The sequence below is a fragment of the Dendrobates tinctorius genome, unplaced genomic scaffold, assembly GCF_039654945.1.
Source record: "Dendrobates tinctorius isolate UK_male_01 unplaced genomic scaffold, ASM3965494v1 ptg000029l, whole genome shotgun sequence".
Classification (NCBI taxonomy): domain Eukaryota; kingdom Metazoa; phylum Chordata; class Amphibia; order Anura; family Dendrobatidae; genus Dendrobates; species Dendrobates tinctorius.
The window spans coordinates 54,844,395-54,988,573 of NW_027361697.1; positions in this window are offsets into that span (position 1 = coordinate 54,844,395).

The following is a 144,179-nucleotide window of genomic DNA, read 5'->3' on the forward strand; positions in this document are numbered from 1 at the left end:
TAATATATATCCTTTGTTAGAGATGGTTAAAGTCAAATTTACGATCTCGAGTAAACTCCCGCTGTCCGTAGCCGGACGCATTAACTTAATTAAAATGATACTATTCCCTAAGATTAGCTATTTTCTCCAACATAGTGCTGTGGTGATGCCTAAGTCTTTCTTTACCAATTTGAATTCCCAGATTATGTCTTTTGTATGGGGGAAAACCAGGCCAAAACTCAAGCTATCCACCCTACAAAGGTCAAAGAAGGGGGGAGGGGCAGCACTACTGGATTTTTTTCTGTACTATCTAGCTGGACAGGCCAGAGCTATAAATAAATGGATGCCTGGTGGTCATCTTCCTAACTCTGAAAGCCATCTGCTTCATGCCGCACGTGCTGATTGCCCACTGGGATTTTTGGAGTTGGAGAGGGTAAATGTCCCACGTCTGTTGCCCATGCTTCGTCTGGCAAGATTAGTGTGGAGACAGATTAAGAGGGTGGTTGGATTTAGCGATATCTTAGCTAAGATTCCCTTATTGAATAATAGTTATTTTCCAACACTGCTTGTCCATCAGTCTGCTGAATTCTGGTCTCAATACAATGTTTCTACGATAGGAGATCTATGTGACCCAGGTACACTATTATCCTTTGAACAATTACAAGCTAAATGCGATGTCCCGAGGTCGCAATTCTTTTGATATCTGCACCTGAGATCGGCCTTTCAATCGCACATGAGATATATAGGTGTGAATAATGCTATCTCATCTCTACCCTTGATAGGCATTCTTAAGTCACAGGGTCCCCAGAGTCTCGTCTCCTCTCTGTACACATACATGGTGTTGGTAGGGGCGGGATCTGCCTTATGCTTGGTTAGGGGGAAATGGGAAAGGCTCATCCCTGATACACAGGGAGAGGAGTGGGAGGAAATCCTGGAGTCACCAACTAAGGTGTCTCCATCCATGAACAACAGGATGATAGAACTCTACATTATAAACCAATCATATTTGACTCCGGCTCGACTTTTTAAGATGGGCCTGTTCCAGTCTTCGGAATGTCTGAGATGCCATACATTGGATGCAGATTTTATCCACTTGATTGGCAGTGTCCAATTATAACACATTATTGTAAAGAAGTGACATCATTATTAACCTCCCTAGTACAAATTCCTGTTCCTCCTGAGCCATTGGTTTGTCTGTTTCGGTGTGTGGGATGATGAGACATGGGGACATTATACGGGGATTTTCCTGCGGGAGACGTTGTTCATGGCACGGAAGGTACTGGCACTCCGGTGGATGGGGGGATCGGATCCTTTCCCTTAGGGCCTGGATTGAATTGGTAAATTCGATTATACCATATGAACGTACGCTGTACCAAAACAGGGGAGCCTGGGTAAATTTGAGAAGATATGGGAGAGGTGGAATTCCTCTCATCTCACGTTGTAGGATGGAGATATCGCATGATAAAGAGTTAACTATGTGGACACAGGCTGCAAACAGTTGTTGTTTTGTAGTTATAGTAAAGGTTTAGAGGTTTTGACAGGCTTTACTGTTTGAATAATACCGTGCAGACTGATGTAGGGTAAACTGACATTATATGTTTTATTCTGTAAAGAACTGGTATATATACACTATTTGACATTAATGCTTTGTGAAACATATCTGCATTGTATGGTATTTGTCATCATCACCAGTTTGTATATTGTATATCCTGTCTGTGGTTTAATAAACAAATTTAAAAAAACAACTCTGCTAATGTCTACCTTGCCCCTCGCCAGGTAACCAACGTGAATCGCCTTGCTGACACCACACGTCAGACCCGAAGCAATATGACACCGGCTGGCGCCACCCTGAGGATACTAACAGGTATGAACGCACTTCACATCACTATCAGGGTGACCCATGACCAGTATACTCTGCTGACAACCGGTTCACAACAGAACTTGCTAAGATCTTCACACAACATGATCTAGTTACCAAGGGACTCATGAAATTCACTGACCATGCTGAAGGTTACAGAGCTTGAAAAGCTTCCTTCCAAAATGTCACTAGAGACTTGGGGCTACAACACAGGGAAGAGATAGACCTCTTAGTCAAATACCTGGGAGAAGAGTCAGTCAAACACGCAGTAAGGATCAGGAACATTAATATAAACCACCCTCAAATAGGCCTTAAAGAGATCTGGAAGAGGCTAGACGAGTGTTACAGCTCTGCAGAGGCAATAAAGAGAGCCTTGTTCACAAGAATCGATGACTTTCCTAAAATATCTAACAGAGGTCTCCCAAAACTTAGAGAGCTAGGTGACCTGCTACAAGAGGTCCTAGTTGCCAAATGTGAAGGTGACCTACAAGGACTTGCATACCTTGACACAGCCAAAGGTGTTAACCCTATAGTCCAAAAGTTGCCCTACAATCTACAGGAGAGGTTGCTCACACATGGTTCCATGTACAAATACAAACACAGTGTTTCATTCCCTCCTTTCTCTGTGTTTGTAGACTTTATACACGAACAAGCGACAATCAGATCCCAGCTTCGACTTTGCAATGTCATACGCCGCACCACCACCAGCTGAAAACCAACGCAGAACATCTGTGTCAGTGCACAAGGCTAATGTTTCTTCTCCAAGTTCCAATTACAGGTCTGCTGGCCGCTCTCAGAGACAAAGGTGCAAGAACCTGACAACCAGTGCCGGCTCCATCAGAAGCCTCATCCTCTCCTGAAATACAGACCCTCCAGAGGAAAATCTATGCCAGATCGCAGAAGCTTCCTGAAAGAGAACGGTATCTGCTACAAGTGCTGCTCATCCACCACTCATCTCGCCAAGGATTGTAAGGTCAGTGTAAAATGCACAGAATGTGGCACCACAGATCACAACACTGCCCTACACCCTGGCCCAGGTCCATGGAGAGCAAAAAACACGCCAGCTGACAGTGAGCATGGCGGGAAGGAGAAGAGAACTGATGCAGCTACGCCAGCGATCACTTCACAATGTACTGAAGCCTGCAAAGGGATAATAAACAGCAGGTCTTGTTCTAAAATATTCCTCGTCAGAGAGTACCCAAAAGGTCATAGAGACAAAGCTGTGAGACTGTATGCTTTCTTGGATGATCAAAGTAATCGATCCCTGGCTAGATCAACATTCTTTGACCTAATCAAGATTAAAGGACCAAGCACTCCTTATTCATTAAAGACATGTGCAGATACTGTGACAACAGCGGGCAGGAAAGCTACTGACTACCCAATTGAGTCCTTAGACTGACAATTCTGCCTACCACTACCTACAATCATTGAGTGTAATCAGATCCCAGACAACAGATCGGAAATCCCTACACCAGATGTGGCAATCGATCATGATCACTTAAAACGCATAGCACACCTTATACTGGAACTCGACCATGAGGCACAGATAATACTGCTGTTGGGAAGAGATATCCTACAGGTTCATAAAGTGAGAAGTCATATCAATGGACTCAACAATGCTCCCCATGCCCAAAAGCTAGACCTAGGATGGTTCGTAATAGGAAACCTATGCTTGGGACACATGCACGCCCCATCTTCTGTGACAAGTATGCTAACACATACATTGGAGAAAGGACGCCCATCTCTGTTTCAACCTTGCAACAACGAGTTCCATGTCAAGGAACTACCACACAGTACCCAACTACCCAATCATTTAATAGACTTTACTCATGACAGCAGTATGGTGTCAGGAAGCTACGAGGATCAGTTGAGGTGCACAGTCTTCCAGAGAACTAAGCAAGACAACCAAGTAGCAATGTCGGTAGAGGACAAGTTGTTCTTAGAGGTAATGGACATGGCACTCGTAAAAGATGAGACCAACAGCTGGGTCGCGCCTCTCCTCTTCAGAACCCACAGACCATGTCTACCAAACAACAGAGATCAGGCATTCAAACATTTCTCCTCTCTTAAACATAATCTGCAGGAGAAACCAGAGATGAAAGATCACTTTTTCTCCTTCATGTCAAAGATATTTGAGAACTGCCATGCAGAAGTAGCTCCCACTCTCAAAGACTCTGAAGAATGCTGGTTCCTACCCATGTTTGGAGTATACCACCCTAAAAAACTAGGCCATGTTAGAGTGGTGTTTGACTCCAGTGCTAAGTTTGATGATGTCTCCCTGAATGATGTTCTACTGACAGGGCCAGACCTCAATAACAAACTGCTGGGAGTACTTATGCGCTTCTGTAAGGATTCCATTGCTTTCATCGCTGACATCCAGCAAATGTCCCATTGTTTCCTTGTGAGAGAGAGACAGGAACTTCCTTAGATTCTTCTGGTACAGAGACAATGATCCTACTAAAGAAGTCACAGAGTACCACATGAGAGTGCACATCTTTGGCAATAGACCGTCTCCTGCAGATGCCATCTATGGACTAAAAAAGGTCAGCCCAAGAAGGAGAAACAGAATATGGATCAGATGTCAGACAATTCATAGAAAAAGACTTTAATGTTGATGACTGTCTGAAAGCCATGCCTTCGAATGAGACTGCGATCAGTCTTCTCAGGAGAGCCCAAGAGATGCTTGCTTGCTCTAATCTCAGGCTTCACAAAATAGCCTCAAACAGCCAAAAATTCATGAAAGCATTCCCTTCACAAGACTTGTGTAACGGTCTCAGAGACCTGGACCTGGGGTCAGACCCCACATCAATGAAACGCAGCCTCGGGCTTCTCTGGAATCTACAGTCAGACACTTTCACCTTTCAGATAAGCCAGGAAGAAAAGCCTTTCACACGCAGCGGTGTCCTGTCTACCATCAACAGCCTGTACGATCCCTTAGGTTTTGCAGCTCCTGTTACTATACAAGGCAAATCCATACTAAGAGACTTAACTAAGGAGACATCCGACTGGGATACACCTTTTCCACCTGATAAGAGAACCCAATGGGAAGCATGGAAGAACTCTTTAGCAGCCCTCTCCAACCTGAATGTGCCAAGGCCATACACCCCTGTGCAGTCTACAGAGATACAGAGCTAAAGACTGTATGTATTTGCAGATGCTTCTGTCAAAGCAATTGCTGCTGTTGCCTATCTCAAAACTGTGGACTCCAAATGTCAGAGCCACATTGGATTTGTTATGGGGAAGGCCAAACTTGCTCCACAACCAGACCACACCATAACAAGGTTAGAGCTTTGTACTGCAGTCTTAGCAATCGAGTTAGCAGAGTTCAGCGCATCCGAGATGGATATTGACCTGACACAAGCCAAGTTCTATTCAGACAGCAAAGTAGTCCTGGGATACATCCACAATGAAACCAGGCGATTCTACGTTTATGTCAACAACAGAGTGCTACGAATTAGGAGATCAGTTCATCCAAAACAGTGGCATTACATTCCCAGGAACAAAAACCCTGCAGGTCATGCAACTAGAGCAGTTGACGCAAGGTGACTAGAGAGCACAACACGGCTCTCAGGACCAAAACTATTGTACACTGAGGAACGTTGTCCAGACACCTTTGAACTGATAGGAGAGGACTCAGATGCTGAAATACGCCCTCAGGTGTCCACACTTCATACAATGACTTCTGCTATTCAGCTTGGATCCCACAGATTTGGCAGATTTTCAAGTTGGAAGTCACTTACTCGAGCCATTACCTGCCTGACTCATATAGCTCGCTCATTCAAGATCACCAGAGCTTGTCACACAGAAAAATGTAAAGGTTGGCATCTCTGCAAAAACACCTATGTTGCTTCCGACTTGGAATCTTCCAGAAACCACATCATCTCCACAGTTCAGAGAGAAACCTACTCTGTAGAAATCCAATGTCTCATTAACAAAGCTCCAATACCAGCGAGCAGGTCATTGAGAAAACTCAACCCATTCATCAACAACAACGGCCTGCTGAGAGTAGGAGGTTGGCTCAAAGAAGCTAAAATGGTATTTGAGAAGAAATTCCCTCTTATCATTCCTGGGAAATGTCATGTTGCTTACTTAATTGTACAACACTACCACAATCTGGTCAAACACCAAGGAAGACTATTCACAGAAGGAGCCATCTGAACTGCTGGCCTATGGATTGTCAGTGCAAAGAAACTCATCTGTAGTGTCATCTACAAATGTATTAACTGCCGTAAGCTTTGTGGTTCCGCTCAAGCCCAAAAGATGGCTGACCTACCTGCAAATAGACTCAGCCCAGACCCTCCTTTTACCAACATTGGTCTCGATGTGTTTGGACCTTGGTCAGTTGTTACTCGTCACACGAGAGGCGGACAAGCCAATAGCAAACGTTGGGCTGTCATGTTTACCTGTCTGTCAATCAGAGCCGTCCACATAGAGCTCATTGAGTCACTTGACACCTCAAGCTTCATCAATGCTTTGAGACGTTTCATTGCCATCCGTGGTCCTATCAAACATATACGTTCAGACAGAGGTACCAACTTCATTGGTGCAGCAAAGGAATTGGACATAACTTCAAATCTAGACCATAAAACTCTCGAGAGCTTCCTCAGTGACCAAAGTTGCACATGGTCATTCAACCCACCTCACTCCTCACACATGGGTGGATCTTGGGAATGAATGATTGGTCTAGTACAAAGAATTATTGACTCTACTCTTCTTCAGGAAGGAGCAGTGACACCCACAAAAGCCTAACCACCTTCATGGCTGAAGCCGCAGCTATAATCAGCGCACATCCCTTGGTTCCAGTTCCGAATGACCCTGAGGAGCCCTTGTTATTGACTCCAGCTACTCTCCTCACCCAGAAAACAGAACTTTCCAGTGCCTCTCCAGAAGGATTCGACACTAAGGACCTCTACAAGCGCCAATGGTGGCAGGTACAAAGTCTCGCCAATACATTCTGGGACAGGTGGCGCAAACAGTATTTGTCTACCCTGCAGTCACAGTCGAAGTGGCAATCTACCAGACCTAATCTGAGGATTAAACCTCGTCCTTGTGAAAGACTGTCAGGCTCTTCGAAACCAGTGGCCACTTGGTCTAGTGACTGCTACATTCCCGAGTAAAGATGGCAATGTCAGCAAAGTTGAACTCAGGATGGCCAAAGGAGATGGACCTAAGACATTCTCCAGGCCAGTGACTGAGCTGGTCCTATTGTTGTCTTCGGAGAACAAGAACAGTGACATCCGTTCGATGTCAGGCGGGGAGTGTTCTGTCTCTGACATAATTAATGACTCTTGACTATCTATTCTGATAATATATATGCAGTAATTTGCTCAGAATATCGATGATGCTCAGTTTGCTATAGATTTTATGTTTAGTGTTTTAGGCTCCATCTAGTGGTCAAAGTGATAACCGCAGTGTTTTTCTGATTTTCGTTTCGTTTTTGTTTCCCTCCAAATTCCTAATGTATCATGGGTAAGTTTGCAAGGGATTATGGTTAGCTCAGCCCATTTCCCTCCAGTCCACCATTTTCCTTCTGCTTGCATACTAGAAGCACCTCATCCCTCTTCTCCCCCTCGTCAGCATTGTCAGTAAGTAATCACACTCCCCACATCTAATCCCTGTCTTAGATCATCCTCCTTGGTTAGCTCTCCCCTGGTTAGCTATTAGCTCAGGTAATCTATGTAATGTATATTATGTATTCCTATGTACCCATACTGATTGTATTATATGTTTACTTGTACTTTCACCATGCCAATATACCATCATGTTCAATTTTGCACAGATTCAACCTACAGTCTTCTTATTGGACCCCCGGTATAGCAGTTTAACTGCCTGTATACGCTACATGAATCTCGGTTCATTAGTAAGGACAGAACATGTCCCTTCTCAAGAGTCTCCGTAATAAAATCTTTCATGGCTTGTGTCAGCACCGTACAGATTGTACAGTCTGGTCTTGGGTAGTTTAACTACAGGAGTAATGTTAACCCGACAGTCATATGCATAATTGGGGGGCAAATCCTGACATCTTGTCTCACAAAATAGGTCCTCAAAACCAGACAAAAATGCAGGAAAGGTCCCTGTAGATACTGCAGAAAAGGAAATGTTTAGGTAGCTCTCATGGCAGTAATCTCCCCATTCCACATTTTCTCTGAATTTCCAATCCACTATCGGATTATTTTTCACCAACCAGGGTAAACCCAGTACAATTGGAGCGGGGAGACCTTCCAGGACATAACAAGGAATTACCTCATAATGAAAAGACCCCACCCTCAGTCTTGTGCTATGGCCAATCTGTGTCAACGCTCTCTGTGCAAGTGGTGCGAGTCGATGGCGCAAATAAGTGTGGGCTTAGCTAAGGTAGAGCAAGCAAGCCCATGAGTTCTAGCAAACTCAACATCAACCATGCTGACTCAGCTCCACTGTCTACAAACAGAAATTCTCTCAGTCCTGCTCTCTAGCACCACCTCAGCTGTCAGGACAAACTGAGAATAACAGGTTGAAGACTAACATACCCCTTGATTATCAAACTACAGACTTCCAAGTATTAATCAAGTCTCTTTTTGTTTAGGAATCGAAGGACAGGCCACAATAAAATGTCCCTTCTTCCCACAAAAAAAACACACAACCTTTTCTTGCAATTGTTGGGGAAGACATATGACACAGAAGCACCTCCTAACTACATGGGTTCCTCTAACTCCACAAGTCTTAGTTCACCCCCGGACCGTTCTCCTGACACAGGGGCATTTTCCCAGAAAGAGAGCATAGGAGAAGGTGGTCTTACCCATCTATCCCGCAGGCATCTATCCACCCGTATAGCCAATGACATGGCAGCCTCCAATGACTCTGGGGTTTCACACAATACCAAAGCATCTTTTAACCTTTCAGTAAGAGCTTGACAAAATTGGCTTCTAAGAGCCGGGTCATTTCATTTGGTATCGGATGCCCACCTGCGCAATTCAGAACTATAATTCTCCACTGAATGATTCCCCTGTTGAAGGTGGCACAGCCTGGATTTAACCAAGGAAATTCGGTCAGGATCATTATAGATGAGGACTAAAGCTCTGAAAAACCCTTCTACAAACTGGAGACAAATAGATCCCTGTGGCAAAGAAAAATCCCAGGATTGAGGATCTCCTTGCAACAGTGAAATCACAATTCCCACTCGTCGCTCCTCATCTCCAGAGGAGTAAGGACGAAGTTTAAAATACAATTTAAATGCTTCTTTAAATACAAAAAAACTTTTCCTTACCTCCAGAAAACCTATCCAGGAGGGAAATTTTTGGTTCAAGCTGTACAGGCCTACCCGCAGAGTCCACTGCAGTAGGAGTCACAACCCCTTGAGAAAGCATCTACACAAAAAAAGCAAAACGTACATTGGGGTTTTCTGGGTCCTGTCCGGTGCTGTTAACCCTCCAACTTATATACTGGTAAGTGCTACTTATCTGCATTTATTCATATGATTTCTGGATTATTTTGCTATAAATACTCTGGATGTATGCGAATGTATGCAGATGCATCGTTTTGATGCGCCCGACGACCGAACTTGTTGCGTTCCCGTGCAGTTGGCGGGTGCATCAAAACGACGCATCCGCAAACATCTGCATGTCCTGCGTACCCAATGGTAAAGATAGTTACGCAGGACGCATGCGGAAGTAGGCGGACCTAAACGGAAGAAGTGCGGAAGTGGGCAGAGCTTCAGGTTGGACGTACGCAGCTGTCCGCAGAGCCCTGGTACGCAAGTGTGAACTTAGCCTTAGTTTAGAAAGAAGAAGCCTAGTAGGAGATCTCATTTACATGTATAAATATATGTGTGGTCACTGGTCAGTACAAGGGACTGGCACATGACTTATTCCTTTTAAAGACCATACTAAGGACCACGGAGCACTCAATAAGGGTGGAAAAAAGGCAATTCCGGCAGCTAAATAGGAAAAGGTTCTTTACAGTTAGAGCAGTCAGACTGTGAAATGCCTACCACAAGAGGGACTAATGGCAGACACGATAGCAGCCTTTAAAAAAGGGCTGGAAGATTTCATCAATACATAAAAAATTGTGGGCTATAGTTAATTTAGTGAAAAAATGTAAAATTGGTGGAGAAAGTTTTAACTTGATGGACGTATGTAAATAATGTACTGTTGTAAAAATGGATCCCAAAGAAAATTACTATACTACTGTTTTTTTTCCACAGGCACTTTGCCGTACTTGTTCTGATTTTTAGCATATAAAGAATTCTGTGTAAAAGCCATTTTTTACAAGAAAGTAACATTTGCACTGGAATGCAGGTTTAAGCCAATTTAATACTATAGTAGAGGTTTGCTATACTTGGAGGAGGTGACAGATTTTCTTTCGGCACATTTTATGGTGAAAATGTATAAAATAAAAATAAAATTCAATACCCCAATTTGTCAGTCATAAAAAAGCTCCCATATGGGTATGTTGACAGAATAAAAAAGTTATGACTCCAGAATAACAATGAGAAGAAAACAAAAGTGAAAAAATGACTGTATTTCTAAAGGATTATAGAATAAATATTAAAAATAAATGTTCCGCTAACATAGCCAAGAAGAATAAAGGAAGAACTCTCTCTGATAACTTGTCCTTCACAACATCTGAGCTCCTAATAACTTTGTGTATTTCTAGCTATCAACTCTAGACCATTCAATTTATGATAAGGTGAAACTAAAAATTTCTAATTTCATCTGCGCTTCACTCTCATAGTCACATAGTGATCTCCTTGTCTCTATCTGTTAACCTAGGGCTTCTCATTATAGTGTGAAAATTCAACTTTGTACATGCAGGGATTTTATAGAAAATCCTTAGCTAATGGGGTTCAGCAACCAGATTTAATGATGCATGATGTATCTCTGGTTCAAAAGACATCTTGATAACAGATGTGTGATCTCATTTTTCTAAAAGAATATCATAATCTTCAATGTACTGGATTGTCAAATGATTCAGATGTGTTGTACATATTAAATAATATTTTCTACTAAAAATAAAAAAACAATTTTATCCAATATGCCATTGTGTATGTACATATACATCTTTCTGAACAAGCAAAATGGGCATTGTTCATTATATATAGTCTTATTTTGGTAGCTTCATTGTTACGCCCACAGGGCGTGAAGGTGTATAGTGGACTCACTAGACAACTGATGGTGCAGTGGTAGCTGTATACCCGAGACAGGAGAATGAACTTCAAAAACCAAGGATGTTTATTAAATGAAGCAAACAAACGGAAAAGGTGCCTGAGGGAAGAATCCTCTGGACCATGACACAGAACCACGTAGTGAAGTACCGGGCAAGGTGTACCGCTATTCAGGGATTCCCCCATCGCAACACCAGGTGACCTTAATGCCGCGATACCCGAACCAAAGGGACGACCAGTACAGACCGTATAGAGGCGGTAGCGAGAATCCCGGAAGCTTTACGTATTCTCAGAAAGGCTGATCTAGCCGGCAGAGCTATCTGGGTGGTTCCAAGAGGAGAGCCTATGTCAGCCTGGGGTAGAAACCGGAGTGTCCAGAAGGATCCACGACAGGGAACTGCCAGCAGAGGAATCTGAGAAGACAGAGTTATTAGTATGAATACAACACTAGCCTTAGCATGCAGAGCTCAACAGAGTGTGGCCTGAGTGGGAGACAACAATCCCACAGAATAAGCAAGTTGCTCAGGCACCTCCCTCAAGGGGAGGATGCCTTTTATGCACAGAACATCATAGCACAGGCAGCCCTAATAGAGAACATGTGCCCTGCTGTTTTAAGTATGTGCAGGAAGCGGGGTGCGCCTCATAAGACCATTATCAGGAGACCTGCCAAGAGGATGCAGGTTCTTAGAGAAAGGAGCTGCTGATCGTCTGGAGCCACAAACAGGTTGAGTAGTATCAGTGGAGCTGCGAGATAGGCGCCGGTGTCCCTGCACAGCGGAGACTGGCCTGCGGCTGAAGGCATGATATTTCAAAAGTAATAGCTACAAGTTTTAAAGGTCAATATTCAACCAACGGAGAAAAGATTGAAAAAATGATGTAGGGCGGGGCCCCAATCAATTTAGAAACCAAATAGATACCTAAAATATAACCTTTAATGATTAAGTTAAAAACTCACAAAAAAAATCATATTAGAAGATGTGTATCCAAATATGCATTTAACTGTAGCGTGCTGTTGCAGTGCAGTACAGCGCAACCTCCATCGGGGGGTGCTGGTGAGGGTAGAGAGGTTGCACACACACACAGCGTAGCAACACAGAGCAACAGCACAGGTGTCACAGGTAACGAAAGAGTGGTCAGACTAGCCGAAGTCAGCAGCTGTCAGGAGCAGAAGTACCAAGGGAGACAGCAAGTGCGTAGTGTTGTGAGTTCATTTTCCCCTTCACCATTGAGGTCTGATGAACTCCCTCTTCTGGTGATGGAAGGTAGTGAGGCTGATTACAAAGCACCTGAGCAGAATGATGATGACTGGGTGACTGGAATTGCTGACTGGATATAAGGCAGCCGACGCCCTTCTGCCTTGCGGGTGATTTCTCTGAGGGATTCTAGGAGACCAGTCTGATTCCTGCTCCTCAAAAGCTAAGTTTTCTGCTCTGCTTTTTGCATTTGTGTTTTGGTTTTGTTTTGCCTTGTTTTTCTGGATTTCTGCCTTCCCCTGCTGGGTGAGCTGAATTCCTTTTTGCTCTGTCTTCAGAAAATACCTGAGTACTGATATAGTCTTTTTGAAGCCTAGCGTCTTCAGGGCTTTTTTCCCTATCAGTCTGTTGGCTCTTGTCTTGAGAGGGTTTTGGCGGATTGCAGACAGCAGCTTTTCTATCCTATGAAAAAAACTCCAAAGAAACATCCTTATTCCATTATTAGTAAAGTACATTAGTAGTGCCTCATTAAATCTATTAACATGGAGACGATTCTCAATTGGATGAGAGAAAGGAGAGCCTAGAATCCAAATCCATTTCAACCATATATTGTATTTATTAATCAAAAAAGACACACATTAGAGAAACAGGATAATAGAAGAGCCAATAAAATGGGTAATCACATGAGGCCCGATACTAAAAAGACAAACAGACAGCCTATGATGGGCATGTGTAGCCGAAAGACAAATACCACAGGTTTGCAATATAATCACAATAGTAATAGTAGAATGGCATAGAGAGTAATCACCGTACCAGCCAAAGAACAAAAAACAAAAAACATACAAGCTGACGCCTGCTACACACTGGGACATGATGGGTATGTTCAACCAGCTCATTTGAGTTTATTTTTGACTTTTTCCACAGGATCGTTTGCTATATGATTTATGACATGTTGATATGGCGCATGTTTGAGTTTCCCACACACCTAGTCTCAGGACACATTGGCTGACTCACACCCAGCTTACCAATAATTGGCACTGTCATTTCCCATTTGGGTACTATACAATACACAACATTGCCCTGGGGTTGCTTTTTGACAGCGACTCTTGTACAATAGATTAACCATTTGTTCTTTGGCTGGTACGGTGATTACTCTCTATGCCATTCTACTATTACTATTGTGATTATATTGCAAACCTGTGGTATTTGTCTTTCGGCTACACATGCCCATCATAGGCTGTCTGTTTGTCTTTTTAGTATCGGGCCTCATGTGATTACCCATTTTATTGGCTCTTCTATTATCCTGTTTCTCTAATGTGTGTCTGTTTTGATTAATAAATACAATATATGGTTGAAATGGATTTGGATTCTAGGCTCTCCTTTCTCTCAGCTTTTCTATCCTGTCCTATTTAGTTAGATTGGGCCCCATCATTTGCTCAGCCTATCTTTCTATCTGTGTGAGTGTTTTTTCATCTTGCTTCACTGTCATTATATGTTGGGGGCTGCCTATTGCTTTGGGGTCTGCTCTGGGGCAGTTTAGATATCCCTTTCTGTCTTTAGACTATGTAGTTCTCCGGCTGTGATCGAGGGGTCTAGGGCACCGTAGGAACCCCCCACGGCTACTGCTAGTTGTTGTTGTTAGGTTCAGAGGTCTGCAATCCAATAGCTGCCAACTCCTCTGGTTTTCTGAACTTAGCTAGTATTTCTGTTTTTGCCTCCTACGGTGACTCATTCATAACAGAATCACCCGCCATACTGCAGATCCTAGGGTACTCAATAGCAGGAAAGAATTGTAAAAAAAAAAGTGTGTATATTTTTTCCTCTATATCTCTGAGGCCATAGGGGGAATTTTTTTTTCTCTCAATGGAGATAAAGCAATTGTCTGATCATGTGGAGCAGCTCGCTGCGGAAGTGCGGGGAATTTAAGCCTACCTTGCTCATTCACATGCTGCTGAACCAAAGATCCCTACTCCTGATGTGTTTTTTGGGGATCGGTCTAAATTTTTGAATTTCAAAAATAATTGTAAATTATTTTTTGCCTTGAAGCCTAACTCGTCAGGGAGCTCCACGCAGCAGGTTAAAATTGTCATCTCTTTGCTGCGTGGCGATCCCCAGGATTGGGCATTTTCTTTGAAACCAGATGATCCTATTCTGACTAATGTGAACGCATTTTTTCAAGCCTTGGGGTTGTTGTATGACGAACCTAATGCTATTGATCAGGCTGAAAAGACCTTGTTGGCATTGAGCCAGGGTCGAGATTCTGCAGAACTGTACTGTCAAAAATTCCAAAAGTGGGCGGTCCTTACTACCTGGAATGATAATGCCTTGGCAGCTCTCTTTCGGAAGGGTTTGTCAGAAGCCGTAAAAGATACTATGGTGGGATTTCCTGTTCCCTCTGCTCTTGACGATTCTATGTCATTAGCCATTCAGGTTGATCGGCGTTTACGTGAACGCAGGACTGCACGAGAGGTGTTGCCACCTGTTGAACAAGTGTCTGAACCTATGCAATGTGATAGAGTTTTGTCCAGGGAGCAACATCAGGAGTTCAGAAGAGGTAATAAGCTGTTTTTTTTTTTTGTGGAGATGCCTCGCATATTATTTCTGTCTGTCCTAAACGAGAGAAACGTTTTGCGCACACGTTTTCTGTGGGTGGTGTTCAACCTAAGTTTCTTCTGGCAATTACTCTGATCTGCTCCCTGTCCACATTTTCCGGCAAGGCTTTTGTTGATTCGGGAGCAGCCCTGAACCTAATGGACTTGGATTTTGCTAAACGTTGTGGATTTCCGATGACACCTCTGCGGACGCCTATCCCTTTGAGGGGGATTGATGCTACTCCTTTGGCGAAAAATAAACCTCAGTTTTGGACCCAGGTGGTAATGCGGGTCACCCCAGACCATCAAGAAAATTGCAGATTTTGGGTGTTGCATAACTTGCATGATACCATTGTTCTGGGGTTTCCCTGGTTGCAAATTCATAATCCAGTTTTGGATTGGAAATCTGTGTCTGTGGTGAGTTGGGGTTGTCAGTGTGCCCTTAGTGAGGCTCCGGTTTTTTCCACCTCTCCTCAGTCGCATGATGTTCCTGACTGTTTGTCGGACTTTTATGATGTATTTAGTGAGAATGAGTCTGCGTCTTTGCCTCCTCATAGGAGTTATGACTGTGCAATTGAACTGAGCCCGGGGTGTAAATTTCCCAAGGGTCGGCTCTTCAATTTATCTGTACCCGAGCACGAGGCTATGTGATCCTATATTAAGGAGGCGTTGGAGAAGGGTCATATTAGACCATCCTCTTCACCCTTAGGTACCGGTTTTTTTTTCGTGGCCAAAAAGGATGGTTCATTAAGGCCTTGTATTGATTATCGTGCCCTCAACAAAATTACTATTAAATATCAGTATCCGTTACCCCTGATTTCGGATCTATTCTCCAGAGTTAAAGGTGCTTGCTGGTTTGCCAAGCTTGACCTCAGGGGGGCGTATAATCTTATCCGCATTAAGCATGGGGATGAATGGAAGACGGCGTTTAATACTCCGGAGGGACATTTTGAGTACCTGGTGATGCCTTTTGGGCTCACTAATGCCCCTTCTGTCTTCCAGTGCTTCATGAACGACATTTTCAGAGACTTTGTGGATAAATTTTTGATTATCTATCTGGATGATATTTTGATCTTCTCCAAGGATTGGGATTCTCATGTGGAACATGTTCGGACTGTGTTCCGGATCTTGAGGGAGAATTCCCTGTATGTCAAAGGATCGAAATGCCTTTTTGGGGTACAGAGGATTTCATTTTTGGGATTTATTTTGTCTCCGTCAACTATAGAAATGGACCCGGCCAAGGTACAGGCCATTTATGATTGGGTTCAGCCCACTTCTTGGAAGGCCCTCCAGAAGTTTTTGGGTTTTGCTAATTTTTATCGGAAATTTATAGCAACATTTTCTAGTATTGCCAAGCCATTGAATGATCTGACTAAGAAGGGTGCTGATGTGTTGAATTGGTCTCCGGAGGCTGTTTCTTCCTTTCAGGAGCTGAAGCGAAGATTCACTTCTGCCCCGGTTTTGCGGCAACCTGATGTCTCACTCCCGTTCCAGGTAGAGGTGGACGCTTCTGAGATTGGTGCAGGAGCTGTTTTGTCCCAAAAGGATGCTGTAACATCTAAAATGAATCCCTGTGCTTTCTTTTCCCAAAAGTTCTCTCCATCTGAATGTAACTATGATGTGGGGAACCGGGAATTGTTAGCCATGAAATGGGCATTTGAGGAGTGGAGACATTGGTTGGAGGGAGCTAAACATCAAGTCGTGGTCCTCACTGACCACAAGAATTTGATTTACCTTGAGTCGGCCAAACGCTTGAACCCTAGACAGGCTAGGTTGGCCTTGTTTTTTACACGTTTTGATTTTGTGGTCTCTTTTCTTCCTGGCACTAAGAATGTCAAGGCAGACGCCCTCTCTAGGAGCTTCTTTGCTGATTCTCCTGTGGTGACCAAGCCTGCTACCATCTTAGGCGAAGGGGTAGTTCTTTCTGCCATCTCGCCCGATTTGAGACGTGCTCTGGAAGAGTTCCAGGAGGACAAACCTGAGCGTTGTCCCAGTGGAAAGTTGTATGTTCCTGACCAGTGGAAGAAGAGAGTGATGTCTGAAGTTCATTGCTCTGCATTGGCTGGTCATCTAGGTATTTTTGGTACTAGAGATCTGGTGAGTCGGTCTTTTTGGTGGCCCGCCTTGTCTCGTGATGTCAGGAATTTTGTGCAGTCCTGTGGGACTTGCTCCCAGTCTAAACCTTGTTCTCGCTCTAGTGGGTTGTTGATGCCTTTGCCGGTCCCCAGGAGGCCATGGACCCATATTTCAATGGATATCATCTCTGATATGCCTGTCTCTCAGAGAATGACTGTTATTTGGGTGATTTGTGATAGGTTCTCTAAGATGGTTCATCTTGTACCACTCCCTAAGTTGCCATCTTCCTCTGAGTTGGTGCCCCTGTTTTTGCAACACGTGGTTCGCTTGCACGGGATTCCTGAGAACATTGTATCTGACAGAGGAGTTCAGTTTGTGTCTAGATTTTGGAGGACTTTCTGTTCCAAGCTGGGAATTCAGTTGTCCTTCTCCTCTGCTTTTCACCCTCAGACCAATGGGCAGACGGAGAGAACAAATCAGACCTTGGAGTCGTATTTGAGATGTTTTATTTCCGCTGATCAGGATGATTGGGTTTCATTTTTGCCCTTGGCCAAATTTGCTTTAAATAATAGAGCTAGTTCTGCCACTTTGATGTCACCTTTTTTTTGTAACTTTGGGTTTCATCCTCGATTTTCTTCAGGGCAGGTGGAGCCTTCTGCCTGCCCAGGTGTTGACACTGTGGTGGAGAGAATGCACCAGATCTGGGACCAAGTGGTGGATAAGTTATCTCTCTCCCAGGAAAAGGCCCAGCGGTTTTCCAACCGACATAGGACCATTGGTCCCCAGTTTAAGGTTGGTGATATGGTTTGGTTATCATCAAAAAATATTGCTATGAAGGTGGCTTCTCCTAAGTTTAAGCCTAGATTTATTTGACCTTTCAAGATTTTGGAGATTATTAATCCGGTCTCTTTTCGTTTGGCTCTTCCTGTCACATTTAAAATTCATAATGTGTTTCATAAGTCCTTGTTGAAGAGGTTTGTTGAACCAGTTGTTCCTGGGGTGGCACCTCCGGACCCTGTATTAGTTGAAGGTAACATGGAATATGAGGTAGAGAAGATACTAGATTCCCGTCTGGCTAGACGGAGACTCCAGTATTTGGTTAAGTGGAAGGGGTATGGTCAGGAGGATAATTACTGGGTCTCTGCCTCTGATATTCATGCCAAAAGATTGGTGCGTGCCTTTCATCTGGCTCACCCTGATCGCCCTGGTGGCGTGGATGAGGGTTCGGTGACCCCCTCCTCAACGGGGAGGTACTGTTGTGAGTTCATTTTCCCCTTCACCATTGAGGTCTGATGAACTCCCTCTTCTGGTGAAGGAAGGTAGTGAGGCTGATTACAAAGCACCTGAGCAGAATGATGATGACTTCGTGACTGGAATTGCTGACTGGATATATGGCAGCCGACGCCCTTCTGCCTTGCGGGTGATTTCTCTGAGGGATTCTAGGAGACCAGTCTGATTCCTGCTCCTCAAAAGCTAAGTTTTCTGCTCTGCTTCTTGCATTTGTGTTTTGGTTTTGTTTTGCCTCATTTTTCTGGATTTCTGCCTTCCCCTGCTGGGTGAGCTGAATTCCTTTTTGCTCTGTCTTCAGAAAATACCTGAGTACTGATATAGTCTTTTTGAAGCCTAGTGTCTTCAGGCTTTCCCTATCAGTCTGTTGGCTCTTGTTTTGAGAGGGTTTTGGCGGATTGCAGACAGCAGCTTTTCTATCCTGTCCTATTTAGTTAGCTTGGGCCCCATCATTTGCTCAGCCTATCTTTCTATCTATGTGAGTGTTTTTTCATCTTGCTTCACCGTCATTATATGTTGGGGGCTGCCTATTGCTTTGGGGTCTGCTCTGGGGCAGTTTAGATTTCCCTTTCTGTCATTAGGCTATGTAGTTCTCCGGCTGTGATCGAGGGGTCTAGGGCACCGTAGGAACCCCCCATGGCTACTGCTAGTTGTTGTTGTTAGGTTCAGAGGTCTGCAATCCGATAGCTCCCAACTCCTCTGGTTTTCTGGACTTAGCTAGTATTTCTGTTTTTGCCTCCTACGGTGACTCATTCATAACAGCGTAGTCAGGGACGAGCGAGAAGTCAGGACCTACCTATGTGGTATCAGAAACGCAAGACATAAGCTGTTGTCAGGGTACAAGCCAGAGGGTCAAAAGCCAGTCGGAAAGTGTGGTATCAGAAGCGGAAAAAAACAGAAGCAGAGTCCAGAGATCATGCCGAGTCATGCACAAGTCCAGGTAGTCAGGAGCAGAAGGAACAAACTCTGGACTGGATCATGACATTAACATCCAAGATATATTTAGGTCTGAAAAAAATGTGCTGACAGGATATCATATAAAGGGACTATCACACCCTAGAATTCTCTATGGAAGTCCCTACTTGTCCATGGAGGTTGGCACTCTGGATTGTACGATGTGGTGTCCCCACTCCTTCCCTTAGGATCTTATTACACCCCTAATCTAAAGTGCAGCACAGGTAGTGATAGATGCAAAATCATGGATGTGTGTCAATGTAATACATTTGTGCTCAAAAGTTTACATACCCCGTCAGAATTTTTGCTTTTTTGGCCTTTTTTCAGAGTATATGAATTATAACACCAAAACTTTTTCTCCACTCATGGTTAGTAGTTGGGTGAAGCCATTCATTGTCAAACTACTGTGATTTCTTCTTTAAATCATAATAACAACCTAAAACATTGAAATTACCCTTATCAAAAGTTCACATACTCTGGTGATTTTGGCCTGATAACATGCACATAAGATGACACAAATGGGGTGTAAATGACTACTAAATGAAACATCTTCACCTGTGAACTGTGACAAATGCTAGGAAAATTATTCGGGATGCAAAGAAAAACGCGCAAATACCATCAGCTGAAATACTGGACTCTCTGAAAACTAGCGGTGTAGCTGTTTCAAGATGCACAATAAGGAGGCACTTGAAGAAAAATGGGCTGCATGGTCGAGTCATCAGAAGAAAGTCATTACTGCACAAATGCCACAAAGTATCTCTCCTACAACATGCAAAATAGCACAGAGACAAGCCTCAAAACTTCTGGAACAAGGTAATTTAGAGTGATGAGACCAAAATGGAACTTTTTGGCCACAATCATAAATGTTACATTTGGAGAGAGGTAAACAGGGCCTATGATGAAAAGAACACCATTAATACTGTAAAGCACGGAGGTGGAGGATCGCTGATGTTTTGAGGATGTGTGAGCTACAAAGGCACAGGAAACTTGTTCAAAGTTGAAGGAAAAATGAATGCAGCACGTTATCAGCAAATACTGGAGACAAATTTGCAATCATCACCCTGGAAGCTGCACTTGGGACATACTTGGGTGTTCCAACATGACAACAATCCAAAACACAAGGTCAAGTTGACCTGTCATTGGCTACAGCAGAACAAAGTGAAGGTTCTGAAATGGCCATCTCAGTCTCCTGACCTCAATATCACTGAGCCACTCTGGGTTGATCTCAAGAATGCAGTTCTTGCTAGACAGCCCAGGAATTTACAGCAAGTGGAAGCTTTTTGCCAAGAAGAGTGGGCAGCTTTAAAATTGTGAAAAAATAAAGAACCTCATCCACAACTACCAAAAAATACTTCAGGCTGTCATTGTTGTTAGAGGGGGCAATACATGGTATTAAGAAATGGGGTATGTGAACTTCTGATTAGGGTAATTTGGCTTTCTTCTGGCAATTCAACCATGCAGCCCATTTTTCTTATAGTGCCTCCTTATTGTGCATATTGAAATAGCCACACCGCTAGTTTTCAGAGAGTCCAGTATTTCAGCTGATGCTAATTGTGCATTTTTCTTTGCATCCTGAACGATTTTCCTAGCATTTGTCACAGGTGAGGATGTTACTTTTGAAGCCATTCAAACCTATTTCTGTCAACTTTTGTACATGTTATCAGGCCAAAATCACAACGGTATGTAAACTTTTGATCAGGGTCATTTGGATGTTTTGGGTTGTCATTATGATTTAAAAAGAGAAAACACAGTAGTTTGACAATGAATGTGTAAGAAAATGTTCTTATCGGGAGAGTTGGAAGAGCCAGACAAAATTGCAGACAATCCTTCTCGAAGCTGAGGTTGAAGTTTATTCGGAGATACACGGCAAAACAGATACAGAATAACAGAGGAGTTGGAATATGCGGGCAAAAACAGGAATTCAGACGGGCAGAGATTTGCTAGGAGGTCTAGCGGTGATAAGGCTCTGTGCCCTGGCCATGGTGAGGCACAGTGGCATGATGGCGATGGAATGGCAACAAGCAACAGTAACAGGAGCTTCTTGTACATTATGAGAACAAAGAAAGCTGCATTTTGCCGCAGAGGGCGTTAACATTATAATTCTAAGGCGTTTTCATGGTAATCTACAGAAACGTGGTTTAGAACAGAGAATATAATGACATAATACGAAGATATTAATTAACATTTCTCCAAGCAACACTAAAACCCATAAGTCATTGGTATCTATGGCTACTGTCCTAAAATCTTATCATTGTCTCCAATCTATGTCCATAAATTCTTACATCCTGACATTCAAATTTCTTTACTTTTCGCTACCACACTATCACGTATAAGCATATTGACCATATATTTGGTGACCCTATTCCCCTATTGATCCAATCTTCCTCTATGCATATCTACTGAAGATGGTAAGATACATGATCTCATTTTCCATCCTCCATTTAGTACATTTTATTAGCTCTTTTGTAAAAGTTGAATCTTCTCTAACTTTCAACAAAATGGCTGCTAGAGACAACATGGCCGCTCAGTATATTATGGCTGACCATTCTCTTACAAGTCCCCCTCTTGTACTCTATCCAGAGTACAACATACAGTACTGTAATATTCATGTGTGAATTATTGAAAATAAGAATATGGAGGTAATTCAGCACATTATGCACGTGTGTGTAAGGCAAAAGTCCCTAAAAATAGCACAAACACATAATAAAAAAATAATTCAAATAGTCCCGAAAAAAATAAGTTGCACAATAGTCAAGTCTTTTGGTCTATTTCTTCTCATTCTTTGTCTTCTGGATTTTCCTGATCTTCTCCCCCTCTCACACTATCAGAGTCCCACTGTATAGTGTGAAGCATCTTCTCCTAATCATCCAATAGGTTCATGGTCCCAGGAGTCGAATATGAAAATCTTCAGCGGACCTGGAGAAAATAGAAAAAAAGAGTGGAGTATCAGTCCTTACCAGAAATCTCAGTAAAATAATTAAGAAGGCTACACTGATTGATATGAACCATTTTAATCACCTCTTTAGCTTGAAAATTTGAGCAAAGACTTAATCGTTGTTGGGATGTAAGGCACTAGCCCATCCCCTTCAATGGGCAGGGACTCAAGGGAATTGAACAGAGATGAGTCTCCATCCTTCTCCTGTGCTTTTACAAGGTTTTGAAGAGGAGAAAAGACAAGGGGGGGCTCTCGGGGTTTTGTAGTGACTTTAGCGATGACTTTTTGGGGATATTTTTCATCGCCCATAAGTGCAGCTTCCTTGGCTGCGTGGTCTACATATGCATTGCCAAGGATGTGGGGATCAGGAATTAGCCTCTGGTGCCCTTTAATTTTACAGAAGGACCATAATTTTGGAAATACTTTGCCCCGCTGCTCAATTTGTTTAAGAATTTCTGCAGCAGAGTTTTTAAAGTGACATGCGGGGTTTGTAAACTTAAAGGAGCAAATCCCACTATATGTCTCACTTGATTCATAGTCCAGTGCACGCCCAGTAGGTGCTTCATGCACTGAGTGAATCCTTTTTCCACGGGAGTAAGCAACCTAGAGTAATAACCTAAGGCATACAACTGACTAGATACCTCTGGGCTTTCTTTGGGCCATTTTTGTAGAAGCACAGAAGAAATAGAGATATCACCAGTGTGAGTCTGAATGTAAAAAGGCTGGGAAGGGTCAGGGTTAACCAATGCAGCAGCTGCCGTAAGGGCGCGCTTCAATCCCTCAAAAGCCTGTAAGCCTGCTCCTTCTACAGTTACAGGGGTAAAATCATCATCAGCATGTTTCAATAAATCATACAGTGGTTTAGCCAAATAAGCAAAATCTTCAATAAATTCTCTGGAAAAATTAATAAGACCCAAAAATTTTCTGAGCTCAGTAATGTTAGTTGGTATGGGGTCAGCCTGAATAGCTTTAACCCTGTCATGCATGGGTTTCTTTCCTTCTGCTGAGACAGACACACCCAGAAATTTAACCTCTGATTTCATCAATTGTACTTTGTCTAGACTCATTTTGAGTCCTGCATCTTGTAAAGCCTGACAAACATTTCCAAGGGTCTCTCTGTGTTCACATTCATCGACAGTTTGAATCAATAAATCATCCACATACTGTAAGACTTTGTCTCCGTAGCCATGGGGTTCTAACACCTGAGCCAATGCCTGATGGAAATACACAGGAGAACTGTGAAATCCCATGGGCAACCGCGTGAACAGGTATTGCACATTCTCAAAAGTGGATGCGAAGCGGAGGGCAGTGTCAGGTGTTAGGGGTACTGAGAAAAAGCCATTTGCAATGTCCAAACAAGAAAACACTTTACAATCACTCCTCAGCTGTGACATAACTTCAGGGACAGATACCACAAGGTGGGCTGCTGAAGGAGTGTACTTATTTACAAGTCTCAGGTCTACTACCATTCGAAAACTGCCATCTTCCTTTTTTACAGGTAGAATAGGACTGTTACATGGAGAATTACCTTTCACAACAACACCTTGCTTCTCCAATTCACTGACCGCAACCCTTCTATAAGGGATTGCGTCCTCAGTAATACAGTACTGACACTGGAAAGGTGGCAGTTTTTCACCATCAATTTTAACCTGAGTTTGCATTAACCCACAATCAGTTTTCTTTGAGATCCACAATTCAGGGAACTTTTGCTTCAATTCATTTTTCAAAGCATCATTGTCAGCATTTTCAACATTTTCATCAGTACCTAATCCGAAGCTAGCAATGGGTAATTTGTGACTTTCCTCCTCCTCCTCCACAGGGACAATTACAGAACAGATAGTGGCTTCTTTGTTACATAAATCAACAACAATTCCCATTGCTCCCAAAACATCAGTTCCCAAAATAGTGTGTCGTAACTGTGGGTTTACCCAAAAAGCGCAACGAAGACCCCTTTGCTTCGATCCCCCTGTGTCCTGAAATCTCAGGTTTACTGGATGACTTTTTACTGCCTCAAATCCTACCAACGTGGTAGTCTCAGGTAGTCCAGGGGGTGACTGCAATTTGTGTCTTGTTACTGTAACTGAGGCTCCTGTATCGATGAGGATGTCTTCCCAAGGCAGCCCTTCTATTCTCCCTCTGACATAAGGTCTACTGTCCCTGCCCAGGGAAAGGGGGGCAAAGAGGGTAAGGGGAACAGGGGGAGCACTCCATCAATCAGTGTTACCTGCCGTGGGAAGCCCGAAAAATCCATCATCCCCATCTGAACACGGCTTCCGTCCAACAGCTGTCACCTCCGCCCCAAAGAGATCCTTAGTCAGGGTCCGGTCCTCATGTTCCCGCAGCTCCTTAGTCAGCGGAGCATAGGGATGAGGAGGAGTGACCCCTCCCTGAATAGCATGAACCTCCGGGTGCGGATAAGTAAAAGCTATTGGGGAGGGAGCAGAAGCAGAAGGCTCCTGTGAGACTGGGTTAACCATTTGAAGACCGTTGTACTGCTGATACTGCCTAGGGTCACTCACTGCTGGATACGGAGGTCTAACTCCAAAAGGTGGTCTAGAGAACTCCCGGGTCTGTTGGGGGTTAAATGGTGCCCGGGGTTCTCGGGGTACAATCCCTGGCACAAGGTTGGGACAAAAACGTCTAACATGTCCTAGATGTCCACGAAAATAACACAAGGGGGGACCTCTCATGGTATCCCGTGGGGGCTCTGCCGAACGGGACCTGCCCATTCTCGGCAGCTGCGCATACCCCCCCGGAACTCCTGGCCTCCCTGAATCAGCAGATACACCCCAAGGTGAATGGTACGCAAAAACATTGGACTCATCACCCTTCACCTCGGACTGCATCGTCCTAACAAAACACTCTCTTACCTTCCTCCCAATTAGGCAAATTTTTAATAAATTTAAGATGGATCAGGAACATTTGGCCAGGGACTTTTTTCTCAGGGTTGAAGCAGCATCACACCTAACCTAGGATCTGCATGTGCTGGAGCTGTTGGGACAATATATCTTTCCTCAACTGTGTCTGCATAAGCTGGAGCGGTTGGGACACTATATCTTGTTATGTACTACTTCACCCATTCTCCTAACTCTTCTCCAGTCTACACCTGTATTTACATCAGCACTGTGTCTCGAAGCTGCAGTGTCCATCTGTGACATAACTGCTCTCAGCTGCTGCTGCTCGCACCCCTCCTCTCTGTGCTTCCATGCTAGCTCCAGCATCTCACTCAGCTTTTCTAATCTCTCCCTATATGCTGCCCCTCCCCGGGTGATCATGTTAACATATTGTTGTGTAAGCTGCCTATCAAGAGCCTGATCAAAGGTTATGACTGTCTTACACAAAGCCGCTACCCGGCTGTAACTTTTCCCTAGCGAACTCTTTCTATCTAGTTCCCTGTTCTCTGTGGTAAACCATCGCATACAATTTAGCCATGTGGTTTCCACATTAACCCCCTCCAGCTGGGGTGTGCCAGCATATTTCTCTGCCTGCTTCCGTAACCACTCCATATTTACAGTGGTCTACAAGGACGAGTTTTACTCTGTTCTAGTATCAACAAATGCAATTTAAGCAAAGTTAGATACTCACACCTCTCTCGAATGGCAGACCTCCTGCCAGCTGTTTGGGGTCGACCAGATATCAAAAGAGGTGCAGCCGTGATTCCAGCCTCACTCGTTAGCTTGCCAGGTATCTCCCCACACCCTTTTAAAGCTTCTTGCTACCGGGCACAAAAAAGTTCTCACGTCCTTGTAGATAGCTTCTTCTTAGTTACTCATCTTTTTATAGTCTTTTTCTTTGTCCGTGGTTTTCTTATAAAAAATCGGGCAGGCGGTCTCGGAGCGATCACGAGAGGTTCTCCTTCAGGCTGGCTTCCTTTGATCGGTTTCACGTGTGGCCACACGCGTTTTTTTTATTTTTTCTTCACTCTTCCAACCTCAAACTCTCATCTGCAACTTCTTCCACAAAGGTTCTTCTGGAGGCCGCTCTCCGGAGCCGCTCCTCCTGGCTGACTCGCCACTTGTAAGAAAATGTTCTTATCGGGAGAGTTGGAAGAGCCAGACAAAATTGCAGACAATCCTTCTCGAAGTTGAGGTTGAAGTTTATTCGGAGATACACGGCAAAACAGATACAGAATAACAGAGGAGTTGGAATATGCGGGCAAAAACAGGAATTCAGACGGGCAGAGATTTGCTAGGAGGTCTAGCGGTGATAAGGCTCTGTGCCCTGGCCATGGTGAGGCACAGTGTCATGATGGCGATGGAATGGCAACAAGCAACAGTAACAGGAGCTTCTTGTACATTATGAGAACAAAGAAAGCTGCATTTTGCCACAGAGGGCGTTAACATTATAATTCTAAGGCGTTTTCATGGTAATCTACAGAAACGTGGTTTAGAACAGAGAATATAATGACATAATACGAAGATATTAATTAACATTTCTCCAAGCAACACTAAAACCCATAAGTCATTGGTATCTATGGCTACTGTCCTAAAATCTTATCATTGTCTCCAATCTATGTCCATAAATTCTTACATCCTGACATTCAAATTTCTTTACTTTTCGCTACCACACTATCACGTATAAGCATATTGACCATATATTTGGTGACCCTATTCCCCTATTGATCCAATCTTCCTCTATGCACATCTACTGAAGATGGTAAGAGACATGATCTCATTTTCCATCCTCCATTTAGTACATTTTATTAGCTCTTTTGTAAAAGTTGAATCTTCTCTAACTTTCAACAAAATGGCTGCTAGAGACAACATGGCCGCTCAGTATATTATGGCTGACCATTCTCTTACAGAATGGCTTCACCCAACCACTATCCATGAGTGGAAAAAAAGTTTTTGTTTGGTGTTATCATTCATATGCTCTGAAAAAAGGCCAAGAAAGCAAAAAGTCTGCCGAGGTATGTAAACTTTTGAGCACAACTGTATATATAGCAATTCAATGTCCATTTTTGAAAAGACAACGATGATATCAATGTGCATCAATAATTAATTATTACTCAATTCATAACTCCTATAAATATATGTATTGGAGTAAGAATGAGCGATACTCAGTGATACTCACATATCACCCAAGTATCTGGGTGCTCGGATGTGCTCGGCACTCGAGGATCATTGGCTGGTGCTTGGATGTATTGCTCGAATCCCCTCCCTGCATGTTTGGAGCCTGTTGCACAGCCAATAAACATGCAGGGATTGCCTTCCAGTCACTGTAATGCCATAGCAAACTTGGTAGTGGCATTACTGTGATTGGATGGCTGCATTACCTCATCAGAGGTTACAAAAGGACTGGCGCCATTACACAGCTCTGTTCTGATTGCAGGGAGAGAGAAATTTTCCAGGCCTCTGTGCACAGTTTCAAGAATCAGAGTACTCTAGTGGTGATACTGTTGCTGAACTACCATACTAAAAGTCATTTAGCCTAGGGAGCAGGGAGACTGGCTGAATTCAGCCTCTAGGCAGGGTTTTGGACTTTGCAGTCCATTGCTAAATACACTGCTCAAACAAATAAAGGGAACACTTAAACAGCAGAATATAACTCCAAGTGAATCAAACTTCTGTGAAATCAAACTGTCCACTTAAGAAGCAACACTGATTGACAATCAATTTCACATGCTGTTGTGCAAATGGAATAGACAACAGATGGAAATTATTGGCAATTATCAAGACACACTCAATAAAGGAGTGGTTCTGCAGGTGAGGACTGTTGCACAGCTTCTGGATACCTACAGTTGCAGTAGAAACTTCACAGAGCAGATTACATGGGATAACAAGCTTTTACTTCTCAGAGCATGAGGTAAAGGAAAAAATGCATGCAGTCATTCAGTGTTGCACCAGGAAGAAGTAAACAAAACTGAAAGTACAAGCGAGACCTTTTCTTTTACAATACATTAAGCAAGGAAACTTTACACAACTATGCCATCATGCCATCATTTGTCAGATCAGCATAAAGTCCTCCTTCACATAAACAATGAAGTCCACAACTGTTGCATATACCAACACCCTTTCTCAACAGTAAGGACTTATTCAGTCAAACCGATTTTCTTCTTTAGGCTATGTGCACACGCTGCGGATTCTGCTGCGGATCCGCAGCGGTTTTGGTACTGCGGATCCGCTGCAGTTCCGCAGACAGTGTACATTGCTATGTAAGCCTATGGGTTTGCAAAGCCGCTGTACACACGCTGCGGAAAAAAACGTGCGGAAAAGCACCTTTTTTTCCGCAGCATGTCAATTATTTTAGCGGTTCTGCAGCGGTTTTGCACCCATTGACTTGCATTGAGTATAGGGAAGAAGACGTCGCCATGGAATACCGTCGCATGGACATTGATGTAGGGTGTCTGATAGATTTGGAATGTATGTTTGTGTGTGCATCTGTCTGTGTGTGTGTGTCTGTGCATCAGTCTGTGTGCGTCCTGAGTGTCCATGCGATGGTAGGCCCCCTATTGTGCTCAATCGCCGCATGGGACTGCTGCTCCCATCTGCCTATAGGATAGGAGAGTAGTCCCTGGGGCGACTGAGCACAATAAAGTGTGAAAACATGTAATAAAACACATACATGACATACAACATACAACACATGTATACATGACAGATATGACATGCAACATAGAATACATACTCACCACATACAGCACATCTTGTTCCCCGAAGCCCTCGATCACCTAGGGAAAAAATAAAATAAAAAAGCACCAAAATACTCCCTGTCTGCAGAAATCCAAAAAACGAGTGTCCCGCAGCGATCTAGTATTACGGTCAAATCATAGAATCATAGAATCGTAGAGTTGGAAGGGACCTCCTGGGCCATCTGGTCCAACCCCCTGCTCAAAGCAGGATTCGCTAAATCATCCCAGTCAGATGTCTGTCCAGCCTCTGTTTGAAGACTTCCATTGAAGGAGAACTCACCACTTCTCGTGGCAGCCTGTTCCACTCATTGATCACTCTAACTGTCAAAAAGTTTTTTCTAATATCTAATCTGTGTCTCCTCCCATTCAGTTTCATCCCATTGCTTCTAGTCTTTCCTTGTGCAAATGAGAATAAAGTTGATCCTTCTACAATGTGACAGCCCTTTAGATATTTGTAGACAGCTATTAAGTCTCCTCTCAGTCTTCTCTTTTGCAAACTAAACATTCCCAAATCCTGCAACCTTTCCTCATAAGACAGGGTTTGCAGACCGGTCACCATTCTGGTCGCTCTTTTCTGAACTTGCTCCAGTTTGTTGATGTCTTTTTTAAAATGTGGTGCCCAAAACTGGACACAATATTCCAGATGAGGTCTGACCAAAGAGGAGTAGAGGGAAATAATGACTTCATCTCTGCTGTACTCGGGCGATACACAAACAGGAGCGGTGCTCCTGCAGTGTATCGCCGAGTTTCCCGGAGTTCTGTCGCTCCGGGACCTCACTTTCCGGCTCTCAGCTGCGTGAGAAAATTCCCACGCAGCAATGCTGTAAAGCGAGAGTACCGGAGTCAATGAACTCCGGTAAACTCTTGCGCATGCGCAGTACACACTGCAGGAGCTTAGCTCCTGTCAGTCTGTTTCTGCAGCAATGGAGAATGGTCACATCTCCTGATGTGACTGTTCTTCATGGCAGATCGTCGTGGGACACTCGTTTTAATGGACTGCGATGGAACGGTAGGTATATGATGGGTTTGTTTTTTTTATTTTTCTTTAGGTGATCGAGGGCATCGAATCGGATTGAGCGCATAATAAAATATTTGTCAAAAACAATGTTTTTTATTTCATTAAAAAATTTTTTTTATTGAGTCTGTGTTTTTTTTTTACATTTTTTCTATGGGCTTAATAATGAATCGGCGTCTTATTGATGCTTCTCCATTATTAACCGGGGTTAATGTCACCTCTCAATCAAAGGTGGCATTAACCCCTTTAATACCCCACGTCCCGCCGCCGCGGAGCGGGAGTGAGAAGAGAGGGGCTAAGTGCCGGAATTGGCTGTGTGCTGATATTTGTAGCCGGGGGGGCAATATCCATGACCCCTTCCTAGGCTATGAATATTAGCACGCAGCTGTCTGCGTAGCCTTTCTGGCCCTAAAATATGGGGGACCCCGACGTCAATTTTTTTGGGGGGTCCCCCTTTTTTTTAGAGCCAGAAAGGCTACGCAGACAGCTGCGGGCTGATATTCATAGCCTGGGAAAGGGGACATGGATATTAACCCCTTCCCAGGTTGGAAATATCAGCTCACAGTTGTCTGCTTAGCCTTTCTGGCCCTAAAATATGGGGGACCCCGACGTCAATTTTTTTGGGGGGTCCCCCTTTTTTTTAGAGCCAGAAAGGCTACGCAGACAGCTGCGGGCTGATATTCATAGCCTGGGAAAGGGGACATGGATATTAACCCCTTCCCAGGTTGGAAATATCAGCTCACAGTTGTCTGCTTAGCCTTTCTGGCCCTAAAATATGGGGGACCACCACGTCATGTTTTTTTGGGGTCCCCCTTTTTTTTAGAGCCAGAAAGCCTACACAGACAGCTGCGGCCTGATATGTACAACCTGGGAAAGGGGTTAATATCCAGGTCCCCTTTCCCATGTGGTACATATCAAGCCGCAGCTCTATGCATAGGCTTTATGGCCCTAAAATATTGGGGGACCCCCATGTCATTATTTTGTTTTTTGAGGCCCTTTTATTAGAGCCAGATACGGTACGGGAAAGGGGACCTGGATATTAACCCCTTCTCAGGTTGTACATATCAGGCTGCAGCTGTCTGCGTAGCTTATCTGGCTCTAAAAACAATGGCCTCAAAAAACAAAATGACGCGGGGTTCCCCCCATATTTTAGGGCCAGAAAGCCTATGCAGACAGCTGCGGCCTGTTATGTACAACCTGGGAAGGGGTTAATATCCAGGTACCCTTTCCCTGGCTAGGGATATTAGGCCACAGCTTTCTGCATAGCCATTCTGGCCCTAAAATATGGTGGTAACCCACGTCAAAATAATTTTTTGGGGGGCTACACATTAACTTTATAAAGCTCAATGTGTGTGTATGTTTCTATGTATGTATGTGTGTATGTCCGGGATTGCCATGTGCAGTTTAGCACAGTCACACGTCTGGACCCCGAGAGCGTCATAGGCTATGTTGTGAGGCAAAATTTTAACCCCATGCGTTCCAATTCACCAAACAATTTTGCCCCCATCTACATAATGGGGAAAAAGTGTATGTATTGGCATCTGCACCGTCGTACCTACAGCCACACAATTTAGCACAGTCACACGTCTGGACCCTGAGAGCGTCATAGGCTATGCTATGAGCTCAAATTTAAGCCCCTCAAGTTCCAATTCACCAAACAATTTTGCCATTGATAATCAAACTGTGCTCTTTCCTTTCTGACCTCTGCATTTCTCACATAGAGTGGTTTACCCCACATATGAGGTATTTGTGTACTCCATGCAAACTACCCAAAAAATTGCTTGGCTAAATGGTCCCTTTTGTGTTTGTAATGTTTACAAAGATCAGGTTTGCACAAACGCAAACCTATTAACACCTGCATAACATTGCATTTTAAACTGTCACTACTTCCCTCCCGAACCATGATGTGTGGCCATTAGGGTTACTTTAGGGTTATAAATGGCTGTATGGTTTATGGCTGTATTATGAGTAGGGGTTTAACATAAGAAGATTTTGAAATAGGTTTATGAAATAAATTGCAGGTTTGGTATAGTATGTAATAACATAATTCTATACATTGTAGGTCCGTGAATATCCCACAATATGGGACTAGGCCGAGGACAGTTTTAAAGATTGATACTTTAAAGAAATCTGCTGGAACAAGATCTTTGTCAACCTGTACCCGGAATGGCATTCATTCCCAAGTTCCAAGCAGTTGCAAATCGGTAATTATAATGTTATTGTGCACATTTGATTCCATTTGTTAAGAAAGGGATAGTGAATTAATTTATGTTTTCTTTTTCGCTTTTTGCAGAGAAAGATTTGAAGCAGATGTGGCGGTCCATTAGGGATCGATTTCATAAATACATGGCAAACTTGCAGAAAAGTGGATCTTCACCACCTAGGAGGCACAATTTCCCTTTCTTTGAAGAGCTGCAGTTCCTTGTAACCAGCCGTACATTGCGGAGGTAACTATTTCTTTTTTTAGGCTTATAAACTGTTGGTCAAACACAGCGTTGAAACATTTTTTTTTTTCCAACAGTACTCACGGGAACATTTGTCCTGCAGAGGAAGAGTCCGAAGATGGGGAAGGTTCCTCTGGAGCTGTTGACAGATCTTCGCCATTGGTAGCAACCGCTTCTGCTGGGGCAACTTATTCATCTGCTGCTGGCCCATCTGAAGCTGCTCGCCCATCTGCAGCTGCTGGACCATATGCAGCTTCTGGAGCAGCTGACTCGGCAAAAGTGGTTGGTACCGAAAGAACTGCCTATCCGGTGAGAGCTGAGCCAAACAAGAAAAAACAAAAAAAACAAATTGAGGATAAAACGGTCAAAGCTGCAACAGCGACACTGGAGTTGCTCAAAAAAACAACTTCAGATGATGTCTTTGACTTTTTTGCCTTAACGATAGCTAATAAGGCTCGCTCACTGACGCCGGATAGGCAGTCTATTTTTATGAGCCTGGCACAGATGAGTCTGACAGCTTTGGAGGACCCTGCCCCAATCACACCATACAATAACATACTCCTGGGTTTTTTCAGACTCTTCCGGCCCACACAAGCACCCCAGCAGCCCTCAAACTTTGGACCAACCCAAAGGAATGGACCATCAACACCAGCCCCATTAAATTCAGAACCGTCATCATATGCGTACGGATACTGCCCAGAGTATCAGTACTTATAATCTTATGTTTTGTAGACACCCTGTTCGTTCTAGTGGCAGGAGTGCTGATAATGTTGAATGCTCCAATGAGAGAAAATACTTGGTGATTACAATGACAATGCTAAAGAGGTCTCCCAACTCTTAAATGCCCTTTATGTATCAAAATATAAATCTATCCTATGATTGTCCTCTACAAAGTTGTGATATTCAGTAATATCACATTTTTGTCACATAATTTATGTATCCATTTTGAATAAATGAGTATGCTAGTCATGCTTTATAGCTTGTTAAAAAATTTTTTTGATATGTTCTACCTTCTTGTCAGGGCTATATGAGTGCATGACTATATTATGTTGGATATGTTTGATTGCATATGTGCAAGTGACTATGTGATGGGGGATATGTGTCATGGCATTGACTTAGCTGTGTCCACCTGTTGTGCCTCAGCTGTGCTAGTCTAAAGTGTTTCCCTACTTTCGGAGCCTCAGCCTGACCATCTATGTGTGCCCCATCCATGCTCTGTGCTTCGTTGAACCCACACTGTCTCAGCACTGTGCATTGCGTGTCTTCTTGTTAGGCATAGGCCCTCGCCTGTACCCTGGCGTGCCGCCTAGCATACGCAGGCCCTTGCCCTAGCCAGAACACTGGCGTATCTCTTATCATGCTCCTTTACTTGGACCATGGTGTAACCCCTACCACACACCCTGCCTGGAAAATTGCCTTGCACCTTGGCGTGTACTGTAACACGCACCCTGTGTTGAAATATGTCGTGCCTCCTTGCCTCAACCCTGGATTGCCTTCCGGATGCCCGGAGCCTGCTGATCGCTGCCAGAGCTCTCGAACCAACCCAGTCAATTAAAAACGTAATACACCTGAAATTAGAATTTAAAAATTTTTATTACATCAAAAGACAAAGTGAGATTCAATTTTTAAACCATATTCAACAAAATGAAGGGTACTTCTTTGGTGTTGATCCATCTTTTTCCATCCTTCATTGCTGTTCAGGCCGCTCAACACCGGCACAGGAGTATTGCCAGTGCACGGCACCTTCAGGACTCATAAAATAGTCAGCAAAAGTTTCTCTCACACGCACACCCAAGTTGAATGGTCTTCCCGCATTGCGCACTGGACTAAATTGTGGCTGCTGGTACTCCACATCTACATCAGTACTGTACTCATGAGTGTAGTTGTGGAGTACACAGCAGGACTTAATCACAGTGTCAATGGTGTCAGGATCCAACTGGATGGCAGTGTGTAAGATTCTCCACTGACTAGTCATGATCCCGAAGGTGCATTCCACATATCTTCGTGCACGACTCAGCCGATAATTAAAAATCCTCCGCTGGGCATTCAGTCCCCTTCGTGGGTATGGGCGCAGCAGGGTTCTCATTAAGGGAAACGCCTCATCTGATACCATCACAAAGGGCACTGGATGTGTGGAACCCGGCAAAGGTCTTGGGGCTGGGAGCGTTCCGCCATCTCGAAGAATTTGCTGGCCAATCTGTGATGTTCGCAACACCTGAGAATCCCCAGTACTGTCATAGGCACCAACGTCAATGGCAACAAATTTGTAATGTACATCAGCCACCGCCATCAGGACCACCGAAAAATACTTCTTATAATTAAAGAAGCGTGATCCTGATCGTGGTGGCTTCTGCACTCTTACATGTTTACCATCAACTGCACCTATGCTGTTTGGGAAATTGGCCACAGACTGAAAGCCTGCTGCAACCTGCAGCCAAGTCTCCTCGGTTGGGGAAGGCATCACCATGGACTGCAATTTCTGATAGATGACGGCACATGTGCACCTCACAATTTGAGAGATGGTGGATTTATGAACTCTAAATTGGAGGTGTAGGGAAGTGTAGCTCTCTCCTGTGGCCAAAAATCTGCAAAGAAACAAAAAAAAAATTAGAAATGTCACACAAACATGTAATGGAACCTGGCATCATTTATGGGCGCTATAAGATGTGGCCAACACCTTGTGTTATCTTATAGCTGCCAAAAATGCAGACAGGTTATATTATTTTTCAAAAACACCAGGATATGTCCTGTACAGCAAAACACTGTACCAAAGATATCCCTGTCAGTGTGTCTGTGTGTGTACGGCACGTATGTGCCAGCCATGTGCTGCACCATTCACACACGAATGGCTTGCTGTGAAAAAGCGCTCAAGAAAGTGTAGTTCCACGGTAGCAGGTGGTGAAAACAAAGCCCATTCTTCCCTGATGGCGGTTAAATCCTGCAGACCAGGGGAGAATGAAGCCACCATCTTCAGCACCTGCCGCCAGGCAACAGTGCTTCCTGTAGTGCTTCTTCACTAGTGTCAGCAGTTCATGTGGAAACTGTCATGACACATACCAGACACACTGACGTGTGAAAGAGGCCGAATGAATGACATACAAAACAAAAAAAATTTACTTACCGCAAGGTGATGAGCAGCCTTTCTTCAGCAGTGATGGCCTTCCTCATAACCGTATGTGACAACGTAAGATGAGGTCCTAATATTTCCAGGAGTCGGTCAAATGCCGGGATGCTTAGTCTGCAGAAGGATATGAATTTGTCCGGAAATCTGGAAATTGTACAGGAAAAACATTAAAAAAAAAGGATTAGTGTTTGACATACACATTATAATGTGGATTATATATTTAGAAACTTGGCTACTTACCTCCTCAAACCATTGCAGAGCACATAAAAATGGCCCTTTTCTGTATGCTCCCCTACTATTGGGTGAACCCACATTTTTCGTGCTCGTATTCTTCTCTGCTGCTGCACCTAAAAAAAATATAGCGGTTTGTACACAACACAGTGATAAACCAAAGGCTGTGTTCACATTGCGTTAAAGGTGTGCATTTAACGCATCCATTACATAGCAGCATTACCGCTTTGTTACGGACGCGTATACGCAACAATATGCTGCCATAGACAAGCGTATTGCTAACGCATGACATAATTTGTCTAGGTTCATATTGCATTATGGCAGTCCTTTCCAAGCATGCGTTAAACTGACTGCGCTAATGCAACTTCTTTTATGATAGCATGATGCGATCGCGCTAGCAGTGACGGCCCATTGAACACTGCAGCCCACATCCAAGGATCCGTGACAGAATGACAGCACATCGCTAACACATGCCAATTATGACATGCGTTAGCAGTGCACTTGTCTACGGCAGTCTATGTGTGCGTTAACGTATATGTCGCAATGTAACTGATGCATTAAACACACGACACAATGTGAACCCAGCATTTGCAATGTTCTGTCATTCTCTGCCGAAACCCTCACACGCGGTCTGCAGCATCCGAGGGTCTGTCTGTCAGTGCTGTTGCAGATGCTGCATCTGCACTAGTGGAATCACATAACGCAATCAAAAATAATTTGCGTTAGCGCAGTCCATATGCATGGATTGATCAGGCTGCTGAAACGTAATGTGAACCTAGCCAAAGACATGTCAGTACTTTTTGACATCTACTTTTGCTTACTTGCTGTGTGTGGCGATTGAAGATATTCAGCAGGGACTCAAGAATCCAAATTCTATCAGGCCTGCGGAGCCATAGAAGGGCACTGTGCTCTAATGTGCGCTGGGCGCTCTGCTGTTCAGTGCGCTGGGCGCTCTGCTCATGATTTTCCCTTCCACTTGTGCTATTAATTCAAGATGGAGATTGGAAGAAGAAGGGGCTGGACAAGGAAGTGACATAATTTTTTTTTTCCAGTTTTGTTTGTAAAAACTTTATAGGTCTCCATTCCTTCAAAAACCGCAGAAAAAAACGCATTAAAAACCGCAGCAAAACCGCAGAAAGGAGAGACCGGCGGTTTCTGCCAAGAGTTGCGGTTTTTGGTCCGAAAAAATCCGCCGATAAATCTGTACTGTGTGCACATAGCCTAAGTCTCTGATGTTTTTCAGCATTTAATGGCTTTGTTAAAATGTCTGCTGTCATATCTTCAGTTGGACAATATTCTAATTTCAGAATTCCTTGTTCCTGATGATCCCTCAAGAAATGATACTTCACAAAATGTGCTTGGTTCTGGGGTTAGCTCTTTCCATCTGAGCAAGAACAAGACATCCTTGATTGTCCTCATTTATTTTTGTTTGTTCCAAGTGTGTTGGTCCTAGGTCTTTCAGCAATTGTCTTAACTATAGAACTTCTTGACTCGCATGTGCTACTGCAACATATTCTGCTCCTGTTGACGACAGCGTTACTATTTATTGCTTTTCACTAGTCCAACTAATTGGTCCACCTGAGAGAAAGAAAAGATAGCCACTGGTAGATTTTCTGTCAGTTGGATCTCCAGCCACATCTGCATCAACGTATCCAGTTAAAATGCATTTATCACTTGTAGGCAGTTTCAGTTTAACATGGCTAGTTCCTTTCAAATAACGTATTACTCTCTTCACGGCATTCCAATCTGCTTTATTTTGCTTAGACACTTTTCTACTCAAAATTCCTACTGCTGCTCCGATGTCTGGCCTTGTAACAGTCGCTAGATACAGTAATTTTCCTATTGCCATTCTGTACTCTTCATTATTTGGTAACACATTTTTCTCACTATTTACCTCTTTAAGATAATTAGTTTCTATTGGAGACTTTGCTGTTTTTGCATCTTTCAATCCAAATATTTTGGTTATGTCTTAAATCATGTGATTTTGATTAAGTAATAAACTTCCATCTTCTTCTCTTTCTATCTGTATTCCTAGGTACTGTTTCACATTTCCCAAGTCTTTGATCTCGAAATGTTGATTCAGGATTTTTAGTATGTCCTCTTTATCCCTTTCTTATTCAAAACAAACTAAAATGTCATCAACATATATGAGTACATAAATCCTTTCGTCCACTAGTCGTTTTGTGCACAGGCAAGGATCAGCTTTGCTTCTTTCCGTGATTTTATCATTCCACACTTTAGCAGCTTGTTTTAAACCATATATATTTTTCTGTAATTTGCAAACCATGATTGGGTTGCTTTCATCTTTGAATCCTGGAGGTTGTTCCATGTAAATATCTTCTGTTAAGCTTCTATTCAAAAATGCTGTCTTTACATCCAGATGTTTCAGTTCCATTTATTTCATTGCTGCAACTGCAAAGTTCTTATTGAAGTATGTTTGACAACTGGAGCAAATGTTTCATCATAGTCTTCTCCATATTTTAGAGAATAACCTTTAGCTATGAGTCTTGCTCGGTATCTTTCAGCTATGCCATCTGTTTGGTACTATACTTTAAAAACCCATTTACATCCTATAGCTTTTCTTCCTTCTGGTAATTTTGTTAGTGTCCATGTCTTTGAGTCATGCATGGATTTTATTTCCAATTTTGTTGCCTCTATCCATATATTAGCTTCTTCAGGAAGTCGAGATATGTCTTCCCAAGAGCTAGGTTCATAAATTTTACTTGTACTTGCCTTGTATGAGAGGCATATTGGTGGTTTTCCTTTGTTTTCTCTCATTGAATGTCTTGGTTCGTCCATGCCACATGTGAATACAATTCTTGTGATCATGTGTACACAACTTCTTCTGTTCCTTTAATGTGTCTAGATGATTTAATTGTTCATCTGCCTTGACATGGATTATTACCTTATTTCCTGCTAGGATTGTACATTTATCATCTTTGAATTTTACAGTAAGTCCTTTAGCTGTTAGATGTTTTACAGATAACAGTCCTCCTTTTAATCCTGGAACATATAACACATCCTGTACAAGTATTTTTGAATCATGCCCAAACTTGTTAGAACAGTTTAGCATTCCTTGTCCAACACCTTATGCACTTATTTTGCTTTCATGTGCAAGATAAATGACTTCCTTCTTATTTAAATTAAGTTCAGTAAATTCATTTTTATTACTTGTCATGTGAGTTGCTGCTCCTGAGTCAATAAACCAACCCAATGATGATTTCTTATCAGTTACTTTAAATGAGCCATTCCAATTATTTTCACATGAATCAGAAACTGTGTTTTTCACCGTCTGTGTATTCTCCTTATGGTGTAATTTCTGTTGTTCTGCTTTCTATATAGTACAGTCTTTCTTTAAATGTCCTTTTTTCTTATATATGAAACATTCTCTTGTCTCTTTATTATAGGGTCTTTTTGATTCTGTAGCTATAAGAGCATTTCCATTATCCTTTTCAGTAGAATAATCATTTGTTTGTTCTTTCCTTCTTTGATATTCATCTATGAGTCTGGTCTTCACAAGCTCTAATGTAATGCCTGTTTCAGGTCTTGTCTCTAGGGCATTTATTAAAGCAGTGTATGAATCTGGTAAACTGCCCAATAATATTGCTGCTACATGGCTTTCCTTAATATCTTCACCAAATGATCTCAGCTGTAATATCACTTCCATAATGGAGAATATATGCTTCTGCATGTCATTATCTGCACTTATTCTTATACTGTAAAGCTTTCTTAGCAGAAATAACTTGTGATTTAAGCTGGGTCTTTCATGTAGCTTTCTTAGTGCTTCCCACATTCCCTTTGCTGTATCCTCATTCCTTATGTGAATTAATAGAGCATCTTCCACTAATAGGCTGATAGTAGCTCTTTCTTGTCTATTTTTCTATCCCATGTCTGATTATCTTCATCAGGTCTATCTGTAGTGATTACTTCCTATAAATCATCTTTAGACAATAACATTTCTACTTTGAACTTCCATAACTGATAGTTCTCATTATTCAGCTTAGCTACTGTGAGTTTTAGCTCTGTGCTACTCGTCATCTTTAACTTGTCTTACTTGTTTGGAGAGAATTGTACTGAAGAATTCTTCTGCATTCGCCAGGGTCTTGCTGAGAGTTCTGGTGTCCTGGGTGTCTGGGGTCCTCGGTGCCTGTGCCTGGTATCCTCGGTGCCTGGGATCTTCAGTGCCTGGGATCTTCGGTGCCTGGGATCTTCAGTGCCTGGGCCCATAACCTGTTGCACAGCTTCTGGATACCCACAGTTGCAGTAGAAACTTCACAGAGCAGATTACATGGGAAAACAAGCTTTTACTTCTCAGAACATGAGGAAAAGGAAAAAATGCACAGTCATTCAGTGCTGCACCAGGAAGAAGTAAACAAAACTGAAAGTACAAGAGAGACCTTTTCTTTTACAATACATTAAGCATGGAAACTTTACACAACAATGCCATCTATTGTCAGATCAGCATAAAGTCCTCCTTCACATAAACAAAGAAGTCCTCAACTGTTGCATTTACCAACAGGGACCACAGACCACATCTCAGTACCAATGCTGTTTAGATTTGCACAAAACTTAGAGCAGCCACGGCTACAAGAAGATGATGGTTTGGGAATGGAAACCTTTGACTGAGGTAGACGATGATAAGACACAGTTGCCGAATCCGATAAGTCATGTTGTTGTTAAGTCACCAAGTCAGGAGGACCAGGGTGCGGTGGTGGAAGACGAGGTGGTGGATGACAAAGTTGATGACCAAATCTGGGAAGCTGGCATGCAGAACAAGAATAGCAGTACTGAGAGGGAGGGATTGGCAGCAAGAAGAGGCAATGGGGTGACCAGAGGGAGAAGGCAGGCGACTGTTCACAGAGCACTGATACTCGTGAATTTCTCCATCAAACAGTTAGGTGCTCCCCAGTCTAGGACTTTTTTAAAGAGACTACTGAGACATTTGCAACCTGTGCCAAAGATCAGCAGGGCCCGACTACTAAAAATCTAACCACCATTGGAAAAAACTGTGCTTTTCTTTCAAAAATAAGGAAATTTCTAAGTGACACTAAAGTTTTGAACGGTAGTGTAAATACTTTAACTGTTGATCTGCCTCCTGTCCATGGTGACATCCCGCGTTCTTGCAATATCTACAAGTATACACAGTAAATATTAAGAGGAATGTGCCACTTGATTCATCTCTATAAACCTCTGTCTGCTAGCTTCAGGGCTGATATGCAGCGCTTATAAAACCCTGGGCCTTATTTTCTAGTTATCTGTAGCTGTCAACCAGGAATTTTGTTAAGAAGCTCTTAGAGAGTTACTATCAAATCTTCAGCTTAGAGGGCCATGCGCTGTGAATGGTGCAATCAAAGCAGCATTTAACAGGTTAATAGCATAGCAGTGGGCAGAGCTCTGATCTACACTCTGCTGTTAGAAGCAGATAATGGCAATCATTTGCCGAGAATGATCTGGGCTCAGATCCTAAGCCTGCTGCATACACCTGCTCCCATTGAGCGTCGTACATGCACATCCTTAAGAGTTAAAGAGTCAGTCTGGTTACAAAGATGGATCATGCAAAACATATTTTTTAAATTAGAATTACTTTAAAAATGGTAACACATGCTTACTAACTCAATTGCAGTGCTGCAATATTCTTATACATAGGCCACACTATTCTACAAGTTATCTAACAGTGACGTAATGTGAAGTTCGTGGGCCCCAACATAAAACTTAGGGCCCCAAATATCATGGGTATATAATGGTATTGGTCTTCTAATATGAGCCAAACCAATCATTAAGGCCCAGATGCGATTGCAACACTTGCACCTATTACCATTAGGACACTGCTAACTAATAAGTATTAGTGCTCTCAGTTTTTTCTCACTAGCTGGATCCAATGGTCTGGCCCACTTCTGGGTATCGCTTGCTAGCTGTATAATAAGCAGCTTCAGCCGTATGCTCTTTGCCTAGGAGACAGGCCATTACAGAAGGAAAATTTGAAATAAAAAATTCTCATAAAATGAAAAATTCCTCTGTTCTTCAGAGGCCATTCTCAGGTGCTACAGTTTGGCAACAAATGGAGTGATTGTGATCTGCACTAGTACAAAACGTCCCCTATGCAATGAACAGAGCAAAGGCTTCATAAAATTACAAGCAGCACAAGGTTGCCATCCAAGTGTTGACTGTTATTCTGTTTTTTACTGTTTGATTGCTAGCAGAATCTTGACTTTTTTTGCATACAAGAAAAACTGATGACACAGTGATTGAAAAAAATGATACATGGATCATACACGGATGGAAAACCAGATCAAACAAATTGATGAAAATCAGTCAATTTTTACTTACATGCAAAAAAAACACATGAAAATTATTCTGCGTGATACTAGCAAGTGAACTGTTGTAGCGCTTGTATGTTACTGCTGCAATAACACAGTCTCTAAGGGTGTGTGCACACACTGCGGATTCTGCTGCAGAATTGTCAGCGCAGATTTGTCTAAATCCGCAGGTAAAACCGCAGGTCAAAAGACTTGCGGTTTATCTGCAGGTTTTCTGCAGTTTAGCCTGTGTGTCTCCCCTGTGGTTTGACACCTGCCATGGAGCAGGTGCCAAACCACAGCAGAATCCACACAAAGAATTGACATGCTGCGGATTTGAAACAGCAGCAAATCTGCACAGAAAATTCCGCACCATGTGCACTGTGGATTTCATTTTCCATTGATTACAATGGTACTGTACACCGCAGCAGAAACTGCTGCGGATCCGCAGGGCCAAATCCACTGTGGATCCGCAGCAGAATCCGCAACGTGTGCTCACACCCTTAGTCTATAATTTACTTTTTGTTATTTGGCATGCATTGGTCATTTCAATGTCTATGACAAGCATCAAGTAGTTTTCAATATACACTGAATGTGAAATAATTCTAGACCCCACTCTGTTACTATGAAGCTTGAATGTCAGTGTGTACTTGTAGCCAGGGTCATCTTAACACGTGGGCCCGATGGACACTTGCCCGGAGCATAGGAGCCCCTGCTAATCTGTGTATGTTAAAGCATAAGCTTTCAGTTTCAGACAACTTTACACTAAAAGAACGGTGCATTTAGCTGAGCATTTTTCATGCTGGTGACCTAGCGGTGCACTGCCTGCTTCTCCCTTTAAAGCAGCAAAATATGGCCTGAAAAAGAAGAGATTTTTATCTCAGATAACAGAGGTCAGATAAGATTCCAGCTTCAACCAGTCCTCCATCCCAAAAGCAAACTCTGAAATGGCTACTTATAATGCTGGGGAGTCGTGTGAGGGCAAAGAAAAGGGAGTAGGCTACTGAATGTGCTAGTGTAAGCAGGTTGCGGGATGCAGTAACAGATAGAAGGCAGAGCAAGGGTTAACCAAATGTAACAATTTAGTAGAACAGGGTATTCACTCCTTGCAGGGAGGTAAATGGTTAAAGAATGGATAATAAGAATAATGAAAGTAAAACAATAGCAGTCCAGTTAAGGAACTTATCTTGTCCTTTATGCTCCTCCTCAGCAGGTGGTCCCACAGGAGTTATAACACCGGCAGCATCCGGGGAGATGTCCTCAGATGGGGTCCTTTAAATCATGGTCCGTCTTCTGGCAGCAGTGGTCGATCTCGGTAGCTTCCGCTGAACCCCTAGTCCATAATCACATGCATCAGAAGCAAATAAGGCCGCAGCACTCCCAGTGTCAAACGGGAATGGGCGCGAAGCGACTGGCAGGGAAGGTCGCAAGATTCTGTCCGGTACTTGGCCTTCTCTCCTCTACTCCTGCTCAGTACTCTCAGTCATTGAGCACACGATACCTCGTTCCCAGCCAGGTTGAACTGCGGTGACCACGGTGAGATCCCCACTAGCACGGTGAGAAAAGCTCTCACGGGGCTAGCGGGGATGTCACTAAGGTCATCACAGTTCAGCCCGGCTGGGAACATAACCTCAGTGACCAGACGTAACCTCTATGATGTCACCCCCGGTCTCTGAGGCTGCACTCACAGCAGTTCAGTCACCAGTGGCTTTCAGCCTGGACGGACGCTTCTTGGCACCGTCCAGGGTGAAAACTGTTTATCCTCAGATATGGATTACGGCGTGGGACAGAATGACGGACAGGTTTGGTTTACTTTAATTACATGAGATTGAGGGCTTCGCTGGGATTAGGCGTTTAAATAAAAATGGAAAACTGTGTTTAGTCTTATTTGAAATAAAGGACTTTATTCTGGCTGTGTCTTTATTAACCATATTATAGGATTAGTAATGGATGGATGTCTTATAGATGCCTCTCCATTACTAAGCCGTGGGTTTGGTGTCACCTGAAAGGTGATACCAACCCCACAAATATTACCCCACTTGCCACCGCTACAGGGCAAGTGGGAAGAGCCAGGCAAAGCGCCAGAATTGACACATCTAATAGATATGCCTTTTCTGGAAAGTTGAGGACTGCTATTTTTAGGCTGGGGGGTCAATATCCATGTCCTCTTATCAGCCTAAGAATACCAGCCCCCAGCTGTCTGCTTTAGCAAGGTCGGTTGTCAAAAATCACGGGGACCCCATGACTTTAAGTTACTTATTTAAATAATTTAAAAAAAAGCGTGGGGACCCCTGTATTCTTCATAACTAGCCTTGCTGAAGCTGACAGCTGAGGGTTGCAGCCCCCAGCTGTGAGTTTTGTCTGGCTGGATAGCAAAAATACAGGGGAACCCACATTGTTGTTTCTTTAATTATTTGTTTACAGCGCAGGAGAAGCTAATGAAAACTCTCATCCGTCCCTCCTGCTCTCACTGTAATTAGCGGTAGCAGGTGTCAAATGATGGGAGCTGTAGTCCCATCAGCTGACACCAGTGACCGAAGGTAAAGTTTATACCTCCGATCACAGCTGATTGCTCCAGCTGTCTTTTGACAGAGTGGGAACCGTGGCACTCTGGCCCGCGGGGATGATTTTCCCTGCGGATCAGAAGTGGTGTTTGCAGCGCTGTCTTGTACATGACAGCGCCGCAAACACTGGATGTTTGGGACCCGCATTCAAGTGAATGGGGTCCGGGTTCGTGTCGTGGTACTGTTCTGGTACCCGAACCCAAACTTTTTGTAACTGTTGGGCCGAACCAGCCAGACACGAACATCCAGGTATCCACCCATCTCTACTCATGCTACACCCCCCTCACATGGTATGATGCTCTTTCAGTACATTCCCCTCACACATTGCCCTCACAGTGTCTTGGCTTGGTTAAAGACCCACAAGGTCGAAACGCGTAGCCTCTGTCTGCTATGGCACCTGTGGAGTGCGCTTAAGCTATTTGTGCATTTTAATACGTTTTTTCAATAAAGAAGAAAAGGATTTTATACACAGCTGGAACCAATTCTTCCTTTGCCTTGCTCACAGTGTCTACAATAATAGAGTATGATGTCCCCTTAGTTCACCCCATACAGTATGAAGCCCCGTTACACATCATCCATTCCCCATGGGCTGTTCATCACACACAAACATCCTGTTTACCTTGAAACCACCCCCACAGACTCCAACCTGAGCAGCTTTTTCTACTGAGTCACAAGATCAGAAGGTCCTTAAGCCTCTGCACAAACTCAATAGTGAAGCAGGAATTTGAAGGCTCTTTGCTCCAGTAAGTAAGCGATGTCCGGAGTAACTTGCAACTGATATTCAGAATGCACTTAGCCAGAGCCAGACATCTTTTACATGACTGACTCAAGTGATTATAAAAATATGAGAACTAAGTCACAAACTGCATTAGAAAATAGCTAATTTATACAAAACCGATTTCTTTTATTTTGCAGGAAACCAATGAATCTATTTACAATAAATGTTCTATGCCATTGATTTAAGGTATGCATAAAGCAGCGAGAGGGTTACATGATACACATAGTAACACTAGGGTGATATATAAATCTTCTGATAGGTACATAATTTTTACTTCAATAGAGCAAATTTTGGACTAACTTTCAATTCCAACAATTTCAGCAGACAAACGGTGTCAACAACAGGATTAGCAGTATAAAAATTCCATCTTTATGTGAACATTTGTCAAGCCAATAACTACCCAGGCACGATTTATACAGTAATACTGAAATTTATTATACAAAATATACATGTTTTAACAATGCAATTTTAACATATTGCTGAAGCTGCTTCAGGATTTTTATTCTGTAAAATAAAAGTTATTTGTTAACTTTTTTTCTAAAAAAAAAGCAGTTGAGTCACTCTGTTCTGTGCTTGAGTAGATAATTGTCCACTGTAAATTCTCTGAAAAAACTTGAAATGGTCACTGTTCTTTCAACATGAAGCAACAGTACAAGTGAACATCATATACTTTATAATATATCTTTTTAGAGAAATATAATTCTCCATCCATCTGAGTAATTTCATCCCTCACTTCTGATCTTTGATCTTACTTATTAAAGGGAACCTGTCATGCTATTAAAGCTGCCCAAACCACAGGCACCATGAATCAGTGCCTGGATACACAACTGCATCCAAGTGTTCATTTCTGAAACTCTCCAGTGTTGCAGAGAAAATATAGTTAGAAGACCTTTCCAGAATCGAGCTACCCCGGCCGGCTCCTGCCAGCACCACTATGCAAGAGCCTTGTAAACCAACTGGAGTAGCACTAGGAGAAGCCAAATGGTGACCAGAGCAGAGATGAGAAAAGTCTGACGATGCCCCTCAGCTAGCTTCTCCCAACACTGAACCAGGTGATTGACAGGTTTCTTACATAGCGGTGCTGGAAGAAGACAGTGGGGAGCAGAATTGGACTAGTCTTTTCTCTGGCTATGGTAGCCAGCCAGATTTTCTAACTATATTTTCCCTGAAACGCTGAAGAGTTTCAGAGATTGACATACCTGGATGCAGTTCATGCTGCCTGTGGTTTGGGCAGCATGAATGGCATGAGAGGTTCTCTTTAAGAATAACTGTTAAAGTCTGTCTTGGTCAATATAAGATCTAATACCAGCTCACTGCTTGTAGAAGGCTATGGTGAGGTAAAGAGGGAGATACCAAGAAAGAAGAACAGTGAGACAGAGAAGCACAGACATAAGCAGATCTATGCTGCTGCTTTCTAGTAAGTGTTTTTACTGTCCTAGAGTTAGGGTATTTTTCCACGTTAAGGATTTGGTCAGGATTTGCTGTGGATTGGATGCTGCGTGCAGTCGCAGCATCCAATCTGCAGCGTCCTGATGTCACTGTTCTATAGGAGAGATCGTCGTGGGACACTCGTTATTAATTGGACTGCGTCAGACAGGGAGTATACGATTGGTTTATTATTTTACATTTTTTGCATCAAATCAAGGGAATGGTATGGATTTTAGGTGTGCAATAAAGATTGAAAACTGTGTTGTGTTTTATTTCATTAAAATACTTTATTCTTATGTGTGAGTGATTTATTAACCCTTTCATATTATAAGATTAATAATGGATAGGCATCTTATTGACGCCTCTCCATTATTAACCGGGCTTAATGTCACCATACAATACAAAGGTGACATTAACCTCTTATTACCCCATATGCCACCACTACACGGCAGTGGGATGAGTGAGGCTAAGTACCAGAATTGGCGCATCTATACGATGCGCCATTTCTGGGGTGACTGTGGGCTGTTATTTGTAGCCGGGGGGCCAATATCTATGGCCCCTTCCTAGGCTATGAATATAAGCCTGCAGCTGTCTGCATAGCCTTTCTGGCTATAAAATATAGGTGGACCCCACGTCATTTTTTTGGGGGGATCCCCCTATTTTAGTAGCCAGTAAAGACTATGCAGACAGCTGCGGGCTGATATTCATAGCCCGGGAATGGGCCATGGGTATTACCCCCTTCCCAGGCTACAAATATTGGCCTCCGGCCGTCGGCTTTCCCTCTCTGATGCAGAAAATTGCGCGGGAGCCAACGCCATTTTTTTTCCATTTTTTTTTTCAAAATTAAACATATTGTTCATTAATAAACATCTGCCTAGCTATTATTTATCTATCTATCTATATCTATCCATAGATATATCAAAAGATAGACATATCTATGGATGTATCTGTGGATATATCTACAGATATATCTATGGATAGATATGGATATATCTATAGATAGATATAGATATATCTATAGATAGATATAGATATACCATATATACTAGTGTATAAGCTGAGATTTTCAGCACTTTTTTGGTGCTGAAAACGCCCCCTCGGCTTATACACGAGTCATTGTGCAGAAACCAGCTGGGGAGGGGGAGCGGCGGTAGGAGTCGGTGGCTGGGACATCATACTCAACCTGCTGTGCCATCGCTGAACGTTCCCTGCATCCTCCGTTATCCCAGGGCTGGCAGCTTCTTCCTGCATTGAGCGGTCACATGGTACCGCTCATTAAGGTCATGAATATGGACACAGCTCCACTCCCATAGGAGTGGCATCCATATTCATGACCTTAATGAGTGGTATCACGTGACCGCTCACTGCAGGAAGAAGCTGTCAGCCCTGGGACAATGGAGGATGCAAGGGACATTCAGCGATGGCACAGCAGGGTGAGTATGATGGGGGGAGCACAGAGCAGGATGGGGGAAGCACGGAGGAGGACTGGGGGAGCACGGAGCAGGGCGGGGGAAGCATGGGGGAGGATGAGGGAGCATGGAGCAGGATGGGGGAAGCACAGGGGAGGAAGGGGGAGCACAGAGCAGGATGGGGGAAGCACGGGGGAGGATGGGGGAAGCATGGTGGAAGATGGGGAGCATGGAACAGGCTGGGGGAGAATGGAGGAGCACAGAGGAGGACGAGGGGAACACTGAGGAGAATGGAGGATGACGGGGGCACACAGAGGAGGACAGAGAAGGCACTGAGGAGGACAGAGTGCACTGAGGAGCATGGAGGAGGACAGGGAAGAACTGAGGAGGACTGAGGAGGACAGGGAGCTGAGTCATACATAGAAGGATGGGATGGGGGAGCCGAGTCATGCATACTGGGAGGGAGGAGAGCCACACAGAGCAAGACAGGGATGAGGGGACAATGTACACCCGACTTATACTTGAGTCAATAAGCTTACCCAGTTTTCCGTGGCAAAATTAGGGGCCTTGGCTTATAATCGGGTCGGCTTATACTGAAGTATATACGGTATCTATATATCTATAGATATATCTATCGATATATCTATCTATCTATAAATATATCTATCTATATATCCCATATCTATCTCATATCTGTCTAACTATCTAGAGATAGATATGGGATAGATAGATAGATAGATAGATCTATAGATAGATAGATCTATCTATACATAGATCAATAGATATTATCTATCTATCTATTTATCTATCTATATCTATCCCATATCTATCTATCTCTATCTATTTATCTATGGATCTGTCTACCTGTCTGTCTATCTGTGTGTTAAATTGAGTGTGGGTTGGACAAATGTAAAAGAGGAGTTTGGACCAGAAATTACATCACAAATCTTTTTTTTTTTCGTTAAATAGCATATCTTTATTTAGCTTACAAAAACGTATCCAATCCGCATCAAAAACGCATGACAAACGTGCGGATTTTTACCTGCGTTTTCTGCCAAGAGGTGCAGATTCTGTGCAGAAAATTATGCAGGCAAATCTGCAATGTGTGCACATACCCTTAGGGTATGTTTCCACGGTCAGGATTGGGTTAGTATTTGCTCAGGATTTAACGCATGTGAAATCTGCATCTGAACCTTTTTCAAGGTTCGCCACTTGAACTGAAACGTCACACTTATGGGCTAAATAAACAGCTCTCATTTAACCCTGAAAAACCAGTGTGCTGTTCCTGCTTTTTGGATTTTTTGCATCATGAAGGTTTGGTACATGCCTTTGGGAGCTTTGCACCTGGACTCTCTTTTTTATTTTTGTGCTGCTCTATTTCTTGCCTTCAATAGATAGATCTATAGATAGATAGATAGATCTATAGATATATCTATCTATCTATCTATCTATTTATAGTTATGAAAATCCATATACAGAACAAACTGCACATAAAAGAACCAAAGTATATTAAAAAGTATACTTTATTAAATAGAGACAGTTAAAAAACCATAGGTATCTCAATACAAATTAGAATGGATGATAGGTTAGTGAATACTACAAATGGTGGAACCACAGGTCAGAGGCAATCAAAAAACACAGTAGTATACACTCACTGGCCACTTTATTAGGTACACCATGCTAGTAAGGGGTTGGACCCCCTTTTGCCTTCAGAACTGCCTCAATTCTTCGTGGCAGAGATTCAACAAGGTGCTGGAAGCATTCCTCAGAGATTTTGGACCATATTGACATGATGGCATCACACAGTTGGCGCAGATTTGTCGGCTGCACATCCCTGATGCGAATCTCCCGTTCCACCACATCCCAAAGATGCTCTATTGGATTGAGATCTGGTGACTGAGGAGGCCATTTGAGTACAGTAAACTCATTGTCATGTTCAAGAAACCAATCTGAGATGATTCGAGCTTTATGACATGGCGCATTATCCTGCTGAAAGTAGCCATCAGATGTTGGGTACATTGTGGTCATAAAGGGATGGACATGGTCAGCAACAATACTCAGGTAGGCTGTGGCGTTGCAACGATGCTCAATTGGTACCAAGGGGCCCAAAGAGTGCCCAGAAAAAATTCCCCACACCATGACACCACCACCACCAGCCTGAACCGTTGATACAAGGCAGGATGGATCCATGCTTTCATGTTGTTTACGCCAAATTCTGACCCTACCATCCGAATGTCGCAGCAGAAATCGAGACTCATCAGACCAGGCAACGTTTTTCCAATCTTCTACTGTCCAATTTCGATGAGCTTGTGCAAATTTTAGCCTCAGTTTCCTGTTCTTAGCTGAGAGGAGTGGTACCCAGTGTGGTCTTCTGCTGCTGTAGCCCATCTGCCTCAAAGTTCGACGCACTGTGCGTTCAGAGATGCTCTTCTGCCTACCTTGGTTGTAACGGGTGGCAATTTGAGTCACTGTTGCCTTTCTATCAGCTCGAACCAGTCTGCCCATTCTCCTCTGACCTCTGGCATCAACATGGCATTTCCGGCCACAGAACTGCCGCTCACTGGATTTTTTTTCTTTTTCGGACCATTCTCTGTAAACCCTAGAGATGGTTGTGCGTGAAAATCCCAGTAGATCAGCAGTTTCTGAAATTCTCAGACCAGCCCTTCTGGCACCAACAATCATGCCACGTTCAAAGGCACTCAAATCACCTTTCTTCCCCATACTGATGCTCGGTTTGAACTGCAGGAGATTGTCTTGACCATGTCTACATGCCTAAATGCACTGAGTTGCCGCCATGTGATTGGCTGATTAGAAATTAAGTCTTAACACACAGTTGGACAGGTGTACCTAATAAAGTGGCCAGTGAGTGTATATATATATACTGTATATTAACCCCAAACAGCAGTGTCATGTATATTATTCAAGACACACTATATGTCACCTTGGAGCTTGCAAAAGACGCTATTCAGATATCACCAAAGAGTGTGAGAAAGATGAAGGAGTAGTGGAAGAAAACATAAAAACACTAGGTAATTACCTCAGACCTGCGGTGCCATGACCCCTACGCGTGTTTCTGCAAGTGTGCCTTCTTTTAGAGGAAAATATCGATATATTTATCTATCTATTTCTTGCAAGTGTGATCCCAGCCTTAAATGCAATATTTGTTTAATTTTGAAAAAAAATGGTGTGGGCTCCTGCACAATTTGCTGCACCAGACAGGGAAAGCCAGCGACTGGGGGCCGAAGTTTATAGCCTGGGAAGTGAGTAAAACCCATGGACCTTCCCATGCTATTCATAGCCTAGGAAGGGTCCATGGATATTTGCCGCCCCCTTTGCTATGAACACCTGTTCACAGCCGCCCCAGAAATGGCACATGTCTAAGATGCACAAATCCCAGTTCTTAGCCTCTCTCTTCCCACTGCCGTGTAGCAGTGGCATATGGGGTAATAGTTGTGGGGTTGATGTCACCTTTGTATTGTAAGTTGGCATCAAGCCCGGCTTAGTAATGGAGAGGCATCAATAAGATACCTATTCATTACTAATCCTATAGTTATTAAAGGGTTTTAAAAAAGACATAGCCAGAATAAAGTTTTTTAATGAAATAAAACACAAAACAGTTTCCCATCTTTATTGTTCTGCTCATCCATGTGAAGCCCTCAATCACCTGTAAATAAAAATAAAATAATAAACAAACACAAATACTTCCTGTTCCAACGTAGTCCTAATAATGAGTGTCCCACGACGAGTTCAGCTCTTCCACATCTGAATGCCTGACATCCAGAAATAGCAGAACTTGTAGATCACCTGCACTGTAGCTCTCGCGGTCGGCTGACCATGAGAACTAGCCTAATGTGACCAGAGATAACCCCAGCGGTCACGTGCATGGCAGTTCTCGCGATCAGCTCCGTCATCTCGAGAACTGCAGTGGATGCGAACTTCCAGGGGTGACAAGGTAGGACCTTATGTAAATTACTAAGCTGCGTTTAAGCAGTTATTACTCATGTGACTAATCATTAGATGAGGTTTTACCACATCTAATGATAGACTATGGGAAATTTATGCTGCGGAGACTGAGCGTCTCCGCATCGTAAATAGACATGCTGCAGTCTATAAAGACGCTACGCATGTCCATTTATGCAGGTCTACCGCCTGTGTATTTGAATGCATAGTGGAGATGGGATTTCATGAAATCCCCTCCATTATGCTGTAACATCTAGACGCTGCGGCTTTGATGCTGCAGATGTACGCAGCGTCAAACCCACAGCGTTTACAGACCATGGAAACATACCCTTAGACTCACAGCTAAATGGCTCAGTATTGCTGTGTAATGTCCTTCATATTGCTACATAATGTCCTCTGTGCTGCTCCTTTAACCCCTTACCTACAATTGACGTAATATTCCGTCCATGTGACCATGGACCTAATTACCATGGACGGAATATTACATCATCGCGATCAGCGGCGCCCACGTGGTGAGCGCCGCTGATCGCGGCCGAGTGTCAGCTAATTATTATAGCTGACACCCGGCACAATGTGTCAGGGGCGGTCACGGACCGCCCCCGACACGTTAACCCCTTGCACACCGCGATCAAACGCGATCGCGGTGTACCGGGGGTTAAAGGGAAGCATCGGCAGGGAGGGGGCTCCCTCCGTGCTTCCCTGAGCCCGCCACGGCAGCGCAATGTGCAGCGCTGCTGCGGGGGGCTCCTTTCCTCCAGGCCCCCGAATCCAAGATGGCGACGGGGGCCTTCGGGGGCCTGAGGAAGCTGGCTTCCTTAGTGCCTGCAAAGCGCAGGCATGAGGAAGTCTGCAGCAGTGCCTGTGACAGATCGCTGATCTGTCACAGTGATCTGTGATGTGACAGATCAGCGATCTGTCACAGGACAGTGATGTCCCACCTGGGACAAGGTAATAAAGTAAAAAAAAAAAAAAAAAGTGTTAAAAATAATTTTTAAAAAATCGCTAAATAAATTAGTAAAAAAAAAAAAAATATTCCCCAATAAATCCATTTTTTCAAAATAAAAAAAAATAAAAGTACACATATTTGGTATCGCCGAGTCCGTAATGACCTGCCCTATAAAACTGTCCCATTAGTTAACCCCTTTAGCGAACCCCTTAAAAAATAAAAATAAAAAACAAAGCAAAAAATAATGATTTATTATCATACCACCGAACAAAAAGTGCAATAACGCGCGATCAAAAAGACGCATATAAATATCCATGGTACCGCTGAAAATGTCATCTTGTCCCGCAAAAAACGAGCTGCCATACAGCATCATCCGCAAAAAAATAAAAAAGTTATAGCTCGCAGAATAAAGCGAAGCAAAAATAATTATTTTTTATATAAAATTATTTTCATTGCAAAAAACCGACAAAACATAAAAAAAGACCTAAATGAGGTATCGCTGTAACCGTACTGACCCGAAGAATAAAACCGCTTTATCAATTTTACCGCACGCGGAACTGTGTAAACGCACCCCCCCAAAAGAAATTCATGAAACGCTGGTTTTTGTTCATTCTGCGTCCCAAAAATCGAAATAAAAAGCGATCAAAAAATGTCACGTGCCCGAAAATGGTACCAATAAAAACGTCAACTCATCCCGCAAAAAATAAGACCTCACATAACTCGGTGGGTCAAAATACGGAAAAATTATAGCTCTCAATATGTGGTGATGCAAAAACTATTTTTACAATAAAAAGCGTCTTTTAGCGTGTGACAGCTGCCAAATATAAAAACCGCCATAAATAGTAAATCAAACCCCCCGATATCACCCCCTTAGTTAGGGAAAAATAATAAAACTAAAAGAAAATGTATTTATTTCCATTTTCCTGCTAGGGTTAGGGTTAGGGTAGGGTTAGGGTTAGGGCTAGGGTTCGGGTTAGGGCTAGGGTTAGGGCTAGGGTTAGGGTTAGGGCTCAGATTAGGGTTAGGGGTGTGTTGAGGTTAGGGTTGGAGTTATAATTGGGGGATTTCCACTGTTTGGGCACATCAGGTGCTCTCCAAAGGCAACATGGCGTCTGATCTCAATTCCAGCCAATTCTGCGTTGAAAAAGTCAAATGGTGCTCCTTCCCTTCCAAGCTCTGCCATGCGCCCAAACAGTGTTTTACCCCCACATTTAGGGTATCAGCCTACTCAGGACAAATTACAAAACAACTTTTGGGGTCCAATTTCTCCTGTTACCCTTAGGAAAATAAAAAATTGGGGGCAAAAATATAATTTTGCGGAAAAAAATGTTTTTTTTATTTTCACGCCCAGGCGTTATAAACTTCTGTGAAGCACTTGGGGGTTCAAAGTGCTCTCCACACATCTAGATAAGCTCCGTGGGGGGTCTAGTTTCCAAAATGGGGTCACTTGTGGGGAGTTTCAATAGTTTAGGTACATCAGGGGCTCTCCAAATGCACACGACACCCGCAGACCAATCCATCAAAGTCTGCATTCCAAAACGTCACTACTTCCCTTCCGAGCCCCGACGTGTGCCCATACAGTAGTTTTCTCCCACATATGAGGTATCAGCGTACTCAGGACAAATTGGACAACAACTTTTGGGGTCCAATTTCTCCTGTTACCCTTGGGAAAATAAAAAAAATTGGGGACTAATTGATCATGTTTGTGGAAAAAATACGATTTTTTTATTTTCATGCCTGGGCATTATAAACTTCTGTGAAGCCCTTGGGGGTTCAAAGTGCTCACCACACATCTAGATAAGTTCCTCAGGGGGTCTAGTTTCTAAAATGGGATCATTTGTGGGGGGTTTCCACTGTTTAGGTACATTAGGGACTCTCCAAAGGCAACATGACACCCACAGACCATTCCATCAAAGTCTGCATTCCAAAACATCACTACTTCCCTTCCGAGCCCCGACGTGTCCTCATACAGTAGTTTTCTCCCACATATGGGGTGTCAGCGTACTCAGGACAAATTGGACAACAACTTTTGGGGTCCAATTTCTCCTGTTACCCTTGGGAAAATAAAAAAATGGGGACTAAAAGATGATGTTTGTGGAAAAAATACGATTTTTTTATTTTCACGCCCGGACGTTATAAACTTCAGTGAAGCACTGGGGGGTTCAAAGTGCTCACCACACATCTAGATAAGTTCCTTGGGGGGTCTAGTTTCTGAAATGGTGTCATTTGTGGGGGGTTTCTACTGTTTTGGTACATCAGGGGCTTTCCTAACACGACATGGTGTCCGATCTCAATTCCAGCCAAAAACGTCAAATGGCGCTGCTTCCCTTCCGAGCTCTGCCATGTGCCCAAATAGTGGTTTACCCCCACATGTGGGGTATCAGCGTACTCAGGATAAATTGCACAATATCTTTTAGGGTCCTGTTACTTTTGCAAAAATAAGAATTGAGGGTGAAAAGATCATTTTTGTGGAAAAAATATGATTTTTTAATTGTACTGCTGTACGTTATAAACTTCTGTGAAGCCCTTGGGGGTTCAAAGTTCTCACCACACATCTAGATAAGTTCCTTGGGGGGTCTAGATTCCAAAATGGTGTCATTTGTGGGGGGTTTCCACTGTTTTGGTACATCAGGGGTTTTCCAATCGTGACATGGTGTCCGATCTCAAATCTAGCCAAAAACGTCAAATGGCGCTGCTTCCCTTCCGAGCTCTGCTATGCGCCCAAATAGTCATTTACACCCACATATGGGGTATCAGCGTACTCAGGACAAATTGCACAATAACTTTTAGGGTCCTGTTACCCTTGGAAAAATAAAAATTGGGGGTGAAAAGATCATTTTTGTGGAAAAAATATGATTTTTTAATTGTACCGCTGTACGTTATAAACTTCTGTGAAGCCCTTGTGGGTTCAAAGTTCTCACCACATATCTAGATAAGTTCCTTGGGGGGTCTAGTTTCCAAAATGGGGTCACTTGGGGGGTTTCCACTGTTTAGGTACATCAGGGGCTCTCCAAACGCGACATGGCGTCCGATCTGAATTCCAGCCAATTTTGCATTGAAAAAGTCATACGGCGCTCCTTCCCTACTGAGGTCTGCCATGCGCCGAAACAGTGGTTCCCCCCCACACATCAGGTATCAGTGTACTCAGGACAAATTGCACAATAACTTTTGCAGTCCAATTTCTCCTGTTACCCTTGGTAAAATAAAGAAAATTGAACCTGAAGTATTTTTTTTGTGAAAAAAAGTTAAATGTTCATTTTTTTTTAATATTCAAAAAATTCCTGTGACGCACCTAAAGGGTTAATAAACTTCTTGAATGTGGTTTTAAGCATCTTAAGGGGTGCAGTTTTTAGAATGGTGTCACTTTTGGGTATTTTCTATCATATAGACCCCTCAAAATGGCTTCAAATGTGAAGTGGTCCCTAAAAATAAAATGGTGTTGCAAAAATGAGAAATCGCTGGTCAATTTTTAACCCTTATAACTTCCTAACAAAAAAAAATTTTGGTTCCAAAATTGTGCTGATGTAAAGTAAGCATGTGGGAAATGTTATGTATTAACTTTTTTGTGTGCCATATCGCTGTGATTTAAGGGCATAAAAATTCAAAGTTGGAAAATTGCGAAATTTTCAAAATTTTCGCCAAATTTCCGTTTTTTTCACAAATAAACGCAAGTTATTTGAATGCAATTTTACCACTAACATGAAGTACAATATGTCACGAGAAAACAATGTCAGAATCACCGGGATCCATGTAAGCATTCCAGAGTTATGACCTCATAAAGGTACAGTGGTCAGAATTGTAAAAATTGGCCCGGTAGTTAACGTGCAAACCACCCTTGGTAGTGAAGGGGTTAATATTTCATACGTAGAGACAGGAGTGCAGAAATGCCTAATTTCTCAATGTGCAGTGTTCGAGAGACACTATAGCCAATGCAGATTAGTATCACTGAATGGTGGTTGCATAGTTACATATAGTTACATAGTTGCATATGTTGACAAAGACTTAGGTCCATGAAGTTCAACCTTTCTCCACCAATTATTTAACACACAAAATATCATATTGTAAATCCCCAGCAGTAAATCACAGATCCGACTCAGATTTTTCCCTCAGATTCCAGATTTTTCCTCATTAGTTAAACATGCCCTAATATTATGTTTTCCCACAAGCAGATAGTGATATCACCTGGCACCAAGTATAATAAGAACTGGACTCCAGGCAACAGCTGATATTGAAACAACAAAAATAATCAAAAAGTAATCCAATTTTTGTAAGTTCTCATTATGACGGAAAAAAAGTGTCCCTGTGAGGGAGCCCCAGAGCCATAGTCATGATCGAGGCTAGCTGTGTAGTCGTGCCCTGGTCTCCCATCACATAAAAACAGTACTCATTGCTCTGCATACTTGTGGCCTCCTCTATGTGGCTGGAGGCTTCCACTGCCCGGTTTCACAAAAATTGAGACACAGTCCATTTCAACTTGTAAACGTATAACTTTACTGGTCTTCTTGCACAGCACATCCATATTCGTTACAGCATTGACAACAGACTCCACACTGCACTTTTCTTCCTCTTTCCCTGTACTCCCCTCCTTGTCATACAGCACATGCCTGGGTCGGACATTATCATACGGTTCTTCAGTGACCTCCATTTCCAGACTCACTGCGCTTGGGGTTTCCCTCAGCCATTTTGCCCCGAATCTGAGGGCACCAACCCATGCGATGATCTGCCATATGGTGAGCGACCTACCCGTCTATACTGCTGTGACTCCTGCTACTCCGGTTTCCACTACTGTTGTCTCTGCTGCCTCTGCTGTTGTACTGACTCACTGACCCTTGGATGGCTGGGCAGCTTCTTCATAAACTTTAGGGGGTCACAGTGGTACCCCTGCTAGAGAGCCCACCCAAGCTTCCTGGGTGCCCTGGCCCCAACTAATCAAGAAGTCCTCCTGTCTTATCCACAGTGACCTCTCCTATAGATAACTATCCTAAACTCCTAGCTTATATTATGCACCCAATAGTGACCCCATCTAGTGGCCATAAATGGGCAATACGCTTTCCCTATGACAAACACATGACAGGACATAACATTGAATATACACATAATATGTACAGTATCAAAAAATAGTACATTAAGTACATAATTCAACATACGGAGTCGAGTGCAGGGGGTGGAAATGGTACCGCCTTTGCATCCCCTTACATCCCTATAGTGCAAGATATTGGAAGCAGCTACACTTCAAATCGATCTTCCAAATTTAAATGGCCCTTCAACCTGATAAATAAAGATTAAATTACAAAGCTTAAGAAGTTAACAGCAATTTATATGTGGAAAATTTAAAGTACATATTGCACAAAGCAAAATCCTACTTTTACTTTCAACTCTTCAAATGATATTAGCCAAACTGGATTCTCCTCCAAGTCTAAGAGTGGCACACGCAAGAAGAAAAAAGTCCCCACTGAAAGCAAACTTTCAAGAAGAATTCCCCGCATGATAAATTTCTTCATTTTTTATGATAATTCATATTCATAGAAATCTTTATCAGTAACTGAAGCATGCTCCTTTCAAATGTTCGAATATCAATATTGCACTTATAGCGATTATACATTTATAAGGATAGATCTATGGCACAATCTGAGCACTTATTAATAGGGTGGTAATTAGTAGTACATAGGTAGGAAAAGTTTTGGTACCGTACAATATAATCAGAAGTGGCAATCCTAACTCACTGTTAAGCAGGTAGTTCCCCTTTCCTTACCTGCAAGCTTAGTACTTGTGAAGGGCAAGAACACAAACCAGCTGTCTACAGATGGAAGACTACTTCCTTTTAGAGTCGTCCATGGCACTGTCAGAAAATTCGTGGTCGAATCTGCTTTTTCCTACACCACTTTTTTTATCCCATATATTGATGCCATCTCTGATAATTATTACCAGGTAAGATCCTATTTTTTTGCTATCTTTTCTCCTCAGTTGCTTATATTGCCAGCCATGAGAGACTGAGATGGTAACAACAGTTTAAAATGCCCTGGCAGTGGGAGAGTTACATGGGTTTTGCCAAGGGTCCCGAGGGAATTATGTCACACATCATAAAAGATTAGTTAGGTGAGGGGCCTTGGTCCTGACGCTGGTGTCCAAAGGCGTTCGGTTTACCCCTGAGACTCTGAGAAGAATAAAGGTATTTTGGGCAAATATGTTGATGATTCAAATACCTTGGGAACAGCTGTCTGTCGCCTCCTACACATTTATACAGAGTATTAAAATATGAATGTTATTTCCATCAGTAAGTTTTTCTGCTCGCTTTTTTTCCTCTAATAACAAGGATACTATTCACTCCCTTGAGATTTATAAGCTAATTACAAAATATATCCTCTCACAACAAGTCTATTTAATAATTCCTGTGCAAATCAAATTAATTCTTTTAACTAGTGATCCAGGCAGTAAGGAATGGATTATTTAAAAGATGTTGCTTAGCTTAAAAAATCCATTTTCATATAAATGAATTAATAGAGGAGGTGTCCTTAGTTAGGATAATCTCTTGGCCACCGTGGACAAAGTGGAGGCACATAACCTCACAGGAGTACCTGTCCTATAATATTTTAACCCCTTTGTGACATGCGCCATACTAGTATGGCACATGTTGCATCTCTCCCTTTGAAGTGGGCTCCGGAGGTGAGCCCACCTCAAAGCTGGGACATACAGCTGTTTTAATGTCAGCTGACATGTGCCCGCAATAGCCGCAGGTAGAATTGTGATCCGCTCACGGCTATTAACTTGTTAAATGCCGCTGTCAAACTCTGACAGCGGCATTTAACAAGCACCTCTGTCCATCGTGCAGGAGATACGCGCATGGCTGACACCCGTCACGTGATTGGGGGTCATCAGTGCATTGGCATAACAGCCAGAGGTCTCCTTGAGACCTCTATAGTTGTTGATGGCAGATTGCTAGGAGCGCCACCCTGTGATCGGCGCTCATAGCAATGCAGTAATTCAGCTACATAGAGGCGATCTGAGCATCGCCTCTATGTAGCAGAGCCAACCAGGCTATGGCAGCTTCTAGTCTGACATGGAGGCTATTGAAGCATTCCAAAAGTAAAAATAAATATGTCTAAAAATATCAAAAAATAAAAAAAATAAAATCTCAAATCACCCCCTTATCGCCCCAATCAAAATAAAACAAAAAAAAATCAAACCTACACCTATTTGGTATCGTCGCATTCAGAATCGCCCAATCTATCAATAAAAAAAAGGATTAACCCAATCGCTAAACGGCGTAGCGAGAAAAAAAAACAAAATGCCAGAATTACGGTTTTTTTGGTCGCCACGACAAAAATTGCATTAAAATGCAATAACGGGTAGAGTTGAGCGACTTTTGGTTTTTTAGGGTCGCGTTTCGTTTCGTGAAACCCGACTTTTCTAAAAGTCGGGTCGAGCAAGATCGTCCGATTATAGGGAAAAGTCGGGGTCGTCCCGAAACACGAAACCCAATGTAAGTCAATGGGGAATAAAAGTCGGCAGTGAGAGGAGGACAGGAAACACACCTACAGTGCCCATTTGAATGCCAAAAGCATCAATTCTTCTTACTTAAGCTTGTCAACCTTAATTAACTTCATAATACAAGTTACGCACTGAAAAATGGGGGTTATTTGGCTAAAGTTGTGGGGGGGGAGGGCTGGCTGCAGGTTTTCATGTGCCCTGGGCGAAAGAGCGCCCCTTTAACACATACCACAACTCATCATGCTCCGATACGGCAGAGAAATAGCGGTATAGTACAATGAAAAATACTTCACTTTTTACATCTCATGACGAGGCCCATCTATTTCTCCATACAGAATCATTGGTCCCATATAATGTTTGAAACAGTATATGATGAGCTCCACATAATGCTACAGTATATGTTGGTCCCCATGGATGAAGCTCCACTGTCTTATGGGCCCAAATAATGCTCCAAACATAATGGGCCCCATTTCTAATGCTCTAGTGTATAATGGACCCTGTAAATGCTGCTCCAGTGTCTGATGTCCACCTTTGGAATGTTCCAGTGTATGGTGGGCCCCATCTATCATTCTCCAGAGTATAGTGCTCCCCAAAAATTGCTGTCCCAACATTGAAAACAATCAAATAAGTCTCCTCGCTAGGGAATCCCTGTACTTCTCTGGATTCCTCGTCGTCCCCATCTTCCATCTCACTGCACAGTATTTCAACTTTGCAAGTGCTGTGATCCTGGGCAAGCAGGGGGGGCCCACTCGTTGGCGACGGCACTGGCACAGGGCCCATGATAGTACGGTGGTGTGTCTGATGGCGGGTGGGCCGAACCTGCACTTTCATCTGCAGCTTCCTCTTTGTCACCGTGTAAGATGGAACTGTATATGGGAAGGGTAACCTGAGTTTCATCATGGTCAGATTCAGGTCGTGTAGCGTGCGAGGGGAATGTAGTGGTCTGGGTCAATGTACCAGCAGATTCATCAAGCAGTGGCTGGGCATCAGTGCACTTGTGTCGCCCCCAGGAGTACGGTCGCCACAGTGGCATTACCTTCTTCCTAGGGAGTGTGATGTCATGCTTGGGATTGAGCAACGAAGGATCTCTCTAGCAGGTTAACTGATTGGGCGGCGTTATTCCCACGAGTCATGACCCTCCAAACAGCGTTCATGAAGGCAAAGTGTTTGTTTTACGTGGGCAGTATGGTTGCAAAGCTGAACCTTAAAGGAATGTCCAGAAGGGCACCACCAGGAGTGGAGCCTACGGTTAAATTCGACTCCACCTGGGAAACCTCAACCATGCCAGCTACAGAACAGATGCACACATTGCAAGCTTAATTCCGTTAACGAACGAGACTCCGTCATGCCCCGCGGTCCGAGTCCGGCTTACTAGAGGGATACGTGAGGCTCTGGCACATGAGATTGGCCTATAACTGGTGTGTCATGCCCTTACATGTCCGTGGCTGCATGTGCGCTACACTGAAAAGGCCAGCGTTTGTCGCTTACGGGTGCAGATAACCCGCTGAACAACGTTAGTGATGGGGATCACTGATTACAATTATTACCCGCGAACGATGATTTCCCAGTAAGTGCAGGTCAACCGCAGTTCAGGAATTAGGCCTAACCGTCATTCCTGAAAAAATTAAAAACTTACGTGTGCAAACCACAGGTGCTGTAGCTTGCTTAACAGCTCGCCAGCCGTTCTCACGCCCAGTATGGATTACACGTGATTGCACAAAGGTGAGAAAGGGTACCGTATCCCCAGATAACATGTATGGATAGCGTACACATTCAAAATATATGTCTATACATCAGGAGGCAGGCTCAGACGGTGTTAGGCCCACTATGGATTGCACGTGATTGCACAAAGGTTAGAAAGGGTACCGTATCCCCGGATAACATGTATGGATAGCGTACACATTCAAAATATATGTCTCAGGAGGCAAGCTCAGACGGTGTTAGGCCCAGTATGGATTGCACGTGATTGCACAAAGGTTAGAAAGGGTACCGTATCCCCGGATAACATGTATGGATAGCGTACACATTCAAAATATATGTCTCAGGAGGCAGGCTCAGACGGTGTTAGGCCCAGTATGGATTGCACGTGATTGCACCAAGGTTAGAAAGGGTACCGTTTCCCCGGATAACATGTATGGATAGCGTACACATTCAAAATATATGTCTCAGGAGGCAGGCTCAGACGGTGTTAGGCCCAGTATGGATTGCACGTGATTTCACAAAGGTTAGAAAGGGTACCATATCCCCAGATAACATGTATGGATAGCGTACACATTCAAAATATATGTCTCAGGAGGCAGGCTCAGACGGTGTCAGGCCCAGTATGGATTGCACGTGATTGCACAAAAGTTAGAAAGGGTACCGTATCCCCGGATAACATGTATGGATAGCGTACACATTCAAAATATATGTCTCAGGAGGCAGGCTCAGATGGTGTTAGGCCCAGTATGGATTGCACGTGATTGCACAAAGGTTAGAAAGGGTACCGTTTCCCCGGATAACATGTATGGATAGCGTACACATTCAAAATATATGTCTCAGGAGGCAGGCTCAGACGGTGTTAGGCTCAGTATGGATTGCACGTGATTGCACAAAGGTTAGAACGGGTACCGTATCCCCAGATAACATGTATGGATAGCGTACACATTCAAAATATATGTCTCAGGAGGCAGGCTCAGACGGTGTTAGGCCCAGTATGGATTGCACGTGATTGCACAAAGGTTAGAAAGGGTACCGTATCCCCAGATAACATGTATGGATAGCGTACACATTCAAAATATATGTCTCAGGAGGCAGGCTCAGACGGTGTCAGGCACAGTATGGATTTGACGGCCCAGATTATACAGCAGAGGAGCAGGGAGAGGTAAAGATTGCAAATGCTGGGGCCCTGCCCAAGCAAGGGGGGCTCACTCGTGGGCGTCGGTACTGGCACTGGGCCCCTCATAGTACAGCGGTGTGTCTGACGGCGGGTGTGCACCACCACCGTCAGAGACACTTGATTGCACTATGAGTGACCCTGTGCCAGTGCCCGCGCCCAAGAGTCAGCCTACCCACCTGTCCAGGGCAACGGCACTCGCACGGTGTCGTGCGCTAGGTGGTGACCCCGGCCATGGGGGGGAGGCAGCACAGTTAGGGAGTTTTAGAAAGTGGCATATGTTGATGTTGGACATTCAGCTGATGCAAAAGGCGAAATAGGTGAAGTCCTAGGAAGAGGTGGACCAAAGCAAGCCATTTTTCTGTCACCCTATGTGTCATCAGGGGAAGGTGGGACAAAATCCTTGGAAACCCATGCATGGTTCATTTTAATGAAGGTTAGATCATCCACATTTTGGGTTGACAGACGGGTCCTTTTTTCTGTCAGGATTGATCCAGCTGCACTGAAGACTCTTTCCGATAGCACACTTGCAGCTGGGCAAGCGAGCTCCTGTAAGGCATATTGGGCCAATTCAGGCCAGGTGTCCAGTTTAGCGGCCCAATAGTCAAAGGGGAATGACCTGTGTGGGAGAACATCGATATGGGAGGAAAAGTAGTTTGTAACCATAGTTGACAACTGCTGTCTCCTGTCACTTTCCATCGATGCAGTATTACCAGTTATGTGAGCGGTATTTGAAAAATCAGTCCACAACATTGTCATGAAACCCCTGTCTCCAACGCCACTTCTGCTGTATGCACCACGAACACCTCTGCCAAGCTGCCCCGGCCCGTATGGCTCGTGTGAGAACCATCACCGCTGCTGTGTGCTGGGAATGCCTCAAGCAACCGATTTACCAGAGTTGCTTGTTTATTAGCCAATATTAGGTCAAGGTTCTCCTGTGGCATGATGTTTTGTAATTTGCCTTTATAGCGTGGATCCAGGATGCTGGCCAACCAGTAGTCGTCATCGTTCATCATTTTGGCAATGTGGGGGTCCCTTTTTAGGATCTGCAAGGCATAATCTGACATGTGGGCCAATGTTCCCGGTGTCAATGATGCACTGCGAGTGCTGGGTGGAGGAGCACTTTCTGGCAAATCCACATCCCTCCAGTCATGCACAAACCCTGTACCAGACCTTGCCACGCCAACATTTTCACTTGCCCCACGAGATGCATCCTCCTCCCCTAAGTAATCATCCCCATCATCATCCTCCTCCTCCTCTTCTTCCTCCACCTCGTCCAGGAGAGGTCCCTGAGCAGACAATGGCTGAATGTCATCAAGGATTCCCTCCTCCTCTTCCTCCTCATCAACATTGGCTGCAGACGCCTGCTCCTTAAGGTGCGTCAAAGTTTGCATGAGCAGACGCATAAGTGGGATGCTCATGCTTAGGATGGCGTCGTCTGCGCTTACCAGCCGTGTGCATTCCTCAAAACACTGAAGGACTTTACAGAGGTCTTTCAGCTTCGACCACTGCACACCTGTCAACTCCATGTCTGCTCTCAAAGTGCCTGGCCGTGTATCCTCCCACAAATGCATTATGGCCTGCCTCTGCTCGCACAGCCGCTCCACCATGTGCAGGGTGGAGTTCCACCTTGTTGCAATGTCGATAATGAGGCGGTGGTTGGGAAGGTGGAGCAATCGCTGCAGCTTCTGCATACGAACGGAGTGTACAGGCGACCGGCGGATGTGCGCGCACAGTCTTCGCACCTTCTGGAGCAGGGCTGTTAACTCCGGATAATTTTTCAGGAAGCACTGCACCACCAGGTTCAAGGTGTGAGCCAAGCAAGGTATGTGGCTGAGTTTTGAAAGGGCTATGGCTGCCACAAAATTACGGCCGTTATCACTAACTACCTTGCCTGCCTCAAGATGTACACTGCCCAGCCATGACTCAGTTTGTCGCTTCAAGTACTCGGCCAGCACCTCGGCGGTGTGTCTGTCGCCCAAACCCATCATCTGCAACACAGCCTGCTGACGCTTTCCACTAGCTGCTCGATAGGGGGACTCATCGTGTGCAACAGTGGCAGCTGCAGATGGAGTGCTCGTACGACTGCGCTCTGTGGACGAGCTTTCGCTTCTGGAGGAGGAGGAGGAGGGTCGAACGCCTACAGCCAACTGTTTCCTATACCGTGGGCTAGGCAGCACTGTCCCACCACCGCTGTCCCCTGTCGACCCTGCATCCACCACATTAACCCAGTGCGCAGTGATGGACACGTAACGGCCCTGGCCATGCCGACTGGACCATGCATCAGTTGTGAGGTGCACCTTTCCGCTCACTGACTGCTTGAGTGCATGGACAATGCGGTCTTTCACATGATGGTGGAGGGCTGGGATGGCTTTGCGAGAGAAGAAGTGGCGACTGGGTAGGTCATAGCGTGGTACTGCATAGGCCATGAGTTCGCGGAAAGCTGTGCTTTCCACCAACCGAAAGGGCATCATCTCAAACGAGATTAGTTTGGCAATGTGGGCGTTCAAACCCAGTGTACGCGGATGAGAGACTGAGTACTTTCTTGACCTACTCATAGTGTCTGGGAGGGTGAGCTGGACTTGAGAGCTGCATATGGTGGAAGTAGCGGTGGACAGGGCGGACTGAGAGAGGGTTGATGATGGTGATGGAATTGGTGTTCTTTCTGATGGCCTAGAATCAGTCTTTCGTTGATATAACAGTGGGATTCCCTGACTGCTGTGGCCTTGCAACGACACCTCAACATTTGCTGCTGTGCTAACCGGTGGGCTTACAGTGGGGGAAACAATGTAGCGTTGCTGACTACCTTCGTTGTGATCAGTTGCACATGTGGCACTTGAGGTTTGGTGTTGTGTCCACGCTTGCAAGTGCATGCTGGTTAAATGTGTAAGCATGCAACTGGTATTCAAATTTTTCAGATTTTTCCCTCGGCTAAAGGTCTTTGCGCACTTCTTACAGATAACCTTGGCCTGATCATGAGGATTTTGTTCAAAAAAGTGCCACACTGCACTCTTCCTACTTTGGCAGACATTTTGCGGCCTAGCACGCTGTGATCTTTTGACCCTCTGGACAAGCTGTCCAGCAACTCTTTTGATGTTTGGAACCTGTCTTTGGAGTGCTACGGGCCTGCCAGATAACAGCTGTTGCGATGTCGATGTCTGCTGTGGATGCTCCTCATCTGAGCTATTGGAAGCAGCACCCTCTTCCCCCAATGGATGCCAATCTGGGTCAACAACTGGGTCATCCATCACCTCCTCTTCTATGTCATGTGCATCTTCCTCTGTGTCACCGTGTATGGTGGTATAGTGTGCGGGAAGGGGCACCTGAGTCTCATCAGGGTCAGAATCTGGCTCTGTACACTGCGAGGACAATGTAGTGCTCTGAGTGAATGTACCAGCAGAATCATCCATCAGCGGCTGTGCATCAGTGCACTCCATGTCAGATTCATCTTGGCCTGGGTAATTCACCATTTGACTTGATAATCCAGGCATGGTATGTGAAAACAGCTCCATGGAGTAATCAGTAGTATGGCCTGCGTCATCCTTCAATCTTGGTTGGGGTGAAGGACACAAGGAAAGGTGTGGTTCATGAACATGAGCCTCCAATGACGACTCAGTGCTTTTACTTTTTACAACTGAAGAAGAGGAGGCGATAGAGCTGGAGGCTGAGTCAGCAATGTAAGACAAAACTTTTTCCTGATGCTCTGGCTTTAAAAGCGGTTTGCCAACTCCTAGAAAACTAAGCGTTCGAGGCCTTATGTAGCCAGACGATGACGCAGGCTCACCACCTCCTGCATTCGGTCCTATTTTGCTCTTGCCACTACCATCAGATCCACCACCAACACCATCATTACCAGCTGCCAACCCCCGCCCAATTCCACGGCCTCTTCCACCAGCCTTCCTCATTTTTGGTAGAAATGTAGACAAAATCCAACAAACTATATAGTAATGTAAAACAAGGTACAAGGTGTCTATAGGACAGGGGAGATTTTGAATTTCTGCAGACACTTGTGGACACTGGACACTTTTGGATTGTGTGAGGCCCAATGAATATCTGAGCGCTATGTGACAGGCTCGATGGCACAGCTGTGACCAAAGTGACGAGAGGATAAGGGAGATTTTGAATCTCTGCACACACTTTTGGACACTGGACACTTTTGGATTGTGTGAGGCCCAATGAATATCCGAGCGCTATGTGACAGGCTCGATGGCACAGCTGTGACCAAAGTGACGAGAGGATAAGGGAGATTTTGAATCTCTGCACACACTTTTGGACACTGGACACTTGTGGATTGTGTGAGGCCCAATGAATATCTGAGCGCTATGTGACAGGCTCGATGGCACAGCTGTGACCAAAGTGACGAGAGGATAAGGGAGAATTTGAATCTCTGGGCACACTTTTGGACACTGGACACTTGTGGATTGTGTGAGGCCCAATGAATATCTGAGCGCTATGTGACAGGCTCGATGGCACAGCTGTGACCAAAGTGACGAGAGGATAAGGGAGATTTTGAATCTCTGCACACACTTTTGGACACTGGACACTTGTGGATTGTGTGAGGCCCAATGAATATCTGAGTGCTATGTGACAGGCTCGATGGCACAGCTGTGACCAAAGTGACGAGAGGATAAGGGAGATTTTGAATCTCTGCACACACTTTTGGACACTGGACACTTGTGGATTGTGTGAGGCCCAATGAATATCTGAGTGCTATGTGACAGGCTCGATGGCACAGCTGTGACCAAAGTGACGAGAGGATAAGGGAGATTTTGAATCTCTGCACACACTTTTGGACACTGGACACTTTTGGATTGTGTGAGGCCCAATGAATATCTGAGCGCTATGTGACAGGCTTGATGGCACAGCTGTGACCAAAGTGACGAGAGGATAAGGGAGATTTTGAATCTCTGCACACACTTTTGGACACTGGACACTTTTGGATTGTGTGAGGCCCAATGAATATCTGAGCGCTATGTGACAGGCTCGATGGCACAGCTGTGACCAAAGTGACGAGAGGATAAGGGAGATTTTGAATCTCTGCACACACTTTTGGACACTGGACACTTGTGGATTGTGTGAGGCCCAATGAATATCTGAGCGCTATGTGACAGGCTCGATGGCACAGCTGTGACCAAAGTGACGAGAGGATAAGGGAGATTTTGAATCTCTGCACACACTTTTGGACACTGGACACTTGTGGATTGTGTGAGGCCCAATGAATATCTGAGCGCTATGTGACAGGCTCGATGGCACAGCTGTGACCAAAGTGACTACAGGATAAGGGAGATTGGATTGCTTTTAAAAAAGCAGTTTGCGGAGCAGTGGGTAAACAGCAATGCCAGCCTGTCAGGAAGCCTTAAAAGGCAGCCCAACAACCAACACCACTGATACACCACAATATAGCCTCCCCTTGCACTGCACACACAGTGACTTGTGTGTTGTGCAGGCCAAATCGCTAGCAGCAGAAGCAGTTTTTTTGTCTTCTTCCCTGCCTAACGCTCTCCCTACAGAATCAGCAGCAACCTCTCCCTATACTGAGATCGGCAGAAGTAAGATGGCGGTCGGCGTGCACGCCCTTTTATACCCCCTGTGACGCCCACCAAAGCAAGCCAATCACTTGCATGCCCTTCTGAAAGATGGTGGTGACCCCTGCCTATGTCATCACGTTGCCCACAGTGTCCGTGGATCCTGATTGGCTGTAAAAGAGCGCAAAACAAACTTTTGAAACGCGACTTTGGCGCGTAAGTCGCCGACCTCGTGGCCGACCTCATCCTAGGGTCGGGTTTCGTTTCATGAAACCCGACTTTGACAAAAGTCGGTGACTTTTGAAATTTTTCGACCTGTTTCGCTCAACTCTAATAACGGGCAATCAAAGGAACGTATCTGCACAAATGTGGATCACACCACTTTGGCTGCCCGACTGCTTCCCATAGGACGGGGTGACTCTGCCTTTATCATGATTGACTGACTGGGGGTGATGTATTTGTCCACCTTATTATATCCAGGCCAGAGATGTCCTCCTACAAAAGTTGTTTTCTTTCCTACATGAAGGATAGAGGAGTCTGGGATCCATTATAATCAACTCTTTTGTAGGTTATAAATACTTAATGTTTCTATTTTTTCTTATTATGGTGTATCAAGTATGTAATGTCCTGTGAGGCTATATCAGCAGTATGTTTATAGGTTATATGGCTTTAACAATTCACTTATATTTGCGGCCAGTGGTTGTTTAATGTCTTTGTATTGACTGGATTATGTTTGTCCTGATTCAATGCATTTTTTAAGTGCTTTTAATTGTGTGTTGTTCTTCTGGTTTGTACACAATAAAATTTGTAAATTCTCGTGATATTTGGTGTGGTGATCCTAGTTATATGCATGCTCTTCTTTTCTTATTGTTAAAGTGAGTCACTACCTGGCGCTGCTGAATAGCAGTCACTTTACTGCTATTCACATTCACAGGACACATCGAGGAACGTGGATTACTTCGGACCTGCATGTCGACATTTTTTGTAATAAACTAATAAACCCAGGAGAGTGTGGGGGAGTGTTTTTTCAAACAAAGTATTTTTTCTGAGTGTGTTTTTTTGTTTACTGGGTTAGTAATAGGGGTGTCTGATAGACACATCTCCATTACTATCCCCTGGGCTTGATGCAGCTAACAAAACACAGCTGACAACTCCGCAAAAATGCACAATGACAATTGGAAAGAGCCTGGAAAAGCACTAAAATTGGCGCATCTAATGGTTGTGCCAATTCTGGGGAGGCTGCGGACTCATATTTTTAGGCTGGGAAGGCTCCAATAACCATGGACCTTCACAGACAGATAATATAAGCCCACATCTGTCTGCTTTACCTTGTCTGGTTATTAAAAGTAGGTGGGACCCCACATCATTTTCATTTTTTTGTTAGGTTAATCCATGTGCAGTAAACTATACATGAACAGTGCTAATTATATATACTGCTCAAAAAAATAAAGGGAACCCTGGACACTTACTGAGCAGACACATGGATGTTAGTGACCTTCCTATCATTTCTAACTGTTGTTTATTCCATTTGCACAACAGCAGGAGAAATTGAATCACTATCAGTGTTGATTTCACATAAGTTTGACTGACTTGGAGTTACATTTTGTTTTTAAGTGTTCCCTTTATTTTTTTGAGCAGTATAATTTACAGATATCTACCTATCTAGTCCATATCTATTTATCTATGTATCTAGAAGAAAAAGGAGGCAGCACTCCAATAAATGATGACAAAAAGTGGACTTTATTAGCCCTTATGGCGTGGCAACATTTCAGCTGTGACCAGCCTTTCTAAAGCTATCTATTTATCTATCGGTGCATCTCACAAAATTAGAATATCATCAAAAAGTTAATTTATTTCAGTTCTTCAATACAAAAAGTGAAATTCATATATTAGATACAGCCATTACAAACCAGAGTGATGTGTTTCAAGTGTTTATTTCTTTTAATGTTGATGATTATGGTTTACAGCCAATGAAACCCAAAAGTCATTATCTCAGTAAATTATGATACTTTATACCACAGCTTGAAAAACTATTTTAAAATCCAAAATGTTGGCCTACTGAAATGTATTTTCAATAAATGCACTCAATACTTGGTCAGGCCTCATTTTGCATCAATTACTGCATCAATACAGCATGGCATGGCGGCATGGCGGCAGTGCTCTAAAATTTCCTGGTAGACAGGTGGGCTGACTTTGGTCTTGATAAAACACCGTGGACCTAAACCAGCAGATGACATGGCTCCCCAATCCATCACTGATTGTGGAAACTTCACACTAGACCTCAAGCAGCTTGGATTGTGGCCTCTCCACTCTTCCTCCAGACTCTGGGACCTTGATTTGCAAATGAAATGCAAAATTTACTTTCATCTGACAACAACACCTTGGACCACAGAGTAACAGTCCAGTTCTTTTTCTCCTCGGTCCAGGTAAAAGACGCTTCTGGCGTTGTCTATTAGTGATGAGTGGCTTGACACAAGGAATGGGACACTTGTAGGCCATGTCCTGGACACGTCTGTGTGTGGTGGCTCTTGAAACAATGACTCCAGCAGCAGTCCACTCCTTGTGAATCTCCCCCAAATTTTTGGATGGCCTCTTCTTAACAATCCTTTCAAGGCTGCAGTTATCCCAGTTGCTTGTGCACCTTTTTCTACCATACTTTTTCCTTCCACTCAACTTTTCCATTAATGTGCTTGGATACAGCATTCTGTGAACAGCCAGCTTTTTTTGCAATGATCTTTTGTGGCTCACCCTCCTTGTGGAGTGTGTCAACGACTGCCTTCTGGACCTCTTTCAAGTCAGCAATCTTCCCCAGTCTTATTCTAATTTACTGAGATAATAACTTTTAGGTTTCATTGGCTGTAAGCCATAATCATCAGCATTAACAGAAATAAACACTTGAAATAGATCACTCTGTTTGCAATGACTCTATCTAATATATGAGTTTCACTTTTTGTATTGAAGTACTGAAATAAATTAACTTTTTGATCATATTTTAATTTTGTGAGAAGCACCTGTATGCCTTTGTGTGGCACCCCACAAATTCTGGCTAGCAGGTGGGGTTAGTGAGTCAGTAAGAAGACAGCTGATGGAGCAAACAAGAGAGTTGTCATGGAAACAAGAACAGTTGGAGCTCATGACAAAACAGTTGGAGTTGGTCTGTGGAGAGGGAAGGGACAGGAGCAGAGACTAGGGGCTCTGTGGAACTAAAATTGCATATAGCTGACCCCAGAGTGAAGCGCTGATAAAAGGGATGCCAGAGTCCTTGGCTAGGCAGGAGCTTACGCCCTGACAGCCGAATCTGGAGTGCAGGGGAATGCAAGTTCCTTGGCCACACTGAACACCTGAAGGCACGGCAGCAGACCAAGAGCCCGGGGCTGACAGTGAACAAGACAGTGCCCGTGATATAGGCTCACGCTATCAGCCATACAGGCTAGAAATCATTACGCAGGAGAGGGCCGCAGCTTAGCTACAAGCAGCAGGGACCCGAAAACAGAGCGCAGAAGGAAGGTCCACAACCCCACCTGGCAAGGTGGATCCCCTGAATGCCTCCAGGCGAGCCAGACTCAATCCATCTATAATAATAAATGCCCTAAGCAGCTTCTGGTTGTAACAACTTCCGTCCAGTTGTAACCGGTGACGTCACCGCACACCTCTTTCCATGTTAACCCTCAACACACACACTCCTCTCACCTTTCACCATCTCCACTCACGTCCACTCACTCTTTCACTCCACATACGACCCTCTCTCTCACTCCGTCTCTCATACTCACGCCGTCATCGCCGCTGATCCACGATCCCCGCCATCCTGGATCCAGACGTCCTCCACGCCGGCGACATGTTCTTGCGGCGATGCCATTTTGGATCGGCAAAATCCCGCGATAGTCAAGATGGCGTCGCCGCAAGAACATGTCGCCGGCGTGGATGCGGTCGGGATCCAAAATGGCGTCGGCGAAATCTCGCGAGATTTCGCCGACGCCATTTTGGATCCCGACCGCATCCACGCCGGCGACATGTTCCTGCAGCGACGCTATTTTGGATCGGCGAAATCCCGCGATACTCAAAATGGCGTCGCCGCAAGAACATGTCGCCGGCGAGGACGACGTCGGGATCCAAAATGGCGTCGGCGAAAACTCGCGAGATTTCGCCGACGCCATTTTGGATCCCGACGTCGTCCACGCCGGCGACATGTTCTTCCGGCGACGCCATCTTGAATATCGCGGGATTTCACGATACTCAAGATGGCGTCGCCGCAAGAACATGTCGCCGGCGTGGACAACGTCTGGATCCAGGATGGCGCCGGCGGAACAAGATGTTGGGGATCGTGGAGCAGCGGCGATGATGGCGTGAGTATGAGAGAAGGAGTGAGAGAAGGGGTCGTATGTGGAGTGAAAGAGTGAGTGGAGATGGTGAAAGGTGAGAGGAGTGTGTGTGTTGAGGGTTAACATGGCAAGAGGTGTGATGCTATGGCATCCTCCCGATGCGATAGCATCGGGCCATAATCTAGTTATCTATAAAAAGAGAGAAGAGCCAGCACTGCCAGTGGTCAGAACGCATAACATGAGGTGCATATGCACATATCTTACTGCATTCAAAATGAGACATTTAGCAAAATATTGATCAATATATTGAGCCACCCCGCCACGCCAAGGCAATCTCATATGGGGGTCCTACTCTACATTTTTATTTATTCACTGTGCCATTGCAGCCTCCTAAATGTTTTAAAAGCAAGACCATACCAAATGCAATCCATACCTGAAGCATATCTGCATCACTCCCGTGCAGCCAGATGGAGCAGGTGCAGATGAAGGCCAACCAGGTCTGAACACAGACATCTCAGGTTTGACCTCCACACACTGCCTGACCAGCAAACACAGATGAAGGGCAATGCAGGCTCAGACATGGATGCAAAAATAAATAAAGCCTGGGGCAGGGCGGGGCTGCCGTGAGTGTGCACAGCAGCCTAGATCAATCACAATAAACACATGTTCGCCATCTTTTCTGTGTTTATTGTGATTGATCTAGGCTGCTGTGCACACTCACGGCAGCCCCGCCCTGCCCCAGGCTTTATTTATTTTTGCATCCATGTCTGAGCCTGCATTGCCCTTCACCTGTGTTTGCTGGTCAGGCAGTGTGTGGAGGTCAAACCTGAGATGTCTGTGTTCAGACCTGGTTGGCCTTCATCTGCACCTGCTCCATCTGGCTGCACGGGAGTGATGCAGATATGCTTCAGGTATGGATTGCATTTGATATGGTCTTGCTTTTAAAATATTTAGGAGGCCGCAATGGCACAGTGAATAAATAAAAATGTAGAGTAGGACCGCCCATATGAGATTGCCTTGGCGTGGCGGGGCGGCTCAATATATTGATCAATATTTTGCTAAATGTCTCATTTTGAATGCAGTAAGATATGTGCATATGCACCTCATGTTATGCGTTCTGACCACTGGCAGTGCTGGCTCTTCTCTCTTTTCAATCCATTATCTGTATGTGGTACCCCAGATTGCATTTACGTTCAAGTGAAAGATAAAGAAAACTGCACCTCTCTGTGTCCTTCACTTTTCCTCTGCACCCCAACATTCACCATCATTTCAACAATAAAATATATTTTCCCTGGGGCCCCTCTCTACCAGTGGGGAGCTGAACCATCTTTGCTGCGTCACCATTAGCCCCATTGAATCAAAACCACAGCGTCGGCCGCCCATTGCCAAACACCACGTGTGGCGTCACAACCAAACATCACATAATTATCCTCTATTTTTACTGGATGCCAAGAGCCACGGACCGGTTCACTGCCACCGTGACATCCCCTTTAAAGAACCTGACCGGCCCGGTACCGAGTAACCTAAGGCCCTGCAGGGCACTCCATTTGCACATCTATTAACATACCAAAGAGAGACCAAAAAACATGCCTCAAAAACGCAGTAAAAAGTCATGATGCCTACGTCCAGGATTCATGTGGATATGCAGCTGTGTGAAAACCTGAACAAACACTTATCATGGAAATATACCTTTATTTCCATAAAAAAGCAGCAAAAACTGAAAGTCTGAACATAGCCTTAAAGCTAGTTAAAAAAAAAAGCTTATATAAAGAGATAGATGATGAGATAAATAGATGAAAAAAAATAAGTGCGTCCTGTTGTGATTGGGTCACCGAGGAGAAGAGCAGGTCCCGGCTAAGCCACAGAAAACCAGAGAGGTTGGTAACTAAGCGGATTGCAGACCCCTGATCCTATCCACACAACTAGCAGTAGCCATGGAGCGTACCTACGATGATCCTAGATGCCTCGGCACAGCCGGAGAGCTAACTAAGCCTAAAGCAAGAAAGGGGAAATCTAAACTGCCCCAGAGCAGACCACAAAGGAATAGATGGCCCCCAAACATATATTGTCGGTGAGACAAGATGAAAACACAAACGCAGGCAGGAAAATAGACTGAGCAAATGATGGGGCCCACACTGACTAGACAGGACAGGAAAGGAAAGACACTGTCTGCAATCACGCAAAAAATCCTGCAAAAAGTCCAACACGTCTGATGCACAAAAACACTGAGGTCGGACGACTTCGCCCCACTATATCAGCACTCTGGTATATTCTGAAAGCAGAGCAAAAAGAGGCCAATCTAATAGTGGACAAAACAAACTGGCACAAGCAGAAACATATGGGCAGTGATTCAGCACAGCCCCAGCCGGAGCTGGCTGACCTGCAAAAAACAGAGATAGACAAAACCAGATCCAATGCAAACAGAATAGCAAATGAACCACTTAGCTGAACATGCAGGGACAGAGCTGGAGACATCAGAACTCAGGAGGCACAGGAAGAAAATCACCAGCAGGGATAGAGGGAGTCGGCTGTCTTAAATCCCAATCTGAAACCCCAGATCTCCAATCGTCATTTTCATTATCAGGTGGCAAGCCTCTGTCAATCAGATCAGCTCCATTACCTCCAGTAACCACCAGAGGGAGCCCAGAAAGAGAACTTGCAACCCCTCTGTCAATCTGACCAGCTGTACTACCTTCAGTAATAACCAGAGGGAGGCCAGAAAGCGAATTCACAACAGCATCCCCCATTTTTCATAACCAGCCAATGTAAAGCATACAGCTACAGGCTTATAATATCAGGCTGGGAAGGTCAATGGTTATTTGGCCCTTCCCAATCTAAGAATACCAGCCAGCAGCAGCCCCAGAATTGGTGCATCACATTAGATACGTCAATCTGGGACTTCGCCTCAGCTTTTCCCGATTGCCCCGGTGCTTTGACAATCAGGGAAATGGGTTTTGGGTGTTGATGTCAGCAGCTGGCTGACATAAAAAAAGCAGTGTGAGAGCCAGATGCTTTGATGAGTGGTATGGTTACCACAGTTAATAGCTGCATAGAGGGCAGTGAGAGAGCTGGAATGATTAGCTTTGATGTAAGCTTGTGGCTGTGAACTGCAGTAATCTTACTGACATCACCACTCATCACAGCTGACGGGTCTCATTGAGTGCAGGGTGAGACCTGGCATTGACTGCTGTGATAGTCAGGGATCATTATGGGACCTCCATGTGGACCACGGTGTACCGGCGGGTTTTTTTTATTTTAATAAATTGGTAAAAAAGGGAAATTGTCCAAGAGTGATTTTTTTCAAATAAAGATTTTTTTGTGTGAGTGTTTATTTCTTTTACTGCTGGGTTAGTAATGGGGGTGTCTGACAGACACTTCTCCATTACTAAGAACAGGACTTTATGTCAGCCAGCTGCTGACATCAACCCCAAAAATTACCTTGATTGCACCAGGGCAATCAGGAAGAGCCAGGTATCCAATAAGATGCACCTTTTCTGGAGCGGCTGCAGGCTTGTATTTTTAGGCAAGGAAGGGGCCAATATCCATGGACCTTCCCAGCCTGATAGTGAAAGCCAGCAGCTTTACCTTAGTTAGTTATTAAAAATGGGGGGGACCCATGTCAATTTTTTTATTTATTTACTTCATGCGTTAAAGGGAATCTGTCAGGTGATTTTTTTTGTACTAAACTAATGGTATCCTGAAATAGGGCTTGGGCAGCCCTTTCAGAATATGTAGCATTTATTGCTCTCACTTCTATGGTTTTTTTGCTATCAGCACTGGAGAAGTGAAAGCTGCTTTCTAGCTAGTTAAGCAGATGTAAATTCCAAATGAAAATTCACTGCTTCCCACGCCCATCTCTCGGCATCAGGTCAATGATAGTAAAAACCTTCAAAAGAGCCGGGAGATGGGCGGGATTATCCTCTCCTTCCAGAGGAGAGTGTGCCAAACATCGCATCACCGTGTCTTCTTTAAACCCCATGACACAATGCGGCAGGCCAATCACAATAGAACCAGTAGCCAACATGGTACGGAATTACTGGGTATGTCAGTTAATTCCCGCATGTCTATGAGCTGTCTGACATCCGCAAAATATGCGGAACGGACGGGGACTGGAGCATGGCACTTGAGCACTCGCAATACTCAATTGAGTTATGAGTGTGCCGGAGCACCCCGATGCTTAATTGTGTATCAAGCAGTGGTGAGCATACTCGCAAATCACAAGTACAAATCAGTCACAGTTGGACGCAGTACCTTCAAATGGTTAACCCCAACATCTATGTCAAGAACACAGTGTAATAAAAGAAAGCAGCAATCCAATGGATTATCAGTGGAAAAGTGGTTTATTCACCCATACTGTATGTTAAATACAAATATATGTATTTATCACCCTGTAATTTGCTGAAATATAAATGTGATTCTGAGTATAGATAATAGCTGGTTGGTGAATATAGCTCATTAAAATTTCTAACTGATACACGATCCTTGACATCTCCTAGGATGTGTAAAAAGGAATTTATACAAAGCTTGAAAGAACTTTAGTGTAAAAAAAATGGGAAAAAGATGAATCAACAGCAAGAGCAAATCGAAGAGTTTGCACTCTTGTTTCTTTTGGGGTTATTTAGTTGTTTTTTTCTTGATTTTTAATCATTATCAATGGAAAATATATTTTAGATTTTTTTCCCGCTACACAGAAAAACCGTAGGCCATTAAGCTTTATCCTGAACACAACATATGGAGACAGACAAAGTGGTATTGTACCTACTTCTGCAAATTTGGAAATGATTGTTTTGGTCATGTGTGTGTTTGTTCCTGCTCCTTGTCATGTGATTGATGTACAGCAGGGGTGGGGAACCTTATTTCTGCAAAACGGCCATTTAGAAATTTATAGCATCCATCATGGGCCACATAAATCGAGCAATAACTCTGCCTTCAAAGTACTTTCTGATGCTGGCACTGGTGTCAGGAAGTAATCTTTCTTTGAACATTCCTCAGCATTCAGTAATGAACACTACAGTATGTGTGCATGCTCACAGAGCAAGAAGAAATTAAAGGGCGGTTCCCTATTGCACCCTTGATCTAGTGGGTGAGAGACACCTTGAGCTAGTCTAATTTGTGATACAGCTGTGTGAGACTTCTGACTACACCTTGAGCTAGTCTAGTGGTTGAGAGAGCTGTGTGAGGCTTCTGACTACACCTTGAGCTGGCTTAGTGAACTAGAAAACTGTAATATGCAAATTGCCTCTTCATTAAAAAAGAGGACTTGAACTCTATAGCACCACCAATTTGCATATTAAATTTCCCAGAGGAGCATTGCACGGCGAATAAGCCTCTTTACCTTGAAAAGCCAGAGCTGGTATGTCACTCTCCACAAGGAGGAACCTTACCCCTTAGACCACAGTTCAGAGCCTCTCACCTAGCCAAATCAGTTCTCATACTTTGCAATGATGAGGGCCAATAGCCCGAAACACTGTGTCTGCAAATTGAGGTACTAATTTGGCTTTTATCCTAAGTCATATTGCAAGACTCGTTAAAGGGTTGATTGTGACTTGTAGGATCGCTACTTCCAACTGGTGGCGCGATAGAGTTCAAGTCCTCTTTTTCACTGAAGACGTAATTTTCATATTAAATTTCCCAGAGGAGCATTGCACAGTGAATAAGCCTCTTTACCTTGATAAGCCAGAGGTAATAGGTCCCTCTCCACAAGGAGAAACCTTAGGCCTTAGAAAACTGTGTGAGCTTTCCCACTACACGTTGAGTGGATCTAGCAGGTGAGAGAGCTGTGTGAGCATTTCCACTAAATGTGAGAACTTATTTTGACAGGCTGTAGGAGTATGACCTGTTGACAACGTTTCAAGCACACCAAGAGGGCTTTTGCAAAAGTTGAAATGTTGGAGGAACAAGTTGAATCCTTGGGTAACTTATTCCTTGTGTAGCCCTGACCCTAAATGGAATCCAAAACAGCTAAGCGTGTAGTAAAAGAAAGGGAAGGAAACAAAATAGTAAAGAATGTGGGACCAATGCTGAAGAATGCAAATATGCCTTCCTCCCAACCCCATAGGAAGTTGGCAATCCAGTAACAAATGTGCACCGTGTTTTTGTCCCCTCTAAACCTGTTCCACCATTGACCATTGCAATGCCTTTGGAGGAGTCAAAATTTTTGATTGACACTGGTGCCAGGGGTGGACATATAGTCTGTGCAGCCAAGAATCTGAGGTGGATGGGGCCCTTGCAAGGCAGTTAATAATGAAAGAAATCTGGCCAATCACTAGGAGCTCCAGAGGGCCCATGGCCAGATTGCCCTCATCAAAGGCAGCATGCTGGGCAGGTAACAATCCTGTAGCTCTGCTGCCTACAGTAGAAAATGGCATCTGAGCCTAAGGAACCCATCCTCAGCTTTCCTCACCCAGGTCATACTAACAGCTATGCATGTTTTTATGCTTAATGTCCTATTGAAGATGCTGCATCATACCAGCCTCCAAGATGATGCAACCCCTCTGACGGTTTGTCATCAGAGCCCTTTGATCTCAACCAAGAAGCTATTGATTCCTTTCATTCTCTCAAATTGCTCATTGTGTTAGGCATTCCAAACTATGAGCAGCCATTTTCCTTGTTCTACACAGAACAAGCAAGTCATGCTACTGAAGTCCTGACTCAACAAGATGGTGATAAACACAGACCAATAGCTTACTACTCAGCCTAATCAGATCCAGTTATCAAGGGGTTTCCCAGATGTATCTGTGCTATATCGGCTGCTGCAATACTTTTAGGTAAATCATGTGAGATTACGTTGAACTTTACCTTTGACAATGTACTCCTCACATGACTTACAAACATAATCACACTGCTTCTGCTAAAACATCTGCCTATAGCAAGGCAAGCCAGACTTGAATGCACACTTCTGACACCAGTTTCAAAAGATGTATGGGTATCAATCCAGCCACGAGAAAATGGGGAATTAATGACAGTGTTAGCAAGCAAGAAGGAGTATTTTGACATAATACATGAACATGACTGCATAGAACTAATCAGTCAGGAGACTAGGTTTTTCATATGGTCAAAATAAACCTGTTTCTAATCCATATTTTCCAGAAACCATCTGGATGGATGATCTACAGTGGATATGTGGTGCTATCCTCACATGAGGCAATCCAAGCTAAACTAGTTCTCATGTAGGAGTGGAAGGCACTCACTGAAGCATGTGGTCTAGCAAAAAGTAAAAAGGACAATCTTTACACAGACTTTCTATATGCATTTGAGATCACACATGAGTAGTACGTGTGCCGACTGGGGGTGCTCCCTTTCGGCTGCGAGACAGACTGACAACAGACGTAGAAACACATTCAATCAGGTCCAACTTTATTGGGTGTCCTCTTGACATCCATAGCAAACACGACAGCTTCTGCACATTGGCCCAGGTACCTATCACCTCCTCCAGCTCCTGTTGGTGATGACCTTACGGGTTCTTTCACCATGGCTGCCATTAGACCCACGGCCACAGCGCTTCCCCTGGCCGAGTCCACCCGCTGCGACACTTACTGCCCCTTCAGTGTCCAGCCGTCCCGTACCCCAGGCGTCCTTTAGTCAGCAGCTGTCCTGTCAGGGCCACCCCCCTCTCCGAGTATCTCTCCTCTGTCTTTCCTGAGTTCTTCCTCCCTCCATCATCTCCTGAGCTCTTCTCTCTTCTGTCTCCTCCTGGGTGTCTGCCCTGCCCCTGGAACTCTCTTTCCTTTTATCTCCTTACTCTGGAAATCCGCTTCTTAGTTCCATAACTCTGCCCACCATGACTCTGCATATCCTAGCTTTAGCTGCTGTTAGGTTCCTTTACTCACTATCCTTTGTCTCCATCTAGTGGCCAAAACCCGGTACTACACCATCTTTTACTAATTCCAGCTGTTTCCTTAGACAAGTATACGAATTCTCATCAAACAGTGTACAAACATATTTTACATGTTCCCTCTTCATCAGACAGGTCCATATGTCAGTTCACCCTCCTACACATGGTTATGTCAGCTGGTAAGCCTTTTAAACATGCAAAACTGGTAAAACAATTAATGGAGGCATTGTTGCTACCAGTCCAAAGATGCAAGGATTACATTTAAGGTAAGGACTGAGACAATAAATGTACCGTATACTACCCCATACTTCTTTCATAATGAGGTCGCCAATAGGCAGCATAGGTCCCCAATAGGCAGGTATATGTCCCCAATAGGCAGCATAGGTCCCCAATAGGCAGGTAAATGTCCCCAATAGGCAGCATAGGATCTCAGTAGGCAGTATAGGTCCCCAATAGGCAGGTAAATGTCCCCAATAGGCAGATAAATGTCCCCAATAGGCAGGTAAATGTCCCCAATAGGCAGGTATAGGTCCCCAATAGGCAGCATAAGTCCCCAATAGGCGAGTAAATGTCCCTAATAGGCAGCATAGGTCCCCAATAGGCATGATAGACCGGACACGGCATTTAAAAAAAAAATACCAGTACTCACCTATGGCCCCTGCTGCTCTGAGGAGGTGCCCGCTCGACTCCGTCTTCTTCTGGCACAGGCGGCCTGATGTCATTAAGCCGCACAGGCGGCATGATGACAATCACGTCATCTGTGCCTCATACGGAGGTCCGCAAGTCTTTCGGAGTGGCAGCGTATTGCCTTTCCTCACCGCCTCGTCGCTCCTCCCATGATTACAGAGCCTGCCGGTATTGAACTGTAGTGAAGTTCAATATTGGCCGGGCCCAGGAGCCTAGGGGCTGGATAAATGTCCTCGGAGGGCCGCATGTGGCCGTGGGACATAGTTTGAGGACCCCTTCTGTAGGGTCTTTCCAGACCCCATAGCATAATAAAAGTAAAATGTAAAAAGTAAATAAAAAATACTTATACTCACCTCACCTTTTACCCCTTCATGACATTTGATGTACTATACCATCCCTATGCCCTGGGCCTTAATGCCCATGGACTGTATAGTGCGTCATGTGCGATCAGCCGCGTTAACGGGGGGAGCGCAGCTGATCGCGGCCGGGTGTCTGCTGGTTCTCACAGCTGACACCCAGCACTAAATGCCAGGAGCAGTCACAGACCACTCCTGGCACTTTAACCCCCGGAACACTGTGATCAAACATGATCGCAGCGTTCCGGGAGCAGGCAGAGGGGCTGTGAACTCTGACAGCCCCTCTGTCTTTGGATCGGAAACCGCGCGTCATGACGTGGGGTCCCGATCGCTGCCATGGAGACTGACATCCGGGTCTCTAGAGCTGAGAGACTTCCTGTCATGCGCATTGCATGTCAGGACGTCTCTCAAGTTTGTGTTATAGAAGCTGCAGCGCTGACAGTTTCTATAGCATGCAGATGTGCATACTATAGAAGCGAACAGCCTGCACAGAATGAGTGTCCCATAGTGGAACACAATGTAAAAGTAAGAATTAAATAAAAAATAATAATAATTGTAAAAATATTTTTAAAAATAATAATAAAATATCAATATTTATTCCATCAATAAAATATTTCAATAAAAAAATCTAAACAAATAAAGTACACATTTAGTATCGCCGCGTCCGTAACGACCCGCCCTAAAAACCTGTCCCACTAGTTAACCCCTTTAGTGAACACCATTTAAAAAAAAGACAAAAAACCAATGCTTTATCATCACACCGCCAAAAAAAAAGTGGAATAACACGTGATTAAAAAGACGGATATAAATAAACGTGGTACCACTGAAAACGTCATCTTGTCCCACAAAAAACAAGCTGTCATATAGCTCCATCACCGGAAAAATAAAAAGTTACAGCTCTTAGAGTAAAGGTATGCAAAAAATTTTTTTTATATAAAATAGTTTTTATTGCATAAAAGCTCCAAAACATTGTGGTGTGCCTCTTGGTCAAGTGGTTAATGGAAGGTATGTGTCACAGGGATGACAGCTCCCTGTGATGTAGCCCGCAGTGTTTTCTTAAGTGTACGTAAATTTTTAAGTAGTTCTTGTTCACATTTGGGTCCAGGCTATGGGTAGCTTTGAGTGTTGGGAGGGTCTGGCTACCCATGTGCCTCACTCCGTGGTGAGGGGGTTCACTGTACCCCATCCGTTTTGTCAGAAGATATGTGTGTGGTTGTGAATCTGCAGGACCTGTGATGACGTCATGAACATGTGACTAGCCATGTGGTAGGTAACTGGGAGTGGTTACAGGCTATCTAAGGAATGTGTGTTGCACATGTGTGAGAGTGTGCTAGGAGTCGGTCAGTGTGGACAGAGCTCCCATGTTCCAGGCTCGGACTTCGCATAACACCAAAAGAGAAAACAAGGAAGGAGCAAAAAGATCCAAAAAATTCAAAATTTATTTCAATACATTAAAAAACACATCATAGCAGCACTATGTAATACATAACTGAGATACAGAGCACATATAGGGAGGTAAATACCTCACCTGAATAATCAAAAGAACATAGTTGTGAATAAGATGAATTGTACAGGGTCACAACAGCCAGGTCATAAACAGCAGTGACTCACACAACATAAGTACTCACTGTGCACCATATGAAAGGGGATAAATACCCCATATAAAATGAATAAATAGGTATTAAAGTGCAAGCACAGAGAGAATCACCATAAATATAAGCTGCAGTGGCTCACACCACATAAGTACTCACTGTGCACCATATGAAAGGGGTTAAATACCTCATATAATATGAATAAATAGGTATTAAAGTGCAAGCACAGAGAGAGTCACCATAAATATACCATAGATATACCTGCCATGCTGCCGACTGGTAGTGTGGACCCGTGACGCACCCCGACGCGCATTTCACCGCCTCTGCAGTTTCATCAGGAGGTATGTAAGCGTTGTATCTGACCCCTTAAATAGCCCCCGCATGTGTCTCTGATCACCTGCAGCATCACCGCCATGTTGTGACGTGGTGAGGAAGGTGGCGCTCAAGGCACGCGTCACAGAGTCACATGATCCGGTCACATGACCGGGCATGTAACCAAGCAATGCGACGCCCGCTAGAACACCGGCTGCCCCACCGCAGCACAGGGCATGCGCGGTGTGCGCTCAAGCCTGCGGTCCCAGAGTATGTCACAGTTCAACCTAAAATAGGTAACATTACAAACACTAACTAGAACTGTCCCTCATAGATATCTTTCTATTGCTATTGTCAGTGAGGAATTTAACAACAGGGCACATGATATTATAGATATATACTAGCTGAAGAGCACGGCGCTGCCCGGGTATAGTAACTAACTGTGGTTAGTTATAGCAAATAATAATTATCCTCCATCCCATAGTCCCGTGCCCATATACCCATCATACATATCCACAATCCCATAGGCCCGTGCCCATATACCCATCATACATATCCTCCATCCCATAGTCGAGTGCCCATATACCCATCACACATCCTCCATCCCATAGTCCCATGCCCATATACCCATCACACATCCTCCATCCCATAGTCCCATACCCATATACCCATCATACATATTCGCCATCCCACAGTTGAGTGCCCATATACCCATCACACATCCTTCATCTCATAGTCCCATGCCCATATACCCATCATACATATCCTCCATCCCATAGTCCCGTGCCCATATACCCATCATACATATCGGCCATCCCATAGTCCGGTGCCCATATACCCGTCATACATATCCTCCATCCCATAGTCCAGTGCCTATATACCCATCACACATCCTCCATCCCATAGTCAACCATTATGACATCATAATGAGTGGCGGGGCTTGCAACCTATGATGACATCAGCGTCGCCATGGCAACCATTATGACATCATAATGAGGGGCGGGGCTTGATGCACACACACTTTTCCCCATTATGTAGATAGGGTCAAAATTGTTTGGTGAATTGGAGCACGCGGGTTAAAATTTCACCTCACAACATAGCCTAGGACGCTCTCGGGGTCCAGACGTGTGACTGTGCCAAATTTTGTGGCTGTAGCTGCGACGGTGCGGATGCCAATCCCGGACATACACACATACATACATACATACACACACTTGAGCTTTATATATTAGATATACTCACTGCCCTATCTTGAATAATACTTGCACAATGCATTGATCAAGAAATCTATAAGGGACAATTGCCTAAATACATTAAATAGATAAATCATCCTAAATATATAAATAATTTAACTCAGAAGTGGAAAATATACACATAGAAGAAATATATCATAAATATGTGCAAATATAACAGTAAATCAATGCATACTAAAAACATCAATGAGAATAATATGTTATATCATACATGTACCATCATGCTATATAGTGCACATAATGCGCAGCACCCATAGTATATCAGATCTCCCATATACAAGGAGTACATAACATAAAGCCCTCTCTAAAAAGCCATAGAGGGTCATTATTAACATTCATATTATAATCATTTTTATAACATTGGTACATAGATTACAAATAATCATATATTTTCCAATAGTAGTATGCAGCAAAATTCTTCCGTGTCAAATATTCAGAAGGATAGCCGGTATATCCATTCGGACGTCGCATAGCCTGGGGAAGCCGTGCCGGCGATTCTGAGCCAAAAGGAGCGGACGGTTTTGAAAACTGTGTGATACTGACCGAGGTCAGAAAGAACTGTGTACAGGATACCTCTGCGGTAAGAGGGATCCGAGAACCTGCGTGGCCAACAGGTAACAGTCTTGAAAACCATGTGATACTGACCGGGGTCAGAAAGAGACTGTGTGTGAACTAACATTTATCAGATGCCTCAGAGGATAAGAGGAACCCGAGAACCTGTGTGGCGATCCAACAGGTAACGGTCTTGACAACCATGTGTTACACTGACCGGGGTCAGTGAGAAGTATTGTTCAGGAAAAGACTGTACTTTGTTCCATGTTTACGGATACCTCTGAGGCCAAGAGGGAACCGGGAACCTGTGTGGCCAACACCAGCAGGTAACGGACAGGTGTCCGTGTTATTCTGACCAGGGTCAGTGAGAGACTGTATCTGTATTCACGTGGTGGCAAAGCTGAATGTCTAATAGACAGTGAAATGGCTGCTGGAACTGTCTTAGTAATAAACTGAATGGCTTCATTTTAACCCTGAGCGTGCCAGTGTTTACCTCAAAGACCTGCAAAGTGAGTAGGTGGAACGCTACAATTGGTGGAGAATGCGGGCAGCGGTCCAAGGAGCAAGTGTGCAGGTGTTTTGCTGTGGATCGGTGAGTCCATGAATTTTTTTTTCTCAAGTCAGCTTGCGTGGCTCAGTGGAGCTGCGAAGGTGACAAGCGGCTGGCTGTAACTCGGTTGGGTTACGAAGTTTGCTGTGGATTGGCGGGTCCACGAAGACAGCGCAGTGAAAGCATGCATGGACTTGTGGCAGCAGGAGCTGCAGTTTCAAGTTTCAGCAAGAGTTTCTGCAGCAGCGGGAGCTGCAGTGACGTCAGCAGCTGCTTGTTATCAGCAGCCGGAGGTTCCGGTGATTTGTGGCTACAGCAGGAGCTGTGGCACTGCCAGCAGGAGCTGGTGTGGTGTCGTAAGAGGTTATCAGAGCATTCAACGTCTTAAAGGGCCAGTACAAGCCCGATAGACAGAAACTGTACTGTGTGAACTCTGGCCTAAGAAGGTCTGTAGAGGGGACATGGGGAAATCCCGAAAGGGGGTGGTGACCCAAAAGGGGTTGGTGGCCCAAAAGGGGGTGGAGTCCCAGAGGGAGGCGGAGTCCCAAAAGGGGATAGTGGCACAAAAGGGGGTGTAGTCCCAAAAGGGGGCTGTATCCCAAAAGGGAGTAGTTGCCCAAAAAGGGGTTTAGTCCCAGGGAATGGTGCTTACCCAAATGGGCGGAGCATCCTGACATAAAAGGGGTGGTGCCGACGAACTGTTGCCAGTGGCAAATGTACTATATGTGTCCAGTCTGCCTTGTGAACTATCCACCCGGCACGATGCTACAGGCGTGTGCCCTACAGATAAATAATGAAGGTGTGGTTGGTCTGGTCAACTCTGGGAGCCTGGTGACTCTAGTGAGGGTTGCACCTGAGGGATTTGAAATACCCGGTAGAAAGGTCAGGGTTACCTGCAACCACGGGGGCACTAAGGATTGTCCAGTGGCCAGGGTAATCTTTGAGACTGGCTGGGACATTGCAGGACAGGAAGTCGCTATAGTCCCGTATTTGTCTTTTCCAGTGGTTATAGGCAGGGACTCTAAACTGTTCTCTGACTTGTGGGAGAGGCGAGTACCTCTACAGCAGGAGCATGGAGGCCTCTCTACTGTTAGGGTGGCATGCATTGAGACAGTGACACCTCCTAAAGTGGATGGGTCAGATATAGGAGTGACCAGAAGAAAGGGCGAGTCTGACCAACTCGGGGACTTAGCAGAGGGGTCCGACACCGTTAGAAGTGGGGCTGCTGGTTCCAGGATGACCGATCGAGTGGTGGTGACTCCCACTCAGACGGTGATGCAAGAGGAACGGGTGCATCTGCACAACTTACGGACCTGATGTCTCTAGACATGTACCACTGAATGACTGATAGTGATGTGGTAGATAAGACGTCTGGAGCGGACACCCAGTTAGAGGGTAACTGGGGGGTTCACTCTACTGTGGGGTGTGACTGAGACTCCAGGGGTGACTGTGACTCTAAGATAGAAAGGGAGTACAGTAAGGAAGGTACAAAGAGTTGTGAGGTACCTGAGGGTGACCGGGCAGAGCCTCAAGAAAGGTTGGAAGAGTCTGAATTCTTGGCAGTCAAGGCCTGGCCTGGATAGAAGGAAATGCAGGCATTCCAAGTCTTCGCTAAAGAGTTGTCTCGAGAGAAGCACAAGGTGTCAGATTAATAGGCCATAGTAAAGATAAGGACAGAGCTTGTAAAACAAGAAACGGTCCTGAGACAGGCGGCTGAGCACAGAGTGGATGAGCTGGAGAAAGAAGTCTCTGAGCTAAGAAGTCACCTGCTAATGTGTCAAACCGAGAACAAGGCCATATTGGGAGATATGGAAGTGCTCCAGGAACCATTAGGAGGACTAATGCAAGAGAAGAAGTTGGAGGTTGCAGAATTACAGCGGCAGTGCCAGAGTGATAATGAGGTGGAGCTGCAAATGCCCATCTTGGAAAGGGGTCTTGAAGAATGTGAAACTGAGGAAGAGTTTGCGCTGAGGGGGGAACAAGAAAATCAACCAGTCGTGGCAGATGTCTTGATGGAAAGATCCATGGCAAACTAGGAGCCATCTGTCCATGAAGAGAATGAGACCTCGCTCTTCAAGTGTGTGATAGAGGTACATGAAGACCTAAGAGAAGTGTGTGCCAGGGAGTCTATGCATGATATTTCAAGAAGGCTGTGGGGGCGTGTAAGGTGTATTAGACCCCGGAAGATAGACAGTGGTACTGTCCACATCTAGTGTCACAGCAAAAAGAGTAGCTGTCCTGAGTGACCAGCACTGGAGATGTGTGCGGACATAGTGGTTGATCCAGTTGGAGAATGAAGATGCTGCTAAGTGGCTGGAGCATGTGAGGAAAGCTCGGAGGATTCTGGAAGATGTAATACACATACCTATTACTATGGTGAGGAAAGTCATTGGAAAAAATGGTCGAGCCATGCAAGAGATGGTGAATAAGTCTGGAGCGGTGAAGCTAAGTATTCCAGGTGAACATGAAGATCAGATACCCAGGGAAAGGGGAATGGTACCATTCTTCATTTTAGGTATGGTGGAGAGTCTTGGAAATGTAAGGACTTTGCTTGAGTATTGTATGGCATATCTAAAGGAGATGGAACAGTTGAGGCTGGAAAGGTGACACCTTACGTGACTGCTAGCCCAAATCGGTGAAAGAAGATGGCGACAGCTTCCAACCCGAGATATTGAGAAACGAGAGACTTCTATAGAGACTGGCAGTACCCTGTCTGAAGCAAAGCGGGGTAGAGATAGTGACTCCACTGTTAACTCAGAGCTGAGCAGCAAAGACAGGAGACCGGTAGAGGATGTGGTAACAGAAGATCAGTCTCACATCAGCCAGTAGGACTGACTGGACATGGGGCTCATGACCGCAACAACCGTGGGAGGTGACCATGGAGAGAAAGGTCACGTGAAGAGACACTTTTGGGAAGTGTGGTGACTAAAAAAGGTCTGGTGACACAGACAGAAAGTGACTCAAGTGCTGAAGTCTGAAGCCGACATACTGACCGCTGGGGGCGGGGGAAGCCTAACAATGGGGTGATGTTGAATGATGCCCAAAACTGACTGAGACGGTTCTCTCGACAGATGTGGTTAGGTAACGTGCGTGACCTGTTTCGAGGTTCATCTGTTCATTCACCTTTTGTGTCCGAGGATCTCCCTCTTCTGGTGAAGGAAGGTAGTGAGGCTCATTTGGATGAAAGAAACCAAGCACCTGATCAGGTGGACTGTGACTGGGTAACGGGAACTTCAGACTGGATATAAGGCAGCCGACGCCCTTCTGAGTGGCTGGTGATTTCTCTGCTGGATTCTTGGAGACCAGTCTGATTCCTGCTTCCTAAAGATAAGTTTTTGCTCTGCTATTGAACTTATTAGTTTTGGTTTTGTTTTCCTTATTTTCTGAGTTCAGCCATCCCCGGCTGGGGGTGTGCTGGATTCTTTTTCCTTGATCAGTGTTCACTTTTGCTCTGCTTTCAGAATATTCTGAGTGCTGATATAGGGTTTGAAGTCTAGTGACTTCAGGGTCCTTTTTGCTTATCAGTTGTGTTGGTAATATTTTTAGCAGGGGTTTTCTCGGATTGCAGACAGCAGCTTTTCTGTCCTGTCCTTTTTAGTTAGCTTGGGCCCCATCGTTTGCTCAACCTATCTTTCTATCTGTGTTAGTGTTTTCATCTTGCTTCACCGTCATTATATGTTGGGGGCTGCCTATTGCTTTGGGGTCTGCTCTGGGGCAGTCAGTTTTTCCCTTTTCTCTCTTTAGGCTTATGTAGATCTCTGGCTGTGACGAGGTGTCTAGGATCACCGTAGGATCACTCCACGGCTACTGCTAGTTGTGTGATAGGATTAGGGGTCTGCAATCCGCTAGTTTCCAACCTCTCTGATTTTCTGGGCTGAGCTTGTGTTTTGTTTTTTCCTCCTCGGTGACTCAATCATAACAGAATCACCAGCCATACCGCAGATTCTAGGGTACTCAAAAGCAGGAAGGAATTGTTAAGGGGAAAAAAAAAAAGTGTCAGAATTTTTTTTTTTTGTGTGTATATTTTTTCCTCTTTTTCTCTGAGGCTGTAGGAGGAATATTTTTTCTGATGGAGTTTAAGCAATTGTCTGATCGTGTGGAGCAACTTGCTGCTGAAGTGCGAGGAATTTCCACCTATCTTGCTCATTCACACGCTGCTGAACCAAAAATCCCCACTCCTGATGTTTTTTGGGCATCGGTCTAAATTTTTGAATTTTAAGAATAATTGTAAATTATTTCTTGCCTTGAAGCCTAACTCATCGGGGAACTCTGCGCAGCAGGTTAAAATTATCGTCTCCTTGCTGCGCGGCGATCCCCAGGATTGGGCGTTTTCTTTAGTACCAGATGATCCTATTCTAACAAATGTGGATGCATTTTTTCAGGCCTTGGGGTTGTTGTATGATGAACCTAATGTGATTGATCAAGCTGAAAAGACCCTGTTGGCATTGAGCCAGGGTCAAGATTCTGCAGAACTGTACTGTCAAAAATTCCGAAAGTGGGCGGTCCTCACCACTTGGAATGATGGTGCCTTGGCAGCTCTCTTTCGGAAGGGTTTGTCAGAAACCGTAAAAGATACTATGGTGGGATTTCCTGTTCCCTCTGGTCTTGACGATTCTACGTCATTAGCCATTCAGGTTGATCGGCGTTTACGTGAACGTAAAATTACACGGGAAATGCTGCCACCTGTTGAACAAATGTCTGAACCTATGCAATATGATAGAGTTTTGTCTAGGGCGCAACGTCAGGAGTTTAGAAGACGTAATAAGCTGTGTTTTTTCTGTGGAGATGCCTCTCATATTATTTCTGTCTGCCCTAAACGAGAGAAACGTTTTGCACACACATTTGCTGTAGGTGGTGTACAACCTAAGTTTCTTCTGGCAATTACTCTGATCTGCTCCCTGTCTACATTTTCCGCTAAAGCCTTTGTGGACTCAGGAGCGGCCTTGAACCTATTGGATTTGGATTTTGCTAAATGTTGTGGTTTCCCTATGACAACCCTGCGGACGCCTATTCCTTTGAGGGGTATTGATGCTACTCCGTTGGCGAAGAATAAACCTCAGTTTTGGACCCAGGTGGTAATGCGGGTCGCCCCAGACCATCAAGAAAATTGCTGATTTTTGGTGTTGCATAATTTGCATGATACCATCGTTCTGGGGTTCCCCTGGTTGCAAATCCATAATCCAGTTTTGGATTGGAAATCTGTGTCTGTGGTGAGTTGGGGTTGTCGGTGTGCTCTTAGTGACACTCCTGTTTTCTCCACCTCTCCCCAGTCGCATGAGGTTCCTGACTATTTGCTGATTTTTATGATGTGTTTAGTGAGAGTAAGTCTGCGTCTTTGCCTCCTCATAGGAGTTATGACTGTGCAATTGAGCTGAGTCCGGGGTGTAAATTTCCCAAGGGTCGACATTTTAATTTATCTGTACCCGAACATGAGGCTATGCGTTCTTATATTAAGGAGTCGTTGAAGAAGGGTCATATTAGACCATCCTCTTCACCCTTGGGTGCTGGGTTTTTTTTTGTGGCCAGGAAGGATGGTTCATTAAGGCCCTGTATTGACTATCGCTCCCTTAACAAAATTACTGTTAAATATCAGTATCCGTTACCCCTGATTTCTGACCTATTTTCTAGAGTTGAAGGTGCTTGCTGGTTTACCAAGCTTGACCTCAGGGGGGCGTATAATCTTATTCGCATTAAGCATGGGGATGAATGGAAGACAGCGCTTAATACTCCGGATGGACATTTTGAGTACCTGGTGATGCCTTTTGGGCTCACTAACGCCCCTTCTGTCTTCCAGTGCTTTATGAATGATATTTTCCGGGACTTTGTGGATAAGTTTCTGATCATCTATTTGGATGATATTTTGATCTTTTCCAGGGATTGGGACTCTCATGTGGAACATGTTCGGACTGTGTTCCGGATTTTGAGGGAAAACTCCCTGTATGTTAAGGGATCGAAATGTCTTTTTGGGGTACAGAGAATTTCATTTTTGGGATTTATTTTGTCTCCGTCAACTATTGAAATGGACCCGGCCAAGGTACAGGCCATTTATGATTGGGTTCAGCCCACTTCTTTGAAGGCTCTCCAGAAGTTTTTGGGGTTTGCTAATTTTTATCGTAAGTTTATAGACAATTTTTCTGTTATTGCCAAACCATTGACTGATTTGACTAAGAAGGGCGCTGATTTGCTGAATTGGTCTCCAGAGGCTGTTTCTTCTTTTCAGGAGCTGAAGTGGAGGTTCACTTCTTCTCCGGTTTTGCGACAACCCGATGTCTCACTTCCATTTCAGGTGGAGGTGGATGCTTCAGAGACTGGTGCAAGAGCTGTTTTGTCCCAAAAGGATCCTGTAACATCTAAAATGAACCCCTGTGCCTTCTTTTCCTGAAAGTTCTCTCCTTCGGAACGCAACTAACATCAAGTTGTGGTCCTCACTGACCACAAGAATTTGATCTACCTTGAGTCGGCTAAACGCTTGAATCCGAGACAGGCCTGGTGGGCCTTGTTTTTCACACGTTTTGATTTTGTGGTCTCCTTTCTTCCAGGCACTAAGAACAATAAGGCTGATGCCCTCTCTAGGAGTTTCTTTGCTGATTCTCCTATTGTGACCAAGCCTGCTACCATCTTAGGTGAGAGGGTGGTTCTTTCTGCCATCTCGCCCGATTTGAGACGTGCTCTGGAGAAGTTTCAGGAGGATAAGCCTGAGCGTTGTCCCAGTGGTATGTTGTATGTTCCTGACCAGTGGAGGAGGAAAGTAATGTCTGAGGTTCATTGCTCCGCGTTGGCTGGTCATCCAAGTATTTTTGATACTAGAGATTTGGTGAGTCGGTCTTTTTGGTGGCCTGCCTTGTCTCGTGATGTCAGAAATTTTGTGCAGTCCTGTGGGACTTGCTCCCGATCTAAGCCTTGTTCTCGTTCTAGTGGGTTGTTGATGCCCTTGCTGGTGCCCAGGAGGCCATGGACCCATATTTCAATGGATTTTATTTCTGATCTGCCTGTCTCTCAGAGGATGACTGTTATCTGGGTGATTTGTGATAGATTCTCTAAGATGGTCCATCTTGTACCACTCCCTAAGTTGCCATCTTCCTCAGAGTTGGTGCCCTTGTTTTTGCAACAGGTGGTTCGCTTGCACGGGATTCCTGAGAACATTGTATCTGACAGAGGAGTTCAGTTTGTCTCTAGATTCTGGAGGACCTTTTGTTCCAAGTTGGGAATCCAGTTGTCCTTCTCCTCTGCATTTCACCCTCAGACCAATGGGCAGACGGAGAGAACAAACCAGACTTTGGAGGCTTATTTGAGATGTTTTATATCTGCTGATCAGGATGATTGGGTCTCATTTTTACCCTTAACTGAATTTGCTTTAAATAATAGAGCTAGTTCTGCCACTTTGATGTCACCCTTTTTCTGTAACTTTGGGTTTCATCCTCGATTTTCTTCAGGGCAGGTGGAGTCTTCTGCCTGTCCAGGGGTTGACACTGTGGTGGAAAGAATGCAGCAGATTTGGGACGAAGTGGTGGATAAGTTGTCTCTTTCCCAGGAAAAGGCCCAGCGGTTTTCTAACCGGCATAGGACCATTGGTCCCCGGTTTAAGGTGGGTGATATGGTCTGGTTGTCATCAAAGAATATCTCTATGAAAGTGGCTTCTCCAAAGTGTAAACCTAGATTTATTGGACCTTACAAGATTTTGGAGATTATTTATCCGGTCTCTTTTCGGTTGGCTCTTCCTGTCACATTTAAGATTCATAATGTGTTTCATAAGTCCTTGTTGAAGAGGTTTGTTGAACGAGTGGTTCCTATGGTGGCACCTCCTGACCCTGTGTTGGTTTAAGGTAACATGGAATATGAGGTAGAGAATATACTGGATTCCCGTCTGGCTAGACGGAGACTGCAGTGTTTGGTTAAGTGGAAGGGTTATGGCCAGGAGGATAATTCCTGGGTCTCTGCCTCTGATATTCATGCCGAAAGATTGGTGCGTGCTTTTCATCGGGCTCATCCTGATCGGCCTGGTGGCTTGGATGAGGGTTCGGTGACCCCTCCTCAAGGGGGAGGTACTGTTGTGAGCTCATCTGTTCAATCACCTTTTGTGTCCGAGGATCTCCCTCTTCTGGTGAAGGAAGGTAGTGAGGCTCATTTGGATGAAAGAAACCAAACACCTGATCAGGTGGACTGTGACTGGGTAACGGGAACTTCAGACTGGATATAAGGCAGCCGACGCCCTTCTGAGTGGCTGGTGATTTCTCTGCTGGATTCTTGGAGACCAGTCTGATTCCTGCTTCCCAAAGATAAGTTTTTGCTCTGCTATTGAACTTATTAGTTTTGGTTTTGTTTTCCTTGTTTTCTGAGTTCAGCTATCCCGGCTGGGGGTGTGCTGGATTCTTTTTCCTTGATCAGTGTTCTCTTTTGCTCTGCTTTCAGAATATTCTGAGTGCTGATATAGGGTTTGAAGTCTAGTGACTTCAGAGTCCTTTTTGCTTATCAGTTGTGTTGGTAATATTTTTAGCAGGGGTTTTCTCGGATTGCAGACAGCAGATTTTCTGTCCTGTCCTTTTTAGTTAGCTTGGGCCCCATCGTTTGCTCAACCTATCTTTCTATCTGTGTTAGTGTTTTCATCTTGCTTCACCTTCATTATATGTTGGGGGCTGCCTATTGCTTTGGGGTCTGCTCTGGGGCAGTCAGTTTTTCCCTTTTTTCTCTTTAGGCTTATGTAGATCTCCGGCTGTGACGAGGTGTCTAGGATCACCGTAGGAACACTCCACGGCTACTGCTAGTTGTGTGGTAGGATTAGGGGTCTGCAATCCGCTAGTTTCCAACCTCTCTGATTTTCTGGGCTGAGCTTGTGTTTTGTTTTTTCCTCCTCGGTGACTCAATCATAACACCGGAGTGTTTTCTTAAGTGTATGTAAATTTTTAAGTAGTTGTTCACATTTGGGTCCGGGCTATGGGTAGCTTTGAGAGTTGGGAGGGTCTGGCTACCCATATGCCTCACTCCGTGGTGAGGGGGTTCACTGTACCCTGTTTTGACTGAAGATATGTGTGTGGTTGTGAATCTGCAGGACCAGTGATGACGTCATGAACATGTGACTAGCCATGTGGTAGGTAACTGAGAGTGGTTGCAGGCTATCTAAGGAAGGTGTGTTGCACATGTGTGAGAGTATGCTAGGAGTCTGTCAGTGTGGACAGAGCTCCCATGTTTCAGGCTTGGACGTCGCATAGCCTAGGGAAGCCAAGCCGGCAACCGAGCCAAAAGGAGTGGACGGTCTTGAAAACCGTGTGATACTGTGGTAAGAGGGATCTGAGAACCTGCGTGGCCAACAGGTAACCGTCTTGAAAACCGTGTAATACTGACTGGGGTCAAAAAGACACTGTGTGTGAACTGACATTTATCGGATGCCTCTGAGGATAAGAGGAATCCGAGAACCTGTGTGGCGATCCAACAGGTAACGGTCTTGACAATCGTGTGTTATACTGACCGGGGTCAGTGAGAAGTATTGTTCTGGAAAAGACTGTACTTTGTTCCATGTTTACGGATATCTCTGAGGACAAGAGGGATCCAGGAACCTGTGTGGCCGACACCAGCAGGTAATGGACAGGTGTCCGTGACATACTAACCAGGGTCAGTGAGAGACTGTATCTGTATTCACGTTGTAAAGCTGAATGTTTAATACAGTGAAATGGCTGCTGGAACTGTCTTAGTAATAAACTGAATGGCTTCATTTTAACCCTGAGCGTGACAGTGTTTACCTCAAAGACCTGCGAAGTGAGTAATCCCCGTCCACTTACATAGTTGAACGTTACAATATAGAAAAGCATAGAAATTAGGTATAGCTGTCATCGTACTGACCCGAAGAATAAAACTGCTTTAAAAATTTTACCATACGCGGGACGGTATAAACGCCCCCCAAAAGAAATTCATAAATTGCTGGTTTTTGTTCATTCTACCTCCCAAAAATTGGAATAAAAAGCGATCAAGAAATGTCATGTACCCGAAAATGGTACCAATAAAAACATCAGCTCGTCCCATGAAAAACAAGACCTCACATGACTCTGTGGACCAAAATATGGAAAAATTAGCTCTCAAAATGTGGTGATGCAAAAAAATTTTTTGCAACAAAAAGCATCTTTTAGTGTGTGACAGCTGCCAAACATAAAAACCCACTATGAAAACCCACTATAAATAGTAAATCATACCCCCCTTTATCAATCACTTAGTTAGGGAAAAATTTCAAAATAAAAAAAGTATTTATTTCCATTTTCCCTTTAGGGTTAGAGCTACAGTTAGAGTTAGGGTTATGGTTAGGACTAGGGTTAGAGTTGGGGCTAAGGCTAGTATTATGGTTACGGTTAGAATTAGGGTTCGGGTTGGGACTAGTGTTAGGGTTGGGATTAGGGTTAGTGGTGTGTTAGGGTTAGGTTTGTAGTTAGGGTTATGGTTAGGGTTGGGAATAGGGTTGGAGTTAGAATTGGGTGCTTTTCACTGTTTAGGCACATCAGGGGCTCTCCAAACGTGAGATGGCGTCCGATCTCAATTCTAGCCAATTTTGCATTGAAAAGTCAAACAGCACTCCTTCCCTTCCAAGCTTTGCCATGCACCCAAACAGTGGTTTACCCCCACATATAGGGTACCAACGTACTTAGGACAAATTGTACAACAACTTTTGTGGTCCAATTTCTCCTGTTACCCTTGGGAAAATAAAAAATTGGGGGCGAAAAGATCATTTTTGTGAAAAAATGTTTTTTTTTATTTTTACGGCTCTACATTATAAACTTCTGTGAAGTACTTGGGGGTTCAAAGTGCTCACCACACATCTAGATAAGTTCCTTAGGGGGTCTACTTTCCAAAATGGTGTCACTTGTGGGGGGTTTCAACTTTTAGGCATATTAGGGGCTCTCCAAACATGACATGGTGTCCGATCTCAATTACAGACAATTTTGCATTGAAAAGTCAAATGGCGCTCCCTCCCTTCCGAGCTCTGCCATGCACCCAAATAGTGGTTTACCTGCATATATGGGGTATCAGTGTACTCAGGATAATTTGTGCAACAACTATTGTGGTCCAATTTCTCCTGTCTCCCTTCAAATTGGATCTGAAGTAAATTTTTTGTGAAAAAAGTTAAATGTTCATTTTTTTAAACATTCCAAAAATTCCTGTGAAACACCTGAAGGGTTAATAAACTTCTTGAATGTGATTTTGAGCACCTTGAGGGGTGCAGTTTTTAGAATGCTGTCACTTTTGGGTGTTTTATATCATATAGACCCCTCAAAGTGACTTCAAATGTGATGTGGTCCCTAAAAAAATGTTTTTTTTGTAAAAATGAAAAATCGCTGGTCAACTTTATCCCTTATAACTTCCTAACAAAATTTTTGCCAAATTTCAATTTTTTCACAAATATATCCAAGTCATATCAAAGAAATTTTTCCACTATCATGATGTACAATATGTCACAATAAAATAATGTCAGAATCACCAGGATCTATGGAAGCGTTCCAGAGTTATTACCTTATAAAGGAACAGTGGTCAGAATTGTAAAATTGGCCTGGTCATTAGCATGCAAACCACCCTTTGGTGTAAAGGGGTTAAGCATTATAAAGCACCATGGCCCCTCCGCTTACGTAACCTATGAGCAACACCGCCTTGGAAAAGTCCATTAGCACTAAATAAAAAGGCCCATTTCTCTGGAACTATATTTGCGTATTGTCCATTTACCCCCCCGCTCCTGACAAAACACATTTTTTTTTTTTATTCATGTGGTTTAAAAATATATGAATTCTTTTTACATTTAGATATTCAAGTACATTTAAAAATGTGTTTCTCATTCTGTAACAACTAATTTTATATATCAGGCTTATTTTACAAGGCTGGGCTAGTGACAGCAATTTAGATTGCTAACGGCAGGTTTTTTTTAAAATTTTTTACCTGTTATTTTTAAGTAATTTTCTTTTATTTTACACATTTTGGTTCCCTTGAGGTTGTAGGAAGATTGACCGGGCTAGGGCAGCTTCTTGCGTGCCCAGGCTGGAACTGTCCGGGCTGTCACCAGTGTTGCCGGGGAAGGGTTTCCTGTAGGACTTTTTGACCTTTGCACCTGACTATAGGGGGCAGGGTGGATATAAAAGGAGCAGAGCACATGAAAACGGGGCTTCTGGCGGGAAGACAGTACAAGCTGAAGGAGAAGGTTGACTCAGTCTCCGCTGCTTCTGACCAACCAGCGGGCTTACTCTGCAGCCTGTCTGCCCCTGCGTGCACTACTTGTGCACTTCGCCGTCTCCGGAACTCAAGTGCCCTGACTGGTCAGCACCCCTGACGACTACTGATGTGCCGTACCATGCCGACCAAACAGTGCACGCCTGTTCATGTGGTCCTGCTATGGCCTCCACCCCGGGAATTTGTTTCACACTCGCTGAGCCAACTCCTATCCGTCACATAACACCGTGTTCCAGTACTAAGGGATTACATCGGGACGAGCCAGGCCATGCTCTTCCGGTACAGAGACAGTGCCTTAACTTCATCCTGGATTGCTTTAGAGACATTTCGCTTCGCTATCGTGGGATCTTTCAACCTCGTCTGCCTGGAAGCTATAGACTGATAAGTTGAATCGTTTCATGCTGTTTGCTGTTAACATTGTTTTATCCACGGCTCCCCTTCCTGCATTCATACTGTATCACTTCTGCAAACTCCCTGCGTGGAGTATTGACTGTACACTACTTTGCTTAAAGTGCCCGTTAACTCTTGGTCTGCCTCCTGCTGAAATTTTTTTTCCATTGTATTTCCCCTGTAACTGGGGCATGAGACCCAGTAATGAAAAATCCAGACTCTGGGCTGTACAGCAGATCTGTCTGTGTCTCCTATGACCTGGCAGTTCCTGTTATCGCTCTAAACATATCAATCACAGCAATGGAGAAGGAACAGACAATAAATAAACTGTCTGTGCCTTCTATATGGGAACTCTGGCTGCCTCTTACAACCAGATCTTCGCTTCTAGGTAGTGACATTTTAGAACATCACTGCAGAGTAGGAGTTGGACTGTCTGGTCGAACAAGCTGTATGGTCTTTTCAGAAGCAGTTAAGAAAATATCTGATCTGATTCTTGCATTCACTCACAGCACGCTGAGAATTTTTCCTCAGTCCAATTTGAGCTGATGAAAAATCTGCAGATGATTGCTGACTCTTTTACTAACATTGGTCAGAATGCAATACGATGCTTTATTGCATTGCACTCATCCGATTTATACACTTGTGTGAGCGAGCCATCACATGTACAAACACAACACCACTTCTACTCATGTCTGCAGAACTAATGCAACATCACATTTACCTTTCTCTTCAAGTAACAACAAAGATCCCTAGAACTGCCAATTGTCTGCTGCTTGATTGAGAATATTAATGGGAAACACATTCATCTCGGTGCATAGCGTTTTGTGCCAGGACACAGAACCCAATATCCACTTTTTATTTGTGAATTGCTAACAGTTCTCCCTTGATACACAAACGTGGAAAAAGGCATTAATGTAATAGAGTAAACATGACCTTTAAATAGTCATTAAGGGTAATACAATGACACGGTCTGCTTTAATGCATTGCAAGCATTTCAGTAAATGCACTCCACTGATTTCGGACTAGGTTGTCCAAGTTTGCGCTACGACGCTGCCTAACAGAGTGCAGAATATGATGTGTTTGTAATATATAATTCTTTAAAATGCAAACTACTACTAGGGGCCAACCCATTCCACTTTCTATGTACTAACATGTAATAAGATAATACATAAAGGCTTGTTTTTTGCAGGATGATGTGATTTGTAATTACACCATTTACTACATCATTAAGGTACTGAAAGAAAAAAAAACAGAAACAAAAATTTTAATTGAAGTGAAATGGTGAAAAAAAAAAAACTATTCCGTTTTTTATTTTGTTCTTGTTTTGTCTTCATTACGATCTATGTACATTTAAAATGACCTGGCAACACAATTATTCCAGTTAGTACAATTGTGACAATACCAAACTTGGACATTTTTTCATTATTTTATTGACTTGAAAAGGTTTGAAATTTGTAAAAAAAAATTATAGCTTGTATTGCATTTTTCTGATACCCATAACTTTTATTTTTCCTTCAATGCAGTTGTATGAGGGCTTCATTTTTGCTTGTCAAGTTGCAGTTATCAATAGCACCATTTCGAGATGTTTCAATTATTTTTTTCCTTACAGAGTTTATATATATAGGATGAAGAATTATTTTAAAAGATCAGGCTTTTATGGACACAGCAATACCAAATATACTGTACTTTTTATTTTACATTGAAAAAAGGGAGTTATTAAAATTATTTGTCAGTGCAAAGCCAGAGCTGGTATGTCACTCTTCACAAGGAGAAACCTTACTCCTTAGACCCCAGTCCAGAGCCTTCCACCTAGGCAAATCAGTTCTCATACTTTGCATTGACGAGGGCCAATAGCCCCAAACACCGTATCTGTAATTTGAGATTCTGATTGGGCTTTAATCCTAAGTAATATTGCAAGACTCGTTAAAGGGTCAATTGTGACTTGTAGGATTGCTACTTCCAACAGGTGGCGCTATAGAGTTCAAGTCCTCTTTCTCTCTGAAGAGGCTATTTGCATATACTCTTACTGTTTAAAACTGCTTTTTACATGGTAATTAGTAACCACATGGAACCTGAACCTGTGTGATTTCTAATATTACAGCATGCAGTGAAAAACATGGTCCCCTATGAAGCTCGGCTCCTGGCTGGGCTACACAGATGGACCAACATGGTGATGGAGGAAACATTCAGTCTACTCTTTCCTAGTATGGCAACACATCAGCATTATTCAATCATATAGCCAGGGAAAGTGGGGGGTGATTAGTGCCATAACAGACAATCAATCATGATTTCAATGCCACCAATAGAGATTGACAATGACATTTACATAGTAAACAGCATTGAGTTAGATACTTCCAATTGTTACTGCTTCATCATCTGCCCTGTGAGGAGTAGACTCAGCTCTTAAGCCTGATCCATATACCCACACCCTCTCCATGACCTAATAGTAAGCAATTGTGTGGAAAGTGATTAATATCTTACTCGTTATTAATATGCATACTGAGTTACAGAGATGTAGAATAGGTATGTCCAATTTCAGACTGCCAATCCCATTGTTTCCTCAAGATATATGAAAAAATCACAAAATATCCATTTTTTACCATGATAGTTTGTTACAGTGTATCAGTGCAGATAAAATATTTCACTCATGAGTTTAGATTATTCAAGGCTCTATTCTCATTTTTTAATACAAACCTTATCATTGTTGTGGATCGGTCAACCAACATATACGATCATGTTAATGGAGTCCATCGAGATTCTGTCGAGATTTCAACATTTTATTAATGTGATATGTCAAAAAGTTCCTCTTCTCCCAATTAATCTAAAATTAATGTTAATGCTTACTTTGGAAAACGCATGTGAAGTGTGGAGTGCAGGGGAATGCAAGTTCCTTTGCCATACTGAACACCTGAAGGCACGGCAGCAGACCAAGAGCCCGGGGCTGACAGTGAACAAGACAGTACCCGTGATATAGGCTCACGCTATCAGCCATACAGGCTAGAAATCATTACGCAGGAGAGGGCCGCAGCTTAGCTACAAGCAGCAGGGACCCGAAAACAGAGAGCAGAAGGAAGGTCCACAACCCCACCTGGCAAGGTGGATCCCCTGAATGCCTCCCGGCGAGCCAGACTCAATCCATCTATAATAATAAATGCCCTAAGCAGCTTCCGGTTGTAACAACTTCCGTCCAGTTGTAACCGGTGACGTCACCGCACACCTCTTTCCATGTTAACCCTCAACACACACACTCCTCTCACCTTTCACCATCTCCACTCACGTCCACTCACTCTTTCACGCCACATACGACCCTTTCTCTCACTCCATCTCTCATACTCACGCCGTCATCGCCGCTGATCCACGATCCCCGCCATCCTGGATCCAGACGTCCTCCACGCCGGCGACATGTTCTTGCAGCGACGCCATTTTGGATCGGCAAAATCCCGCGATAGTCAAGATGGCGTCGCCGCAAGAACATGTCGCCGGCGTGGAGGACGTCGGGATCCAAAATGGCGTCGGCGAAATCTCGCGAGATTTCGCCGATGCCATTTTGGATCCCGACCGCATCCACGCCGGCGACATGTTCCTGCGGCGACGCTATTTTGGATCGGCGAAATCCCGCGATACTCAAAATGGCGTCGCCGCAAGAACATGTCGCCGGCGAGGACGACGTCGGGATCCAAAATGGCGTCGGCGAAAACTCGCGAGATTTCGCCGACGCCATTTTGGATCCCGACGTCGTCCACGCCGGCGACATGTTCTTCCGGCGACGCCATCTTGAATATCGCGGGATTTCACAATACTCAAGATGGCGTCGCCGCAAGAACATGTCGCCGGCGTGGACAACGTCTGGATCCAGGATGGCGCCGGCGGAACAAGATGTCGGGGATCGTGGAGCAGCGGCAATGACGGCGTGAGTATGAGAGAAGGAGTGAGAGAAGGGGTCGTATGTGGAGTGAAAGAGTGAGTGGAGATGGTGAAAGGTGAGAGGAGTGTGTGTGTTGAGGGTTAACATGGCAAGAGGTGTGATGCTATGGCATCCTCCCGATGCGATAGCATCGGGCCATAATCTAGTTATCTATAAAAAGAGAGAAGAGCCAGCACTGCCAGTGGTCAGAACGCATAACATGAGGTGCATATGCACATATCTTACTGCATTCAAAATGAGACATTTAGCAAAATATTGATCAATATATTGAGCCACCCCGCCATGCCAAGGCAATCTCATATGGGGGGTCCTACTCTACATTTTTATTTATTCACTGTGCCATTGCAGCCTCCTAAATGTTTTAAAAGCAAGACCATATCAAATGCAATCCATACCTGAAGCATATCTGCATCACTCCGGTGCAGCCAGATGGAGCAGGTGCAGATGAAGGCCAACCAGGTCTGAACACAGACATCTCTGGTTTGACCTCCACACACTGCCTGACCAGCAAACACAGATGAAGGGCAATGCAGGCTCAGACATGGATGCAAAAATAAATAAAGCCTGGGGCAGGGCGGGGCTGCCGTGAGTGTGCACAGCAGCCTAGATCAATCACAATAAACACATGTTCGCCATCTTTTCTGTGTTTATTGTGATTGAACACAGAAATAGGGCTTGGGCAGCCCTTTCAGAATATGTAGCATTTATTGCTCTCACTTCTATGGTTTTCTTGCTATCAGCACCGGAGAAGTGAAAGCTGCTTTCTAGCTAGTTAAGCAGATGTAAATTCCAAATGAAAATTCACTGCTTCCCACGCCCATCTCTCGGCATCAGGTCAATGATAGTAAAAACCTTCAAAAGAGCCGGGAGATGGGCGGGATTATCCTCTCCTTCCAGAGGAGAGTTGTCATGTCGGACGCTGTTCACACCACAGCGTCCGGCAGGCAGAGGTAGTTCCACCTCCAGCCACTATAGCCTCAGTGGCGCCGGCTTGATCTTCAGGCTCTCGGGGGTTAATCCTGCTGGAGACCAGGTTGGAAGGTTAGTCACGCCCACGGTCTTTAAATAGTCATACTGGCATATGGGCGTCGCCGATTATAGCTTGTGTTTTCATACCAAGTGGTTCCGGTCTGGAGTGGAGGTGTTGCAGAGAGAGAGCTTCGTATCTGGTGTCGTATGATCCGTCGTTATCCTTTCTCCTTCCCATATTTGTGTTTAGTTGTGCCCTGTTCACATTACTGTATATTCCTGTGTGTGTGCGGCGCAGTGCAGTTTAAGTTCTCCCTGTCTGTCTTATTTGTGTGGGAGCTTTGGTGGTGTGTCTCCTCACTGGGTGGAGGGTGGAGGGTTAAGTGCAGGGCTGAGCAGGAGATAAGGAAAGGGTGGAGGCTCAGGCATTTGCACCTTCAGCAAAATCCCTGGGTTGAGGGTCAGACAGGGTTTACCCTAGTGAAAGGGACACCACAGGGGCCCCGGGTATTTCTGCCTTAGTTGTCCTAAGCCCCGCGTGACATTATAATCGGCCCACATTTTTTCAGGAGTCCATGGATCCCATGGATTCCATAACCCGCCAGTTGGCGGCGCTGTCCTTACAGGTCTCCGAGTTGAAAGGGGCAGTTCAGCAGCAGGGCCTGGTAGTAGCAGAGGTGCAGGTGTGGTTGAAGTAGATGAGTCCCCTGAACCTATGCAGATTGCTGGCGTGGCACAGGTTCAGCCTCGCGCTCCGGGATTCCGGAAGCCCGGAGCATGTTTCTACTGTGGTAAAAGAGGTCATTATGTTAACGTTTGCCCGGTACTACCTAAGAGGGTCACATCGGCGGAAAACTGTTAAGCTCAGAGGGTATGGAGGAGACCCAACTGAGCGTATGCATATCCTCCATGATGGTATCTCAATGTATGCTCCCTGCCAAGGTTATTATCGCCGGCAGAGAGCTACCTATATCAGTGTTTGTGGATAGCGGTTCCGCTACCAATCTCATAGATGAGGAGTTTGCACACACCGCCGGGTTTAAGATCGAAAAACTTCCTCACCCCATACAGGTGGTGACCATTAATGCTGTTCCCCTCCCTCAAGGGGAGATTACTGAGTTTGTGGCAGAGGTAAAACTCCACATTGGGGTCCTACATTCTGAGTCGGTTACATGTAGGGTCCTCCGTAATCTCCCAGCTCAAATGGTCCTGGGTTTTCCATGGCTGTCCAGGCACAACCCGGTAATTGATTGGAAAACTCAGGACATAGTGCAATGGAGTGGTTTCTGCCAAGACAATTGCTTGGCCACATGTGTGTCCGCCTTGACGCCCAGCCTGCCGGAGTCTTTGCAGGATTTCGCGGATGTTTTCTCTGAGAAGGGTTGCTCAGAACTGCCTCCACATAGAGCCTATGACTGTGCGATTAGGTTAAAACCCGGGGCCAAATTACCTAAGGCCAGGATGTTTAATATTTCTGGTCCTGAGAGGCAAGCTCTGAAAGACTACATCGCGGAGAGTCTGAGCAAAGGACACATCCGGCCTTCGTCCTCGCCTGTAGCCGCGAGGTTTTTCTTCATTAAGAAGAAAGATGGGGGGTTACGCCCGTGTCTGGATTTCCGAGAGTTAAACCAGATTACTATCCGTGATCCCTACCCAATGCCGTTGATCCCGGATTTGTTCAACCAGGTAGCGGGGGCGAAATGGTTTTCCAAGCTGGACCTCAGGGGGGCGTATAACCTCATAAGGGTCCGTCAGGGGGATGAGTGGAAGACGGCGTTTAACACTCCTGAGGGTCATTTTGAGAGTCTGGTTATGCCGTTTGGGTTGACCACCGCGCCTGCCGTTTTCCAACATTTTATTAATGATGTATTTGCTCATGTCCTGGGGAGATTTGTGATTGTATACCTGGATGATATCCTCATTTATTCTAGCGATCGGGACACTCATTTGGAGCATGTTAGGCAGGTGTTACAGTTGCTCCGGGAGAACCAGCTCTATGCTAAGCTGGAAAAATGTTTATTTTTTGTCCAGGAGTTGCCCTTTTTGGGATATATTGTGTCCGCAGCCGGTTTTAAAATGGACACCGCTAAGGTGCAAGCGGTGCTGCAATGGGAGAGGCCGGAGAGTCTGAAAGCACTCCAGCGGTTCCTTGGGTTTGCGAATTATTATAGGAAATTTATAAAACACTTTTCGACTGTCGCCAAATCGCTCACGGACATGACAAAAAAGGGTGCCGATCTGGCGAACTGGCCTGAGGTGGCTATACGTGCATTTGAGCGTCTGAAGAATAGTTTTGCTTCAGCCCCCATTCTGGTGCAACCAGACGTGTCTAAACCTTTTGTGGTAGAGGTTGATGCGTCGGAGGTGGGAGTGGGGGCAGTACTGTCTCAAGGCTCGTCATTGAGCGAGATGCATCCATGCGCCTACTTCTCCAAGAAGCTGTCGCCGGCCGAACGGAATTATGATATCGGCAACAGGGAGTTGTTGGCCATCAAACTGGCTTTTGAGGAATGGCGACACTTCTTGGAGGGGGCGGCTCACCAGGTCACAGTTATCACCGACCATAAGAATCTGCTCTATCTGGAGTCGGCCAAGCGTCTGTCTCCTAGGCAGGCTCGCTGGGCATTGTTTTTTACTCGTTTCAATTTTCTTGTGACGTACCGTCCCGGGGCTAAAAACACCAAGGCGGATGCTTTGTCTAGGTGTTTTCCGGGGGGAGAACCTCGGGAAGAGCCGGTACCCATCCTCCAGAAAGGGGTAGTGGTCTCGGCTCTCACGACGGAGGTAGAGGCGGAGATTGCCGAGGCCCAAGAGGAGGTACCACCAGGACTTCCCGCCAACAAATCATTTGTACCCCTGCATCTTCGGCTTAAGGTGTTGAAGGAACACCACGATTCGGTACTGGCTGGTCATCCAGGGGTGAAGGGCACCTTAGAGCTGGTATCGCGTCGTTTCTGGTGGCCCAAAATCCGGCAGGACGTGGTCTCGTACGTGGCAGCTTGCATCACGTGCGCTAGGGCTAAGTCACCCCGAACCCGTCCTGCTGGCACGCTACAGCCTCTGGGGGTACCCAATAGGCCATGGACAGAAATCTCCATGGATTTTATCACTGACTTGCCAGCCTCGGCAGGGAACACGGTCATCCTGGTGGTGGTTGACCGTTTTTCAAAGATGGCGCATTTTGTGGCGTTGTCTTCTTTGCCCAATGCTAAGACGTTGGCTCAGGTATTTGTGAAGGAGGTGGTCAGACTCCACGGAGTACCATCTGACATAGTATCTGATAGGGGTACGCAATTTGTGGCGAGGTTTTGGAAAGCTTTTTGCTCAAGGTTGGGGATCAAGTTGTCACATTCATCGGCGTTTCATCCACAGTCTAATGGACAAACTGAGCGCATGAACCAAAATCTAGAACAGTATTTACGATGTTTTGTGTCTGACAACCAGGAGGAGTGGTCTACTTTCCTTCCTCTGGCCGAATTCGCGTTAAATAATCACCGCCAAGAGTCATCAGGAGAGTCTCCATTCTTTTGTGTGTACGGTCAACATCCTCAGTTTTGTACCTTACGTCAGGGTGACTCCGGGGGTGTCCCGGAGGAGGATCAGCTAGGAGCCCAATTGTCATCAGTCTGGAGGCGGGTGAAACAGCGTTTGTTGAGCATGAGTGCCAGGTACAAACGGGTGGCTGACAGTAGACGCGTGCCAGGTCCGGACCTGTGTGTGGGTGAATGGGTGTGGTTAGCTACGAAGAACATAAAACTCAAAATTCCATCTTTAAAACTGGGTCCAAGGTTTATTGGGCCTTTTAGGATTTCTGCCATCATTAACCCAGTGGCTTATCGGTTGGAACTTCCTGCGGTGTACAAAATACATAACGTTTTTCACAGGGCTTTATTGAAAAAGGTGGTAGGCTTGGTGGACACGACGCCGATGCCACCTCCAGTCATGGTGGATGGCGATTTAGAGTTCGAGGTCGCCAAGGTAGTGGACTCTCGAGTAGTACGCCGTACTCTTCAGTATTTGGTGCACTGGCGGGGGTATGGTCCGGAGGAGAGGTCTTGGGTTCCAGCCTCAGACATACATGCGGATCGGCTGGTCAGTTCTTTTCACCGTCGTCATCCGGACAAGCCGGGTCCTATGAGTCTTGAGGGCCCTGGGGTCCCTCATAGAAGACGGGGTACTGTCATGTCGGACGCTGTTCACACCACAGCGTCCGGCAGGCAGAGGTAGTTCCACCTCCAGCCACTATAGCCTCAGTGGCGCCGGCTTGATCTTCAGGCTCTCGGGGGTTAATCCTGCTGGAGACCAGGTTGGAAGGTTAGTCACGCCCACGGTCTTTAAATAGTCATACTGGCATATGGGCGTCGCCGATTATAGCTTGTGTTTTCATACCAAGTGGTTCCGGTCTGGAGTGGAGGTGTTGCAGAGAGAGAGATTCGTATATGGTGTCGTATGATCCGTCGTTATCCTTTCTCCTTCCCATATTTGTGTTTAGTTGTGCCCTGTTCACATTACTGTATATTCCTGTGTGTGTGCGGCGCAGTGCAGTTTAAGTTCTCCCTGTCTGTCTTATTTGTGTGGGAGCTTTGGTGGTGTGTCTCCTCACTGGGTGGAGGGTGGAGGGTTAAGTGCAGGGCTGAGCAGGAGATAAGGAAAGGGTGGAGGCTCAGGCATTTGCACCTTCAGCAAAAACCCTGGGTTGAGGGTCAGACAGGGTTTCCCCTAGTGAAAGGGACACCACAGGGGCCCCGGGTATTTCTGCCTTAGTTGTCCTAAGCCCCGCGTGACAAGAGTGTGCCAAACATCGCATCACCGTGTCTTCTTTAAACCCCATGACACAATGCGGCAGGCCAATCACAATAGAACCAGTAGCCAACATGGTACGGAATTACTGGGTATGTCAGTTAATTCCCGCATGTCTGTGAGCTGTCTGACAGCCGCAAAATATGCGGAACGGACGGGGACTGGAGCATGGCACTTGAGCACTCGCAATACTCAATTGAGTTATGAGTGTGCCGGAGCACCCCGATGCTTAATTGTGTATCAAGCAGTGGTGAGCATACTCGCAAATCACAAGTACAAATCAGTCACAGTTGGATGCAGTACCTTCAAATGGTTAACCCCAACATCTATGTCAAGAACACAGTGTAATAAAAGAAAGCAGCAATCCAATGGATTATCAGTGGAAAAGTGGTTTATTCACCCATACTGTATGTTAAATACAAATATATGTATTTATCACCCTGTAATTTGCTGAAATATAAATGTGATTCTGAGTATAGATAATAGCTGGTTGGTGAATATAGCTCATTAAAATTTCCAACTGATACACGATCCTTGACATCTCCTAGGATGTGTAAAAAGGAATTTATACAAAGCTTGAATATCCACCCTCCAAAATCTTGAAACTCAATTAATTGCCTTGGCTCTTAACTTAATATCTTCTGTCATTTGTAATACATTTATCCTTGTAGATAATGTACTTTACAAAAAAGTTGCAACTGCTTAAAATAGCCCATTACCACAGAACACATGGCTAATAGACGGACTCCAAGTTGTTATGCCATATATCAAAATTTGTTAGTAAAAAAATTGTGGAAATGTCACTTTTGCATTCCAGACTTTTCAATGTATTTGACTCAAAGAACTTTAGTGTAAAAAAAAATGGGAAAAAGATGAATCAACAGCAAGAGCAAATCGAAGAGTTTGCACTCTTGTTTCTTTTGGGGTTATTTAGTTGTTTTTTGCTTGATTTTTAGTCATTATCAATGGAAAATATATTTTAGATTTTTTTCCCGCTACACAGAAAAATCGTAGGCCATAAAGCTTTATCCTGAACACAACATATATCAACATATGGAGACAGACAAAGTGGTATTGTACCTACTTCTGCAAATTTGGAAATGATTGTTTAGGTCATGTGTCTGTTTGTTCCTGCTCCTTGTTGTGTGATTGATGTACAGCAGGGGTGGGGAACCTTATTTCTGCAAAACGGCCATTTAGAAATTTATAGCATCCATCATGGGCCACATAAATCGAGCAATAACTCTGCCTTCAAAGTACTTTCTGATGCTGGCACTGGTGTCAGGAAGTAATCTTTCTTTGAACATTCCTCAGCATTCAGTAATGAACACTATGTGTGCATGCTCACAGAGCAAGAAGAAATTAAAGGGCGGTTCCCTATTGCACCCTTGATCTAGTGGGTGTGAGACACCTTGAGCTAGTCTAATTTGTGATACAGCTGTGTGAGACTTCTGACTACACCTTGAGCTAGTCTAGTGGTTGAAAGAGCTGTGTGAGGCTTCTGACTACACCTTGAGCTGGCTTAGTGAACTAGAAAACTGTAATATACAAATTGCCTCTTCATTAAAAAGGAGGACTTGAACTCTATAGCACCACCAATTTGCATATTAAATTTCCCAGAGGAGCATTGCACGGCGAATAAGCCTCTTTACCTTGAAATGCCAGAGCTGGTATGTCACTCTCCACAAGGAGGAACCTTACCCCTTAGACCTCAGTTCAGAGCCTCTCACCTAGCCAAATCAGTTCTCATACTTTGCACTGATGAGGGCCAATAGCCCGAAACACTGTGTCTGCAAATTGAGATACTGATTTGGCTTTTATCCTAAGTCATATTGCAAGACTTGTTAAAGGGTTGATTGTGACTTGTAGGATCGCTACTTCCAACTGGTGGCGCTATAGAGTTCAAGTCCTCTTTTTCACTGAAGAGGTAATTTGCATATTAAATTTCCCAGAGGAGCATTGCACAGTGAATAAGCCTCTTTACCTTGACAAACCAGAGCTAATGGGTCACTCTCCACAAGGAGAAACCTTAGGCCTTAGAAAACTGTGTGAGCTTTCCCACTACACGTTGAGTGGATCTAGCAGGTTAGAGAGCTGTGTGAGCATTTCCACTAAATGTGAGAACTTACTGTATTTTGACAGGCTGTAGGAGTATGACCTGTTGACAACGTTTCAGGCACACCAAGAGGGCTTTTGCAAAAGTTGAAATGTTGGAGGAACAAGTTGAATCCGTGGGTAACTTATTCCTTGTGCAGCCCTGACCCTAAATGGAATCCAAAACAGCTAAGCGTGTAGTAAAAGAAAGGGAAGGAAACAAAATAGTAAAGAATGTGGGACCAATGCTGAAGAATGCAAATATGCCTTCCTCCCAACCCCATAGGAAGTTGGCAATCCAGTAACAAATGTGCACCGTGTTTTTGTCCCCTCTAAACCTGTTCCACCATTGACCATTGCAATGCCTTTGGAGGAGACAAAATTTTTGATTGACACTGGTGCCAGGGGTGGACATATAGTCTGTGTAGCCAAGATTCGGAGGTGGATGGGGCCCTTGCAAGGCAGTTAATAATGAGAGAAATCAGGCCAATCACTAGGAGCTCCAGAGGGCCCATGGCCAGATTGCCCTCATCAAAGACAGCATGCTGGGCAGGTAACGATCCTGTAGCTCCGCTGCCTACAGTAGAAAATGGCATCTGAGGCTAAGGAACCGATCCTCAGCTTTCCTCACCCAGGTCATACTAACAGCTATGCATGTTTTTATGCTTAATGTCCTATTGAAGATGCTGCATCATACCAGCCTCCAAGATGATGCAACCCCTCTGACGGTTTGTCATCAGAGCCCTTTGATCTCAACCAAGAAGCTACAGGAAAGATGTATATCTTTGTACCGTGTTAGCCAGTAGATAGAAAAATATTCAGAATTGAGAGTCCTCAGTGGCTGATACCTTTTCATGGCTAACTGAAAAGATGGTAACACATTGCAAGCTTTCGAGACTACTCAGGTCTCTTCATCAGACATAGACTAATACAAAATCTGAAGAGTCACATATTTATGCACAATACAGCACAGAAAAAATGCAATAGATGAGACAAGTGACGTGAAGCAGAATTATGATTCTGGGAGAGGGAGAAACATAAATATTGGACCAGTTCATAGATAAGGAGTCCGGATGTTTTATTGTCCTCTGATTGGGGTCTCCTAATGTGTTGTGATGCCCCCACAAGGTCTTCGGAGCAAATTCCGATGTAAAAAGACATAAATCCATGTGACACATTCATTCCAGCATTGAGAGTGTCAAAGGTCGTCATAAATTTATACTCACAGGACTCTTCTCTCTCTCTGAGATGTGAAGTTACCTTTCAATACCAGTAATTTCATATCCCTGGTGCTGTGATGGTATTGTACATCGCACCACAGGATACATTAAACACAGAAAAGAAAAGCGATCAAAAAAGGTCCAAAGAACTAGATAATTCAAAAGATAAAACATTGAAACTTTATTGAAATATGACCAAGGTACAGGGAAAGTGAAAACAAGTCAAACATGACCATGGTAGCACAAGGGCGACAAAGTGGGGCATACAAGGGTTTCTGGACAGTGTATGGGAAAGCAAATTGCTTAGGCATTGTTATGTTGGCAACATTAAAAATATAGCACCCATCCCCAGAATACACATTTTATAAATACCACCCAACAGGATATATTAATATAACAACACTAAGTCAGGATATACACATCTTTACCTGTTGGAATGGGAGATGAAAGTCCACCCAGGTATGACCCCCCCCAACGCACGTTTCGGCAACTGGCCTTTCTCAAGGGGTGATGGGAAATGAGGGAAGTGAGGGATATTTAAAATAGAGTCCACCAATAGGGTGATAAGTCACACACATGTGAGAAATCAGGCCGATCATATGGTTAATAGGAATCACTCACAGGGGTGGCGCTTGTAACCATGGTTGCATCACACAAACCACATAGCTCCATATGACAACAACCCATGTAGCGATATTCAGCAGGAAGAGGGCAGACAAATACTACATCCAATGTATAATTATAAGAACCATCACTATCCCATATAGGGTATCACAAAGGATCTCTAATGTATGAACATAGAAGAGCTGCACCCCGTCCTATGTTGATGACAACAGCGGGCACACTAATAATGGGCGGTAGTAGTGTCAGGACGGCCACTCCCCCTACTGGGTCACATGAGAAAGCACGTCCTATCATAACGACGCGGTCACGGAAGAGACCACGTCATAAGCTCCTCCCCTTAAGGACTCAGAGGTGGCGACACGTCCAACCTTAATGACGCATTCCGTCACCTTGGCAACCCTGGCGGCGGACTACGTCAGCATCGCCCAATCATGGCCATGTCGCCAACTCCTCCCCCCTATGAGTCATATGTGACGCGGCGTCCAACCATAATGACGCGCTCCGTCGCCCTGGCAACCCTGACGGCGGCCAGCGTCGGCATCGTCTGGTCATGACGCCGCAATGGTTGGTCACATGACCCGATGCCGAAAGCCGACCGACATGTGGGAGACAGTGGCGCGTGCGCGTACGGCGGGATCGCCTAACACATATCGAAAAAAGCATGTTGATGCAAAGCATAATCACATCAAGTGTTAATACTATAACTACAGGAGGAAAAGGAGTCAAAGGCAAGTATAATAATAACAACTAGATAGCATAACATTAGTTACTAGTGCCTGGAGCAAATGCGGTTAATGGATCATACATACAACCATATGAAGATTTAGTATAAACATATAGCGCTAATAGGGCATATACAGACAGGGGAAGAAAGACATAGCATGGATATATTATAATAGCATCTTATAATAACATAGATGGAACATCAATAGAAGTACACCAAAGATCATGAATAGACGATGTACGTTGCCACGAAGATACCCATAGCATTCCTCATCTGAAAGGCTCGATATGCCCAAAAGTATCCAAGTATGAAAGGGCCAAAAGGATTTCCAAAGATTGAAACACAAACGTGTAAAATTGGAGAACTCTAAAAATAAAAACATACAAAATTAGAAACTAAAAATAAAACATAAAAACATAGGTCCAAGGCCACAACACGGCCATGTAAGCAGATGGAAGCCGTTTAGAGGAATGGAGCAAAACTGATTGCCTCATTTAGTCCCTTCGGATGAACCGTATCCAATAACCAAATCCAGCGTGTCTCACACTGAAGGAGTCGCTGGGTTAGATTACCGCCACGAACTCCTGGATTGATAGCATCTATGCCGCGAACGCGGAGCAACGATGCATCACAATCATGTTTAAATTTAAAGTGACGCGGTAAAGTCCTAAGTGTGGCCGGATCATCATGACCGACTGCCGCCAGGACGTCCGATTATTTCTGGTTCTGGTAACTACCTGGAAAGAGTCAATCGTTGGATTGACTCTAAGCTACAACCCCTTGTGGAGAGCCTGCCCTCCTTTTTATTGGACACGGGTGAGTTTTTAAAGAGAATTGATGGGCTTCACATCGGCATCGGTACTATGCTGGTGACGGGGGATGTAGAATCCTTATACACCAGTATTCGGCATAAAGATGGACTCTCAGCTACAAAATATTTTCTTAATATGTCCAACTTACCTCTTGAGATTGTTTCCTTGGTTCTGGAATTGCTTGAGTTTTCCCTAACACATAATTTTTTTACCTTCATGGGGTCCTTCTACCTGCAGCTCCAGGGGACAGCGATGGGGGCATCGTTTGCACCATCGTACGCCAACCTGTTCCTGGGGCTGTGGGAGAGGGACCTCCCCCTGTCTGACCAGTATCAGTCGATGGACCGCATCCCCCTTTGGGTGCGGTACATCGACGATATTTTTCTGGTCTGGCAGGGAAATGAGGTACAATTATCCAACTTTATGGAGGGGATAAACTCAAATGACAGAAACATTCATTTAACATATCAGTATGACATGACCAAGGTAAGCTTTCTCGATGTCAATGTGTGGAGAGATAATGATAATATACTCCAGACTAGCATATTTAGGAAGGAAACTTCTTCCAATATGCTTCTTCATGCCTCCTCAGCTCACCCCAAATCACTGATAAATTCGATTCCAATTGGACAGTTCCTGCGTTTACGCAGGATCTGTTCCAGTGATAAAGATTTTGAATCCCAAGCCCAGGATCTTTCGGATAGGTTCTTGGAGAGGGGTTATAGCAGGCGAGCAATTAAGAGAGCTTACAATCGTGCTAGATGGTCTACGCGCCAATCCCTGCTATACAAGCAGAGAGATAATAGATCTTGTAATAAAATTCGCTTTATCACCAATTATCACGCTCAATTTTCTAAAATGAGAAGTTGTTTACAAAGGGCTTGGCCCATCCTTCAAACGGACCCCATTTTGAACCAGTTAATTCCCCACAAACCTAGTATTACTATCCGGCGTTCTATGAATCTTAAAGATTATTTGGTTCGTAGCCATTACCAGTCCGAACCCAAACATACTTTCTTGAACGTGAGACGTCCTGGGTGTGGCTGTGCTCCCTGTGGCCGATGTGTCGCCTGCCCCAATATTGATCAGACGGACGCGTTCTTCAATTCATCAAGGAATAGGACATTCACTATTCGGCATCGTATATCGTGTACTACCCGGTATGTCATTTACTTTGCATTATGTCCTTGTAACTTGATTTATGTAGGCATGACTACTCGGCCATTGAAGATTCGAGTCCGCGAGCATGTATTGGGGATACAGGCGGCAGTCGGTCATGATGATCCGGCCACACTTAGGACTTTACCGCGTCACTTTAAATTTAAACATGATTGTGATGCATCGTTGCTCCGCGTTCGCGGCATAGATGCTATCAATCCAGGAGTTCGTGGCGGTAATCTAACCCAGCGACTCCTTCAGTGTGAGACAAGCTGGATTTGGTTATTGGATACGGTTCATCCGAAGGGACTAAATGAGGCAATCAGTTTTGCTCCATTCCTCTAAACGGCTTCCATCTGCTTACATGGCCGTGTTGTGGCCTTGGACCTATGTTTTTATGTTTTATTTTTAGTTTCTAATTTTGTATGTTTTTATTTTTAGAGTTCTCCAATTTTACACGTTTGTGTTTCAATCTTTGGAAATCCTTTTGGCCCTTTCATACTTGGATACTTTTGGGCATATCGAGCCTTTCAGATGAGGAATGCTATGGGTATCTTCGTGGCAACGTACATCGTCTATTCATGATCTTTGGTGTACTTCTATTGATGTTCCATCTATGTTATTATAAGATGCTATTATAATATATCCATGCTATGTCTTTCTTCCCCTGTCTGTATATGCCCTATTAGCGCTATATGTTTATACTAAATCTTCATATGGTTGTATGTATGATCCATTAACCGCATTTGCTCCAGGCACTAGTAACTAATGTTATGCTATCTAGTTGTTATTATTATACTTGCCTTTGACTCCTTTTCCTCCTGTAGTTATAGTATTAACACTTGATGTGATTATGCTTTGCATCAACATGCTTTTTTCGATATGTGTTAGGCGATCCCGCCGTACGCGCACGCGCCACTGTCTCCCACATGTCGGTCGGCTTTCGGCATCGGGTCATGTGACCAACCATTGCGGCGTCATGACCAGACGATGCCGACGCTGGCCGCCGTCAGGGTTGCCAGGGCGACGGAGCGCGTCATTATGGTTGGACGCCGCGTCACATATGACTCATAGGGGGGAGGAGTTGGCGACATGGCCATGATTGGGCAATGCTGACGTAGTCCGCCGCCAGGGTTGCCAAGGTGACGGAATGCGTCATTAAGGTTGGACGTGTCGCCACCTCTGAGTCTTTAAGGGGAGGAGCTTATGACGTGGTCTCTTCCGTGACCGCGTCGTTATGATAGGACGTGCTTTCTCATGTGACCCAGTAGGGGGAGTGGCCGTCCTGACACTACTACCGCCCATTATTAGTGTGCCCGCTGTTGTCATCAACATAGGACGGGGTGCAGCTCTTCTATGTTCATACATTAGAGATCCTTTGTGATACCCTATATGGGATAGTGATGGTTCTTATAATTATACATTGGATGTAGTATTTGTCTGCCCTCTTCCTGCTGAATATCGCTACATGGGTTGTTGTCATATGGAGCTATGTGGTTTGTGTGATGCAACCATGGTTACAAGCGCCACCCCTGTGAGTGATTCCTATTAACCATATGATCGGCCTGATTTCTCACATGTGTGTGACTTATCACCCTATTGGTGGACTCTATTTTAAATATCCCTCACTTCCCTCATTTCCCATCACCCCTTGAGAAAGGCCAGTTGCCGAAACGTGCGTTGGGGGGGGTCATACCTGGGTGGACTTTCATCTCCCATTCCAACAGGTAAAGATGTGTATATCCTGACTTAGTGTTGTTATATTAATATATCCTGTTGGGTGGTATTTATAAAATGTGTATTCTGGGGATGGGTGCTATATTTTTAATGTTGCCAACATAACAATGCCTAAGCAATTTGCTTTCCCATACACTGTCCAGAAACCCTTGTATGCCCCACTTTGTCGCCCTTGTGCTACCATGGTCATGTTTGACTTGTTTTCACTTTCCCTGTACCTTGGTCATATTTCAATAAAGTTTCAATGTTTTATCTTTTGAATTATCTAGTTCTTTGGACCTTTTTTGATCGCTTTTCTTTTCTGTGTTTATTGTCATATTTTTGCGATTGTCCACATGTTTCCTAAACCCGTTACTCCATTATATACATTAATGTTTATGGGTTGCTTATCCTTAATGTGGTTATGTTCTAATATTTCTGTGTTATGCACAGGTTTTTTTGTTTTTTCGGATATGGATTTCCGGGCTAAAGACAAGGCCTGGCTTGGACAAATTGACCAGATATTCGGATCCAGTGGGATCGAGTCACAGCTGTCTGAGGATCAATCACTTGATAGTCAAGCCCTCGAGATTGAAAAGCTGCTATTAAAACGCACCAAAATATGGTGGAATAGGGCTTTTTTGGAGAAATATGTTTCCTCTAATATGATCCCGAGGGGTCTTCGGGTTAGGGTCACACCTTCTTTTCCAATTGAGGACGATGACTTCATCAAACGTTGGGAGGAAGCTTGTGGTACCTGCTCGTTAATTTTTATGAAGTTGCTAATTGAGCGTAATTCTAAGATCATTGTAGACCTTGATAAAACAATAGATGATATTGAACGAAATTTTAAGGCAGTATGTGCATCTGAGAAGATTGCTGCTTTTGAATCTAGAATTGAGAAGAATTTGGACTTATGTGTTAAAAAAATCAATGAAACTCAGGCCTCAAAATTCCAACGTGATATTAAAGACTTTGCAAATAAGGGTGTCTATTATTGGAGGAAACCTAACAGCAAAGCTCCAGGCCTACGTGGAGTCTCTTCAGTGGGTTCTCTATCCTCTATGAGTGACTCTTCAGAGTGGTCTACATCCTCTATAACAACACGGTCTGGTTCAAGGCCAAAGAGAGTGAGAGATGTCAATTTCCATCCCTATAAGCGGATGCAATTCAAGTCTCCTGAACGCAAGAAAAGTAATAAGGTAATTAATCTTAGTTCTCACGTTCTGACCGACTCTGACTTGTCACTATTGAGTAGAGGACTCACCTTTTCTCCCAAATCTCATTTCAACACCTTTGTGGCCATAAAGGATCTACATCTATTTGCTAGATCCCTGATTTTTAAAAAACATTTCTTTGACCCTGATTTGCAAAGTCTTTTTCCCACAGAAACGGAACAACTAGCCTTACAAGACCTTGAGGATCTTTCCACCGAACACGAATTTGGCGAAGGAGGTAAGATTCCTCAATCTCTTAAAATCAAGTCCAAAAAATTCCCTCCTCTTACATCCTGTTCAGCTGTCGATCTTTTTGTCCAGGTAGTTACTAGAGACTTTATGAATATCCCAAGAGGAATTGGTAGAGACAATCTTAGTCGCGATGAACGCAGTAGATTGGACGTCCTGAGGGGGCTTCCAGATGTTGTGTTAAAACCAGCTGACAAAGGGGGAAATGTGGTTATCTGGCCCAAACTCCTCTATGAGAAGGAGGCCCTTCGACAACTAAACAATAACATCTGTTATAAACGCCTAACGTTTAACCCTCTTCTGTCATTTGTAACTCAACTAAATAAAATCCTTGATTCAGCTGTCTCTAATGGGGTTATCACTAAGGAATTGGCTGGCTCCCTCAAGGTACAGGAACCAACCATTGCAACATTCTACCTGTTGCCCAAGGTACACAAGAGTCTGGAGGCCCCACCAGGACGTCCGATTATTTCTGGTTCTGGTAACTACCTGGAAAGAGTCAATCGTTGGATTGACTCTAAGCTACAACCCCTTGTGGAGAGCCTGCCCTCCTTTTTATTGGACACGGGTGAGTTTTTAAAGAGAATTGATGGGCTTCACATCGGCATCGGTACTATGCTGGTGACGGGGGATGTAGAATCCTTATACACCAGTATTCGGCATAAAGATGGACTCTCAGCTACAAAATATTTTCTTAATATGTCCAACTTACCTCTTGAGATTGTTTCCTTGGTTCTGGAATTGCTTGAGTTTTCCCTAACACATAATTTTTTTACCTTCATGGGGTCCTTCTACCTGCAGCTCCAGGGGACAGCGATGGGGGCATCGTTTGCACCATCGTACGCCAACCTGTTCCTGGGGCTGTGGGAGAGGGACCTCCCCCTGTCTGACCAGTATCAGTCGATGGACCGCATCCCCCTTTGGGTGCGGTACATCGACGATATTTTTCTGGTCTGGCAGGGAAATGAGGTACAATTATCCAACTTTATGGAGGGGATAAACTCAAATGACAGAAACATTCATTTAACATATCAGTATGACATGACCAAGGTAAGCTTTCTCGATGTCAATGTGTGGAGAGATAATGATAATATACTCCAGACTAGCATATTTAGGAAGGAAACTTCTTCCAATATGCTTCTTCATGCCTCCTCAGCTCACCCCAAATCACTGATAAATTCGATTCCAATTGGACAGTTCCTGCGTTTACGCAGGATCTGTTCCAGTGATAAAGATTTTGAATCCCAAGCCCAGGATCTTTCGGATAGGTTCTTGGAGAGGGGTTATAGCAGGCGAGCAATTAAGAGAGCTTACAATCGTGCTAGATGGTCTACGCGCCAATCCCTGCTATACAAGCAGAGAGATAATAGATCTTGTAATAAAATTCGCTTTATCACCAATTATCACGCTCAATTTTCTAAAATGAGAAGTTGTTTACAAAGGGCTTGGCCCATCCTTCAAACGGACCCCATTTTGAACCAGTTAATTCCCCACAAACCTAGTATTACTATCCGGCGTTCTATGAATCTTAAAGATTATTTGGTTCGTAGCCATTACCAGTCCGAACCCAAACATACTTTCTTGAACGTGAGACGTCCTGGGTGTGGCTGTGCTCCCTGTGGCCGATGTGTCGCCTGCCCCAATATTGATCAGACGGACGCGTTCTTCAATTCATCAAGGAATAGGACATTCACTATTCGGCATCGTATATCGTGTACTACCCGGTATGTCATTTACTTTGCATTATGTCCTTGTAACTTGATTTATGTAGGCATGACTACTCGGCCATTGAAGATTCGAGTCCGCGAGCATGTATTGGGGATACAGGCGGCAGTCGGTCATGATGATCCGGCCACACTTAGGACTTTACCGCGTCACTTTAAATTTAAACATGATTGTGATGCATCGTTGCTCCGCGTTCGCGGCATAGATGCTATCAATCCAGGAGTTCGTGGCGGTAATCTAACCCAGCGACTCCTTCAGTGTGAGACACGCTGGATTTGGTTATTGGATACGGTTCATCCGAAGGGACTAAATGAGGCAATCAGTTTTGCTCCATTCCTCTAAACGGCTTCCATCTGCTTACATGGCCGTGTTGTGGCCTTGGACCTATGTTTTTATGTTTTATTTTTAGTTTCTAATTTTGTATGTTTTTATTTTTAGAGTTCTCCAATTTTACACGTTTGTGTTTCAATCTTTGGAAATCCTTTTGGCCCTTTCATACTTGGATACTTTTGGGCATATCGAGCCTTTCAGATGAGGAATGCTATGGGTATCTTCGTGGCAACGTACATCGTCTATTCATGATCTTTGGTGTACTTCTATTGATGTTCCATCTATGTTATTATAAGATGCTATTATAATATATCCATGCTATGTCTTTCTTCCCCTGTCTGTATATGCCCTATTAGCGCTATATGTTTATACTAAATCTTCATATGGTTGTATGTATGATCCATTAACCGCATTTGCTCCAGGCACTAGTAACTAATGTTATGCTATCTAGTTGTTATTATTATACTTGCCTTTGACTCCTTTTCCTCCTGTAGTTATAGTATTAACACTTGATGTGATTATGCTTTGCATCAACATGCTTTTTTCGATATGTGTTAGGCGATCCCGCCGTACGCGCACGCGCCACTGTCTCCCACATGTCGGTCGGCTTTCGGCATCGGGTCAAGTGACCAACCATTGCGGCGTCATGACCAGACGATGCCGACGCTGGCCGCCGTCAGGGTTGCCAGGGCGACGGAGCGCGTCATTATGGTTGGACGCCGCGTCACATATGACTCATAGGGGGGAGGAGTTGGCGACATGGCCATGATTGGGCGATGCTGACGTAGTCCGCCGCCAGGGTTGCCAAGGTGACGGAATGCGTCATTAAGGTTGGACGTGTCGCCACCTCTGAGTCCTTAAGGGGAGGAGCTTATGACGTGGTCTCTTCCGTGACCGCGTCGTTATGATAGGACGTGCTTTCTCATGTGACCCAGTAGGGGGAGTGGCCGTCCTGACACTACTACCGCCCATTATTAGTGTGCCCGCTGTTGTCATCAACATAGGACGGGGTGCAGCTCTTCTATGTTCATACATTAGAGATCCTTTGTGATACCCTATATGGGATAGTGATGGTTCTTATAATTATACATTGGATGTAGTATTTGTCTGCCCTCTTCCTGCTGAATATCGCTACATGGGTTGTTGTCATATGGAGCTATGTGGTTTGTGTGATGCAACCATGGTTACAAGCGCCACCCCTGTGAGTGATTCCTATTAACCATATGATCGGCCTGATTTCTCACATGTGTGTGACTTATCACCCTATTGGTGGACTCTATTTTAAATATCCCTCACTTCCCTCATTTCCCATCACCCCTTGAGAAAGGCCAGTTGCCGAAACGTGCGTTGGGGGGGGTCATACCTGGGTGGACTTTCATCTCCCATTCCAACAGGTAAAGATGTGTATATCCTGACTTAGTGTTGTTATATTAATATATCCTGTTGGGTGGTATTTATAAAATGTGTATTCTGGGGATGGGTGCTATATTTTTAATGTTGCCAACATAACAATGCCTAAGCAATTTGCTTTCCCATACACTGTCCAGAAACCCTTGTATGCCCCACTTTGTCGCCCTTGTGCTACCATGGTCATGTTTGACTTGTTTTCACTTTCCCTGTACCTTGGTCATATTTCAATAAAGTTTCAATGTTTTATCTTTTGAATTATCTAGTTCTTTGGACCTTTTTTGATCGCTTTTCTTTTCTGTGTTTATTGTCATATTTTTGCGATTGTCCACATGTTTCCTAAACCCGTTACTCCATTATATACATTAATGTTTATGGGTTGCTTATCCTTAATGTGGTTATGTACCACAGGATACATGCCTTATACTCTACTTTTTGGTAAGCCAGGAAAAGAGATCACCGAACTGGAGCTGGACCCGGAGGAGGACTACCCACGGACGGGGGTGTCCACCTGGGTCCAAGAACACCGTCATCGATTGCAGACTCTACTTCATCTGGTGCAGACCCGGTTTCGAGCACTGGAACACCCATAGATGGCTCCTCTACGAGAGACAGCTCTATAGGCCGGAGAAGGAGTGCTAGTTAGAGAAAAACGTCCTCGAGACAAATTAGATCATCAATGGGAGAATACAGTGTATCGTGTACAGCGGCGAGTCAGTTCTGAAGGGCCTATCTATGAAATTGAACCCAAGGGGGCCGATGATGCTCCAACTCATATTGTGCACCGAAACATGTTATGCCCCTGCGTGTCTAGAGACCCTACGCGAATAAAGAAAGAGGAGCACGATGCTCCTGAGAATCTTCTGTCATTCACTAGGGAAGATGAAGATGAGAAATGCCCTGAACCACCACAGGCACAACCAGAAGAAGAACAGAAACCTGAGACCCCTGGGACTCCTGAAATTCCTACAAGGGCTGTTTCTTCAGGGCTGAGTGCGCCCCCACTTTGTCCATTCAGCCTAATTCTATTACTCAAGTAGAACCAACTGATATTCCCAGTTTACAATGTTCTGAACGTTCGACAGCAGGAAAACCCTCTCACCGATTTGATCAGGATAGTTTTGTTTGGCAGCAAGTTGTTTGAAACATAGAAGAATGTCAACGCATACTTCAAGAACTCTAGCCCGTGGAATGGCGAGCACAAAGAGAGGGAGAATGTAAGGGGATGCAACTAACTAGGCATGTCTCCTTCGTGAAGGGTCAGGAACTGTCGGGGCTGTCACCTATATTGCGAGGTAGAAAGCTTGAGACTCCAGACCGTTCTCTGTGTTTCAGAACAGGGGCGTGGCTAAGAGAACAGAGCTGCAGCGCGCGAGTGACCAGACAGTTTAGGCGGGAACTTCAAGCACACGGGATGCCTGTGTGGCAAAATCAGCTGAGAGGCACCTGGGCAGAGCAGAGCAGAGCCTGGGACAGCAGAGTGCTTTGGCAGGAGACTGTCGACTGAGTACTGCTCAGACACTGCTGTCCCAGCTGACATCACTGCCCTCGCTGATACTGCTGACACAGCCGACAACGCTGCCACAGCCGCCCCCGCTGACAGTACTGACCGTGAGAGGCAAGGTCTGTGAATGGGACTTAGGCGTGTGTCGATTCGGCACAGCGAACCGGGCTGCCCATTTTAAACTGTGTTTGGACAGTGCTGCAAATCTCCGTAGTGTTGGGACACTCAACGCTGAGGATAAGGACGTATCCCTCTTTATCACCTCATCTGCTGGACACAACAGCTGCATCAGGATCCAGAAGATTCGCCTCCATCGTTAGGACCACGGGAGGACACCGCCAACGTCAAAAGATACTACATCATTTATCTTAGGATTGTGACAGACCCCACTGCAATGCAATCTAGGCAGCACCAGTCACAGACAGAAGTTCAACCGTGACTGGCGCCTGAGTGACAAGTTACATTTTATTGTATTGTCTGCTTTACTTGTCCCTGTTCCTTAAGTTATCCCCATTAGCCTTTTGCTGTATTAGGGAATATTATCCCTCCATATTCTCCCTGCATGGAGTTTCTACTGTATAATAAACCCCTTTCACCCTTGGTCTGTGTACAGTCAGTTACTGCATCCTACGTGCCTGCAGTCTCCTCACACTGTTACAGTGTCAAAATGGCACAAAAACAAAATGTCCGCTATTTATATGGAGAGGGACATGTGATTTCAGCAGCCAATGACACAAACCGTTGTGTCAGAACATTGTGGGTGTTTCCTGCACCCTGACTGGCTATGTACACACATAAAGTTGGGAAAAGTGACTGTTTACAAGAACGCCGTGCCTCTGAGCTCTGTAAACCCCCTCCCCTCATCAAACAAGTGCCAATCACTCATGATATACCACCATTATCGTTGCTAAAGTGCTGAAAATACTTTTGAGAAATACAAATGTTTTCCTGCACTTTTATTGAATGTTACTGATTTTTATCTACTTTATAAAATTTTGCTTGAGCTTCCGATCATGAATCCAAATGTGCCATATTCGTGCCGAATGTATATTTGGCGATCGTTTTCCGAACAAATTCGCTCATCACTAATCATTATATTCTGAGAGCTGTAACTTGTATATTTTTTTAACAAATGAGCCGTATTAGGGCTTGTTTTTTGCAAGAGGGTTTGATGTTTTCATTTACTCCATTTTTTCGATCGCTTTTTATTCAAATTTTTGTGCATCAGTATGTTGAAAAAGCATCGTCCATGAAGATGAATACCTATCTGTTGTGCATAGTTCCTCAAAAGGTATTGTTCAGTAAAAATACGTTTATTTATGAACTATGACCTCACTCACTCAACTCTGCAACACCTGGTCCTGGCGGGCCGAAAACAATGGCACCAAGGGTACAAGGGTGTATCACCATCACAGCTAATCAGTTTTTGCAGGATGCAGCCTGGCCTCTTTCTGTTGGCTTGGTCTATTGGGGCGTCTGTGTGTTGCATACTATAGTGCTGTAGCAGCCCGCCTGATAATACTATGGGCATCATGAATAGGTTGCAAGCCAGACACTTTGCATCACACTTGCCTGTGTGACTGGCGTCCTATGCAAGCCTTATCTATGTGCATTTTTTCTACTAGGCAGCTAACCCCTCCATGGTCTGGTAGGTGTGGGGTGGTTGTTTTATCAGTAGTGTGCACCTGTGCTGCTCCTTGCCTTTATTAGTGGAGGCCTGCTGCATCCTGCTATATGTGCATTTGTCATCAGACAGGGTTTTGGGAAGACCATATCTTGAGGTATGAGTTTTTTTTGAATTTTCTTTGAATTTTTCCTATGTTAGCTGTTATGTATCACCATCACCAGACCCAGCCCCAGCTAGGACCCCCATTTTCATGTAGCGGGTCAGGGCATGAAGCGCTAGTACCTTTTCCACGGCTACTGCCCCGCACCACGTTATACTGCTATCCTCTGCTCTACTCTCCTCTCTAGCCGCTTTCTATTGTCTTCTGCCCCATTCTCCACTGTAGCAGCATTCTGCTGTCCTATACCCTGATCACCTCTCTTGCTGCTTTCTGCTGTTCTCTGCCCTGCTCTGCTCTCCAGCTTTCTGCTGTCATCTGACATGCTTTCTGTTGTCCATTGCCCTCTTCCCCACTATCTGCTGTGGCTTTCTGCTAATTGTTTTCTCCCTTTATCATCTGCATCCAGCCCTGCTTATTTACTAAGAAAACACCTTCACCTTCTGGTATAAGAATTCTGCCAAGATCCTGTCTGCATGTCCTGACCTCAACAGAAAATGTATGCACATGTGTTGTGTGTATGTGTGTATGTGTGTATGAGTGCGTTTTAGTCTTGTGGGTAAATATGTGCATATGTGTGTGTGATTTGCATGCTTATGTGTGTAATATATGCTACTGTGTGTACATCTGTAATGTGTGTGTGAAGTAATGTATGTACGGTAATTGTGTGAGCATTTCTAAAGTGATTAGCAGTAAATTAAATTTCAGAAACAGGAAGGTAGCCAAGCATGAATTTATAGACCATACTAGGAAAGAAGATTTACAATGCATATTCAACAATGATAATCTGTGATAATATTCAGTTTCATACATGTGGATAAGGTTTTTACAACTAAATCCATATTAAGTTGAAAAATATTGCAAAGCAATAGAAGCATTCTGCAGATTTTAATCTCATGCTTTCTTTGTTGAAGAAACATTACGGATGTACGCTGATCATTCTACCCGTTCAATGTATAGGGTGAAGCCTGGACTGTATCAATAGCAAAATTGGACACAAAACCATATTTGAAGAGCAAAAGAGCAAAAGTGGCAATTTTTTTATATTATAGTGGCTGGAGGGGAGAAATAGTCTGAAGTTTGCTCTGGGTCCCTCTAGGTATGCCACTGTCAATTACAACTATATTTTATTGATTTATAGCTTTATACTAAAGTTTTCAATCAGCATTAAGACAAATTTGCTTAGAGCATTGCAAACAAGATTAAGATGAGCGGATCAAGCAAAAATCAAATTATGTCCTTTATTATGCTGTAGGGCAGGGGTCCTCAAACTTTTTAAACAGGGGGCCAGTTCACTGTCCCTCAGTCCATTGGAGGGTCAGAATATAGTTTAAAAAAAACTATGAACAAATTCCTATGCAAACTGCACATATCTTATTTTGAAGTACAAAAACAAAACAGGAGCAAATACAATATTTAAAAGGAAGAACAAGTAAAGTTAAATCAACATACTTACCGATATTTCAATGGGTTCTTTAAATATCCTACACGCCACATCAATTTTTCTCTTTTTTGATATCATTGTTTCCTAGGGATTCCAAATTGCTATTAGTAAAATACCAATATATATATATACAGCGCTACAAAAACAGTATGGAAGCAATAAAATTGCCCACACAGAGACATACAGACTACACTGCCTGTCAGTGCAGTCTGATCAGTGCCCATCAATGCAGCCTTGCCAGTCAATATCATGTCAGCCTCACCAGTGCCAATATTGGTGGAACACCGCTTTTACCTCAGACTCAGACTGGTGTGGTGTGAGAGTCCCCATTAGGCAGGTAAATGTCCCCAATAGGCAGCATAGATCCACAATAGGTAGGTATATGTCCCCAATAGGCTGCATAGGTCCCCCATAGACAGGTAAATGTCCCCAAAAGGCAGCATAGTTCCCCAATAGGCAGGTATATGTCCCCAATAGGCAGTATAGGTCCCCAATAGGCAGCATAGGTCCCCAATAGGCGAGTAAATGTCCCTAATAGGCAGCATAGGTCCCCAATAGGCATGATAGACCGGACACGGCATTTAAAAAAAATACCAGTACTCACCTATGGCCCCTGCTGCTCTGAGGAGGTGCCCGCTCGACTCCGTCTTCTTCTGGCACAGGCGGCCTGATGTCATTAAGCCGCACAGGCGGCATGATGACAATCACGTCATCTGTGCCTCATATGGAGGTCCGCAAGTCTTTCGGAGTGGCAGCGTATTGCCTTTCCTCACCGCCTCGTCGCTCCTCCCATGATTACAGGACCTGCCGTATTGAACTGTAGTGAAGTTCAATATTGGCCGGGCCCAGGAGCCTAGGGGCTGGATAAATGTCCTCAGAGGGCCGCATGTGGTCCATGGGCTATAGTTTGAGGACCCCTTCGGTAGGGTCTTTCCAGACCCCATAGCATAATAAAAGTAAAATGTAAAAAGTAAATAAAAAATACTTCTAATCACCTCACCTTTAACCCCTTCATGACATTTGACGTACTATAACATCCATATGCCCTGGGCCTTAATGCCCATGGACCGTATAGTGCGTCATGTGTGATCAGCCGCGTTCACGGGGGGAGCGCGGCTGATCGTGGCCGGGTGTCTGCTGGTTCTCACAGATGACACCCAGCACTAAGTGCCAGGAGCAGTCACAGACCATTCCTGGCACTCCCCGGAACACTGTGATCAAGCATGATCGCAGCGTTTCGGGAGCAGGCAGAGGGGCTGTGAACTCTGACAGCCCCTCTGCCTTTGGATCGGAAACCGCGCATCATGAAGCGGGGTCCCAATCGCTGCCATGGAGACCCAATGTCGTCATGATGACATCCGGGTCTCTAGAGCTGAGAGACTTCCTGTCATGCGCATTGCATGTCAGGAAGTCTCTCAAGGTTGTGTTATAGAAGCTACAGCGCTGACAGCTTCTATAGCATGCAGATCTGCATACTATAGAAGCGAACAGCCTGCACAGAATGAGTGTCCCATAGTGGAACACAATGTAAAAGTAAGAATTAAATAAAAAATAATAATAATAATTGTAAAAATATTTTAAAAAATAATAAAATATCAATATTTATTCCATCAATAAAATATTTAAGTAAAAAAATCTAAACAATTAAAGTACACATTTAGTATCGCCGCGTCCATAACGACCCGCCCTATAAAACTGTCCCACTAGTTAACCCCTTTAGTGAACACCATTTAAAAAAAGGCAAAAAACCAATGCTTTATCATCATACCGCCGAAAAAAAAGTGGAATAACACGCGATCAAAAAGACGGATATAAATAAACGTGGTACCACTGAAAACGTCATCTTGTCCCACAAAAAACAAGCTGTCATATAGCTCCATTACCGGAAAGATATAAAGTTATAGCTCTTAGAACAAAGGTATGCAAAAATATTTTTTTTATATAAAATAGTTTTTATTGTATAAAAGCTCCAAAACATTGTGGTGTGACTCTTGGTCAAGTGGTTAATGGAAGGTATGTGTCACAGGGATGACAGCTCCCTGTGATGTAGCCCAGAGTGTTTTCTTAAGTATACGTAAATTTTTAAGTAGTTGTTGTTCACATTTTGGTCCAGGCTATGGGTAGCTTTGAGAGTTGGGAGGGTCTGGCTACCCATGTGCCTCACTCCGTGGTGAGGGGGTTCACTGTACCCTGTTTTGACGAAGATATGTGTGTGGTTGTGAATCTGCAGGACCTGTGATGACGTCATGAACATGTGACTAGCCATGTGGTAGGTAACTACTGAGAGTGGTTACAGGCTATCTAAGGAAGGTGTGTTGCACATGTGTGAGAGTGTGCTAGGAGTCTGTCAGTGTGGACAGAGCTCCCATGTTCCAGGCTCGGACGTCGAATAGCCTAGGGAAGCCAAGCCGGCAACCGAGCCAAAAAAATGGATGGTCTTGAAAACCGTGTGATACTGTTGTAAGAGGGATCCGAGAACCTGTGTGGCCAACAGGTAACCGTCTTGAAAACCGTGTAATACTGACTGGGGTCAGAAAGAGACTGTTTGTGAACTGACATTTATCGGATGCCTCTGAGGATAAGAGGAATCCGAGAACCTGTGTGGCGATCCAACAGGTAGCAGTCTTGACAATCGTGTTTCATTGAGAAGTATTGTTCAGGAAAAGACTGTACTTTGTTCCATGTTTACGGATACCTCCGAGGACAAGAGGGATCCAGGAACCTGTGTGGCCGACACCAGCAGGTAACGGACAGGTGTCCGTGACATACTAACCGGGATCAGTGAGAGACTGTATCTGTATTCACATTGTAAAGCTGAATGTTTAATACAGTGAAATGGCTGCTGGAACTGTCTTAGTAATAAACTGAATGGCTTCATTTTAACCCTGAGCGTTCCAGTGTTTACCTCAAATACCTGCGAAGTGAGTAATCCCCGTCCACTCACATGGTGGAACGTTACAATACAAAAAAGTATATAAATTTGGTATAGCTGTCATCGTACTGACCCGAAGAATAAAACTGCTTTAAAAATTTTACCATACGTGGGACGGTATAAACGGCCCCCAAAAGAAATTCATGAATTGCTGGTTTTTGTTCATTCTACCTCCCAAAAATTGGAATAAAAAGTGATCAAGAAATGTCATGTGCCTGAAAATGGTACCAATAAAAACATCAACTCGTCCCATAAAAAACAAGACCTCACATGACTCTGTGGACCAAAATATGGAAAAATTAGCTCTCAAAATGTGGCAATGCAAAAACGATTTTTTGCAATAAAAAGCATCTTTTAGTGTGTGACAGCTGCCAAACATAAAAACCCACTATGAAAACCCACTATAAATAGTAAATCATACCCCCCTTTATCAATCGCTTAGTTAGTGGAAAATTTCAAAATAAAAAAAGTATTTATTTCCATTTTCCCTTTAGGGTTAGATGTACAGTTAGATTTAGGGTTATGGTTAGGATGTGGGTTAGGGTTGGGGCTAAGGCTAGTATTTTGGTTACGGTTGGAATTAGGGTTAGGGTTGGGACTAGTGTTAGGGTTGGAATTAGGGTTAGTGGTGTTAGGGTTAGGTTTGTGGTTAGGGTTATGGTTAGGGTTGGGAATAGGGTTGGAGTTAGAATTGGGTGCCTTTCACTGTTTAGGCACATCAGGGGCTCTCCAAACGTGACATGGCGTCCGATCTCAATTCTAGCCAATTTTGCATTGAAAAGTCAAACAGCACTCCTTTCATTCCAAGCTCTGCCATGCACCCAAACAGTGGTTTACCCCCACATATAGGGTATCAATTTTTTTGTGAAAAAATGATTTTTTTTGTTTTTACGGCTCTACATTATAAACTTCTGTGAAGTACTTGGGGGTTCAAAGTGCTCACCACACATCTAGATAAGTTCCTTAGGGGGTCTACTTTCCAAAATGGTGTCACTTGTGGGTGGTTTCTACTTTTAGGCATATTAGGGGCTCTCCAAACATGACATGGTGTCCGATCTCAATTACAGCCAATTTTGCATTGAAAAGTCAAATGGCGCTCCCTCACTTCCGAGCTCTGCCATACACCAAAACAGTGGTTTACCTGCATATATGGGGTATCAGCGTACTCAGGATAATTTGGATCTGAAGTAAATTTTTTGTGAAAAAAAGTTAAATGTTCATTTTTTTAAACATTCCAAAAATTCCTGTGAAACACCTGAAGGGTTAATAAACTTTTTGAATGTGGTTTTGAGCACCTTGAGGGGTGCAGTTTTTAGAATGGTGTCACTTTTGGGTGTTTTATATCATATAGACCCCTCAAAGTGACTTCAAATGTGATGTGGTCCCTAAAAAAATGGTTTTGTTGTAAAAATGAAAATCGCTGGTCAACTTTTAACCCTTATAACTTCCTAACAAAATTTTTGCCAAATTTCCATTTTTTTCACAAATATATCCAAGTCATAACAAAGAAATGTTTCCGCTATCATGATGTTCAATATGTCACAATAAAATAATGTCAGAATCACCAGGATCTATGGAAGCGTTCCAGAGTTATTACCTTATAAAGGGACAGTGGTCAGAATTGTAAAATTGGCCTGGTCATTAACATGCAAACCACCCTTGGGTGTAAAGGGGTTAAGCACTATAAAGCACCATGGCCCCTCCGCTTAATTAACCGATGAGCAACACCACCTTGGAAAAGTCCATTAGCACTAAATAAAAAGGCCGATTTTTCTGGAACTATATTTGCGTATTGTCCATTTACCCCCCCGCTCCTGACAAAACACAATTTTTTTTTTCATTCATGTGGTTTAAAAATATATGAATTCTCTTCACATTTAGATATTCAAGTACATTTAAAAATGTGTTTCTCATTCTGTAACAACTAATTTTATATATTAGGCTTTTTTACGAGGCTAGGCTAGTGACAGCAATTTAGATTGCTAACGACAGGTTTTTTAAATTTTTTTACCTGTTATTTTTAAGTTATTTTCTTTTGTTTTACACATTTTGGTTCCCTTGAGGTTGTAGGAAGACTGACCGGGCTAGGGCAGCTTCTTGCGTGTCCGGGCTGGAACTGTCCGGGCTGTCACCAGTGTTGCTGGGGAAGGGCTTCCTGTAGGACTTTTTGACCTTTGCACCTGACTATAGGGGGCGGGGTGGATATAAAAGGAGTGGAGCACATGAAAACGGGGCTTCTGGCGGGAAGACAGTACAAGCTGAAGGAGAAGGTTGACTCCGTCTCCGCTGCTTCTGACCAACCAGGGGGCTTACTATGCGGCCTGTCTGCCCCTGCGTGCACTACTTGTGCACCTACAAGACTGAGCACCTCGCAGTCTCCGGAACTTGCCCTGACTGGTCAGCACCCCTGACGACTACTGATGTGCCGTACCATGCCGACCAAACAGTGCACGCCTGTTCATGTGGTCCTGCTATGGCCTCCACCCCGGGAATTTGTTTCACACTCGCTGAGCCAACTCCTATCCGTCACATAACACCGTGTTCCAGTACTGAGGGATTACGTCGGGATGAGCCAGGCCACGCTATTGCGGTACGGAGACAGTGCCTTAACTTCATCCTGGATTGCTTCAGAGACGTTTCGCTTCACCATCATGGGATCTTTCAACCTTGTCCGCCTGGAAGCTATAGACTGATAAGTTGAATCGTTTCATGCTGTTTGTTGTTAACATTTTTTTATCCACGGCTCCCCTTCCTGCATTCATACTGTATCACTTCTGCAAACTCCCTGCATGGAGTATTGACTGTACACTACTTTACTTAAAGTGCCCGTTAACTCTTGGTCTGCCTCCTGCTCATCTCTGCATCCCACATTCCTGCTAGCATCTAACAGGGTCATAAAAGTTTTTTTGGGGGGAATTTAAATGCTGACATTTTTTTCCATTGTATTTCCCCTGTAACTGGGGAATGAGACCCAGTAATGAAAAATCCAGACTCCGGGCTGTACAGCAGATCTGTCTGTGTCTCCTATGACCTGGCAGTTCCGGTTATCTCTCTAAACATATCAATCACAGCAATGGAGAAGGAACAGACAATAAATAAACTGTCTGTGCCTTCTTTATGGGAACTCTGGCTGCCTCTTACAACCAGATCTTCGCTTCTAGGTAGTGACATTTTAGAACATCACTGCAGAGTAGGAGTTGGACTGTCTGGAAGAATAAGCTGTATGGTCTTTTGAGAAGCAGTTAAGAAAATATCTGATCTGATTCTTGCATTCACTCGCAGCACGCTGAGAATTTTTCCTCAGTCCAATCTGAGCTGATGAAAAATCCGCAGATGATTGCTGATTCTTTTACTAACATTGGTCAGAATGCAATACGATGCTTTATTGCATTGCACTCATCCAATTTATACACTTGTGTGAGTGAGCCCTCACATGTACAAACACAACACCACTTCTACTCATGTCTGCAGAACTGATGCAGCATCACATTTACCTTTCTCTTCAAGTAAAGGTACTGTCACACTTAGCAATGCACCAGCGATCCCGACCAGCGATATGACCCGGTCAGGATCGCTGGTACATCGCTAAGTGGTCGCTAGTGAGCTGCCACACAGGCAGATCTCACCAGCGACATCGCAGGGGTCGGGGGTCGCTACTTACCTGTCAGACGAGGCGATCCTGACGTCCTCCCGCCCGCGTCCATGCGTCACTCGTCTCCACAGCAGGAAGCCCAGCAGGAAGCTGACGACGAGAAACGGCCCAGGATGTTCTCGCATGATCAGCGATAACCAGCGGGGGAGCAGTCGGAGTTAAGTATCACACATAGCGATATCTCTAGCAATATCGCTATAACAACACAAAAACTAGTGATGTTATAGCAATATCGCTTAGTGTGACAGGCCCTTAACAACAAAGATCCCTAGAACTGCCAATTGTCTGCTGCTTGATTGAGAATATTAATGGGAAACACATTCATCTCGGTGTATAGCGTTGTGTGCCAGGACACAGAACCAATATCCACTTTTTATTTGTGAATTGCTAAGGGTATGTGCACACGCTGCGGTTTTGCTGCGGTTTTGCTGCGGCTTTGGCCCTGCAGAACTGCAGCAGTTCCGCAGACATGGTATTTTACCATGTTAGCCTATGGGTTTTCAAAACCGCAGTGCTCACGCTGCGGTTTTTTACCTGCGGAAAAGCTGCGGGTTTTTTTCCACAGCATGTCAATTGTTTCTGCGGATTCTGCTGCGGTTTGCCACCTATTCCATTGTCCAGGTGTCAAACCGCAGGGCAAAACCGCAGGCCAAACCACAGCAAAACCGCAGGTCACTTTACCTGCGGTTTTACCTGCGGTTCCGCGGGAAAAAACCCGCAGGTGAATCTGCAGTGTGTGCACATACCCTAACAGTGCTCCCTTGATACACAAACGTGGAAAAAGGCATCAATGTAATAGAGTAAACATGACCTTTTAATAGTCATTAAGGGTAATACAATGACACGGTCTGCTTTAATGCATTGCAAGCATTTCAGTAAATGCACTGATTTCGGACTAGGTTGTCCAAGTTTGCGCTACGACGCTGCCTAACAGAGTGCAGAATATGATGTGTTTGTAATATATAATTCTTTTAAATGCAAACTACTACTAGGTGCCAACCCATTCCACTTTCTATGTACTAACATGTAATAAGATAATACATAAAGGCTTGTTTTTTGCAGGATGATGTGATTTGTAATTACACCATTTACTACATCATTAAGGTACTGAAAGAAAAAAAAACAGAAACAAAAATTTCAATTGAAGTGAAATGGTTAAAAAAAAAACTATTCCGTTTTTTATTTTGTTCTTGTTTTGTCTTCATTACAATCGATGTACATTTAAAATGACCTGGCAACATAATTATCCCAGTTAGTTGGGCACCACATTTTAAAAAAGACATCAACAAACTGGAGCAAGTTCAGAAAAGAGCGACCAGAATGGTGACCGGTCTGCAAACCCTGTCTTATGAGGAAAGGTTGCAGGATTTGGGAATGTTTAGTTTGCAAAAGAGAAGACTGAGAGGAGACTTAATAGCTGTCTACAAATATCTAAAGGGCTGTCACATTGTAGAAGGATCAACTTTATTCTCATTTGCACAAGGAAAGACTAGAAGCAATGGGATGAAACTGAATGGGAAGAGACACAGATTAGATATTAGAAAAAACTTTTTGACAGTTAGAGTGATCAATGAGTGGAACAGGCTGCCACGAGAAGTGGTGAGTTCTCCTTCAATGGAAGTCTTCAAACAGAGGCTGGACAGACATCTGACTGGGATGATTTAGCGAATCCTGCTTTGAGCAGGGGGTTGGACCAGATGGCCCAGGAGGTCCCTTCCAACTCTACGATTCTATGATTCTATGATTCTAGTACAATTGTGACAATACCAAACTTGGACATTTTTTCATTATTTTATTGGCTTGAAAAGATTTGAAATTTGTAAAAAAAATTATAGCTTGTATTGCAATTTTCTGATACCCATAGCTTTTATTTTTCCTTCAATGCAGTTGTATGAGGGCTTCATTTTTGCTTGCCAAGTTGTAGTTATCAATAGCACCATTTCGAGATGTTTCAATTATTTTTTTCCTTACAGAGTTTATATTATAGGATGAAGAATTATTTTAAAAGATCAGGCTTTTATGGACACAGCAATACCAAATATACTGTACTTTTTATTTTACATTGAAAAAAGGGAGTTATTAAAATTATTTGTCAGTGCAAAGCCAGAGCTGGTATGTCACTCTTCACAAGGAGAAACCTTACCCCTTAGACCCCAGTCCAGAGCCTTCCACCTAGCCAAATCAGTTCTCATACTTTGCATTGACGAGGGCCAATAGCCCAAAACACCATATCTGTAATTTGAGATTCTGATTGGGCTTTAATCCTAAGTAATATTGCAAGACTCGTTAAAGGGTCAATTGTGACTTGTAGGATTGCTACTTCCAACAGGTGGCGCTATAGAGTTCAAGTCCTCTTTCTCTCTGAAGAGGCTATTTGCATATACTCTTACTGTTTAAAACTGTTTTTTACATGGTAATTAGTAACTACATGGAACCTGAACCTGTGTGATTTCTAATATTACAGCATGCAGTGAAAAACACGCTCCCCTATAAAGCTCGGCTCCTGGCTGGGCTACACAGATGGACCAACATGGTGATGGAGGAAACATTCAGTCTACTCTTTCCTAGTATGGCAACACATCAGCATTATTCAATCATATAGCCAGGGAAAGTGGGGGGTGATTAGTGCCTTAACAGACAATCAATCATGATTTCAATGCCACCAATAGAGATTGACAATGACATTTACATAGTAAACAGCATTGAGTTAGATACTTCCAATTGTTACTGCTTCATCATCTGCCCTGTGAGGAGTAGACTCAGCTCTTAAGCCTGATCCATATACCCACACCCTCTCCATGACCTAATAGTAAGCAATTATGTGGGAAGTGATTAATATCTTACTCGTTATTAATATGCATACTGAGTTACAGAGATGTAGAATAGGTATGTCCAATTTCAGACTGCCAATCCCATTGTTTCCTCAAGATATAAGAAAAAATCACAAAATATCCATTTTTTACCATGATAGTTTGTTACAGTGTATCAGTGCAGATAAAATATTTCACTCATGAGTTTAGATTATTCAAGGCTCTATTTTCATTTTTTAATACAAACCTTATCATTGTTGTGGATCGGTCAACCAACATATACGATCATGTTAATGGAGTCCATGGAGATTCTGTCGAGATTTCAACATTTTATTAATGTGATATGTCAAAAAGTTCCTCTTCTCCCAATTAATCTAAGATTAATGTTAATGCTTACTTTGGAAAACGCATGTGAAGTTGAAATTATGACTCTTTAATTTACAGAATCCAAGCAATGCCTAATTGTCTAAATGTATACATTTCAAAATTATTCATCATGTTCTTATACATTGTGCTTCTGTAATACTATTATCCAGTGTTTATGAGAAACTTATAACATTTTGGTCCAGAATATAGGTCACCTCATATTGAAATAATATTTATTCATATGTTCTGTCTCATGTTATTTTGCCTAATCTAATTTTCCAACTTTACCATCTATTTTTCATTTTTACGGTTTTCTCCCTTGCCATCACCTCCTACCCATTTTTCCATTATTTCTTTTATAATTCCCTTTTCTTCTCACACTGATACATTCTATCCCTCCTCCAGCTTTCTTCGTTCCATTCCATCTTCCATCATTTTAGTCTAAATCGCACAATCTTCAATTTCCTTGTCCCCATATCTTTCATTCTCTATTCGTGAACAGAAAATGCAGTCATAAAATGGTAGGATACATGACAGGAGAATTGTACATGAAACAGGGAGAGCCATGTTATTAGATGCTCGAAGCAAAAAGTCATTACATTTCAGCTGGTGTTGTTCCCTCGAGGAGCATTTGCTCATAATGTCCGAAATTCTCCCCTTAACTGGACCCATATCTTCAGCAGAGGAGACAGACTGTTGAATTTAAGGCAATTACATGAATGTAATTTCACGGGCAAACTGAGAAGAATAAGCAAGATGAATGACTATGTTACAAAAAGAGCTTTAGAAATTAATAAATTAAATATATATAAGAATAGAACAAAAAGAGTGATTTGATGGCAGTAATTACACATAGAATTTTAGATAGAGCTGTAAGGGGGAAATTAATTAAAGAACATTTAAAATAAGTGAAAGATGAATCTATGAAATATTCAAAGGGGGATGTTGAGATGGATTACTGTAGTAGTAGGCTGAAGTCTACAAAACAAATGAAGGCAATATCGAAACTGCAAGGAAGGGGGAAGTTGTAATGAGCTAAGCAATAATGCCCGATGGTCTAATCATTACTTTACCACTAACCCGTATTAAAAATGTTTCAATCTTATTTAGCGGTGGTTGCAATTTTAAAAAGATGCCTACAGCTCTGGCAAAAATTAAGAGACCACTTTCAAATGTTCAGTTTGTCTGATTTTTCTCTTTGTAGGTATATTTTTGAGTAAAAAACCTAGTGCTTTCAGACCTCAAATAATGCAAAGAAAACAAGTTCATAATCATTTAGAAACAACAATACTAATGTTTTAACTCAGGAAGAGTTCAGAATTCAATATTTTGTGGAATAGCCATGATTTTTAAAAACAGCTTTCATGCGTCTTGGCATGCTTGCCACCAGTCTTTCACACTGCTTCTGGCGCAAAAATTTAAGCAGTTCTTCTTTGTTTGTTGGCTTGTGACTATCCATCATCCTCTTGATTACATTCCAGAGGTTTTCAATGGGGTTCAGGTCTGGAGAATGTCTATGAAGCTTTGAAAGTGTCACTTGACTGTGTCCAGGAATGTTTTAGTGACTGTAATGCGCAATGGTTATTAAAACAAAATCATTGTAAAAACACCATTTGACAAGGTGTGTGGACATGAATTCCAAGAAAAAAAATTAAAAGTGTTATATCTATATCATCCCATTGTTGCTGTGTGATGTCCCCCAAAATAATTTAGGCTCCCTTCATACACGTGCTTTTTAGCACATACATTTTTTTCTAAATAAAAGAAACGGCTTAAATGTCAGCAATTTTTCGTAACATGTTTTTATTTTTTTTTTATTTTTTTGTGGTAAGTGTCTTCACTTTCTCAAAATCCTCCATAACAAGAGAATTTAAGTGAATTTATGGTGAAGTGGGTGAAAACGTCATTGGGGTATTACAAATTGAGTTAAAAATTCAGCTACCAAAACCAATCCAATAGAGCAGACAAGTAAATGGAAATATAACTTTATCACAACCTGTCCTACGAGTAACCAAACTATCCGAGGTATTCAAAACAATATTGGTACCTCCTCAGAAAAGACCCAATAATAAAAGAATTTGTTCCCCCACATCCCACAATTGTTTTCCGAAGAGGTAAAACAATTAAAAATAATCTAGCTCCAAGTTTTGCACGAACCTCAGAGGAATTGGTTAAAAATAAAAATAGAGAAAACAACAAGGAAAAAGACACCACTAAAACAGATGTGGACAAGTGTGTGGAAACAAGCGATGCTCATGCTGCAAGATCTTAACCCCTTAGTGACGGGGCCAATTTTATAAATTCTAACCAATGTCAATTTATATGGTGATAACTATGGAACGCTTCTACAAATCCCACTGATTTTGAGATTGTTTTTTCGTGGCACATTATAATTTTTGTTAATGGTAAATTTAGGTTGATATGTTTTGTGTTTATTTATAAAAAATATCAGAAACTTGAAAAAAATGTAAAAAAAATTGCAATTTTCAAACTTTGAATGATTATCCCTTTAATCCAGATAGTCATACCACACAAAAACATTAACAAATAATTTCCACATGTCTGCCTTACATCAGCACCATTTTTAAAACGCTAATTTAAAGGTTTAACAATGTAGCAGTACTTTTTCATTTTTTCAAGGAAATTTACAAAATTTATTTTTTTGAGGGACTTATCCAGGTTTGAAGTGACTTTGGGGGTGCTATATATTGGAAAACTCCAAACGTGATACCATTTTAAAAAGAGCACCCCCTGCCATATTGAAAACTTCTGTCAGATAGTTTATTAATCCTTCAGGTGATTTTCAGGAATTAATGCAAAGTGGTATAGCAACAATTAAAAAGTGTTTGTTTACCACCTAAATGTCGCTAACTTCTGAACCGGTCACTATAGCCGGGAGAGTCTAAGGCCGCAATTTGGCGATGAACTGCTATGACAAACATCAGGACCACACAATCATGATCTCGGTATGGCAATTAGGTTAAAGTGGAAGCCTCAATAATCTATTAACCATTTATTTGATGTAGTCACTTTTGACAGCAGCAACTAAGGGATTAAACAGATATGGACGGTGTCAACACTGATCGCTTGTGATACAGCAATTTGTCAGCTATAATGTACAGTTGACAGCTGCTGGATTGTCATCTGTATGGAGATGCTATTCTCTTACATCTCAGGTCAGTAAAAAGGCGTATTAGTGTAGGTAACAGCAGGTACGCAGGATGCAGTGATGAGACGCGAGACTGGATTGAACTTTGGCTAGAGAACTTTTATAAATTTAAGCCACTAGGGCTATACTAAGCAACCAAAACACAATAACAGCTATTGTCCTTGCAGGAACTCGGCACAAACAAACACTTTCAGAGAGAACACGACTAACACGGCAAATGCCGGTTGCTATAGGGCCACGATATGGCCGACTACAGGTCCTTATTTCCTATAGTGTCACTTATCCGTCCTGGTGTCCCTCAGCGTCTCTGATGAGGCTGCTTTGGTGTCGCAGCCGCTGGGCCCAGCGGCTGAAGAACTGTCGTAATCTTCGGGCGCCCCGGCACCCAGGAGTTGGGGCACAACAGGCCCTGAGGAAGTCCTTTGATAACGTAACCCCCTGTAGAAACAGCGGGGTTCTGCTCATAAGCAAGTTCAATAAGACTCCAGTCTCCAAGCAGGGTTGTGTCGCAGTTACCAGGAGTGGCGGTTGGCAGGCCATGTGCACGGCCTGGGCCTAGGCAAAGAGTTTCTCTGTAGGCGAGGAGTAGGCCCCAACTGCCAACTGCAGCGGAGTGACGTCAACTCTGGGCGATGATGAACAGGCCGCAGCCGCGGGCTGAAGCGGGGCGGTAGCGGGCAGGCCGCAGCCGCGGGCTGGAGTGAAGCTGCAGCGGCTGCGAGGGGCGGCGGACAGGCCGCAACAGGCTGGAGCACAGCGGTAACAGCTGCGGACGACCGTGGCAGGTAGTTACCCCGGATTGGAGTGAAGGGCAGTCTCTTGTTGGTATGTTCAGCACTTACTCTCCGCAGGCCACTGTAAGTCTCCCCTCTGCCACTGGTCTCCTCTCTGGTCACCGTTTGTCACTCTGGCTCTCTCAAACTCCAACAGTCTCTTGCTTTGTGTCTGCCGCTCCGCCAACTGACTCCCCTGCGCACTCCCTGTACCTTTTATACTCGCCCCTCCCCTTGCTGTCCTGTCACTCCAAGCAGTGCACTCTCCTCCTCCGTTCCCCGGGTACAGTTCCCTTAGGAACCTAGATGGTGGTCCCCTTGGTTCCAGCCCGGACACACTGTGGGGGCCCTTCTCCCTACATTAGCTGTCATTAAGAGGTTAAACTGCGGGACTAAGCAAGTTCTTACAAAAAACTCTAGAACCTTCTTCACAGATACACAAGAATTATCCTGTAACTCTGATTTTGTTGTGTATATGCGGACTCCAATATGTCGGTCGTACCACACGAACATTGTGGCGCTGCATAAATGGCCATAGACATAATGTTAAAAAAGGCTTTCTGAACCAAAGTTTATTATTATCATTAATATTTATTTATTTATAAAGCACCATTGATTCCATGGTGCGGTACATGAGAAGGGTTACATACAAATTACAGATATCACTTACAGTAAACAAACTTACAATCACAGACTGATATAGAGGGGAGAGAGGACCCTGCCCTTTCAAGCTTACATTCTACAGGATGGAGGAGAAGGAGACAATAGGTTGGGGGTTGCAGCAGCTCCAGTGATGGTGAGGCGTAGCTCCAGTAGTGGTGAGGAGGCAGCGGGGATCATTGCGGGTTGTAGGCTTTCCTGAAGAGATGGGTTTTCAGGTTCCATCTATCTATTGTACATAATATAAATTTTAATGTCATTTGTTAAATATTAATAATCCGTTAATTTCTTATAAGACTCAGTTCTGTAGAATGCTTTAGCTTACATGACATAGGCTATTTTTAAGCTTGGCTCATGGTAGAAAGACAGCTCCATATATGTAGAGACCACGTGCTTTAGGAGACGTACCGTATTTTTCGCTTTATAAGACGCACCTAATTATAAGACGCACCCCCAAATGTGGTGAAGGAATAGAGAATTTTTTAATAAATGGGGTCCGTCTTATAATGCCAGTGTCCGTCTAACAAATCATATAGGGTATATGTCCCTCATAGCCCCCCCACCCTAAAATTAGCCCCCTTAATCTGGATATGGCCACCTTATATTGAATATAGCCCCCTTGTGCTGGCACACGGGCCCCCTGTGGCTGGCACACATCACCCTGTGGCTGGCACACTGGCCCCTGTGGCTGGCACACATCACCCTGTGGCTGGCACACTGGCCCCCTGTGGCTGGCACACATCACCCTGTGGCTGGCACACTGGCCCCCCTGTGGCTGGCACACGGCCCCCAGTGGCTGGCACACATCACCCTGTGGCTGGCACACTGGCCCCCCTGTGGCTGGCACACATCACCCTGTGGCTGGCACACTGGCCCCTGTGGCTGGCACACATCACCCTGTGGCTGGCACACTGGCCCCTGTGGCTGGCACACATCACCCTGTGGCTGGCACACTGGCCCCCTGTGGCTGGCACACATCACCCTGTGGCTGGCACACTGGCCCCCCTGTGGCTGGCACACTGGCCCCCCTGTGGCTGGCACACATCACCCTGTGGCTGGCACACTGGCCCCTGTGGCTGGCACACATCACCCTGTGGCTGGCACACTGGCCCCTGTGGCTGGCACACATCACCCTGTGGCTGGCACACTGGCCCCTGTGGCTGGCACACATCACCCTGTGGCTGGCACACATCACCCTGTGGCTGGCACACTGGCCCCCCTGTGGCTGGCACACTGGCCCCCCTGTGGCTGGCACACATCACCCTGTGTTAGATATCGCCTCCATGCTGCTGCTTTTAGTAAAATAAACTCTTTCCTTACCTTCTCAGCGCTGTCCCTCCTCGTGTCTCCCTCAGTGTGGTTGAGCTCCTCCTCCACTTCCTGGTTCTCAGAGCCGGTCATGTGATCAGCACAGCAGAGTGCTGATGACAGCAGCAGCAGAGACACCGGGAGATCAGCGCTGGAGGAGGTAAGGAAAGAGTTTTTTATTTTACTATGGGCAGCAGCATGGGGGCGATATCTAACACAGGGGATCATGTGCGATCAAAGGAGGGCGCAGGCAGCTATAATATGCACCGCTCCCCCAGCCAGTCACCATGGTGCGGTTTCAGCACCATGGTGATGGACAGCGGCAGTGCATATTATATGAGCGGGAGCAGGAGATCAAAGGCTCCCTTCGGCAGCTTTTACCAGCTCACAGCACCGCTCCAAAGCTGCCCCCACCTCCCCTGGACCCTGCAGTACATATATATATATACACCCCCTCCCCCGTATATTCGGATTATAAGACGCACCCCCTACTTTCCCCCAAAATTTGGGGGAACAAAAGTGCGTCTTATAAAGCGAAAAATACGGTATATAATTCATGGCTAACTGTAGAGGTCGCTCTTCTTCTTCCCTCACCATCATGATAGACAGACGCAAGATGACATGACATAACAGCTGGTATATTACTTGACGGCGATGTGAGAAGCCAAACTGAGACACAGCAGCCATTTGCTATTCAGGATCTCGGAGAGAAGAAGAATACATGTTGCTTTTGCCATGTGGGATCTCAGAGCATGATCTAATGGACAATATCTCTTTCACTTATTTTTATTCACCTGTTTTTCTGTAATAACCTTTCTTTGATGGAAGAAACCAAATAAACCACTATATTTTTATCTGGTAACTAGTCCTGAGTATTTTACAGGATATGCATTATTTTACATTGGAGAGCCAGCCAGATCTGAATTTTTGTACTTTTTTGCGGATTTCCCTCAACTTGCCCACACGGGGGAATGGACTTTGCTAACGTCAAATCATATGTGCAAGTTATCGGGAATTCCACTACTTACAAGAATTTAACAGAACCTAGAAGTAAGAATTGCCAGATAGATTGAGAAGTACTACAAGTGCCAAAGTGCCAGACGTGCTGAAACCAAGACAACAGGAACCCAGCGTTGTCCATCAAAGGAACAAGCTGAGACATTTCAAGGTAAGATAAAATGGATGTCATTAATTGTCTTGCTAAGCAGAGTAAATTGAAATTTAAGTCTGTAGACAATTCTAATTCAGAAGTTCTATGGTTAAGTTTATATGCCGAGTGTGAACTCGAGAATCAAAGGTTAGATTCTAAGTTTTTCAATAGAGAAAGAGAGAGATTAAAAAATATTCTACAGATGGTAGATATATTTCATAGATCTGTGTCAGAGAAATCCAAAAATGATTGTTGTGATGTTCTCGAGATTGGCTGTAAAGTTAGGGAGATTGACTGTAATCAAGTGTCTGTAGCAGCCATTGAAGGTGACCTTGCAGACGTGGAACAAGATGGAGAAGTAGGAGGAGACTTCAGAACTGACGTAGAGGATGTACAAAGGAAAGACGTACCACTAAAAATAGAAGACTCACAGGCCCAAATCCGAAGTAGCGTGAGGAAGGATTTGATAAAGATATGCCAAATAATTCCTGCTTATGACAACAAAATAGATGTTTGTAGGAACTCTGAGATCTTTGAAAGTTGTTCTGATAACTTTGATTTATCTAACGAGGAGAAGAATCAGTTGTTCAAAATGTGGATCCCTGTAAATTTTGCTAGGAGATTGTCTTTAAAGTTATCTGGTGAAACACATGAGAATTTAACTGATAAAGACAGATTAAAAATTCTCATTTTTTGTTCATCAAATGAAAATCATCCAGATATTGATATTCTTCAAAAATTAAGGATTGGTCGGAAGGAATGTATTTTTACGTTCATGTCCATATATGAACGTTTGTACAAAATGCTGAGTGAGAATGTCAAAACACCGTCCCTCATAAGGAGTTTTGTAAGCAAATTTTGGTTTCTAAATCCTGCATCTCGTGTTAT